Source organism: Anser anser, assembly GCF_964211835.1.
Source record: "Anser anser genome assembly, chromosome: 1".
NCBI lineage: Eukaryota > Metazoa > Chordata > Aves > Anseriformes > Anatidae > Anser > Anser anser.
Genome location: NC_139720.1, coordinates 128,869,005 through 129,013,183, shown reverse-complemented (window position 1 = coordinate 129,013,183; position 144,179 = coordinate 128,869,005). Strand labels below are relative to the sequence as shown.

General features: G+C 44.9%; 2 protein-coding genes across 8 annotated transcripts; one reads left to right on the top strand and one right to left on the bottom strand.

The window, feature by feature from the left end:
• Positions 1-57,011: 57,011 nt before the first annotated feature.
• On the top strand, positions 57,012-59,044 carry RAI2 (retinoic acid induced 2; the record flags this gene model as incomplete). The annotated part of the gene is made up of 1 exon (XM_083844041.1): positions 57,012-59,044. One exon carries the CDS (start codon positions 57,012-57,014, stop codon positions 58,656-58,658), a length of 1,647 nt encoding a protein of 548 aa, XP_083700167.1. The 3' UTR covers positions 58,659-59,044.
• Positions 58,814-142,186, bottom strand: SCML2 (Scm polycomb group protein like 2). 7 transcript variants are annotated; one of them, XR_014586733.1, is made up of 15 exons: positions 129,958-130,068; positions 124,992-125,060; positions 117,879-117,949; positions 109,844-110,078; positions 105,652-105,740; positions 104,041-104,284; positions 90,448-90,698; positions 85,640-85,775; positions 83,494-83,697; positions 78,950-79,132; positions 77,727-77,840; positions 72,876-73,157; positions 72,034-72,197; positions 62,531-70,491; positions 58,814-62,018 (listed from the first exon to the last, which is right to left on the bottom strand). XR_014586733.1 is itself a non-coding variant. In XM_083843980.1 (15 exons), the coding sequence occupies exons 2-15, from the start codon at positions 129,977-129,979 to the stop codon at positions 70,366-70,368; spliced, it is 2,190 nt and encodes a 729-aa protein (XP_083700106.1). In that variant the 5' UTR covers positions 129,980-130,062; positions 142,094-142,186; the 3' UTR covers positions 58,814-70,365. The 7 variants fall into 7 exon arrangements, 6 of the variants coding, with proteins under 6 accessions (XP_083700106.1, XP_083700107.1, XP_083700105.1 ...); XM_083843980.1 differs by adding an exon at positions 142,094-142,186 and having other exon boundaries at positions 58,814-70,491; positions 129,958-130,062; XM_083843981.1 differs by adding an exon at positions 141,645-142,055 and having other exon boundaries at positions 58,814-70,491; positions 129,958-130,062.
• Between the last annotated feature and the right edge of the window lie 1,993 nt (positions 142,187-144,179).

Sequence of the window (144,179 nt, the reverse complement as noted above, 5' to 3'; positions counted from 1 at the left end):
TACAGGACATACAGCTTGCTGTGTCCATGGATAAGGCCATGCCAGAATACCTCAAAGTGTCTGTAGCCATGGATAAGACCATGACACAGCACGTGTCTGAAGGGACCTCTAAAGGGGCTGTGGTCAATGGAAAAGGCCATGCCAGAGCAGGTACACCTCAAAGTAACTGTGGCTGTGGCTAAGTCCATGCCACAAAAGGTATACCTCTGAAGAGGCTGTGGCCCGGTAAGTCCACACCAGAACAGGTAGACCTCAAAGTGTCTGTGGCCATGGATAAGTCCATGAAACAGTAGGTAGACCTCTGAAGAGGGAATAGCTCATGGATAAGTCCATGCTGGAGCAGGTACACCTCCAAGGGACTGTGGTCAATGGAGAAGATAAAGCTGGAGCAGGGGCAAGGGGAGGAATTCATTTCAATGTTAAACCGTGGCCTAGTCCAAAAGGACAAGGAGTGGAGATTGTAATGAATATGCCATTAAACTGTTGTAACCCACGATCTGAGTTGCATTTCATAGGAAATCCTATAGCAGGAACCACTCAGACCAACAGAGGATGAGCCTTACAAGAAGCAGTGCAAGTTCAGGTGACCTGAGCTGAACTGAGCTGGCTTTGGTGTCCAGTAACTCCACACAACACACCGCCTCTCCTGTCCTGAGCAACCACCGTAACACATAGAAGCTGTGGTCCAGAGACTGAGGGAATGATATCTGTGTATTAATCAAAGGGTGGTGACTAATGAGGAGGTATTGGAAAGCATGGAACCTGAGCATGACATAAGTGGTATGGAGTAAGGGATGGATATTGCCTTGGTTTTGGCTGGAATACAGTTAATTTTCTTCATAGAGGCTTGTATGATGTAACAGGAGATTAGACGGCAAGCAGGATAGCATGAATGAAAGAAATGTCATCTCTGCTATGCAATCTGCGTGTAAAGTGCAACTCTCAAAATGGAAACCTGCTTTTCATATGACATGTAGAAAAACAAGGAGTACAGAAGCTCTGCACTTTTCTTTCACCTAATTAAAACACAGAAATAAGCCAGCCTTAGCAAAAAAAATTGCATGGCTAATAGCCCTCACTTAGAGACAGGAAAAATTGTCACAGGGCTGGTGAACTCAGCCCCACCTGTGCGTCCTCAGGATGCCAAGGTGTGTGGAGGCTTGGAGGGGTGAGGTAAGGCCAACCAGCAGGACGCAGGTGGTACCTGCACTGGGTTGACCAGAAATGGATGCTGCTGAGGCACTGAAATATCCTTCACTTTATGAAATACACTTCATAACATTTGAGTGCATAAATCATCATCCCAGGAGCAATTTGTCCCTCAGATCTGCCACATAAATCATGGCGAAGTGGCAGGAGTGGGGTGTTTACTTGGCTGTGGAGCATGAAGGGGACTCAGGCCTTTAGGCCTCACAGCACTTCAGGCCAAACCCCTTTCCTTCCACCATCCTCCTGTTTAAGTGCCAGCGCCGCAGGCAACGACTTCCTTGGCTCCCAGTCTTCTTGTTTTTTGTAGGACCATACTCGTCCTGACTAGTCCTCTGCTGTCACTTGCCCTCCCTCTTGACCTGGTCTTGGCCTGCTGGGCCATACCTGCCCCATTAGGAGTTCTTCAATCCCATCAGAGATGCCACTTGTCCATATGGTGCAGGGGGCCCCAAAGTGCTCCAGTTCCTCATCCCTGCATCCCACCTATGGAGGTGCCTTGAAGACCTCATGGTCGAGCACTGCAGCCCAACCAGCTTGCATTCGAAGGGGAGCTCGGTCCTGCCAATGGAAATACGCTTTTCTGAAGATTAGTGCAAACATTTGAATAACAGTATGGGTCAGGAATTGACAGCTTCTCCCAATGGTTTGTGTGTTTTCTGACCCCACAGCATCACTTCTAGCCACAGAGCAACCAACACAGATTGTGCTTCTGGAGCACAGGTTTACCCAAAATCAGTTTTCTGACAAAAAAGCGCTCTTCTGCAGCAGCATCAACATGGATTTCACGAGCACACAACAGAGACAGCTGAAAAAAAACAAACATCCTATACCCAGTTAAGGTCAAACATGTTATAGGCCTCAGCAGGGTTCATTTTCCTCCACATATCTTCCAAAATAATGTTGATTGATGGCTGACAAAGCATCTCTCCCTCTCGGTCTGTACCCACATTTGTGGAGGCAGGGGTCCTTGCTCACAGAGCCATTTTGGGGTCTACACGTGGCAATGCCTGTGGTTTAGTCAGCCATCCTCAACACAGGTGTAAAAATACTGATTTAAGCCTAATTATGGCAAAGTAATTATTTCTGAGCCATGATGGCAGGCAGTTCCAATTATCTCTAAATAGGATACGAGGAGTGTGCGGGGAGAAAACTTTCTGTCAGGAGAATCTAAGCTAGAAGATGCTGAGGAAACCCCAGACACCAGCAGAATAAATAGGAGGCTTTCAGGGTGGGGAATTAGGTCGTGTTATTGCTCCTCAGTTTCCAGTAAGCCCGAGTCCCATGAAGAAGACAGGCAGAGGATGGTTTTTTTTTGTGCCGTGCCGTGGTGGAAAGGGCCTCACCACAGCCCCTACCTCCTCTTGACGGATCAATTCTCCCAGAGGCGGCTCTGATGCTGTTGGCAGCACCCTTGCCCTGGTGGCTGCACCCACAAATGTCGGTGCCCAGCAGGGGAGCCTGAGCAGCACATTTTAGTGCTTGCCAGCCACCGAGCTGGCAGCCTTTCCTTTGCGTTGCCAAAGGAGATCCTGCTCGATCCCTGCCTTGTTTACTCGGCCGACATTTAGTGTTTTTGGGCTTCCTCCCCATCGGCAGGCGGTGCTGCCAGGCAGCTGCATCTGCAAGAGCTATATGTAAAGATATTCAATGGGATTTCAGACTCATTAATAATGTTTTACAGCGTTATCTCAAAAAATATTTACAGCTTTCCTTAAACGTTACAACTAACTTTCTGATTTTAATATACATTTGTCCCTTGGGTTTTTCACCCATTAAGACAGATTAAGTGACTATTCTAATGTACAATAGCAGATTTTGCCCTGTGGTTTAGCGGCTGGCTGTGGTTGACTGATACCCAGCCCTCTGAATCCCTGCTGAGCATCTAAGCTCTATGAGCTGCAGTGAATGCATTTAATCTACATAAAAAGAACACAAATTGCATGTTAGCCTTTTTGAGCCTAGTAATCAGTTTTACAGTTTGCTCGGTACGTTTCTCCACAGTCCTGGTGGCTCCAAGGAGGCTCCAAGGATTCTTCGTCTTTTTTTTCCCCCCACCTCACGTGAAAGAAAAGTGTTTGCATTTTGATTGTGCTTATTCCATGACCCCCATAATTTAACCGTTGTTCATATTTAGTGCCTTCTGGAGTCCTGCGGGGCAGCTGATAACAATAATTTGTAATATAGCGTACGCAAGCTTGATTTTTTTTGTTCTTGTTTTCCCTAATAATGCAAAATTAAATTTGTTAATTAAAACAGATGAAATCAAATAGGATTCTGGGGCTGCAAAAATACACGGATTATCCTGGCCTCGCATTTAGGATGATTATATTATTTGGCATGTATATAGTGCTTCAAAGCAGCATAGCAGTTAATCCTTACCCTACCACCCCTCTGAAGTGTGCTGCTATTCCTTAATTTGCAGCTGAGGATGCCCAAGCAAAGAGGTTAACGCCAGAATTATCCAAAGCCTGCACAGGCACAAGTGGCTCGCTGCGGGCTCCCACAGTAGTGGGATCTTCAAAAACTGGGAGATTATGGCAGAAGGCTGGGGGTGTCCTGAGCCTTGGCAGGGCAGAGGATTTGGGGGTGCAGAGCCAAAGCGGGGTGCAGGGCTTGGTTGGCATGCTCAGAGCCAGAGGCAGTTGGTGCGTCTTGTCATGGCAGCAGCACACATAGACGAGGTGCAAATTAAATCACACATCTGCCAGCTGTTGCCCTGCTTAGCATGTGGATGAGAAGCTCGTCCCAAAATTACTGTAATCCTGAATGCATGCGTGCTCTTTAGAACTCGGAAAAAAACAAAGCCAAACTAAAGAGTAGAGGAAAAAAAATAAAAACATTAAAAATTCCATTTCGACCAAGCAGGTCTCTGGTAGAATGCAGTTTCAGCTAAATATTTTGTGGGGTAATGTTGATATCAGTGTTGGCAGATGAGAAAGTATTTTAACCTTCCATCTCAGCTCGATTCCAGCTCTGGCCATTTGGACATTTTTGTGTTGCTGTTCTCATACACAAATGTACTTTGGTGTGCAAGTGAAAACAAAAAGGAAATTAAACACACCAAAACATGATGTCTTGGCAGCTCTAAAATTTATTTTGGAGGAGAGTTTCATTTTCTGGGGCACTGCAGCACGCTGGGCTCTGTGCTTGCACACAGTGCCGCTTCTCCCCCCACTCCCCCCACCCAGTGCTGCAGAGTCTCAAACTGCACAGCCCTGGTTCCTGACCAGATCTGGTGGAGATAACATGTGAGACTGCGGGCGTGCACAGGCTGGGGTTTACATTGGCTGTGGCCAGCTTTCTCGGCATGACTCACTCGCTGTAAAAGTCCCTTTCCGCGCTGCGCCAGCGGAGCTGCAGCATCAGCTGCAGGAAGAAGCAAGCAGCGAGCAGGCTGCGAGCTGTCAGAGCCCACGCCGTGGTAAGCAGCCAGCCCAGACAATAAGGCTCACGTTTATCCTGTTATCGGGGAATAAAAGGTGAGCCTGAAACTGTACCTCTATAGCTAACCCGCAGCGAAGGCCCAGCAGCAGGGTGCCAGCCCTGAAAAGAGGGAGTTTGGCCACTTCAGCTGGAGATGCAAGCTGGTGATGTGTGACACTGCCCTCCCAAAGGGACCAGGCTGCCCGTTGCTGATGTACAGCATCCTACCCAGTGGGGCTGAGATGTGGGGCATCTTGCTTAAGGGGACGGCCATCAAGCAGCCCACGATGCAGGTTTGGGAGGAACACCATGAGGGGTTAGAAGAGGAAGGCTGCGGATAGCAAACAAAGCTGGTGAGGCTAGGCATGTCTCAGACACACCGGGAAGTGGCTCATGGCCTATGCCAGCCATAAAAGTAAAGGTTGTTAGGATCTTCTTCAAATTCTCCCCCAAAATACTTACCTCCATGAGACAATAAATTCTGCCAGCTCCAAAGGGTGAATGATGCAGGAAGCCATGAGGATGCCGAAAACAGATTACATCTTTTTTCCCTAAGAAAATCTTCAGGACATCTGGTGGACAGCTATAAAATTTTCCTATTTTACATTTTTATTACAGTTTGAGACTGTTAAGCTAAGCATCCCGTGCTTTAAAAAGAGCAAACTTCATGCCCAAAGTATATGGAAAATGAGAAGATCTACCAAGAAGTGTAGCTCTGTTTTGGTTAGTTGTCACTTGTAACTCAGTATGTTATAAATAATGGAAGAGGGAACACTGAAACACGAGCTCCAACAATTTTCACCAAGAATCCAACAAAGGAACAGACTATCGGTGTTGACAAGAATTGTTTGGTGGAGAATGATATTGCATATTGCTGAGCCTGTGAACATCAGCTTTACATAAACTCCTTCCATATGAGACGTTAATCAGGAAGGAGAGCTGAAGAATCTGAAAACAATCAACATTTCTCATTTCCAACCCCCAGTGTTTAGTATGGGGATTTTGCGGTATTCCTGTGTGTGGAAATGCAGGGATAGTCCGGGGTAGGCATGGACTCATCAGAAGTGGAGGAAACTTCTGAGAAAATAAACGTTGTAAACAGTCCCTGAGCTGAGAAATGTGCCCCACTGAGGCTGAACCAGCTGAAAGGGTTTTCTTGGGGTAGGAGCAGTGAAATAAATGCCTGAGCTAGGGCAAACCTGACCTGAAGGATCCCAGGACAGGTATTTCAGTGATAGAAATTAATAAAAGAAGGACTAGAAAGTGCCAGTGCATTTACCCTTGGAGGTTTAAAAGCATAAACACATGGGGGAAGCCAGCAGCAAAAAAGGCAGAGCTGCAGATGTATTCATGTAGTTGAGATAAACAGGGATTGCTACAGTTTCTACAAATTAACTTTTTGTAATAACTGAAAGCATTCGCAGGGTTAATGTAATAGCTATAAGCAAAACATATATAAAAATACTCACATGAATATATTTCATAGGTATATGAGTATATATGAAAATATATAAGTATGGTTTGCATATTTTTTGGACCAGAATTTGGAATGGAAGAGTAAGTTTCCAAAACGTAAGCAATTACATGTGGCAGTTTCTAAGCAAGACTTCAGGTTTGCATTTTGAAATGACGCTTTCATTTTCATAAATGCAAAATGTATTTTGGAAAAAAAAAAAAAAAAAGAAATAAGGACTGGGAGCGTGTTGCCCTATTTACCTTTGTATAGAGATCTAGCGGCGGAATACAGTTTGATTGAAAAATATATGCTGTTCCCAAGGGAACTGCCGCTTGAAAGGACTCACTAGCAGTGATTAGGCTGATCACAGAGCAAATGATCATTTGCTCTCAGCTTATGCTGGTATAAAGCCAGAGAAAGTCAACTGGCTTGAAGAACCTGTGCTATGGTCACTCTGCAAGCATCTCCTCCTTGGGTAAAAGGGACCCAAACCAAATCTCTGCGACCAGAGCATCATCCTCAGCTCAAAGCAGCACCTGGTGGAACATGGGGCCCCTCGCCTGGAGGGGTTCCCCTGGGGCAGGAGGGGACGTGCTGCCACGGGGACGTAGGTCCTCAGGAGGAATCATGCTGCTTGTTTCCAAGCGGGAATGCTCGCCGGGGAGAGGGATGCTCATGGAGGCCACTGGGACAACTAGGAGCCTGCAGAGAAGCCGATGGTTTGTTTCCAAAGCCAAGCGCTGACTGCTCCCAGCGGGGGATGTCAGGAGGCGTCTAGAAGCAAGGCTGCAGGTTGGTGGGGCGACTCCGGGGTGAGGACCAGCAGCACAAACATGCCAGCCGCAGTGCTCAGTGCAAAGAGGCCAGCTCAGCTGCTGCCTCGTGAGGAGCTCCTGCCATTCCCACTCACACCAGCCTGATTCCTCATGCTGCGAGGGGCTTCCCCCGCCGCTTGCCCCCAGCCCTCCCCCCTGGGGCTGGGGCTGCCCTCTGCTTGCAGCTCTAGGAGAGGGTCAGGCCTTCAGCACGCACAATTAGAGAACACACCGCTACGAGCGGCGCTCCAGATTATCTATACATTTTTAATGTCCATTTTTTCCCTTCTCTAAATGCTCTCGGGGGACATTTGTGTGTGTGTGTCTGTTTTTTTAACTACATTTTTTTTTTTCCTGAGAAATGGATCTGAAAGATTAATGCAAAGCCAAGCGATTTCTTTCACTTAAACAAAGTCGTTCACATATAAACCTTCACTCCCCACCTACTCCGGAGGAGCGAGTATTTATACATTGAATTCTCCAGGAATACCATGACTCCAGCGTGCCTACTGCTCACCAGAAATACAAATGCAGCACATATTTTTTTCAAATAACACCGTTTATTTGCAGCGTTAAGGTACTTGAAGCTAGAACAATCCCAGAATCGGCGTGTTTAATCCCCCAAGTAAGCACAGCCACAGCCACTTGGGAGAGATGCAAGTGTCTGTGCTCTGCACGATGAGGCTTGGGAGCAGAAGGAGAAGAGAAAACCCCACAGTAGTTGCCCAGCTTCCATCTCCAAATCCTGGGGCTGTCACCACGTACCTCCCACCGCGGTCTTTCTGATCGTGCACGGCCACAAAGATGTGCCACGTGCCTCCGACACAGGTCTTGGCAATTTTGCTGCATACCACCTACTTTCTCCTCCCAGAAGTCTAAACTAAGTTTTCCTTTCCTTGACCCTTGGCCAACACTCACTGTCCTACCATAAATAATCCCCACCTTTGTTTAAACTGTTAAACTGTAGGTATTTATTGCCTGTCATCGTATTCCCCCGGACTTTTCCTCTCACTGCTAAATATGCCGGTGATCTGCAGTCCCTCTTCACCAGTCTTACCCTCCTGTCCGTCCTTCCTCCCACCCATCCCTCCCGACCTGGCCCCACAGGCAGGGCACAGGCAATGCTCATCCCACCCCAGGTGTAGCCTACAACGTCCCCTACAAGGCTGTCTTTGGGGAACAAAGAAGAGAATCGAATGAATTCTCTCCTTGACTGCTTTTGAGCGGGTTTGTTTCGATGGCTTGGTTGATTTTTTGGGTCTGCTTGAAGCGAATGGACCGGCAAAGGAGAAACCACAAAGGGTGTCTGAAGAAGCAATGCGTGGTTCGGCCAATTTGCAGGGAAGTCAACCCTGTCCCTCGAAGGACGGAGAAGGACAGGCGCTGCAGCGGGCCGGCTCACAGAGACCACCGGATTGTCACCATTTTCACTTGATGAGGAGCAACTGATCCCAGGCAGCCCTGCTCCCAAACAATGCTATTATACCCAGGCTGCAGGACAGTCAAATTTCATTATCCTTTCTGCAAAACATATGGAGGAAACAAAATATTGGAGGATACTCCAGTGACAGCTAATGACATTACTGAAATTACTATAAATATCATCTTTAATCTAATCAAAAACAGTATATCAAAGGCATTAAAGCTGCAGATGCTTACTGTGCCAGGGGGGAGCCAAATGAAGCCTTACAGATGTGTCATACTGTGAAGTTGTATTTGCATAATAGAAAATGAATGCTGGTTGCATCTCGGGTTTCTGCTGCTTTTTAAACAGGGGGGGGATGTGGACATTACATTTAGCGAAGATCTTTTTAGGTAGCCTAAGGTTCAGGCAGACAAAGACAAACAAAAATATAAATCAGCTGCAGGCCTGACAAAAAAATAAAGAAATCCCAATGAATGGACACTTTACCCCTTGCTAATTATTACCTGGACTGCTCTATCATGTATTTAATTAGCATCATTTCTCTTGAAAGCACATTTTGCTGAACTTATGCTGACTGTGGGGTGAGAACCACCAAAGTAACATCAATCAGTTAATTAACTGGTTAGCACGTTTCTTTCTTTCTTAATTCCTGATGTTGATTTTCAGTTAGCTGCTTTTAGGGTCTGAATTTTCAGGAGTTTTTTTTCTGGGCAACCGGAGGGAGTGATGTGTGAGAGGGGCCCTATCGACATGACCTTTGTGATATTATCTTGTGATTGGAGAGAGAGGATGCTTCTGTGTCCTTGCAGGGTCTCTAGCACCGCGACGAACACTTCTGGGAAATAAGATAACAGGTGTACTTTTATTAAATCCAGACAGAATCCTGCTTACTGCTGGAAAAATGAACGGGGACAGCTCGCCTCCCAATGCTGTGCTCAGATTTCCCCTGCGGTGCTGAAAGATGCTCCTGGACTTTGGCACAGCGTTACTTCCTGAGCCTGGATATTTCCAAAATGGAAGAGCTACAACAACTTCAGGCTTCTGGGATCTTGTACCGTGACACATTGACCAACCTAGCTGACCTTACTGGAGGTTGCTGCCTCTTCCTCTGTTTGGCCACCCCTGCTCAGCACTGCCTCCCTCCAAAGAGTGCGTAAACCTCGGCCATGTCATTGATGGAGCCACTCTGGCTTTGGTCTTGCTCCAAGGTCCTCTTTGGTGGGGTGAGAATAGCTCTTGTTTCTGGTAAAGCATCCTCAGGTGGAACACCAGTAAGGGCGTAAAGGAGCAGCCAAGTGTCCCCCAGCCACCCCATGCAGCTGGGCTAGGTGGAAGGTACGGAAGCAAGCATGGGGACAGCAGCTGTGTGCCTTGTCTCGCCCCAGTCAGCTCTCTGGAAGGATTTAGGGTTGTCCTAAACAGCCAATGCTGGGAATATGTGTTGTCACAGTTAAGGCAGAGAAGGGTGAAACGCTCCCGGTAGCTCAGTGGAGGTGCAGGGGTCACCCAGTCACAGCACTGCACTGGGAAGGACAGCAGAGCTCTGTCCTCGTCTGGTGGCTGAGGCTGGGTTTCACTAGAGTGCACATGGGATTTTACCTGGCACGGGGCCCACATGTGGTCCCTACTGGAGAAAATGGATTTTGCCCTAAAAGATTATCTGCCTGGATTTATTTATGCTGTGATTTGCATGAAGATATTCATTTTAAAATTAGTCCCCTGAAAGCACCGGAAAAAGAAAGAGGTTGACTGGAAAAAGGATTTCTGTTCAGCCTTAATTTAAAGTGGAAAATAATGTTTGTACTGCTGCATGCCAAATATATTAGAAGGATTTGAGATCACAGTGCAGAGTAGGTTAATGGTGGTTTCATAATCTAATCTGCTGTTGAATTCTGATTTTAGCAACCATCTCCCCTCCCCTGGCTTAGAAGGTCTTTGCATTTCCCTAAACTCCAGCAGATCCAGGGAGCTCTGAGTTGAGAGCTCGGTGGTTTCGGCTCGCTGTGCTGCTAAGCGCTGAGGCTTAAGCTCAGCGAACAATTTCTGCTGCAATTACCCCCAAAACTCTCCAGATCTTCAGGGCAGCAACCAAACCCCTCACACGGCTTTGCACCCCAGCCCCTAGGCTGCTGCCTGCAAGCTGCCATGTGTGCTGCTGCTTCTGTCCTGCCTCCCACCAGCAGCACCCACCCTCTTCCCACATATCTCCCCTGGGCACGCCAGCGATGGCACCGTGAAGCACAGCTCATTTTCTCCACATTCAGCAGTGTCATAACACAAAAAAGACAAGTCCTAGAAACGTGCGCCAAATTGCATGGCTCTCCAGAGCATCCCCTTCTCCCTGGAGCACAGGGTGGGAGCAGGCAGGGGGTTCTCGGTGCCCGCTTGCCCAGGGAGGACAGCAAGCAGAGAGGGTGATGTGCTAGTGGGGACCTCAGAGGGCCACGGGCCACCCAAACCCTCGGTGGGTTAGCCCAGCCCGGCATCAAGGCCTGCAAGCTGGTTTTCCTGCACGTCTCAAGGGGAAGCTGAGCACGCCGACCTCCCTTTTGAGCCAAGCTGTTGTGTGCTGTATTGGGTTTTTCCAGCTGCGTCAAAGGACGCCAGTGACTGTGCCTTTCAAAGGACCCTTTTAACTCCTCTCCACCGACAACATTGAGAGACACAACGTGGATTCAGTACTTCGATGTTTCTGGGGCAAGGCTGGGGAAAGCAGAGGGCAATGTCCAACTGCTGGAAGGGAATATTTAGGGAAGATGGAGAAGCAGAAGCAGCCAGCAACTGGTACGCCTAACCTACAAATGTCAGCAGCGTTACAGAGCGAGGCGGGCTAAAAATAACCTCCAATTGTCTCCCAGCTATTCCAGCAGCAGCACAGTGAAAGCGCAAGGGCTTGAGAAAAATCACCAGCGGGGGGAAGAAGGATTCTGCATGTGGCTTTTTTTAAAGGCCTCCACTTTCAGAAATTTCCGATTAAAATGGGAAGCAAATGCCAGGCTCTCCGAGGTTTACATGCAAGTTAGGCTTGTTTAGTTGTATTCACCCTATTTATTTTACCTCTGAAAGGCAGCGCAGGCTGGATTCCAGCTACTGCCTGGCATGCTGGAAGTGTAAAACATGGGTATCTCTGCAGAATCGCATGAGAATATACTCCCCGGTTCAGGCTTTCTAGACTCAATACTTTAGATAAGAGTACTGAATACCCCCCCCTATAATTTACATGCTTTCTTTTTGAGTAGTCTCCCAGCTCGTTTACACCCTCCAACCAATCCTTTCTCTTTTCAGTGATCACTGAAACTCAGTCTATGGCAGCACTATATTAATCCATAATAATATTTCAGAATCATTTTTAAAGCACGATCCAGAAATGTGTACATGCTTTCATTATCTCCCCGTCTGAAGCCCTTGCTCTACAGAAGGTGCATAAAGGCTCCAGATGCAGTACGAGCCAGAATAATGCCATCGCTGCTCCATCCCTATGCGCTGACATTTGGTATGGCAAACCAGCCAAGCCAAAAGGAGAGGACCTGGCACACACAACATTTCGAACAAACTAGTAAAAACGCTTTTGAAAGACATGAAAACTAAAAACCTCTCCAATAACATACAGGATTGATGCTTACCTACAAATGTTCCTGAGATGGAACATGCTGCTGGAGAATAGGGGAGCTATTTTTTTCCATCACTACTGCAGAATTATCTGGTTTAAGGTCTTAATCCCAGCTGGGAATAATGACACTAATGGTTCCCTCCCCTCTGGAGTGGGAGATTTTCCAAAAGCTGAAGTTTTAAACAATTAAGCCTGGGAAGCATCATTTCTGGACCTACAACATTACTCCTCCACTTTGTTATATTCCTCCTTTCTACTCTGTGAGTGGGGGGGGGGGAAAAACAAAAACAAAAAACACCAGTGTGGTTCATGATATATGGTTCCAGCTTCTCTGGACCCCAGGCGTATATGCATTGCCACAGCAAAAGCAGAGCAAGAAGGGCCAAGTGTGCCTGCAGCCTGGGAGCTGCTGCTGCTGGCGCTGCTGCTCAGGAAAGGTCAGCTGGAGAGGTGCAGGAGCATGCGATGGTGTGGAGGTGCCAAGGGGGGATGCTGCACTGCAGGTGGGATGGTGGCAGGGGCTGGTGTCCCTCCAGGGCCAGTTCCTCAGCTGGTGTGGAGTCATGATAACTGCAATGAGCTTGCACCGGTGGTGATACCAGTCTCTGTCCCTCTAACACCACCTGGGCAGGTCAGGTAAGGAGGATATGAATGACAATAAGAGGCACATAAGGGTCTCTTCCTCATGGGGAGGTGCTGGTAGGTACCTTCATAAATTTATCTTTACCAGGATTGTATCACATTTTAATGCACCATGGCAGCATGCTTAATGCATCCAAGTCTGGCAATGCAAGGACAATGCAGAACGGGTGGCAATAAATCACGCATACGGGCACATTGGACAGAAGCGTCACGGAGCGCTATGAAGCTGTTAATCAGGCGTTTGAATCCCTCCTGGATTCACTGGGATCAGCCTCAAGATGGGCTCACACCATGGGAGCAGAGCTAGACTTCAGCAGACCACCAGCTTTGGGCTTCAACCATTTAATAATTCTGTCTTGCAGGAGCTCCATATGTGGCTCGAACACACCAGATGGCCCCAAGTATACAGAGTCCTGAATGCTCCAGCACCTCTCCCACCCCGCGAAGCCACTGAACAACAGGCACGTAGTAAACACAGGACTGAATCCCCTCAGACACGAGCTAGTTATGGCAACGTTGAGTGCTCTCAGTTCAAGAGATCGGTCCTCCAGCTTGTGTGGCAAATGGATTTGTTTTATTCACTTACGCCCACTTCCCCAGTTCATTTAAATTACACCTCCCTGGGAACGCTGATGGCAGGAGGCTTCGGTGACCGAGAGCCAGAGCTGTTTGTATTTACATCATTGGTCCAAATCCAACAGAGACTGATAGGGAAAGAAAATATTAGCCATCTGCCCAACGCTTGATAGCCTTTCCAGCAATAAAGCCAAGAATGGATTAGAGACGGAGGCTGTCTGAATCTGCCTTGCTAGGGCCAGCTTTCCAGTTTGGAGAGGGGCGGCCTTGCTGAAAGGAGCCGTCGGCCTCTTGCCACCCTTAGCACCCGCTGTCAGGGAGCTCCGGCACTGCCCCTTGACAGCTTTCACCAGCACCAACTTGTTACAAAAATTGAAGGAAAAATACCGAAGAGGGGGAAATGTCTGTGTATGATCCACTGCTCTTTCTCGCGATGTATCACGCTGTTTATGACCTGGCAGATGCCATGCAATGTCCAGCTTACAGCGGCGCAGTTGGAAGGTAGGCCTTGCCTGTTACTATATTACTGTAATGTTCTTCCTTGCCAAAACAGAGGCCTGTATTTTAATACTTCCTACTAGCAATTGCATTTTACCGCATACTAAAATCCCTCAGCTGTAAAGATAATACTTGGCGCAGTTTATAGCCTTGGAGGTGTGGGTAGTTCACACACTCAATCTGTCAGCTCCAGCAGCGGAGGCACAGGAGGCAGAAGGCTGCTGCCTCCGTTCGCATGGCATTGCTCCCCTTCGAGGCCTCAGATACAGCTGCCTCACCGGCTGGGATCCTTCTGGGGATAACCAGCTACCTTCGAGTCGGCTGCCAGGGATGAGAGACCAGTGGGGCCACATCTCACCACTTAAAACCTCTCCCCTTGGTCTGACTAAGTATAATGCCTCAAGCCTGATGCAGAGGGTGGGCATGTCTGAGAACGGAGAGGTGCTCTGCATCCTCTGGAAGGGCTGGGCTCACAGCAGAACCCAGCAGAGGGGCTGGATGAGGAGAAGATGGTGTTCCTGCACCTGGATGGATGGCGTGGCCCACCTCCTTGACTTGGCTGGAGACCACGCTGCTCACCTGGGAAGCTGCAGGAGCTAGAGGAAGGGCAGCATGGCATGTATGGGCCGGGGGGTTGGTCCCTTTTCTCCCTCGACATATATCCATGTCTACATGTGTGCTGGGACAAGTCCAGCCCTTTGCAACCTGCAGATAAAGTGTATGGAAGGAGATGTGGAACCAACCGACTGTTTGACGGCACTTGCAAGCAAAGCAAATGGTAGCGGCTGTCGGGTGGCGATGTGTCCGTCTCTGCTCGGCCAAGCTGCTGTCCCGCAGCAAGCAACATCGTCTGCTTTTTTCATGCCGTTCTCGTGGCACGGCATTCGTGCTGCCTTGCTTCCATTGTGTGTCCCCGAGTGAAAGGAGACAAACACACAAACGATGGACTTGCATTGTACCAGCTACCCTTTATCATGCACAGCAGCAATAAATGCACGGAGAAGTAACATGCCTCAGGACAATTTGGGCGCTGTGCAAAGGTCACTCTCTTCAGACCCTAATTGCTCAGCAAAAGTGACATTTAAATTGTATATCATTAAAATCAAAACAAATTTATTTACCCCCCTCCCTTTATTGGGATCGTTTTTGCATACATCACACATTTGATATATTGCATGTTATTGAGGTCAGAATGTGTTTGCATCATAAAATGATGTCGTGTGGAATCACGATGACATGGGGTACCAGGCGCCGAGAATTACTCAGTTACTGGCTCCCTGAGCTTTGTAGGATGGTATGGTGGCTGATGTAGGAAGGACAGGTAATACTGCAAGTAAAGGGGGCAAATAATACGGTGAACTCTTCTGCACAGTAAAAAGTACGTATATATAACAACATGCATGTGCATCTGAGTCAATTCAGAACCATTTCTTCAGTGCTAGCATTGACATACATGTGTGTATTTGTATATATCTATATATCTTCCTTTCTGGCTCAGAAGACAGCATTCAAGGCACAATCTTCCATGCATTAAAAATAACATTATTTTCTAGGAACCGGATAGGCTGCTCATCTAACACGTCTAATGGGCATTTTCTCTCTTGCCTGCCATTAGACTTCAAACACTGTATTTTAGCTTCATCAGCCATAAAACTACCCTCACCATGACTGTTGCTATCAGAGCACCTCCGTGTTGCCATTTGCTGTAATACGACTAGTTGAAGGCAGACAAGCTAAAAGCAAGTTTAAATGACAGAATTATCTCAGGTATCCTCCGTGTTCTCTGTTTCACTTATGTGCTTTCATTTCTCTTGTTCACCTCGTTTTTACTTACCTTTCTAATGTACTTAAGGACACTTGCAGTTGTATGCCATATAAGAGAGGCTGAAGGAGATCGAGCCTGTCTTCCTAACTGAAGATGAAAAAAATCCAACCACATGCTTCTCCACGTGTTTAGCCCCCTTCTTCTACACAGAGGCTGTGGAGGACCAAGGAATTATATGCTCTCCTAAAGCATGCGGAAAATGTTTATTTGCTGTTTTACAAGGCCTGAACCAAAGCCTACTGGCCTCTTTCCAGTCCATTGAATTTTTTTTATTTTTCTTTCTTTTTTTTTCTTTCTTTCTTTTTTTTTTTTTAAATTATTATTAAAGCTGGGAGAATGCTTTTGGTGAATAACGAATTTGTCAAAAAATGCAGTGTTGAAGAAGCAACTTGCAGAATTGAGTCAAATGTGGTAAACAGATTTAGCTGGGAAAGAAAGAGAAAACATTCATAAAAACTGAGACTGTTTTTCTTTGGAAATGATATATTTGTTTCACGTGTGATATCTTTTTAACAGCTACAAAAAGGGGTCTAGATTGGTTAGACTCTGTAGTCAAATCTCTTATTTATTTATTTATTTATTTATTTATTTCAGACTGGCCACTAAACCAGTGCACTATATATGAGTTTCTTACTGCTTTCCAACCCATCTTCTCTGTTCATATCACTTTTGCTTGCTTCTGGCTGGCTGTCTTCATAATTTTCAGTGCTCCACCCCAGCACTTACTCGGCTGAACAGACTATAAACTACTAATCTCCAAATTTATTGCAAGCAAAAGATGCCACGATTGGCTGGCAGCAACCCCATACATTATAGGTTATGCAAAATATCCTATGACAGTTGTTAGCAAACACCGGTGGGTTGCTGTGCTTTCATATATTGATCTGAAAACTCGCTATAGGGAAGACTAGAGGTAAAATCTGTAACCCGTGGGAGATTTACCAATAGGCCAAAGTATTGGTTCCTCTTCCCCATGTATAGGGAACCGTGAAGAAACAAAATGGACTATGGTATATCATCGATAATGGACCCTTCAAAGCGTAACCCTCCAATCCTTCAGTGTTGCCACCCACTGAACCTCCAGTACAGTGCTCCATGCCTCTGTGGTTGATCGGGATTCCCTCTGATGAAAGCAACTCAGGTCAGCGACGGCTGCATTCTCCCTGCAGCGAGCAAGCCTTGGAGCTGCCTGCCTGGGTGGTTTCAACTGACTGCAGCTGGCTTCTCCTCTGGCGGCTTGCTCTCCACCAGGTTGCTGCTGGAAAGCCTGTTGGGTCTGTTTGACCTACTTGCCTCCTGCCTAGTGCCCTTCTGAGCTGCCTCATTTCCTCCCTGCAAGTGTCACAGAGGCAGCCTGAAACCTATCCATTGTGCTTCCGAGGACTTCCCACCTATTTTATCTATCATTAAAACTTAATGCAGACTTCCTTTCAGAAATAAAATAAAATAATAGGGACAGAACACTCCTTTTCCTTTAATGATGCTGTCTGATTTTACCAACCATGCCCAGACACTTGGTTTCACAGCTATGAATCAGGAACTCAAATGCCCATACCAAACATGCATGGGAGTTTCCCTGGAACATTGCTCTTTCTTCCTTTCTTTCTTCTTCTTTTTTTTTCCTGCACAGCAGGAGTGAATAGCATAATAGTGGATATTGGAAATAAACTCTTGAGCAGTGGAAGGGCCATCGTTAGCACTGACAAAAGCAGCTTTTGAGGCTGAGCCAAGATCAAATAAATGAGAACTGGTAGGAGAAGCTGTCGTGTTTATGAACAGTTTATGAATGTGAGGTTCAAGTTACCACTTTTTTTGAATCAATTAACTTTTGTGATCCTCTGTATAGATGGGCCCAAGCTGAGGGTTTCCCTTTGAGTTAAGCAGAGATACCTTTGTCCTGAATTGTTAATTAATTCTCGTTGGGTGGAGCAAGAGGCTTCCCCTAATTTAATTCCGAACTGTTTAATTGCAGTCCTCACTGCCATTCCCCCCCCCCCCCTTTCAAAGCACTTCCATGCTCAGACTTCGACCTGCCCACTGAAAGCACCTGACATGCCAACCCCGCCCCAGGAGGACAGGGACACACTTATCATCTGAAAACACTGGAGGAAAGATCTGGACTGCTCTTTTGAAAGGGAGATTTGTCATGACATACCTGCCTCCAGAGCCAAAATGCGCACTGACCACAAGGACCCTACTTTCACCTTCATCCATGGAAGAATTTAATTAATCTTTCCATATTGGCAGCTGAACAACATTTCCTGAAGAGAAAAATAAACGTTAATTTCCAGAGGTAATTAACAGGCAGTGAATGAGACTAAAGGGCTTTCATCAAAATTACCAATCAGCTCAAATTTGAAGAGATTCTCTCCTCCTCATTGCTTCTTCATCTCATTCAGCCAGTCCTGCTGAATTAGTGCCTAATAGAGTCTCAGACATATTCATATCCTGTCAAATTCCCATCCTCCCAAGGAACTGTCCCTTTCAAATGGTAATACAGAGGGCGGATGATGTGCTCTCGTTGCTATTTTGGATTTAGCAGCTGGCTGCTTGCTCCAGCGGTAGCTGTGGAAACTTAAATACGGGATGTGCGTGTGGATACGTGTATGTGTAAACACCTACTCTTCTGCAAATTATACCCTGTATCTCAAATGGCATTCTCTTAATAGCTCCTTGCAAGCTAATTCACTTTTTATAGACCACCCCGGCTGCAGGAGGAGAAAGCGCAACAGCTTTACAACAGCCAGGGGCAGCTTCTCAGCCCCCGGCTCCGTTTGGCAGCTCTTCTCTCAAACAAGTTCCTGCTCAGCAGATGACCATGGCTATCATCCGTCCTGGAGCACCGGTGGCCCTCACCAAGACGAGTTTAGGGAAGGCTCTCTTCAGGCCATCCTCTCCTTAGCCAGCTGCAGCACAGCTCCGGAGGGCTCCAGATCTTCCCAACGCAGCTCAACACACATCCAGCGGGGTGCCTCGGGGTGGCTGGTCTCGGGATGAGTCTCCATGGAGAGAAAGTGCAAGTCCTCCCATGTCAACGCAACATAAATGGTTGCCTCCTTCTGCTTTGTTAAATAAGTTGGACCTGTGCCAATGAACCATGGGCCTTGTAGGGAGATTTCCACCACCTTCAGCTGGCCCTGGCCCTATCATCTGGAAATCCTGGGGGATCCGGTTGGGACAACAAGCAAGGAGAATTTTTATTGAAATCTTTCTGTGTTCCTTACCAGGGCCTGTCTGGAGACAGCACTAGGTGGGCACTGAGCATGACCTCTGTTAACAATATACACTACATGAAAGCTAATAATTCTGGCTAAAGCATATTCAAAATTGGATGCTGGAAGCAAAACTAATGCATTATTCACTGCTTGTTGGGAATACAAGAACACAGAGATAGACATCTGAGCCTTGGGCCTTTTCTGAGATGTACTGTACACTGGCTTAGCGTGCTTATGGCATTACAGTGACTCTCACCGCTATAGATCTTTCATTACTAATATTATTTAAGATCTTACCCTGTGATCAAATAAAAACAAAAATGTATGCGTATTCAACTTTGCTTTCAAACTGTATACAGTGTTGAGAGAGGTTTCGAATGCTGTATTCATTTCCTTGTTGTAAAATGTGCCTTTCCTCTACCTTTAAATTAAATCAGACAAATATTTGGTGAAATCCATTGGGTGAAAAAGTGCAGAAATTAACGATTTCTCGGGAGGTAACAGAAGACAATCCTGAACAGAGTTGTCAGACCACCTTCAACACAAAATGCAGACCCTGCTAACATAGTGCATCTCAAACACAAAGACTACAAAAGAAGGACAAAAAACATGTTATTTTTACTTGCTCAAGATATGTGAATAAAACTCTTTGTAGAGCACTTCAGCAGTCATCGCAACAGCAGCACTGTAGAAAACTGGATTGGGATTCACCTAATTGTATGTAGACCGCCTGCACTATTGATACCTGACTCTGAACTAAGCACCCTCTGGCCATTTTGTGGTCAACAGAGAAACACAGACACTTGGGGGAGTGATTTATCTCTTCCTAAAGTAGATGTCTAAGAAAGGTCAAATGAATTGCATCCTAAAAGCGCCTATTTCTCTCCACTGACCATAAAGGTTGAAAAGAATGGCTAGCTCAGATGGAAATTAATACGTTGTAGGCATGAAAGCCTGTGGGTTGGTGAGGAGGTGGGGGATGTTAAAGTGCACCCCTATAGCCCTATTGGCCAGCAAAAAAGTCTGCAGAGACCTCTTCCTCCTCTTCCTGAGAGACAGACTTCCAGGTTTTTCATCAGATGAGAATTTTTTTGGCTGAGGTGTTTTGCTGTACATCAGCTGAGATGGTACCATATACCCAGACCTGCCCCATGGCATCATGTAGGACAAATAGGCAAACTTATTTTGCAGTTGCCAGTACAGAGAAGAACGTCGCACAGTTTGGGGCACCAGCAGTTCCAGCAAACAAGCTGGACTTACAGCACTGGTTGCAGAAGCAGCTTGGCTGGATCCCAGTGATAGTTTTACAAGGTATGTCTTGTCATCGGTGATAGTTTTACAAGGTATGTCTTGTCAAAACGGTTTTGAGGCCAAGAACTGATCCTGGCTGGTCTTGAAGTGAGACTGCACACTGGCTTCAGTAGCAAATCTTTTATGGGGTAAATTCTCTTTATGATTTTACCAGCATCTCTTGGGGTATTGATGTAGGACCCACCTTTCCCCTGCTGGAAAATGGATCAAACTATAAAAGTAGCATAATTATTTATTACTTTTACCCAAAATTCTCACTTGTCATTACGTTCTCTGTGGTGTATCCCTTTAAAAAGCCACAGACTTACCTGTGACATCCTTGATCAGCAATAATTGCTTGATCCTGAAGCAATAATTGCTTTCAGGATAATCAAATTACAGTATGATTTCTAATGAACACTCATACATTTAATTGAAAGGAGAAATAATTGCGAGGAGCATTACCTGAACTTGCTGTGCTTGATTTCAATATTATTGAGTTTATATTTTTCTTTGTTTGATCCCCATAAACAATGGTTAAGAAGCCAGCACTTCAGTTTCAGATGACCTCAGAAAAAGTCAATTTGTAAGAGTAAAAGCAAAAGCAAAATACTTTCAGATCCATTATCATGTGCTCTTGTTATAAAGTAATCAAAAAAATAAAGCTACGTCAGGCTGACAATCACTCTCATAGTAGGTACTACGGTCACATTACAAGCAACAAAGCTGAGCTTGGTGATTTGTTATAATGTCACTAAAACCTCTTGATATATTTAGCAAGTGGTAATGGTAAAGGTTATAATTCCTTTGAGGGGCAATAGTGATGAAATAAACCACGGGGGTCAAGTGGATTATGACCTCATGAAAACTCAAATAATGGAGATGGAGCTTTATAAACTTCCTTATAATAGATAATGCCTTAAACAATTCTGAAGCTGCTCAGTGCTCAATTCAGACTTGCCACAGGCTTCCTACTGTCTATATATTATTAGAGGAAAACTGAAAATTACTTCTGTCAGTACAAACCTTCCTTGCAGCTGCTCTGAATTCCCATTTCGTGTATGACAAGCACCCTTGCAGTGCTCTGGAAGTTCACAACAGACAGCGCAGATGCGCCGGTCTACCAGTTCTCCCTACCTCCCACTTACAGCGTGGGTGCTCATACCGAATTTGTGAATCCAATTTTAAGCTTGCAATGCATCCTGGACTGTTACATTAATAACCACACCTGGCAGCATTTATTTTGCTACTGCACAGCATTGTCACGGGATCAAAGCACTGCTACGAGATGGAGAAACAGGGGAAGATGAATGGTACAGCTGACTGTTTTACATGCTTCGCAAAAGGAAACGGTGATAGCCCATTGGTATGCTTATTAGCACAGGCAATACATAAAGTTCACGCCAAGTCACTCTACATTTCTCTTAACCACCTGACTTTGCAAGGAAGCTCACACCGAGGTTCACGAGTGCCCCTTGCCAGAGCCCCTGCTGAGATTCAGTACGGCAGGTGGAGGAACCTGACAGGCAAACGGTGACTGTCCTTATGTAGCTGAGTATGTTTTACTGCCTGGACGCTGTGAAAACAGCAAAGGGGATCATTCCCCTACAGAATTACGTCCGGGGTCCCTTGACTAAGTCATGCACATGCGGTTTGGGCTCCTTCATCAGCCTACCCGTATGCCAACCTACCTTGTCAGAGCAACATCTTCTCTGGAGAAATTGCACAGGTAAAGCAGACATGCTGAGTTGTACCTGTTGAGATTTATAAGCAAATTAATAACAAAATGTTTTCTCGGAAGCAGAGGGAAGCATTTGAGGCTGTGCTATCTCAACTTGAAAAGCAGGGCAGAAGAGGGGGAGACAGGAAGCTGGCACAGTGCTTACCCACTTGTGTAGCAGCATCGGTGCTGGCAGGCCTGTGAGAGCATCAGTCCGAGACGTGAACGGGGCAATCAGCCAGCATCGACAGGGGCATTTTTGATTGATTTTAAATTAAGGTCACTGTCCCCAGGCCACGGCTAGATTTGATTATTTCTGTCACGTTTTGGAAGGGTGAGAGAAACTTGTCTGCAGCCATCTCTTTGGTGACTTGATGTATAATGATGGTTTTTCCACTAAGTTTTGACGCATCCAACTTCCACAGCGTGCCGTGCATTGGTGCAGCGCTGCCACTCTCCCACTGAGATGAGTCTCCTACGAGAGCTGGATTACGGGCAACAGGTTTACACTAGGAGGAGCTTATGGCTTCAGCACCAACAGCACCTCTCCACTCTTCCTCGGGAGTGTGAGACAACAGACCTGTGATTTTGTACCTGTGTGTGTTCTGTTCTGTGGGTGATGCTGTGCATAATGATGGTGTTTAACCATCGGGAAGCTTCCAGCTTCCTTCCCAGGTCTTGATGGAAAGGCTGTACCTAATCCAGGCACCGTGTGATAGCTGACAAGCCCCAGACACTTACTGCTCTGCTCTTCCAAACAAGAATCCCTCTGAAATGCAGCTGCTTAACTCTGGTTTTATTATTCAGCCCATGGGGTTGTGATCGGTTTTGGGCCCCTCGCTACAAGAAGGACATGGAGGTGCTTGAGTGAGTCCAGAGAAGGGCGACGAAGCTGGTGAGGGGTCTGGAGAACAAGGCTTACGAGGAGCGGCTGAGGGAGCTGGGCTTGTTCAGCCTGGAGAAGAGGAGGCTCAGGGGCGACCTCATCGCTCTCTACAGGTACCTTAAAGGAGGCTGTAGCGAGGTGGGGGTTGGTCTATTCTCCCACGTGCCTGGTGACAGGATGAGGGGGAATGGGCTAAAGTTGCGACAGGGGAGGTTTAGGTTGGATGTTAGGAAGAACTTCTTTACTGAAAGGGTTGTTAGGCATTGGAATGGGCTGCCCAGGGAGGTGGTTGAGTCACCATCCCTGGAGGTCTTTAAAAGACGTTTAGATGTAGCCCTTAGTGATATGGTTTAGTGGAGGACTTGTTCGTGTTAGGTCAGAGGTTGGACTCGGTGATCTTGGAGGTCTCTTCCAACCTAGACAATTCTGTGATTTTGCAAGCGCCAGGTCCAGCCTCTCCTTGGACACCCCCAGCGACGGTGACGCCACCACCTCCCTGGGCAACCCGTCCCAGTGCCTGACCGCCCTTTCCGACCAGAAGCGCCCCCCGGTTACCCCGGGCACCATGCCGCGGGGCTGTGCCCCCTCAGACCCAGCAGCGGGCCCGCGGTGCCAGACCCGCCCTCCCCGCCCCGCTCCCCCTCAGCGGCTAGCCCCGCCCACCCCGCCCGTAGCCCCGCCCACCCTGCCTTTAGCCCCGCCCACCCTGCCTTTAGCCCCGCCCCCGCGGCCGGCCCCGCCCCGCCCCGCCCCGCCCCGCCCCGCCCGGCCCGCGGGGGAGCGTGTCGGGACGCGGTGCCGGCGGCCGGGCCGGGCCGGGCCGGGCCGGGCGGGGCGGGCGGGGCCGGCGGAGGCGGAGGCGGAGGCGGGCGGCGGCTGCGCCCTGGCCGCGGCGGCACCAGCGGGGCCGCGGGGCGCGGAGCCCGGCCGGGGGCTCCCGCAGCCTGCAGCGGCGGCCGGAGGTAGGTGCGGGGCGGCGGCGGCGGCGGTGCGGGCGGGCGGGCGGGCGGCGGCGGCGCGGGCGCTGCGGGGGTCCCGCTCCCCGTCGTCCCCCCGCTTTGCGGCGCCCCCGGGAGCGGCGGGCGGCGGCTCCGGGCCGCGAGCATTGTTCCCGGCGGCGCCGCGGCTTTGTGCCGGGCTGCGGGGCGCCCCGGCCGGCGGTGACAGCGGGGGGCGAGCCCCCGGGGCCGGGCAGAGCCCCGCCGAGCGGTGCGCGGCGCCCGGCGGCGGGGCCGTGCCGGGGAGCAGCGGGCAGGGCGAGCCCCCGGGTCCCGCAGGTATTTTCCGTCTCGGCTCTACGAGCAAGCGTTGTTATCGCATTATTATTATTATTCTTATTATCATTTTTTTTTCTTTTTCCGCGGGGACCTTTCACGTCATTTATCGCTGGCAAACGGACTGAGCGTTTGGAGTAAAGGGTTCCTCGCGAACGCGCCGCTGATCGGAGTGTCCTGGGCACGCCGTTAGCATAGGGTGGAAAATCTGCGCGATCCCTTTTTTTTTGCCTTTTTTTTTTTTTTTTCCCTCCCCGTACGTAAATTTGGAAAAGCCTTCCCTGCCTGCCGCGACTCCGCCGGCGGCCCTGATCCATCCGCTATAAGGTACGGCGCCCGCTGCCCTGCGCTGCCCCATCTACGCACCCTCGCTCTGCTGTCCTTGGGGCCGCCGAGCTCTTTGGTGGCGTTTCCGCGACCAGCTCCGGCAGCCGGACTCTGGTCGAGCCACTGAAATCCCCTTCACCTTCAGGTACGGCTTTGGAGAGGGGACGACCGCTCGCATCGACTCGAGGGCGATGCTGGGCTTCTGCCCCCACCGAAACCCCAGAGGGGCTCCAGCAGCGAGAGCTGCCCGGGGCTGGCCAGGAGCTGCAGCGGGGATGGCTTTGGCAGGGTGCCGGTGGCTTCCCACCGCAGGCACGAGCGGTGGGTCGCCTTACGGAGCAGGTAGCACCGGGCACCCCGCCGCTTCAGCGGCTGTGGAAACTCGCAGCCGAGCAGAGCAGAGCCGAGCCTGCAGCAGCGCAAATTGCAGGGGGAAAAAAAAATGCACCCGCCCGTAACAAAGGCGGTTGGCTGCTCTCCTGCTCGAGGAACTCATTTCTCGAAAAAAATCCGGCTTCTGGTTCTGCTTCTGCCGCGGATTGGCAGCAGGGCTTAGGGAAAGCTTTAAAGTTGCCCTGCCTCCTCTCCCCTCCTCTCTGCCCGTGGCCCACGGGGGGCTCGCCTCACCTGGAGGGCACAGCTGGAAGCTGCCTGAGCTGGTGGCAACCAGCGTCAGCAGCCCCTGACCCCGTCCCTCTCCTAACCCAGCTGTCCTGAGCTGCTAGTGCCATCGCTTTGCCACCCTCGTGTCAGTGAGGATGGGCTGAGTGCCACCGGCTCTCCGGGATGGGGTCGGTCTGTCGCCTGAGGTTTGGAGCATCCCCAGCGTGCCAGAGGCCTGGCACGATTTGGAAATGCAGACGGTGGCTAGAGGGTGAATCCTAGCAGCGCCACAGGGAAGTGGCCAGAAAATGGCACCTCGGGCGGCGCTGCGCAGCCAGCTGTGTGCGAGTCGACAGCGAGCCGAGGTGGGAGGGTGCAGCTCCCTTGGCGTAACAACGGGATTCTTATTTTAGCATGGAAGACGGCCAAAGATAAGGAGTGGTTGTCATCCGGCTGCTCAGAGGACTTGCAACAAAAAAATAAGGCTTTGTAGAAATAGAAACGTTTTCGTGTAGGTAGTTTAAAAAAAGAAGAAACGCAACAAAAAACAGATAACCTTGCGAGTGATGGACTCGCCACATCAAGCTGGCAGTACAAGATTTCTCCCATAAAAACCAGGATGATCCTAATTAAGCCCAGACCCCCTTAAGTGACACATGGCTTTATTTATTTCAGATGTTTCTAGGTCCTAGAGATGGGGCCAAATGTGAAGAGTTTGATGTGGCAGAGAATTTAACCCCAATTACTTCTACATAAATCACGTGATTGTTACGGTAGCCAAGTACACGTGATGGGTGCCCCAGAGCTACCGAGTCAAAAAAAGGTATATACCTACTTAAAAATTGCAAGTTAAAAACCTTTACTACAGTAACCACCTTTGCTACACCTGAGCCTACCCGTTTGCTGTGGCAGCCCTGCTTGGTCTTTCGAGAGCCTCCGAGGCTGGCGGGTGGGCTGGATCTCCGCGGGCAGGAGGATGCGCGTGCCCGCCGGCCTGCGTGCACCACAGGCAGCTGAAATGGTGGCTTTGCAGAGCCGGCAGCCAGGGAAAGGGAAGCAAAATGGGAGCTGACAAACGTTCTCCTTGCAAAACTGGGGTGGATAAATGATTTATGGGAGTGCTCGCTTTTTTTATTTTGAGCGGAAGGAGTCGGGTGAGGATGCGTGGTGCCAGCCGTGAATTGCTTTGTTTCGAGGTCGGGCTGTGCTGGGTCATGCCTCCAGAAACGGCATCTACAGAGTAACAGTACAGCAAATATTTCGTAGCCTTGCTTAGGTTCCATATACTATCTTCTGTTTTTCAAAGCCCTTCTTCTTAGTTGTCCCAGAAGACTCCAGATTTCCAAAAGGAGGCAGCTTTATGAGAAGTCCTAGGCTACAAAGGAGCATCGCTAACCTTTCTCAGGTCTCAGGAATTTCCGTTCCTGATTTTTTCCAGTGTTGTCCGTCCTTCCCAGGGCACTAAACAACTCAGTAACTTGGCTGCTTTGCAGAGGAGACGCTTTGTCAAGTGATGTAGTGCTGCCCGTTAGCTGTGGCTTTCTCTGTTTTATAGGTAGATCTAACCGGGCTGTCCTGTAATGTACAGCAGCCACGTAGTGAGGCTGTAATATGGGCTGGGTGGGTTTACGGGATTGCATCCGTGGGATTTGGTGATATGGGAAGAGAAAGGTGGGAGCAGTGGAAGGCAGACCAGTGCATGGACAAGTGGCTTGGGGATGCTCTGCTGCTCCACGTTCAAGGGCTGGCACTGAGTGCAAGTAGCTGGAGCCTGCTATTTCTGCGGTGTTTTTGTTGGGTGGTTAATAGGGTACATAGATGTTTGAAAATGCTTCTCTGAGGCTTTGGATTTACGGTTGAGTGCTCTCAAGAGGCAACCCAAGAGCCTGGAACGGGCCTCTTGTCCTTTTCACCCTTCAGAGAATGGTGCCTGTTGGCTTTGAGAAGGAGATTTTGGGGTTTTACTCCCGCCTCTCTCACAGCAAGGTCAAAGATCTCAAACAAGTCCTCCCAGGACTGACCATGTCCATGGCTTCTCCTCCAAGTCTGGAGTAGGGCACTACTGAACTGAGGCAGTGTCACAGAAGTGCCTCAATTTGTCATGTCCTTATTATCTTACTATCTTTGAGCTGGCACTTGGGGGTGAACACTGACGGGCCGAAGAGGAGAAGGAAGTTCACCTCTCCACCTCTCTAAGCCTTGGTGCGGCTGCTGAGGGCGGGCACCCCCTGGACATCCGAGGGTGTAGCTCCCCATTCAGGTAGTGCAGGCTGGCTTTGGAGAGCACTCTCTCCTCCAACACCTGTGTTTGCTTCAACCTTTTCATTATGTTTCTGCCTTTATTGTGACATGGAAACAAAGAGGCCGGAGAAACGCGGTGGCTACCAGGAGGGCCAGGAGAACAATGGCTCTCACGTGCTCTGGCAGACTGTTCCTCACAGCAAAGCCAGGTTATTTGGAGGAGTGCAGGTCTTGCATTCCAGTGAAAAATAATTCATTAACGGCCAGAGAATAATCACTTCGCTCCAAAAAGGCGCTCCAGCTGCATTGCACCAACTGTTCTTTTTCAGCCTCTGAATCCTTAATGACAGTAGTAGCTAATTTCTCTTTTCTGTGTTTTTCTAACTGCAGTGTCCTATTTTCTCTGAGTTTATTGAGAAAATAATAGAAGTCATTACATAGCTACTTGTCACCTTTCAGAGAAGAAAACTTCTCCCTGGTTGAATGGCCAAGTTAGTTATTTGGTGACTGACTGGAACAATAGCAACTTTTTGTAGCTCATCAGTTATTCATCTATGCTTAGTGAATAAACTAATTAGCTAGGGGAGCATTACTTAACTTACAGTCCGTGAATATCAGAAGATGGTGAATAAAACAGTTGCAAACAGTATAACAGTTGCACGTGTGAATTCTGTTGCACACCAGCAAAAAAAAAGACAGAATGCAGGGTCAGGAGTGGCAAAGTGAGAAATGTGTATTCATTATATATATATTTTTTTAATGTTTGATTATCTTTGAAAGCTTAGGGGACAATACTGCATGAAATGGGCCTTGTTTTCTTTTTTTTTTTTGAAAAAGGAATTAGGTTGTACTTTGGTTGAAGGAAAGATACCGAGGAGTGTTGAACTGAATAGTGCAAAAGGTCAATGGGAATAGAAATGTGGAAAGCTAAGTAAAATGTATTTTTGTGTATGCATGATGCATATCTTTCTGGTGGCTGGTGATGGATCACTTGCTGCGGAGCTGGATTCGCACAAGGCCATTGCAATGCAAACAGGAAGGGCACCACGTTGTTTTTTTTAATCAGGATTTTCCTAACCAAGCAGTCAGGCATCACCAGCAGAATAATAGATGTCCTCATCTCTGGCCTTGGTGGTGGGGCTGGGGATGGGAAGGCAGCTGTGTCCCGCAGCGAGGTGGGAAGAGGACTGCTGCCCTGCGGTGAGTCAGGCCTCACCTCGGCTGGGCCTTGCTCTCCGGGCTGCGGGGCACTGAGGGAATGCCAGGAGCCAGCAGGAACTTGTGTACAAAATACACCTTACTGGGTTTTGGTTTTGTTGTTTTAAATCTTGTGTACTTTTCAGGGGAGAAGAAGAGAATTACCATGCCTTGTTTGGAAGAATCTTGTTACTGTCTTGTGCAACTCTCTTTGGGGTCCTCAAAGAAAGTGATGGCAGGGACCAAGTCCTGTTTAAGATGCCGGACTTCTGGGGGGAGAACTTTCCAGAAGTCCCACTGGAAAGCAGTTGGATCACAGGGCTCCACGAGAAAGATTAACATGGGTCTGCAGCCCTGGAGGGTCTTCTAGTGGGACAGCAAAGGCTACTCTCTACCTAGGGTAGAGCACGTGGTGCATAGATGCGTGTACATGGGCACATAGTTCCACACGTACTCGTGTTAGCCTGTCCTAGAAGGACCAAAGGCAGAGAAGATCCTTGCTGTTGTAGCCTTGAGGTGCTGTTAACTCATCTCCAGTCTCAGGAGGCGGTGTGGATGGGGTTATCTTTCTCTGTTTTGGTACGGGAGGACCTCTGTGGTGAGGGTGGATTCACAAGGCTTCTGTCACAGGAGAAACCGGGTTCCTTGTTAACAGCTCCCCTGCACTGGGTGTGCAGGGTGCGTTGGAAGGTGGTGTTCTGTGATGGGGCTGGTGGTGCCAAGCTCAGTATCTCATATCTCACCCGGGCATTTTACCTAAGCAGCTGTTCAGCTTAATGAAGACTGCTTGGCCAAGCTCCAGTTGCGCTGGAGCCGAAGTGATGCTGGTAGGTGGAAGAAAGCGGTGGTGAGGAGTTGCATCCCCGCTCACTGAGGGAACACATCAGCCTTTGGTTTGGGTTTGCCATGTAGGTCCTTAATTTATCTTTTTCAGATGCTCAATTAGCAGCTGTGGGTCCTTCCCATATGTGTCTAGCTGTGAAGCCATCGCTTGCGTTTTAGGATACGTTCTGGCTGTCACCGTAACTTCCTGTCTTCTAAAGCGGATCATTAAAATTGATGGCCCTAAGCGCTGTTAAATGTCACAGAAAAGAAAGTGAAAGCAGAGCACGGCTGCGTGCCACGATCTTCACATTCATAGCGTGCAACCACAGAGCCGACAACGTCCTGGAGCGACTTATCACGGCCTCCCAGCCCCCGTCCAAAAGGCAGCTGACCCCGAAACAGTTCAGTCAGAAGCCCAGGTGAATGTCTTTGATCAGGAACAGGCTCCCGGACATCTTAGCCACGCTGTGGTTGCTGGAGAGGCTGGTCAACACTCCTGCTTCCTGTTTGCTTTCTGGTGGAACTGAAGAGCTCTTGGCTTTGAAGCACAAAGGTCCAAATATTTTAGGACCCGGTGCTTCTGAAACTGCTTTTCTTGGGGAGAGGTGCCATTGAACTTCAAGGAGCTGAGGTTCTCAAGTGAGTGGCCTCTCCTGTTTGAAAAGGAAGGGGGTGTTTCTATTAGAGTTTCCTGTTTGTAACTTTGGTTACAGAATACGAAGTGGTCAGAGGTGGGAGAGCTACCGTGTAGGTCAGCGTTATCTTTTTGTCTTTTCATATTTGTGTATGTGATGCACGTATATGGATTATTTTCATATTTATATTATTTAAGTGTTTTGATTTGTGCAGCCAAATTTTGCGGTTTTATTTAAGGCTGCTGTTTTAAGGAAGTCTAAGTAAGGTTTCCTGTCAGGAGTGGCTTAGATATAGCTGATCCTGCTGTGGCGCAGAAGGATGGCTCAGCCAACTTCTCAAGGTCCTTTTTGGGTCCTTTTCTATGGTTCTAGGCAGTTATCAAACAAACAAAAAAAAATCACAGTAAGCAGTAAGTTGTGCCAGTTATGCTGACATGATTTTGCTATAGCATTTAACATGGATACTTGTTTGCAAAGGAAATAATAGCTAATTGTGGTGCAGTTACTGCTGCTGACTTTGACAAACGTTTCTTAAAATTACAGAGGAAAACAACTGATGTTACATTTTTAGACTAACATCATGATATGGCTATGATTAATTTTTCCAGGAGCTGTGTGGTTTTTATATCTGCTTAAGTGTATTAACATTTTAAAAGGTCAAAGGTAAGCTTTAAAATGGATGCCAAATTAAGATGGATGGCAGGAAAATGACATTTAGTTCTTGTTACTGCATATTGTTTGAATTTGACCAAAGGCAAAAACAAAACAAAGAACAACCCTCCCCCCATCCATCCATCCATCCAGATGGACGGACAGACACCCACCACCTGACTTCCCAGCATACCTGCCCCTGGAAAGCCTCACTGGTGTAGGCAGATCCTTACCCTGCCAAAATCAGTAGTTGAATGTCTTCATTTCCAGAGAGTTGAAGTACCCCTGCGCAAAGTCTCTCATTTAACTAAAGTGAGTGGGCTCTAAATAAATCTAGCTAAAATATTTATATTGGGCAAATACAGCTCATGTGAACCATAACCATGCTATCGTTTCCTGCCCTTGCTGTGTTTGAGATGACAGTTTCACCAGGGAAAGGACTGTGCCCTCATGTGTATCCATGCAGCTCCTGGCACATGGTGTCCTTCCAAAAACAAAAACCAGATTACAGTGGGAATGGCTTTCAGTGGGACCCACAGGAAGGTACAGCTGACAGCAGGGCACAAGAGGAGCTGCTCTCCAAACACACCGGTGCTCAGCAGCCTTGATTTTTGGAGAAGAAAACTTGATGGAAGGACAGGATCTGATTCATGTCCATCACTTCCACTCTTGCCCTGAAATTAGGATTAGGACCTAGGCTGCAATGCACTGTGTCTTGGGAATTACAACCACTCTGAGCGACCCAGTGCCTGTTTTTGTTATTCCCCAAGGCATGTTCACTCCCATCACTACGTGGCACTTGCTAGCCCAAGGTTATCAGAGTGGAGAAAAGGAAAAAAGGAAACTAAAATGTCTTCCCATCATTCTTCGTGCTAGTGCTGGTGGTTCATCAGCCTCAGCCCTGAATGCTGTCCTGGAGAGTTGTGGCAGAGGTTAGGTAAAGGAACAGTCAAATCCCCTTCCCTCTCCACCCCCCCGCTTTTTTTTTTACCCTCCCAAATAGTAAGTATTCCTAAGCATCTGTTTCAGGGTGCTGAAAATGTTTGTCCAAGGTTCTGGCCCAAAAAAATAAATAAAAAGGGGAAAAAATGTAAAATGTTTAAGTGCTTTGTTCCAGTGTGAAAATGTATTTTCATTTCAAGCTGAACTGATTCCTTCAAGGCCTTGCTACCCTCTGAGTGGAGCAAACAAAACACTTCTATTTTTTCATTTTACCAAGAAAAAAAAAATAGTTCTTCGATTGCTCAACTCAAACATTTTTTTTTTTCCTGAGCCAGCCTGGCCACCGTAGCAAACAATTTCATTATTTGCATAGCTCTAATTGCAGTGATTAAACAAACACAGCAAATGCTGACCCTTCACAGAGCCTCATCACAACCCGACGGCTGACTTAGCCTGTATTTTTTCATCAGAGAGGGAGATTGGAATGGTTTTGTGTTAGACTGAAAAGAAATTACCAACATTTTTTTTTTAATCCAAACTGTTACACTGTCGGTTTAGAGCAAGAATAATTTCACCCAATCTCTTGCTAGCAGATTCAGGGGTATCACCACAGTGTGAACCTGATACAGTTTAAAAGAAATCAGGTTTCAAATATCTTGTTCGTGTGTTACTCCCAAGTTGCAGCCTTTGATGCTGCTATTAGAATAATGCGTAGGATTGATATTCTGCTAGCAATGCTGATGTTAACATGAAGCACTCAGAAACAAACATATCCACTTTTATTTTTCATTGTGAAGATGTCAGGTGCCCTAATACGGGCTAAGTGAAATCTTATCTGGCTGCAGTTCCATCAAATAGGAGCAAACAAATTTTTGGACATTTTTTTAATGACATTTATTTATAGCAGGTAGAGCACAGGCGGCTGCTATTTCTCAGCATGCTGGAAGAATGTTCTCCAGATGGTGCTTACTGTTTATGCTTTTGTTCAGTTCACTTGAACACAGCAGCACTCTACACAAAACATGGAAAATTGGAAAATAAAAACAATTATGTTTTTACAAAGTGCCATGTTATTTGCTGAAATGTCTTATTTGACTGATGAGAGATGCTTCAGGGCAGCACGGGGGATCACGCCTTTCACACAAACGCTCACCCACATCGCCAAACGGGTAACAGGCTAGAGGGGGAGCCGCTGTTCTCCCCCAAAAGGTGGGTTTTGGCATGGCCCTGTATTTGTGCCTGTCCTGCCTCCCCTTCCCACGGGGAGGTGAGTAAATTTAGGAAAGGGGTTGTCGCCACGCTGCTGTGGTTGTGTTTTCTCAGCCCAGGGTGGGAGAGAGGTGAGATGAAGGCATCTCTGAGCCCTGGTTGTGCCATCATTTCCATCGGCTTCCAATCTCTGCAAAAAAAATAAAGTACTAAGGCCTTTGCTGGTCCATATGAAAGCAATAGCAAAACTCAGAACTGACATCCGAAAGGACCAGCCTGGTCCATGGTTTCTGCTTGTTACCGTGGTGAAAGCGTATATCCACGTACCATCCCGTGGTGGGCATGCTCTTGTGGGCTTTGTTACATGGCTCCTACAGGGCTGCTTGCACTGAACATTTTTTAGACTGGAAGCTGTAAATAAAAGAACCTGGAATCTTTTTTTTTTTTCCTTAATAGTACTTGGAATGGTTTTCAATTTATTACAAAAAAAAAAAAAATGCTCAAAGTGACTTCCAACAAGCAAGAGGAAAAAAGAAAAGCCTGCCATCAACTATTTCTAGCTTCTGTTAACAAACAGAACAAAAACCCAACAACATTCCCCTAGCACTTCAGGACTATTTTTCAACTAGCAACAAGCCCATCCTGTTTAAACTTTCAATTTGGACACAATTATTATTTCTTTGTAAATACAAGCCTTCAGTTTCCTTCAAAATACAGTTTGAAGCCAGCAATACTTTTAGTGAAATTGGACTTCAAGAAATGAATGTATAAGCTGTTGTTCAACCGGTTTTCAGGATTTCTTAGCTTAATGGTGGGGCAGTGCTGCACGGTACTTCGATTTCTCTCTTTCCTGTTACCCAAGAGACAGCCCTATTCCAACCCGAATTCTTGCTACATCAGCTACATGCTGTTTATCTTCCCTTGCTCCCTTGGCAGTTATTATTTCTTAATGTGTTAATTGTAGTTCCTGGACCCCAGTGTGTGAGCATGTGTAATGCTCGCTGTAATGATGTGGACGCGTTCTGTAGTTCCTGGAATTGCAGAGAGAAAATGTTATATACGTCCTGAGCACAGGGCATCCAGTAAGGGAAACCAATTACAAGAATTCAAATAGCATAAAAGGAATAAAATGGGTAATTGGGAGGAGTACGCGTTGGGTCTTTTTTTTTTGTTGCTTATTCAATTATGATTCCTCCTAGTGCTCTCGCTTTGTGTGATATATATTTTTTTTAATTAAAACTTGAATTATGTCACTTGCTTTCCACCTTTTAACAATATTTCACTGCAAATTCATTCCTAATAGCAAGTAGTCAGGGGTAAGGAATGGCTTTGCTGAACGATGGGGACTGTTAATTATTAAAAAGAAACCTACGGATTTAAAACAAATTAGAACTCATTAAACCTAGGTCTGCTTCCACACAGACCAGCTGACATGAAAAAGCACATCCACGGGCATGGAAAATCTCACTTTTTAGCTGACGCATCCCTCATAGAGGTGCGCCTGTGCTGGCAGGGGGTCTGTTTGCTATTTTGGCTCCTGTCAGAGATCCCGATCTCTGACCTCAGTTCACAACCTGTGGCTCTCCTGCATCGTTCCCATTTTCCTTTCAGCTCTCATGTTAGGCTCAGGGCCACCCAAGGCCATGCACAGACCAGCCCCACCTTGCTCCTGGAGGTGCTACTGGCCACCAGCAGCTGCAGCCCCCTGGGCTGGCTGTGTGGGTGACCTGGGCCCTGAGCGGTCTGGGTTGGACTGGCTGCTCTGGGTTTAGCAAAAGGGGAAACACAGGAAAGCTCCATTTCTCTTTCTTTCTTTCTTTTGGAGAGGAGGGAGATGTTTGACTTCTACCATGGGGCACTCTTGCCATGACCATGCCAACAGAGTTTGTAGGCTAGATCTACTTATTCATATTTAGACAGGTTGGGGTGGGGTGGGTTGGATTGGGTTGGATTGTTCTGTTTTGGTTTTTGTTTGCTATCCAAATTTGGCTGTGACCCTTAAGTTGTTTGTTCTTCGAGGCTTTCTGTGGGACGTTATAGAAAATCCCATGGGTTGAGATGGTTGTTGGACACTATGTATATGTATAACTACAGAATGTTTTAACTTAATTTTCTGAAATTTTTAAAGGGAATGGCTGAGTGTGTCCACAGGAAAATTCTAGTAAGGAGAGCAAAAGGTGGCCTGTGACGAGCATTTGGGAATTTAATTTTACATTCATGGGCATATGGAGTTTGCACCCCAGGATTTGCTGTCTTGCTGAGACGTCCCCCAGCTTGTCTCTAGTGTTACTGGGAGTGACACACTCACATCGGGAGAAGCAGCACCCATCCTGCTGGCTAGAAATCAGCAATAACATTTTGACATCTGCGCAACAGTTTAAAATGAATTATTCAGCACATAGATCGTGCTGTTGGAGCAGCCAGCACATCTCTGCCCATTTACTACTGTCAGTCCTTGGTGGAGATATCACTGGTGCCAGTGGGGAGCACATGGGCTGGGGGTAGATTTTGGCCCATAGCCTGGAACAGCATTTGACAGCACCCCTGCAGAATATGATAGGAATAATCTGCTTCACCACCGGCAAAGACCCAGAGACAATGCCGGTCTGCTGCTTCTCTTGGAGTATTTTAAATAAGTGATGGAAAAAAAGGCCTTAAAAATTAAATCTTTAGTAGTTCGGGCTGCTCAGGTTATGCTTTAGAGAGTGAAACCTGTGCGTAAATGTGGTGAAATTAGTGCCTTTCGTGTGTCTCTCCAGAAACACCAGGCATCTCGTGCCCGCGGGGAGCAGGCCCAGAGCACGGCCCAGCAGCAGGCCCGGGCCGGCCCCCCGCTTCTCCCCGGTCAGAGGGCTGGGGTGAAGTGCTAATTCCTCTCAGCAAAGAAAATTCATGAGATTCACAGTGTAACAGCATCTCATTTGGAAAAACGAGCCAAACTGCTATGAGAACACGCTTTGGGGAACTGCAGGTGGGGGGGCCGGGAGCAAGCACAGATCAGCTGAACAGCAGCCGAGACCAGGTCTGCTCAAGGCAGGCGTTCAGGAGAGGAGGTGGGCATTTAGCTTGGAGTTAGCTTCCTAATTCAGCACAGTCCTCTGAATTAAAGCAGTGTGTGTGTTGTGAGGGCCTGTCATCTGTTATTTCACACGATGCCTGTTCCCTGTAGCTGCATTTTAAATATAAATGCAGAACGCAGGATGGAAGCGTTCATTGCTGTGGGTTATTGGCATTTCATCGCCTTCCCTTAAGGACTATGCTATAGCTGCCCACTGATAATTTATTCAGTAGGCAAAAATTTGGGAGCAGTGTGCAGCAAAATCATCTGCCTGTCATTGTCAATGTTCTTGTCCTTGTCTGTTGCCCATGTGCGGGTGACAGAGCCCTGGCACAGGCTGCCCAGAGAGCTGTGGGGGCTCCTCCTTGGGGATCTCCAAAAGCCGCCTGGAGATGGCCCTGGGCAGCCTGCTCTGGGTGTCCCTGCTTGGGCAGGGCTTGGAGCAGGTGAGCCCAGAGGGCCCTGCCAGCCTCAGCCACGCTGTGAGTCTGTAATTCTTCAACAGGCTGACTAAAAGAACAGCTTTCCACAGTTTCTATTGTATCTTCTGTACATATGTAACAAATAATACCCTCCTGTGTAAGTAGCTGTACTTGGAAAGGAAAGACATACGTACTATCCAGGTGACTATAAAACAAATGGCTAGCATGCATTAAAGTTCTTGTGGAGGAAGGCATATCTATTGAGAAAAGACATTTAAGCACCTAATGAAAGTTAAGCAGATCCTTATGTCTACTGAAGTCAGTAGCATTTAAGCATTACTGTATCTTTCATGAAATAGGGACATATGCACTGATAGCAGCACAATAGCTGTAAGGCTGGAGCTAAAGGTTTTTGAATCCCTGTGTGTGTGTGTAGCTTTACTCTCAGCATCCCTGAGGGCTCTGCAGTTAACTGAAAGAAATTAAATCATGATAAATACCTTGCAGCTCTTGATACCCTGGTGCAGGTCTTCAGCTGGAGGTGGGGCGATGCATACCCATCTGCTGTTTGGCACTAGTAGTCATGAAGCCAGTGTTTCCAGAGGTGCAACCTGGTGCTTGGTCATGCAGCCAGCATGTGGGTACGTGTGTGCCGTATTTCTGTAGTCTGTGCTAGCTTTTTGTGCATCTGCCATCACCAAAGTGCCTGCACCTTCTTGCCATCTTTGATCTACTCACCATCACTGCGCTCCCCGGAGGCGGAGGAATATTATCCCCCCTTGGCAGAGAGCAAGAAGAGGCACAGAGAGATGTCAGGTCGGATTTTAAAAGTTATTTTCACATCCAGATACGTGGAGACACCTCGTGGGGGGATTTTTCCAGACCTTGTGTCTGCGTATTCCAGGCCATGTCTGCCTACGAACCCGGCTTGCTCGACCTTACGTGGGAGGTTCGTGGCGGGGGACGTGAACGTGCATTTCCCCACTTGAGAAACCTACCTGGCTACTGTGTGTGAGGAGGTGAGGAACAAGGGACGTGCAGAAGACCAAAAGAAAAGGCACGAGGGTAAACAGCCAAAGTAATGTATGTATGAGGGCGAGGAGCGCTGCGTGCTTTTGTCGCCACTCCATTGGAAGGATGTGTGCAGCCTGTGAGTATCCATTAATTAGTGATGCCGTTGCTCCGTGCTGGTGTCAATACAACCTTAATAGTACATGATACCGGCCTGTGATTACTTCCTTTTTTTCACATCCCCTCGTGAAGATGCGTGTCTGTCAGTGAGTGCAGTTGTGCCCTGCGTACAATGTATGTCACTGTGGCTGATTATGTAGGAAAGGGACTGTAAAATTGTTCAGCAGCTAGTTACCTCCCATGTTGTTTTTCCTTATAAAAGGATCTTAGATATGCAGTACTTTCTTGCATGCACAAAACAATCAACATTTTTCTTTCTTTTGGTGAAACATGCTAATTCTTAAAATGGCTCCTGCCCAGGCATTGCTGGCTACACTTAGTGCCTGCAGTGCGATGGGTTAGCAACAACAACAGCAAAGGCTCTCCTTCATTTCCTTTATATGCACATCGTGCAGCTTTTCAAACAGTGCATCAAACAACACCGACTGGAAATTTCCAGGCCCATTTCCTGTCTGGTGCATGCTCATAAAGCAGGATTGTCTGTACAGTACGTAGCTGCAGTACTGCAGAAAGTCAATAAAGAGCTGACCACCTCACCTCTATCAAAAGCAGTTGAGAAACCCTGCCTCATCTGCCTTATTAAAACCACACTTGACTCCTGCAGAGAGACATAGCTGGAAACCTGGAAGAGAAGGAATAAAAGGAGGCTGAGCTTGCAGTGAGTATTCTCCATCTAGGTCCTGCAGTAAGGTTAAAGAGTGTTTATTGTAAAATGAACCAAAAAGGCAGATTCATTAAAATGTTGCATAAATGTGGGCATTTTGCTGGAACTTCTGACTCTCCCACATACAGTATGACACAGAGATAAGATGATGCGTTATTGCAGCAATGAGTAGATTTAAATAGCTCCCTAATGGATTTGTATTTTCAATTTAAGGATGTATATGCATATATACGTGCACGTGTGTATGTACTTATTATTTGTAAGAAAGGGCATGTTGTAGAAATAGATATGAGAGGTAGGATTTATGCTGCAAAATGTATTTTAGCGTGCTTGAAAGGCTGCTTATTTTTTTATTCCTTATATAAGAGTAATCGATTGAATGTTTGCCAAGCTTTCAGTAGGATCCATCAGGAGTCCCCACCCCCACCTTCTCAGGGCCTGCTAGCTTTTTCTCACCTTAAAATGAAAAAAAGAAAGAACTTTAACAGAAAGATCATTGCTTTAGCTTAATATTGTAAGATTTCAGAGATTGAATTTTCTGATAGTAATGAAATGAACCCTGAGTTGTGCCATGAATTTGATTGCAGCTAATTTGATTTTTGAGATGCTCAACAAAGCTAGCCCATTAGCTTTAGCCTCACATACTTTGGATTTGTACAAAGCGGTATTTTTATATATATATATATGTATATATAATATGAAAATCTCTCTGGTAACTCAGTTGTTTGTAACAATTAGTGTCAGTAAGTAGTTACTAACTATAGCACTGTTGTAAGCAGTATCCGGTGCGTTGCTGACCATTAATCGTGTCGTGTTTATTGCTTTGGTGGCACAGGGTTGGTTTGTCTTTTCACAAGGAAAAACACTGCTGAACATTTTGGCAAAGAGACATACACAAGCTCTGTCCTGCAGCTTTTTCCAGTTCAGATCTTAATGAGACCAGTCATATGAATAGGAGCGACTCGTGTCAGAAAGGATTTTTTGGCTGAAATTCACAATTTCTATTTATTTGATGTGCCTCCGCAGGCTGCGGAGTGAAGTGCTCCTGTTGTCAGTGTTTGCCAAGAGGGAATAATCACGGGGTGGGGCATCCCACAAGACAGTCCCAGTGTCTTGCCTTTTCTCTTTACACTGTTTACTCTTGTTCAGCAGTTAATAAGGTGATGGAAGATAGCCTTTTATATGTATACATATAACATATAAGCAACTTCAGATAAGAAAGTATTTGGTGATGTCAGAAAACTAATGGCACAAGGCTACAGATAACCAGGAATAGCGTTGAAGAGTTGATCGTGTCGGGGGGAAACAGAAGGAGGATTCTGCAGCTGGGGGAGATTGGTCACTGTGGGAAAAATTAAGGAGGATGCTGTTTACAGGACGGGGGATTAAGAGGAACCAGGGAGGGAGGAGGTGAGCCGCGGGGCCTCGCAAGTTGGGAGCGATGCCGAAAGTTTTCCAGGCAATGGCCAAAGGTTGAGCTGCAGAGGAGACAACTGCCATGAGCTGCTCATCGCCCAGGGAGCTGCAAAAGGTGATCCTTGATGCAAAAGGAGCTGCATTGCCACCACCTTGGGATAATTTGGAGGCGTCGTGTCTGACGTTTCTCAGGCAATGCTAGCTAGAAAGGAAACAATTTTACACATCAGCAATTTCTTATGATTAATAATATTATCCTGCCTTAATTGAAAAATGGGCTGGGGCCCTAAAGAAAAAATTAAGCTGCAGGAATTAGTATCTAACCTCTTTATGATGAATGTATATTTTTACACGCTGCATATTACTTATTACTGTCTGTGCTTTTAGAAATAATGCAGTGTATTGTAATAAAAAATCATCCTGTGTTGTTTGTAGTTGCGTGGCACCGTGCTGTCTGGCTGACTTGACTTTAAGAGCCCAAATGCTCGGGTAGAGTCAGTGTGAGGATGCTGAAATCCTTTTAGAGGGAATTTATGTACAAATAGGAGAGTGATGTGCAGGCTCCGGGCTTTGCTATCAGTTGTTATTGCTGAGAGATACTCACAGGCAGCTAATACCAGACATAGCATTAGCGATAGTCAGCGTCAGTGCCTTTGTGGAAAGTCGGTAATAAAATAAGAGAGGGCTCCTGTTTGCGTGATTTTTAAACATCAGTGAATCATTTTACGCAGCAAGTCAATTGCTGCTGGGATGAGTTTGTGCAAGGGTCTTTGCGAACCACTTTCTCTACCTAAACAAAGCTGGAGAGGGAGCAAAAAAGCTGCTGCCGAAGGAGGGGAGGTCTGCCGTGCCCGGCGGGGAGCTGCAGCCGCCTTCTCCTCGGAGGACCACAGCTTCATCAGCCCCCGGGCAGAGCGGCTCTGCAAGCACAGAAATGTGCGAGACGCGAGCGTAGCACCTCGAAGTGCAGACGCCCTATTCCCCCCACCTAGAGCTTGTAGATACTCCCATTAGCTTCAGTGCTGCCAACCCAAACATTGGAGCGTGGTGAGTCAAATCTCCCTGGAAACCGTGCGGTGAAGAACCTGTGCGTCTGGAGTCACTGGTGCTGCTGTGCGTCTCCGGCAGACAGGCGCAAGAAGCTCTCCTCCTCCTCCACCTCCTCCTCCTTCTTCACGTCCTCCTCTTCCTCCTCCCTCTCCTCCTCCTCCTCCTCCTCCTCCTCCTCCCTGGGGGAGCTGCGATGGCCGCGCTGCGCAGGGAGAGCTGTAAGGAGGAGGAAAGGCCGGGCTGGGAGCGAGGCGGAGGATCGGCGGGTGCAGGATGCTCGCCTGAGGACTCAGCCAGGATCAAAGGTCTGTTTGGCTACCTTCTCCTTTGTGTTTCGGCCAGTGTCCCTGTTATCACAGACAATGGGGAAGTCTGTGTTAAAGTGCTTCCTTCCATCCCTCCGTCCTTCTCCCCCCTCCCGCCCCCGTGTTCTTCGTCCCTGGAGGAAACGCTCATCTCTGCCAAGATCCTGCCTCGCAAAAGTAAACAACGTGAAATTACAATAAAATGTTGTGATTTGCTGGGCCTGACACTCGGGAGCTGCACATCAGAGAATTATAAAAAGGATCGTCTATAGATAGCCTCCGTGAGAGAGAAAATGTCTTTCATCTTGAGCGGGTTTCAGAACCGAGCACGAGGACAGGGTGGAAGAAGAAGAAGGGATTTCTTCCCCAAACCGTAAGGTCCTTAGGAGGTTTACATTGCAGCATCTGTCGACAGCTCGCTGACACGTCGGTGGTTGGCCGTTGCACGGTACTGCCAATATTTGGGGCTCTGCCGTTGTGTGCCCGTACGTGCTGTTGTTGCTTGATGTTTTAGGACCCGGTAGTGCACTGCAAGCCCCCCAGATGAATAACGTGAGCTGAAACTTGTTTCCTCCAGGGTTCTTCCAAATAGTCCAAACTACGGCAACCCTAAATGGAGGTGTAATCCCCAGGAGATGAGCTGCCTTGGACACTTGCCAGTTTAGCAGGCTGGGTAATCTGCACTGTCATCAAGATTTGCGGATTAGCTTTAGTGAAGCTAGTTGGCTTTGACATTTCATTAGGGAAGTTTTCGGTAGTTTTTCATCCCTGGTCTTTCTGCTGTAAAATATAGATGATGTAGTTTTGTTATCCTTACACCTTTTAACATTTGTGCAAGTCGATACCGGGACTGCAAACATCTCTTATCCACTGAGGATTTTTTAAATCATTGCTTGTTTAGGAAAGACTAACTGGGTCAAAGGCTACTTTTGTAAAGGATCTGCTTTCCCCAGTGCTAACCAATAAATTTTCATCTGGGTAATGTAAGTAACCAAAATGTTACCTCCCGAAGAAGGGATAAAAGCAAACGCTACTTATCCTATAGCCTGCAAGTATTTTGAAAAGTGAACCAGAGTATCAATAAAATGGCCACTCATCAAGGTCTCACAAGAACCTTAGAGGACATTTATTTAAAAATCAAAATGCTAAATTTAGAGGAAAGAACTGTGCGTGTGAGAAGGCCGCATGTAGCAGTGACAGCACTGTAAATTGTCTGGAGGGTTCAAGGGACTGGGGAAGGACGCTGTGTCCTGAAGTCACTTGTTCCCAGCAGAGACGTCTCTGCTGATAAGAGCCAGTTGTTGTTTGTGATGACAATGATCGAGGAGGACAAGGTAAAGGCTCACCCCGTGAGCTCCTGCAGCGTTTTTCAGAAACCGGGATGTGGCCTGCCTTATTTATCATAGCTAGAAGCGTGCCAAGGTTTTTTGCCTGCTGTAGAGCATGGGTGCTTGTCCTTGGAGCTTCTTTTGCAATCTCCCTAATGCCTTCCCAACCTCTTCTCCACAAATGCACCCACGGGTGCGATACTTTTGGGGAAGCCAGGAGGGGTTCATCACACCAGGCCTGCGAGGGGTCAGCAGGGCCAGCAGGCTCCACCTTGCAGCAGGGGTCTGGGAGAAGGAGAGAGGTCCTTGTCCTTTGGCCGTGCTGCCTCCTCGTTTCTGCCTTGCTCCCCTTTGCTGGTACCGGCTGGCATCCCGTGCTTTCCTGCCTGCCTGTGCTTCTGTTGCAGAGCCTCTGAAGCTGTGAGTGAAAAGTAAAATTCAGATAAAAAATTACTTACCTTGCTCTACTCAGACTAAAAAAATACAAATAGAATTTACATAAGTGTTGGATGGAATTTTTTAGGGCTTCAGCAATTATCCATCATTTATGTCATGGTAAACTGAATGTGAAGAGACCTTTGTAGATCTGGAATAACAAGTAGTTGAAGTGAACCGCTGCGGAGTATTTCTGTGAGAATTTACTTTAGTGAGAGGGGCACGTACAATCAGCAGAAATGCATCCTACATAAATGGCTAAACACCTTGCAGATGTAGAGGTCTTGATTTGGGATAAAGCACCATTTCCTGCAACGTGCATTCCTGCAGTCCAAAAGATGGAGAAAGAGAATATAAGTGTGTGTGTGTGTGTGCGTGCACGTGCAGATACATACTGTTCCAGTTGAAGGCAAACATCAATTTTGATGATCTGAATATTGATATAGCAGTTTAGAAATAGTTTGTCCAGGGAAGGTGTTTGCACTGTTGTATTTACCAGCCCAATGAAATCAGACAACCTTTCAATCCATAAATCACAGTACAGTATTTGCCAATCCAATTTCTACGGTTGCACTGAGCAAGCAACGCTATCCAAATAATGTTATTTAATCAAAGTAATAAAACCAAAAAACTGTATTGATTCTCCTTTGGCTTTTTCACGTTCTTGTTAATTTTGGCCTTAGAATATATGTTGATGTTTTTCAGCTTCCATTTTAGTTAGTTACTTTATTTCTAAGATTGGAGGCTTTTTGCTAAATCATGGTAACCCTTTGCTGTAAAGCTTGGGACATTCTCCTTGGTGTTTACAGGTTGAGTGTAACACACCTTTTCTAACCATTTTTGCTGTTTTGCTGATATGAGAATTTGAAGCACAAAGCGGGTTTACACAGGCCACATGAATTTCTGGCTTCAAGGCAACGATATGAAATTTTGAGTGGCTTAGTAAATGACACCATGCATTTAAAGTTGGTTTTCAGTCATCTCAAGGTAGTTTATGGTGTAAGAACGACTCCAGTACAATATTCTCTTCTTCTAGTAGACAAAATCCAAGGGGATTTTATGTGGGAGTGACTACAGACAGAAAGTAGCATATTTTCTTCAGGAGCCTTAAACATTGCCTTTGATATATTTTCAGTCAGTGCAACCTCGTCTCCTGTTATTTTAGCTGACAACAGTGCCCTGGGACTCCAGGTAGATGCTTATTGCCACTGTCTGACCACTTCCCTCAGTCCTTCACACCCAGACCTTGGGGAGCCCAAGGAGGGCTGTGGAAGAGCGCGTGGGTCTGCCTGAGGACGCCTGTTTGCCTGACCTGCCTTTTTTGCAGTGCAGCCAAGACGGCACAATTCTTATCCAACTTTCAAAGTTATGGTAATTCATCACTTCCTCAGTTGTGGCCAGAGGTATTTTTCATCCATCTTCGGCAGCTGTTGGAGAAAGACAGTAGACATCTCACAGTGAGGCTTGGTTCTGCAAGCTAAGGGCATTGCATCAATCAGCGGCCCTTTATTTTCACTCCCTCTGTATCTTCCCCAATAAACTCAAATTTCCATCCCCTCTGTTTCAGGTGTTCTTTACAGCTTCGTGCATCTTATCCCTTGTGTCAGCAGCTCTAGTTTTTTTTTCCTCAGTTCCCCTCTTCATCTTCCCTACAGCAGTCACACTTTTTTTTTTTTTTTTGGACATTTTCCTGCCCAGAGGTCCCTGCGTTGGGCCCCGCACCATCTCACTCTTTGCAGCAGGCACCGTGTGTCCCCAGAGCTGGGTCCTCCTGGTCTCACTGTCGGTGGCAAGTCTCCATGTGCTCCCACTTCCTTCCACTGCAGCCACTCCTGAGGATAAATCATGAGGAACATCAACGGAGTGGGCTCTCCAGGGAGGATGTGTGAAGGATGAGATGAGTGGTGGTGTTTGGTGGCTGCTATCAAGTGGTCCTTTGATCTGGAGACAACCCAGAGGTCCTTGCAGTTCTGCGATGCAGATGTCAGGAGCTCTTCATCTCATCCCCCTTCCCTCTCTTTCTGCCCCTTGCTTCAGTTTTTTGGGACGCGCTCCTGACCCTGTGGGCCGGGTGTCCTGGCTGCTCACTGAGGTTGCTGCGCTCCTGGAGTCCATCCAGTACGCCTCTCCGAAGCTGTTCCTCAGAAGTCCCACCACATTGAAGGCAGAGTTTCACAGCCTGTGGGACCTAATACTAGGGTTAAATGCATTTTTCCCTCAGGATCAGCAGCAGACTTCTGAGGTGGTTGAAGAGAAGAAACTGGTCATGCTTACCTGCGAGAATCCCAAGCCTGTATGCAATCCTTTTTTCCAGCCATATTTGCAAGGAAAGGGGTGCAAGTGATTTCAGATCGTCTGAAGGATGATGTGGCAACCTGACCTTGTAAATGTGCTGAACGACGGTTGCGTGCAGACACTTGTGCTCTCTGGTCAGCATGGTTGTCATCCCTGGCTTAAAAATAGCTCTTGTTTTTTCTTTGTTTTACCCCCCAAATTTACTCCCCGACGGAAGCTGTGCCTGTCGCATGTTTAAAACAGATTTTCTTCACTGTGCGTATGGAGGAAGGTAGAGGAAGTGATAAATCTCTAAAACCAGCGTGATAAAACAAATCATCTCTAAGGGCCAGACACTGAGCCTTTCCCTCACTCAGTGCCTTGGTCTGTGGCTGCCCCACCGACGGTAAGGTGACCACTGCTTCAGCGGGATGAAAGTGCCAGAAGATGGCTCTCGTCATCGGGCAGGGATGGCAGGGAGTGAAGCTGTACGTCACCAAATCCAGCGAGTGACTGGGGTGCCATCTGCCAGCAACAAATAGATTTGGGGAACTGGAGGAAGAAAATCCACCGTGGTTGGAAGAAAATAAATAACAACTTGGGGGGGTTGAGAATTTATGGCTTTTCTTCCCGCTAATAATCTGAAGAAAATCCATCATCCTTCCTCCCCGGTTTTGACACGGGAAATACTTTGTAGTCAGTTATTTCCTGCACTCCCTGTTAGCATCAGATCGATAACAGGGTCAAACTACCAACTACACGCTCACCCCTTTCTTTCCCTGTGCTGCTGCTGCTTGGAGCTGGGGAGCAGCTGGCTGCAGATCTCAGCGGTGCGGCTTCTGCAGCCTCATGTGTCCGTGACGCCGATGCCCTGCAAACTGCGGGACAGCGGTTCAGCTTCTCTTGTAGAAGCTCTAGGCCACCTCTGGGCAGGCACCGAAGGGCTCCAGTGGAGGCTGGAGAAGAAAGAGCGGATGCTTTCTGCTTGCCATCGTCCCCCCGCTGCCGCAGACCATCTGCGAATCTCCGAGGCGCGCTCGTCTCCTGAGTCACATCCGTGTCACCCACCGGGCAGCGTGGTGCTGGGGGATGTTGTTCTCGCGTCACAGGGATATTTTCGGGCTTTCTCCTCACTGTGACCTTTCAGCCTCCTACCACGTTTCCTGTGAGAATGGGAGCTTGTCCTTTCCTAAACAACGTCTTGGTTTCTTCGGGCGTTTTCCAAGACAATACGCATGAAAGGCAAGCCAGGACTGCTGGAAAAACTATGTTAGGTGTCTCTTCTGTCTTCTGAACATCACCTGCTTGAATATTTCTGTCCTGATAGAAGGGTTTGAGAGTAGACATCAAAACAGGTTTCCTTCTCCCCCACCTTCTGTCATGACCACTGCATGGCCAAGAAATGCCACCTCTCCAGCAGTCGGGCACGCAGGCAGCCCTGCTCCCTGAATGGCAAGTGGACCACCAGCAACCACGTTCTTGATTTTAAATGATGCCATTGAAGAAAATTTCATCCTAATGTTCTAATGCTCTCAGTTCTTTTTTCTATACCTGAAATTGCCAATTAAACAAAATCATTTCTGGTGAGCCAAAAAATAAAAAAAAGTCCTAGCCCCTTTTGAATTAAATTGTAAGTAGGTCTGTTTTCCTCTTGGCTCAGTCAAAAGATTTTTATTTGATAACGTTCAGATTTTTACCCACCAAACACCATAATTCTTTTGGTTTTAATTAAAGATTTTTTTCCTTTGCACTAGACTGATGCTAAACTGGATTCACTAAATCTTCTTATGCTGTAAGTAGCAGTGACCCAGATAAACACATTTAAAAATTCAACTACTGAAACTACACTGTGTTGCCTTTGTAATATGCAGCGAGAGAAATCTAAAATAATTCTATAAATTTACAAGGGCGGCATGCAGCTTCGAATCATTAAAAGTAGATTCATAGACTAATTTAATTCTTCTAAATTACATGCACAAATCTGCAGGAAAAAAAAAAAAGTGTTACTTGGTTTGGAGTCAGATGCTTGAAAGTTACAAAGAGGCCCTTGAAAAAATTACTTTTTCCTTCTGCATCCGTCCTTTTGCAGCGTAACAGAGGCCTTTTGGAAAAGAGGGGCTCACTGTGTATTTACGAATACATCCTACTGCAGCCACACAGAGCCATGAACACAGGTAACCACGAAGAGGCTGCATTGCTTTGCTTCTCAGCGCCCAAGCTCGCAGCGCTGGTGGTGTTTTGGTGTCAGGGCTGGATCCAGCCGAGCCAAGCTCACCGCCCGCCCAAAGGCATGGCCTGGGGGAGACGCCATTGACAGACATGGGTCAAGACATGGACGTGAAGACGTCTTCATTGACTGTATCAAGATGAGGACATCAAGACTCCTCCATTGAATGGATCAAGACATGGACATCAAGACTTCTCCATTGAATGAATCAAGATGTGGACATCAAGACTTCTCCACTGAATGAGTCGAGACATGGACATCGAGACTTCTCCATTGAATGGATCAAGACATGGACATTGCCAAAGCGCCTTGTTTGCCTAGGTTTAAGCAAACCCTTTCCAAGGCCCCAAAAATTGTGGTTCAACAGTGAGTGACAGGATGCTACTGGTGGTTTCAGATGTTAATTTTGTGTGTTTTCTGCCAGATCAGGGGATGGAGGCAGCACTGGGACAGCCACTGGTGCCATGGCCCGCCAGCTGGCCACTCAAGCCCTGCTGGTCCCCGGGTGCTGGCAGGGAGGGCTGGGGGGCATCTCTCACACCCTATAACTTGCCCAAACGCGGACGTTCACATTTCTTTTGTTTTTGTGAATTTTTAGACCACAGAGTCAGCTGTGTTTACACATGGAAGAAATATATGCTATCGGGGACAATCGGATAATAAACAGCCTTTAATTAGCACAAAAGATGCAATGGGACCTAATCCCTCAGTGCCTGTTTAGACAGCCAAACCTAAACAGCAGGGTCCGTCACCCCACCACACTGCTCTGGGGAGGCCGGGGGAACCCCAGGCTGCTGCTGCCATCCCAGTACCTACAGCTGGGTGATGGTGAGGGTCTCAACCCAGACCAGGGACCGCATCCTGATCCAGGGGTGGTTTGCAGTGAATGAAGATGCTGCCCCCTGTATTCAGTGGGTGCTCAATGGCTTGGGTTTTGAGCAGTTTTTTCTTTTTTTTTGGATTCCTCATAGGTAGATCCAGGCTGTTGAAAGCTGCAAATACAGAAAGGAAGCCAGGGAAAGAGAAGAACTTATAACTAACTGCTGTAGTTGTTGGTACAAAAGTTCAGCTTTAATCACAACAAGGACAGGTAGGCTTTACTGGATGTACATCCCACTGGTTGACTTCTTTGGAGATTCCCCCCCACATTTAATTAATTTTTGGTAGCAGCATGCTCCCTTGCTTCCTCTGGTTAGCATTAAGTGATAAAACTGCAAATGTCAAATGAATCATCAGTAGCACCCATTGATTTTCCAAGCTTAATCCCAGCGCAGAAGACCCTGGGGTGGCAGCGGTACCCCTCGCTGGCAGCTGCCCCCTAGACAGGCTTCACTGGGGCTGACCAGCCCCACAGCTGCCCCCAGCACACCAAACCAAGGGAGACACAATGAGCTAGGGCATGGTTTGGCCATGGAAACTCTTATTTTGTGTGTGGTTTGCTTGGCATCCCCAGAGGGAGAGCCCATGGGGATGTGCTCCTCTGCGGCACAGCATCGCCGCAGCAGGCACCAAGGTGGCCTGCAGGATGACGACTGACAGCAAAACAATTTGCTCCAGAGCTGCACCAGTGTGCTGAGCCATCCCTGTCCCTCTGGGCGTCTTTCTGTGCTGCCTCCCGAGGCTGAGCGGCACGGCTGAACGCCAAACCTCCCAGCCAGGCTATCAGAGTGGCCCAGCGATGTTCCCAGAGGACTTACAGTCAATGATGATGGATTGCACTGATCCATTAATGCAGCGGTCTCATCTGGGAAAGATGTAATTGCCGCTCCGTGTCCCACCGTTTCTGTAAGTTTTTCGGCACATGTAATAGCGCACGCCGCGATGAGAAGGGCTGGTGACGAATGCTGCAGTAAATATGTCAGGGGCTCCGCGCCCCATGGCAGCACGCTCCCATCCTGCTGCCAGCCGGCCGTCGGTGAGGTGGGGAAGCGATAATCACAAAATCTGGTGTGACGTTCATCATGATGGATGCGTTCTCCGAAGGTTTGATGGAAAAGCATGGGCAGTACCGATCTTGTGTCCTCTTGCAATGCACATCTGCAAAATAGGTTTGCGTTGGCTGGTTCCTGGTGTCGGGGAAATAATATTTACTTTTAGACCTCGATGGGAAGGGATGAACAGGAAATCTGGGGGAGCACAGCTGCAAGGAGCAGCAAGCGGGGCGTGCGCCTCCCTGGAGCCATGCTGCTGTAGTCCAGCCGGTGGAAACCTGCTGAAAATCAGTGAGGTCTTCTCATTGCACACATCCACGGGGCAGGGTGGCATCCCGTGCTGGTGTTGTCTTGCATTCAGAGAGCTGGCATCTCACGCATGATGGCAGGACCTAGGAAACGGGTCATCTCTGCCTCTCCACATCAGACCAGGAAAGGCTCAGTGCAGCCGCCGGGGTGAAAGGCAGCGTGCAAACGGGTGTGAAAGGGAGAGGGAACAATGCCTTTTTCCTCACATCACAAGAATCCTGTGTTTTTCTGTCTTTTAAACAAAATGCCCGTGGCTGTTCACAAATTCTTGCAAGGGTGAAAATAAGGGGCTGTTTTTTCTTGAAAGTTTTTCCAACCGCGTAATTTTAGATATGGTGGCACAAGAACAGGGCAAGTTTGAAATCTGACGTGGGTGTGCTTTCTGCTTGAAGCTCAGTGCCGGCATGATGCTGATGAAATGCTGGGGTTGGTGAAGGGGTCAGTGAGAGGGAGAGTCCAGTGAATCTGGAGCGATGAATACAAAGCTTGAACTGGCAAGCTGAACGAGCATTGGGTTACTCGAGTCAGTGGGGGAGGATGAAGCCTTAAATAACCACATTTTGCACTGCAGAAGGGAAGAGTCTACCCTTTTGCTCCCCAAACAGCACCCTGGTACTCATGCACCTTGGTACCTGACCATGCCCCTGAGTGAGACCCTGCCCACAGGAGGAGAGAAGCTGGTGGCTCCGTGTTGGGTTCCCTGTGCTAGGTCTTCTCATTTTGCGCCTGGATTCAGGTGCTGGTTTTTGACATGCAGGGCTTGGAGGCTGTGCTGCTTATGCTTTCCTGTAGAGCATGACAATATCTGTGTTGCTGATACCCATCAAAGCCACAGGTGGGAATAGGGGGTTGCCATTTTGTGGTAGCTGGGTGGCACGAGTGCCTGTACATAGCCATGGGCACCTTCTTACCTGTGGTCTCAGGCAGGAACATTTGTACGTCACCAGTAAGGGTCAGCATGCTGTGGAGGGTTCGATTTTTACCTGGTGCTGCTTTTCTTCTGATTCTTTATTTATTGAAGGCAGGCTGTGTGTTGGGGCAGTGAGAGGCCATGTGAAAGTCTGGCTTTTGGTTGATGTGAGTTTCCCAAGTGTCAGGATTAGCAGTTCCAACACCCACGATGTCAAACTGCAGTCACAAACTGACTTCTGTGCATTCATCCCTGTGGCCTCGAGAAGGTCCAGAGAGGAGGGCCAGGCATGTGGAGGTGCTGGGGTGGATGGGGTGCCCGCGGTGCTGGTGGCACCTCCCTTCCTTCTGAGCTGCTGGGCCCGTGGAGGGTTGCTCTGGTGGGCATCGCTGGTCAGGAGGCACCTGAAGATGTTGAAACATTGTGGTGCAGTGGGGCCAGGGTTGGGCGTTTCACCTGCAGAAGAACCATAGCAGCTTAAAAATGGATTTTGATTTGATCTGGTTGGCTGAGACGGGGTGCACGTGGGGGTCCCCATCACGTGTAGCCAGGAGTGACATGGTCACCTCAGCCAGAAGGGACAGGCAACGGGGGCAGCCTTTGTCACGCCAGTTCTTGCTGGGGGTAATGGGAAAGATCAAGTGAATGCAAGAAAAACATCTGAGCCTGGGATCGGGGAACTGCGTCAGGACAGGACAGCGAGCCGAGGGTTTCTGAGTGGGGAACAATCCTCTGCCGAGGAGCTAATGAGGCTTTGAAGTTGTTTAACTGACACCAAACTCTGAAATCCTTTGCAAGAACTGCAATGCTTTGAGGACTGATTAATAAAGCTCTTGACTGGGAAAGGAGCAAATATTTTATCAGGCTGAGTGCTTTTTGTTGCGGGTTTGGGGGGAAGCGGGACAGGCAATTACATTTAATTGGTATCTGTCCCCTCCTGTTATCATTGGGGTATCGATTGCTGGGAAAACAGAATGCATGTTTTCTAAAATTTACTGTAAAGTAACGGCTCTCTTGTTTGTTTTGTTTAGCTCTGTGCTCTCAAAACAGCTCATTTTTCTTTGCTTTGCTGGCAAATACAATGTTTTGATTGAAACCGATACCAAATAATCAGTTAAAGGGGATATTTAATGTCAGGAAAAATTGTTTAAAATATTTTTTCCCATAGGAAAATCATGCAGTTCGCTTTTCAAGCCTAAGAAGCCTCTTAATGCCAGCACAAGCCTCCATTCTCCCTGCGGCCTCGCTCCAAAAGCAAACACGTGGGCGCAGCGCATGTGTAGGCACCGTGCGGGCCAAGGTATGGTGAACCTCGGGAGCTCCGGTGCCAGCGCTGTCCCATCCAGTTTTTCACTTTTAATTTACAATTTTTGAGGCTGCTGCCGTCTCGCCACCCCCGCAGGGTGCTGGGGGAGCAGCCAAAGGTGCGCGATGGGGCCGGGAGGCTGGGGGGAAGCAAGGCAGGACTTCCTGGCAGCGAGCATCCCCTGGGAGCACGCATCCCTCCTGTCTGGCTCCCAGGGCGCTGGCAGCGTGCGGGGCACCGAGGCGCCCACCCCAGCACGGCGCCGCAGCCACTGATGTCCTGGACCCCGGGGAATGCGTGGCGGCGGCGTGGAAGGGGAGCTGTGGCAAAGGGATGCTCCCGCAGCCCTTCTCTGGACAGAAGCGGGGAGCGTGGAAGCCGCAAGAGCCTGCGAGGTCGAAGGGATGTCACCGGCCTCGGCGGCACGTGACTCAGCAGTAATTACGGCTGGCAAATTTATATTTGTCCTTCGCGTGTCAGGTTTAATGCATCAGATCGCCGTGCGCTGTCTGAGGGTGGGCTGGGCTTGCTGCAGGCTAAGCAGGCTGCTGCTGGCAGGGCGTTTCTGTAGTACGCTAAGGGGGGGAAATAAACCACATCTGGAAAGGTTTTCTTCTCAGAAACTTGCAGCAAGGTCCTTCCCACCACGACAGCCTAGAGGTAGAAGGGATGTGCGCTGGAACGTGTGGTGGATGTGAGAGACTTGAGCAGCTGGGAATAGCGAGATCAATCTCAAATAATTTCAGAAGGGTCGTGCTTTCGTAGAGCCGGTCTGCACCCAGTCCTATACACTGTGTCACCGGTGGTCATGCTGAGAGCGGGAGGCCTTTAGCAGAGAGTTACACGTGGTTATCAGAGTATCCTGCGTGGAGCAGGGGGAGGGCAAATGCACCTGGCAGTGCAGCGGTGCGCCATCCCCATTACGCTTTGGACACGCCACAGTTTTGGCTGTGAAGGGAGGTTTTTTGCAAGGCCTTTCAGTTGGGTGTAAGAGTTCAGTACAGGTTGAAGTTTGTCAGGCCAACGCTCCGTTCATCCCCCAGCGCTTACTGTCTGTCTCGGGTATGTTGCCCTTGGGAGTGAAGGCACCGGTTTCAGGTCTGTGACAGGATTTTTTCTTTAAATTGGCCTGATTTGTTTTAAAATGAGCAGAAAGTGAGTTCTCTCCTCCCCAGAACGGATTGTGAACTACGGGCTGTTGACAACAGCAGTGCAGTTGGCAAATCTATTACCCTCGCCCGGCTCACGCGCAGGCCCACTCGGTGTTTCTCAGCTGAACTCCTTAAAAGACTGAGGCATGATCAGGCAGTCAAAGCGCCGCCTCGCAGAGCGATCACGCTTCATGCCTAAGTGGTGCGTGGCCTTGTCGCAGCGCCATCCATTACAGGCCATTTTGTGCTGCCGTAATGATTTGCTTTCCCTCCGGCTCCCCCAGGGCTGAGCAGCCTGGATGGGAGCCGTGACACAAACAGGCTTGTGTCCTGGAGGGATCCATCACGCAGCGGTGGCGCTGAGGAAATAAAAGAGTACCTGTTGCATTAGCCGCCTCGCATCCTTCTTGCTCCTCGGGCGTCTCCTGGCGTTGTCTGACGAGATGCTTTTATTTCACCTGCCCCTCGGCAGCGCCCAGCTCACTGCCCGCCACAAGAAGTAAGGGGCCAGCACAGAGGCACGGGGAGCAAAGGCTGCGGGCATCACGCATCGAGCCCCTTTCTGGAGGTGACAGGGCTGTGTTTGGGGTCTGTCTGTCAGCTGGCAGGAGGACGAAGGGCCGGTTGCCTTAACAGACACCCTGCGGGGGTCTCCTCCTCTCCGAGGGGGTCACCACCAGCCTTCCCAGTGCCTCTGCACCCAGCCAACACGGCAACTCCAGCAGTGAAAGGTGGGGATGTGTTAGCGTGCTGTCGGCTGCGTTGACAACAATGGGAAGCCTTTGCTCCTGTAGGGAGGGCTGCAGCGATACAAAACAAAAGTCACGGGATGCAAGATGATTTATAGGTCCTTGCTCTGTCAGTACGTGCCCTGGTTGCCCCCTTGCTTATTTACCGCAGGCGGATGCAGCAAGATGGGATGGGCTTTGGCTGCTGAGGACAGGCAGGTCCAGCTCGAGGTCCTTACACAACCCAATTCTCACAAAAGCTAAAAACAAGCAGGCTGCGTGCATGGTCTGAGGGTGCACCAGGGCACATGGTGGCAGGGTGGCAGGGGACTGGGGCTCTCAGGAGCTGGCGCCGTGCTCCTGAAGGTCAACACTGAGGCTAGGGCTTCTGGCAGGAAGATCAATGGCAGCAAGCAGTGAATTTTGGCAAAGTAGTGAAGTCCAAATCTGGCCGTACGTTTCTCCCCAGGCTGTTCCATTAGGTCAAGAAATCGAACCGGGCTACGTTGGAGCACCAGGACCATTGCATGCGTTGCATCCGCAGAGGCAGTGTGGAGTGCTGCGGTCCCACGCAACAGCCCTGAGAAAAGTTTGCGGCACGGCCATCAGCAGGGGATAAAAAAAACATGCCAGAGTTATCGCCGCCCTTTTAATGGCATTTCGGTATAGCTAACATATCATTTCCTGTAGAGTTACACACATCATTGCCTAGTGCCATGAACTTAACTCTTATCAGCACCCCGGTGGGAAAACCCCAGATATTTACAATAGCTTTCTTTTCAGAGTTGCAAGCTTATTTTCAATTAAAACAAACAGCAAATTAAATATTAAATAGATAAGTAGGGAAAGGAAAATTAATTGATTTTCCGACACTGAGGTGGGGTAGACAGAGGAAACTTAAGGCAATTTCACTGAATTGTATTGCCTCCCTTTGCATTTATTAGGTACATGAAACTAAGTTCTAAAAACTGGGTAACTCTTAATGTTTCACGCGCGGCGAAGCAGCAGTCGTCAAAGAAAAAAGCAGCACATGCTTCAGGTTAGTGTATATTAAAGGGGAAATGTGGTAGAGCTCTCTCTGTTAATACCAAGGTTGGAAAATGCAGTTCAGTTGGAGTCCTCTCCACGCCGGCGTGTGTTTTTGTACCCTGTGCTCGCTGCGCATCGCGTAACAAGGGAGTCGGGGAGCCACAGGACAGCTCGTTGGGCAGCTTCAGACTGTCTCTCGGCCCCACAGCTCCAATGTTGTTGGAGAACAACATTTGGCCATGCCTTAAAGTTAAAAAAAAAAAAAAGGCAACAAGGGAAAGCAGGCATCTCTTCAAGGTGTCTGATGGTGATAGATGAGCTCTTCTTTCCCTCGTCTAGATATTTCCTCTGCCCTGTCGCTTTTTAAAGCAGCAGTGGGGGATTTTATTATGTTTTATACTTTCATCCTCTGTGGTTATCTGTCTCTCTCTCCGTGGGTCTGTACAGCATGCTAATCCCTCAAGGCTCTTACACAGCATAATTTTCATCTTAATTTTTCTATTTCTCAATGTTAAACGGCTTTGCCAGGGGAATAGAAGGTCATTTCCTGTCCCCACCAGATCATTCGTTTTCTGTGAAAACACAGAGATCTCACGCTTTGCAAACAAACAGAAAAAATCAGAAATAGCCAGCGTAATTTGCAAAACACTCGTCCGTGCCGCAGAATCGAGAGGAGCAGCGGTGCTACTGTAAGTTGCAGAGGCTGCAGGGTTTGTAAATGGTTCTTTTGAAGAAAGAGGTTGTAGCAGAAGTATGAAATGGCTTTTTAATTCATTAACAAAACCAACAGTGTTTATTTCTTCAACTTGAATCTGCTGAGCACTCTCCTCATTGTCTTTATTTTTAGAAACGTTAGCTCTTTATTTTTCCAAACAAGACCGGCATGATTTTTTTTTTGGTACCACTACTTGTCACTTTCTGAATAAGTGATTTTATTTTTCTCCTGCCTTTCTGTGCTTGGGAATCTCTGCCTGCCTGCAGTCTGTTTCAGCCAACGCTGAAAAAGGAAACAAACAAAAAACCTCAGCCCTGTACTTGTGAATATTTTCTTCAGAACATTTCATGAGATGAGAAAAATCATGAATTATTCTCCCTAAGCCAGCAGCAGCAGGGGAAAATGAATGACTCATCTGTTTACTTTTAAAAATCCTTTTTAAAAAATCAGATGTGCCTGATGATAAATTATCAGAATTTTGCTCAACCAGCCCCAGCTATTAACTCCCGACATTGCTGGAGTCTTGCGCTCGCCGTGGCATCGTGCTGCCAAGCCCAGGGATTTACAAGTCTCGGGAGAGACACTGAGATTTCCCGCTCCCCTGCCTTGGCCATGCTTTAGCCTTTGTTCGTGGGCTTGGTTTTTTTGTCTGTCCCCATTTCGCTTGCAGGTTCTGGTGCCGCTCCTGCAGCCATCTACACGAGCGAGTAATTTATGTGAGTAGCAGAGCCAGTGGAGCTATTCGGGTGTGTTCGGACAGGGATATATCCCAAGGCCCGGGCTCCTCACGCCCATTTCAGTGTCCTGCTGCCCTCCGTCTCGTCTCGCCCGAGCCAGGGCCGAGCCAGTGCGGTGGTGACAGCGTGCAGTTCGCTCTTGGGTAGCAGGATGCAATTGAGTGCAGGTGAAAAATGTAAATTTGGGGTGCTTTTGGTGCTTCCCCATGGTAACAGAGTTAAAAATGGACAAGTTTCCATGGTGATTATTACCGCAGGATGCGCTGCTCACTTCAGGAGTGGCACGGGCGGCGTGGCGGTCCTCCAGGCAAAGTCTGCAGGCGTAAATTATTTACCCTTCTAAATAAATGAATGCACAGCATCATTATTTTTTTTTTTTTTTGGAGGGGGGGCAGGGTGTTCATCTTTGTAGGAAATAAGCTGCAAATTTCACTGCCATCACAAACAGGAACAATCTCTGCCCTTTTTTTCCATTGACATTTGCTTGGTTTAGATGAAAGCGTGGGCTGGCAAAGTAGCTTTGAAGTCGTTTTGATTTTTATTCCCGGTGTCTTTTATTGAACCAGGTGTCTGGTTCGAGCAACTGCCCGCGTTGAGTGGGGCAGGTGCCGGGTTTTGGTTGGGTTTTGCTTTGGGCTTCTTCCCATCGGGGGGAGCGTGGCCGGGCTGCTTTGTGACCCGTCGGAGGTGCCACACTGATGGCCTGACCCGTGCTGGTGAATCCCTGCAGGACAAACAAGGGGCGGCTCCTGCAGGGGAACTGAGGACCCTCTGCCCACGGCGGAACATTTCGGAGATGTGTATTTTTAGAAATGTTTGTTTTTGTGCTTTTGCTGAGTTAAAGCAGTGCGCTGTCTCTGGGCTCTGCCGTACGCTGTCATTATGTGAAGCTTTGTTTAAAACTGTAAAACGCAGCGCCTGAGCCCTTGGGTTAGCCTGCCTGCAGGAGGGGTGGTGTCCTGACTGCAGTCAGCCCTGGAGTCCTTTTAAATTATCTGTGTTTACGGCTAAATATAAGTTCCTCAAAACTCTTTGTGCAGCACTCAGGGATGTCTGTATACACAGCATCTATGTATATATTACTGTAGTGCGTTGTGGAGCCGTTACCCTGAAGCGTGGAAACGTTTAACGGCCTTCCTTTGGCGACAGGGTCTTTCAAGGCAGTCGCAAATATTATGTTAAGGAGGAGATTTATGCAGTGCCTAAACCATGTTTCTGCCTCACAGGCCAAGCTATGTCGGTGCCGGTGCCCCTGGCAGCCCCGAGCCACGGTGGGTCCCGCTGATGGCGATGTGAGCGCGGCGCCCGCGGAGCCCCGAAGCCCTGCGACATGGAGGAGCTGTACAAGGAGACCCCGAACCTGCCCATGGACGTCACCAGCCCGCCGGCGGCCATGGCCAACAACAAGCTGGAGAACGGGGTGGCCCAGCTGATCACGGCCGAGGCCTGGAACATCAACTCGGCCGACCTGATGAAGAAGGCCCTGTCCCCGCTGGTGACCGTCCCCGCGCCCTCCATCCTGACGCCGCCGGCCGAGTCGCAGAGCGGGGTGGCGCTGAAGGTGGCGGCCACCGTGCTGCAGCCCATCTGCCTGGGGGACAGCCCCGTCGTCCTGCCCATCCACCTGCAGGTGGCCGGCAGCGCCGCCCCGCAGATGCCGGCCGGCAACGCCACCCCCTACGTCATGACCACGCAGGGCCCCGTCCCGCTGCCCGTCCTCCTGGAGCAGCACGTCTTCCAGCACCTCAACTCGCCCCTGGTGCTGCCCCCCGGTGCCGCCTGCCCCGCCAGCCCCCTGCACGGCGGCCTCTTCCCGGGCTCCTCGGCCCCGGTCAGCCAGCCCCAGCTCCTGGACCCCAAGCCCGCTGGCCCAGGCCAGGAGCCCGTGCTGCCGCCCGTCTTTCAGACGCCAGGCTTCGCTGCCGTCCTGCAGGACCTCTTCCCCTCGGGGCAGGGCGCCCTGGGCTCGGCCCCCTGCCAGCCACCCCCTGACTATACCGCCCTCCCGCCCCAGGCCTTCAGCTCGCCCCTGTCCCCGCTGGTGCCCCCCGCCACGCTGCTGGTGCCCTACCCCGTCATCGTGCCCCTGCCCGTGCCCGTGCCCATCCCCATCCCCGTCCCCATCCCTGTGCCCCACGGCGCCGAGTCCAAGGTGGCCCCCGACCCGCCCAAGCCCCCACTTTTCACCCCGCAGCCCTGCAAGGGCACCCAGACCCCCCTGGAGAAGGAGGAGACGAAGCCCTTCGACCTCGTCCACCAGCGGGACTTCTCCCAGCTGAGCCGCCACACCGTCATCAAGATGGGCAGCGAGAACGAGGCGCTGGACCTCTCCATGAAAGGGCCGCCCGCGCCACGTGCCGGCGAGGCCGCGCCGCCACCACCGTCCCCCGAGGACGGGGCGCTGGACCTGTCCCTCGCCTCCTGCCGCAAGCCGGGGGGGCCCCAAGGGGAGGCGGCCGGCACCAGCCCCGCAGCCGAGGGCAGCCCCCCGGCCCTGCCGGCCGCCCCCTTCGCCCCCTCCAAAGCACCAGAGGCCGCGGGCAAGGCGGAGGTGAGGGCGGCGGGGCCCGGGCCGGGCGAGCTCCTGCGGCCGCCGCAGAAGTGGCTGGTGGACCCGGCGGGGCGAGCGGCCTGCGAGCCCAAGGCCGGCGGCAACAACATCGAGATCGTCAGCACCTCGCAGACAGCCAAAGTCATCGTCTCCGTCAAGGACGCCGTGCCCACCATCTTCTGCGGCAAGATCAAGGGCCTGTCGGGAGTGTCCACCAAAAACTTTTCCTTCAAAAGGGACATGCCCCAGGACTCGGTGCTGCAGTGCTATGACGTGAAGAGCCAGCCCGAGCCCCGGGACAACGCCGAGGCGCTTAGGAAACCTGTAAAGAACAGGAGCGTAAAGCTAAAGAAAATGAACTCGCCCGAAATACACATTCTTCCAATCAAGAAGCAACGGCTCGCTGCCTTTTTTCCGAGAAAGTAAATTATGGGTTTTTAGAATTTTAAGATTATTATGGAAAAAAAAATAATAAAAAAGATGCACTTGGTTTTAAACTCATTTAAAACTTTAAACTATCTTTGTAAGTTATTTTTGGGGGAAGGGGGAGAGGAGCAGATGTAGAGTCCCTATAAGCTGGGTTTCTTTCTTTTTTTTTTTTTTTGTTATTGAATTTTGACTTTTCATGGGAAACTGAATAAAAAGCAACCTATTTTTCAAGCAGATTGCACATTTTGCAGCTTTAATGGAGTAACGGATGAGTCAGAGGGGTAAGAGCTATTTTCACTGCCATAAAGTGCTTTGATGATGTAATTCTTCATAACGGTTAGAATGGAAATTTCAAAATAAATGTTTGTACGTGCTGATCGGCTGCGCTATCTCTGTCATTTCTGAAGTGCTTTCGCCACACGGAAGAGGTCTGGCAAAAGTCTGTAAACCATAAAGCACTGCAGCTCACTTGTGACAGCCCTAAAATGTTAACATCGCCAGGCTACGAAAAATTATCTTGTCCCGGGGCACGGTCGGAGAGCGCTTCTGAGCGGCCGGTGACGGTGCACCCGGACGAGCTTCGGAAAAGCCAAAGCGAGGGTTAGCGAGCGGAACAGCCCAGCGCAGGCCGAATGCCAGCTTCAGCGCCAGAGATGCAGCTTTAAAATGCTAAGTAACACTAGCAGCTATGTAAAAGAGAAAAATCCTAAAATTCGGGGGAATTTGGTTGCCGCGGGGGGAAGGGTGGTGGTAAGGAAAAGTCACATAATTTTTCCCAGCCTGACTATAGATACATGGAAAAGTTGTTTATTGTTAGTTTTACAATTTTCTTTGATGGCTGAAGTCAATGCACATCCAAGAGCAGACTATGTAACTTTATTACCTGACAGTGTACAAGCCGCCCACGTCAATGGAGAAATGTGAATGTACAATTCAAATAAACGTTCTGGTAGGTGACGGTTTTGCACTTTGTGTGTGGAAATCAGCTGGAGACGCCTTCTTGTACATTGGCTGTTAAATTCAGGTGGCTCACGTCTAAAAACCCATCCCCAGGGAAGAAGGGCTGCGAGAGCAGGAGATCAATTCTGGGGGGGGGAGACACTGCCCGTGTGTGGCTATACCTGGTGGGTAGAAAAACTCTTCGTTATTATTTCAAATGCCATGTTCCCAGAACAGTGTTGTCTAAGCAAAAGGAGCAGTTGTAAACCCATCACCTGGGCAACGCAGCACACCAAGCGTGCCTTCCCTCACCCCTCAGCAGCCAAACTACTTCCAAGCCCCATCCTGAGCAGCTTTGGGAAGGCCGTTGCAGTAGTTCTTGCAATAAGTTGGCCAAAGCAGCAGCTTCTGGCTTAGAAATCCCATCCTCAGGCGCTGGCGTCATCCCAAAATCTGTTGAAACTTGTGAGGAAGGTGCCAATTCACTATCCAGAAAATGCCCCCGGCTTCGGAAGTCAGGAAGGGCATTCTGCTGCTCTCTTTCTGGGCTGAGTTATTGCAGCCCTCTTGCTTAATATGAAAAATCAGGAATTTTCACATGGCAGGGATGCTACGCAGCATCAAATTCTGTCATACTCTCGCTTTTTAAATATTTTTGAAGCCTTTGTTTTTCCCCAAAGCTGCCAGAACCAGAGACGTTCAGAAGAGCTTAAAGCGCTGATGGATTCATTAATGTTTTGCCATCTGACAGCAGTTTTTTAAATAATTTCGTTCTTAATTGAAAATGCTCTGCTACTTTGTTTTGTTCCTTCCAAGAAACTGCGCTGATGAAATGTGTCACTTCATGGCTGCTGCAGTGCTGAGGCTGAGGATTTCTAAACCCCTTGGGACGGCCGTCCCCCCTGTCCCTGCCCCGCTGCCTCCGCGGGGCCGGGCTCAGGGCATCGAGATCTTCTGAGAGTGGATTTTTTTTTCCCAGGCCCATGCCAGGGCAGCGCCCGTCAGCGATGCTGGCTGCAGGTGCTGAGGCTTTTTGCCACAGGGGGCCTGGAGACTCCCCACTGGAAAGGTGCCCGCAGACGGGGCTGGGCTCATCCATCCACGCAGGTACCATTCGCCTCCCACCACCACTCGCGGGTGAAGCACGAGTCCTACATCCCCTCAGCACGGGGGAGAGGCGGCCACAGAACGACGCACTTAACGACACCAAGATCGAGCACCTCCACCTCCTCCTCCTCCTCCTTGCTGCTAGCAGCGATTACAGGATTTGTATATCGGGCCATTAGTTTCCTCCACGGCTACGCTTTAACTGCTTCTGAAACTTGTGCGTGAGGAGAAGGCTGGGGAGCTGCGCTTGTGATATATGGAGCCTCCGTTTCTGGTGGCTGTTAATGGAGACGTTAATGCCGCGCGTGACGTTGAAGGGAAAGTCATTAAGCTGTAATGGCAGGAGGAGGATGTTTTACAACGATGGGTGTATGCCAGGTAGAGAGAGAGGAGCAGCACAGCCCCTCAAGGGCGACCTGTGCTGGCTCCAAGTTTCCTTTAACTGGGGCTTTGCGTGTGGGTTTTATTAGGGATGAGGGAAGAGGGGGTGGTTTCCCTTCCCATCCATTTGCTGTCAGGTGAAGGAAGGTGAAGGAACCCAAAGATGCCAAATTTGAGGAGGAAGCTGCCAGCTGCACAGAACGCGCCCCCGGGACACACAGCATCAGCAGCAGGAGGGAAGGCGAGCACGGGGTGCAGCAAGCACAGCGCTTCCTTGGGCTGAAGGCAGCTGAGACACAAGAGCAGGGGGAGAGGCTGAACATCACGTCACACGCACAACGCAGCACGCATAAACCACACGCCAGATAAACCACACTGTCCTGCACATCCCTGCAGAGGTTTGGCCCGCAGGAGATCACCGAATTCATTCAATCCTCGCACGCTTGAAGCTCAAATGGGAAACTTGACGGGCGCAGAGGTGGCCGCTGAGCACCCACGGGAGCGCCTCGGGCAGGCCGTGCCCCTCCGCTCGCGCAGAGGCACCTCAGGACAGCGATCTGACAACATGCCACTCGCTAGCAGCCCTGACCAAGAATCTCAGACAATGAAAATAGCATAAATCAACATTACACAATATCCTGGTGCCAGATGTTTTGGTTTCTCTCTGTGCTCAAGTTTATAAAAACACGCTGAAGTGCTCGGGCAAAGGCCTTCTTGTCAGCTGGCTGGGATGGGGTCCTGCCTTCCTGCCTTCGGCCAGCCTGCCACCACTACAGTAGTGATGTGAAGTTGTGAAATTTGCTTTTTTACTCACCTTTCACTTCTTTCGGTGGTTCCCCCCGTGCTTATTGAAAGTTTCATTTCTCTTAGATGATGCCACAAATTTGCCAATACTGAAGTTTGCTGAATTCAGAGTACCCTGCGGCTGTCCTGCGCACACAAACAAATCCCCTAATTCCAGTGCAGAAAACATGTTTTTCCACAGTTGTTAAAATCCTGGTATCCCACCCCTGCTAGGAAAATCCATTCTGTTGTTGAACCATCTGAAACATTTCTACACGTTTGGGGAGAAAAATTACTAACCACTAAAATATTTAGCACTGTTTCGTGGCCATATCCCCCAAGCTCTCCTGTAATAACAGCGTAAGATCTCAGTACTGAAATTACTGGGGTACTTTCAAACAAAGCGGGGAGAATTAAAAGAGCAAATGGCAGGATACGAGCTAATAGAGTGTTTAGAAGGGAGCTCTGCTTCCCAGGTAAAGCACTAGCTTTCACTGTAAAGAAGTCCATGTTTGCAGGAAGCACTGGTAATGCAAACCGCATCCCCGTCAGCCCGTGCCCAGCCCCCCCTTGGCTCCCGGGATTACTAATGTTCCCCAGCCCACAGCTGTCTGAGAACGGCTACATTTTCTGCATTGTTTTAATATCATCCTTCTCACCACATCCTCCTCGCCAGCGTTCCCATCCTTCTCTGCTTAAGAACCAGGGATGATGGGCAACGTTTTGTCCAAGTCTGGCACCTCACGGACCGAAGCTACCGAAGGGTGCGTCACTGCGACACGGAACAAGGAGCTCCCTCCCGCTGGATCTTAGGTACTGCGAGAAAACCCCTAGAAGTGCAAAGAAAGCCCTAGAAGTCCCATCAGTAGGCACAGGAAAGCTATTAATGGTGGGAGCTGCTGCTACAGAAGTCATTTCCTGTCTGTTGAGACCCGATCAAAGGGAAAAGAGTGAAACGCCACCTGCACTCCAAGTTGTAAAGGTATCGAGTGGATTTTTCATCCTCTAAGTGAAGGATTCAAAGTAAGTACCTTGAAAGCTTGGTCCACGTCTTGGAGACATGAGAGTGCCCTTGGAGACCTGCACGGCTCAGCCACGAAGCTGCCCCACTGGACGGCAAAGCCTGATGAAAGGCTGCTGTCTGCCTTTCGCCACCTGGAGCACCGTCACACGCCTCTCGCTTAAAGCGTGCAACAAAGAGGATCTAGGGGCAGCAATATTCTCAGCGCATTGAATTTTGGGGGCAGATACTCTGGCCCATCTGGACTTTTGAGTAAGACCCCTTGTGCGGCAGACCATGGGACTTTGCCAGAAGCCTGTGGTTTAGCAAAATGTGCACCTAAGCATTTCCTTCTGAATGCCAGGTAGGTCTTTCATGAAGGGTTCGAGTAAGGGATTGTTCCATTTTACTGAAAACAAACAGCACTTTCGATGGGAAACTAGTTCGCATGCTGGAGTTCAGCAGGATGGGCACTGGGGCTCCCGTGACAGATACCAGGAACCGTGTCAATAAAACCCAGGGAGTCAGGAGAGCTACTGATCTCGTGAAGCAGATGTCGGTGTCTGGTCAGATCACTCCTACCCTGAACTCAGTCAACTAGACCTACGTGGACTACAGTGAGAGACAGTCTAGACATAATTAGGATATGAAGACACGAAGTTATATGAAATTAAACCCCATCCTGTACTCCTCTGCAGGTGTGACTTGAAAAGAAATCACATCAAGAGTGAATTTGTAGCAGTCGCTCATTCAATTAGGAAGAAGCAATTAAAGGACAGAAAGAGAGGAAGCCCCACAAATTGCACAGGGAATGCCAAGTACTCAGCCCATGTTTTCAGATGAAATCTTCTCAAGAAGTCTTTGGCATGTGATGTCACTGACAGGCCCGTGGGTTTTCCTTTAATCAAACACCACAGCACTCACGCTGAAGAGACAAATTATGATTTGCAACCGGTGAACAGCAAAACAAAGGGAGAAAACTGTCCATTTTGACACAAGATAAAAATATTTCATACCCCTTCCGTGGCTCAAAACGTTAACCTCTAACTCTCCTCCTTGAAATCCCAGGTCAAGTAGTCAAAAGACATTAGCTATGACTCAGCAATCAGTGCATCCAAATCTGAAACAGGGTAAGCCAGTACCTCCACCTGGTTTCCTCCTTTTCCTCCAATTTTCCATTACTTCATTCTTCATATATTTTCCTTCCCATGTTTATTGCACACAATCCGTATCACTCATCCCAGCCTTCCATTTCTGTTTTCTTTCAAAACATTTAAACTTTCCCCAACCTGTTCGTTTCCCGTAGCCAAACACAAACCCAAAGACAGTTTACAATTAATACACTACGGTGAACGCAAAGATATATGGAAGTAATACGTTCCCTTTGGCTGAGCTGAGCACTCTTTGCTCTGGTCCCTTGAAAATATACAGAGAACACAAAGCAGCATTAAGTTAAAACAAAGCAAGACAAAAAACCCACACCCACAAAAAAGCCACCACTGCCCACTGAGCCTGATAAGCAGAAGTTGTCATCTCAGGCGCAGCCCCAATACTATTTTGGTGCGTTGCTTAGGTGGTCCAAAGGCATCTCTGGGCTTACAGTGGTGAAACAGAAGGAAAACAGATCCCCCATGGAGAAGGGAAAGCAGCTCTCTGTAGAGCAAGCAAGAGAGGACGAGGACGGAGTGCTCCTCCTGTGAATCAGAGTCTATGCAGGACACAAAAATGGAAGCACGCTAGACTGAAGATCTTGCCTAGCGTGCAGCATGGGCAGCAGAACAAGAGAAAAGTCAACTGAGTCCAAATTTAAGCTAGCTGTTGCAGCACGATGGATATGATTTAGTTCTGCGCTCCCCTTACCCCAGTTTCACATGAATTGGATCTCCAAGGAGGCCTCCGTATTTCTTCTAGGCCTTGGAGATCCAAGTAGCCTCCTTGGGACATGCACCTCAAAGCAATGCCCTATCTAGTAGCTCACCCCTAAAGCACAGGGATAAACCAAGGCTAGATTAGAACTGAGAATCTATTTAATTTTGCTCTCCCCACTACTGTGTTCATGCAAGCACACGCAATTAAAAGACAGCCTGACAAATGGAAAGCACTTTGCAGACCACACCTTGAGTAACACTGCCTCGGGTGAGAGGCCTCTGCTTCTAACAGAGCACCATCAGCATTCCCAGGCAAGGAAAGAAATCAGTAGCAATAGCACATTACACTGGGATTATGCAGTCAAGATGCAGAGCCCTCTCCTTATTTTTCAAAACATGCAGGAGCAAGAAGCACACGCGAAGACCCTTCCCTCAAAATAGAGGCTCTCCGGTAGGAGAAGACCTGCTTGGCTGCACTGGTTTGTGGAGATGGAAGTTGAGGGAAGAATTGTTCAGACCTGTCTGAAAACTCCACTCAGATCTCAACAGCGCTAACACAATCGCTTGGAGGAACAGAGCACTGCCATAACTAACGGGAAAAAATCCACATATGAGAAAATGAGAAATCTAGTAAAATCACAGCCTTTTGCACTTGAAAAACAGACTGAGGTGCACCACCATTCACTGAGGTTTTCCCAGTGCCTTGCCAATCTGCCTCAGCTTCCACCTGGGAGGGTAGATGAGTCTTTGTCTTCCCCATTCTTGACCTCACTGCTGAGACTGCCAGCACAGGGTAATGGCAATTATCATGGTGGTTTTGTGGTGTATTCATTTCCTTCCAGCTGTCATAACTAGAAAGGAATCACTGGCAGGAGTGTGTTTCTGCCAGCTTCAAGCTGTACATCTGTTCACATTTGTCTGTTCACACAACACGGGATGCGAGCTCCCTTTCCTCTTGCACTGGCATCTGTTTGCTCACACGATTTGTCCTGGAAGGGCTTTGATTTCGGAGGCTGAAAAGTGAATCTCGGTGGATGAAAATGTCTTCATGTATTTTAACAAGAAAAGAGGTGCCGGTGTGCAGCCTTCACTATCAGCACTAAACAGTTCCATGGCAGATAATGAAAGCTGAAATAAAACTAGCAGCAGTCCATAAAGCTAAGGGGAGAAGCAGCTCAGGAAGGACTCCCTAGATTGTACAGCAGGGCTGGGAGATTCCGGGGCTGGTGGGAGCTAATGCTGATTCAGATGGGACAAATTACAGCTAATCAAAATGATCTGCTAGGACAAGGATGGATGATTCATGTAAGTGAGGGAGTTAAAAGCCTATTGGACCACTGTAATGGCATACTTTAAGCATATACAGGTCTCCCATCATCTCCACAGCCACAGCACTAAGAATTTATTCTTACAAATAAAGCAAACAGTCAGAGGAGAATCTTTTAAAATACATGTGTTTGCTGTTTTAAAATTAAGAATCTCTGGGGTTTCCACTGTAAAAATGAATAAATAAATAAATCACGACATAAAATGTCTCAAAGTTGCTGACTCAAAACACAGTGAGCTTACAACAGACTTCAGATTTTAAGATAAAGCCTCAAAATGGCTCTGCGTGATCTTAGAAACAACAGGAACACAGACGGTTTGGGAACAGGATCCCACGATCTATGGACTAGTCAGTAAGCTTTACAGAGCAAAAGATTACAATCAAGGCTTGAGAAAAAAGCAGCAACCATTTCACCAGAGAAATGGATGTGAATCAGTTTCTGCCTCCCTGCATCACTTAGGCAATTCCAAGCAAGCACTTTTTACTCACTCCAATAGTTTTACATGCAATAAAAAAAGAAAGGAGGAATATATGACCTCCGAAATTGATCTCAAGGGGTCTTTTTTCCCTTTTTTTTTTTCAAACCAAGCCAGCCTCTCTCTATATAGCTTCAATTCAGCTTAAGCAGCAAGAGAAACACGAAGATGCCTGTAACTTTTAGACCAGGTTCACACATCTAATGTTGGAACTAAACATTCATTTAACTCTATTATGTGAACAGCTAATCGATCAAAGAAAAAAAAATACTGCTATCCACTTCTAAAATCTGTTTTAGTCACATGACGCTGCACTAAAACAGACTGCACTCCTCAACTCCTACTTAGAACAGAGCAGATAGGGGACAGACCTAGAAACACTTTCTTCACTTTGCTTTCTCTACAACTTTCTACACAATTGTTACTTCCAGTTACTATTTGAAGTCTACACGAGAACAAGCTTTAAAAATCATACAGTTTTAGAGCAACTGGCATAAAAGTCACTTAAGTGGTGTAGACAAAAAATGGGAAGATTTTCCATCCTTTCAGCCAACACTTACAATGCGACGTTGCTGTCTTTCATTGTCATTCCTGCAACAGTCCTACAACATGTACACAGCTACAACAAACTTGTTAGAAGTGCTGTAGCGTCAACCGTGAGGTGCAATCGCCCCGCCATGCAGTATTCTTCAATTTCCATATTGCATGAGTCTTCTGCAACAAGGGCTGTGAGAGCTGCCAGCCCTCCTGGAGCAGCTGCATTTTAATTTTACATAGAAGAGATCTTACCGTGCACTGATGAGTCACAGCACTGCCTCGCGAGAGACTTACAAGATACAGAACCAGATAAGCAGATGAATCCCTGTTGATAGAAAAGCAACTCAGAAGAACAAAGACAATACACCATGTTGTCTTTTATACTGAATATGCACCAAAAAGATATTCACTATCTTTTGGGAGAACAGATGCAAAATGCCTCTGGACTGTTGTTATTTCCAAGTTCCATAACTTGCCTGTGAAGTATCTGAGGTTACCATTAATCCAATTAACATTACTTCTCAAACGCAGGCAGATCACTGCAGAGAGGCATCAAAACAACAGACTTTTCTAAAACATTAACAGTAAAACCTAAAGTATATGAAGTTTAAACCTACTGGTATTAACTGCTTTTAAAAAAATAGTTCAGGTCTTCACCTGAACACAGGACAAACTCACTTTTTAGGAGTCTCTTCCCCTTAGTGATTTCTATGAGAATTCTGTAAACTCTAAGCAGCAATACACTATATTCAAAACTAAATAGTTGAATATATTCCTGAATAGTTATTTTGAAAGCACAGACCAACCCAAATTCAAATATTAATTGCTTCAGACAAACTATGTTGGAACAATTTTATCCTTCTGATTAAAGCTTCCTCACATCAGATGTTGTCACGAACTGCCAAATGCCAGGTATGTCAGCTACCCTTGCCCACGCAGATGGTGCTTATGCATAAAACAAAACAGACAACAATGAACAAACTATTTTATTGCTGTTTATAGATAAGAACATCCCATTGAAAATAAAGAATAAAAAATATATTCTGCTGCAACATTCTGAACGCATGAATCTCACACTGTAGCGCATGGTGAAATCCTGGTCTGTAACTTCACAGTAATCCCTGTGCACCTGGGTGCACGCAAAGCCTCGAACTAATATTTATACCCATCATAGTACCATGTACAAAAAGTTCATTCCATAAAAGCCAAACAGAAATTTTAAACATCTTTGTTTCTCCTATGCCAATGGCAATTTAAAAAATTAGAGCTGTTTTCAGTTAAATCGTATGAGCAGTACTTCTTTTAAGCTAAAGAACTCTGAAATTCAGCATAAGAAAGCATCGAAGAAGTAAGGTTTGAACACTATACTCAACACGTGGGGCATTATGTTTTCCTCACAATGTAACTGTAACTTTCACATGGTTTTACCAACAATCAAGTCAATATTTTCCGAACACAAAGAGAAAATATGCTCTTTCTCCAATCAATGCTCTGACCTTTTCTTACTATAAAGAGCGTGCTTGTATTATTCATCCAAGCATACGTGCACCACAAAAGATATGCAAAAAAAATCAACAGATATAACCTTTAGTGGCAAACGTCTAATGATGGAATAATAAAAACAATCCTCGAAGCCCGAATGACTTGCTAAATTAAAATTGCATTGCAGTCACTTAAACTAACAAAATTCTCGGACACTTGTAAGCTACAAAAAATGTTATTTTGCAGCAGTATCTCTGCTGAAACCTGAGGAGTATCAGAGTATTGGTAAAACAAGGCATTTTCAGAAAAAGGATTCGTAAAAAATACATTTTTACTATATAGTTTCATATAAAAAGGCAATAAGAAATATAATAAAACCTACCAATTTAGGACTACATCTTCCTTAGCAAATAGTTTTCATCACTTGCACTATTACATACAGTACATTCAGTCTCCTACACAGAAAGTACATTTTCTTATCCCTGATGTATATTACAATTGGCAGTGACAACAAACTGGTTCATTATCACCACTGGTTCTTGTAGCTTACACGAACAGCACCAAATTTACCCTAAACAGGCTTGTCAATTACATAGTAGCACTTCCTGAAAGGAAATATAAGCCCAAAACATCAGAACCAAACAAGTGTTTTCAGAAATACACCAGAACACATGGCTCAGAGTTAAGTGATGAATAACCAGGAGTATTGCATAGTACAGGGATTTTGCCTGTAGGAGTAAATCCACCCTTTGATTGTTTGTCACCTTCTGACTCAGAATGGACAACAAATTAAACAGGTGCTAATGAATATGAAAGCAGTACATGACCAAAATTACTGGTAAAAAACAAACAAGAAATTGTACAGTTCTCTCTGGCACAGTGCAAAGTACATATTAAAGACTGAACACGTATGTACAGTGTGTACGTGTATTTTCATATATATATAGTATGCATTTCCCTGACACATACACATGTATATATAAAAGCATGAACACGCGTATCCATGCCGAACTTAGCAAAAAGATGGAATGTTTATAACGTGGATGCATTGTTCCAGTCAAATCCGTCGGTCCCAGAACTGGCTGTTTATACAGCCAATATGATCTTCCATAAAACAGAACTATTATCACCGGCATAAATTGACAATACACCGTACATTTGTCCTTGTAACTTTCCAAAGGACTGATAATCACACTTTATAAAAGCTTATATTTGTATTAAACCCTCTTCTCCACAACGCTTCCCTCCCCACACTTCCCTCCCCCCCGAACTGTTCATATGGCTATTCCCTTTATGGAAATCTATGAAGAAAAACCTAGCTGAGTATGACTCTGCTGGAGGACCAGACACGGTATTTACTACTGAGATGAGACCTTCTCTTTTACATTTTCCTCGCAATGTAAAAGTTTACAGCCACCCCTGCAAAAATTATTAACACCTGATGCTGTTTTTGTTTTTTCCTTTGGGATTCAGCTGTTTTGGTTCCAAATACAAATGCACTGGGGCTGAAGTCTGCAACAGAGAATAAATGTGCTTTTCAGCACTGTTACCCAACCTGCTCCCCAGCCAGCGTGACCAACAGTTCAGTCCTTCCCGGCAAACTTCCTGAAACAGTTCACAAAATACTAGAATGTAATACAGATTTTCTTTTTTCCCTCTTTATCCTAGATATCTTCTTCACATTTTGAGAGAACCTTCAAAAAATACAGATGATTTATGCAACAAAACACTTTTAAATAAAGGTGATGGCTGTTAACCTGAGAGCTTAGTGTGATATGAGCACACACTGTGGTATCCCCATTGGCTAGTACTTTCCTTGTTTAAGTCTTTCAATGTGGTAGCACAACTTTAGGGCAGGCCCCAGCTTCAGTCCCATATATTTCATTATCATATCACTCCTCAGTAACAGTAGTGCCTTCCCATCAATTTCCTGCAGAAGGAAGAGAACAAACACAACAACACACAACTGCTTTAACAATCTGCATGGTAACACCGAAAAGTACATTGCATTTGTTTATACTGTAGTAAAAATGTATCCACCATTCATAAGGCAGTAACTTAGTGCAGTACTTTGATAATTACACATGGCCACTGAAGGGAAATTTATTTCAGTATTTTTACGGTAAGATTAATGTATGTGAGATGCTAAACAAAATTACAGTAAGTAAAAAAAAAAAAGAACAAACAGCCTTCAAAATTAGGTATCAGCTGGGAAAAAGAAGAAAAAAAAAAAAGAATGGGTCAAGGAAAGAAAAAAAGCTGCAAAGGAAGGTCTGTGCAGTTGGAGATTAAATGATCCGAGCACTGAGGCCTTGCACTGAACCTTGAACACAGCTGTGGGAGGGTTTTGGCGTGTGCATGCAAATAGTCACGCAGAGGAAGGGGTTACAAACCATCTGAATCTGTGAAATAAGACAGATCTACATCCAGGTTAAAGCAGACAGATTGTTAGGATCAAGACCGAGGACAACTTAGGCAGATTGCAACTGCCTGGTTGAGAAGCTGCTGAAATATAGCAGTCCCAAGCTCTTAGTAGCATTACATACCGTAGACAGGCAATTAGTTCCCTAAAACACCATAAAGAAAACCACTCTGTCTTATTTTTTTTTAAACATAAACCCAACAAAGCAACTGACATTTGGTCTTGCTGTACAACTAAGAATAACTAACACATAACACAGGAAGTTCTGTAAAAAGTTACTTTGAATTTTCCCTTCAATTCAGCTTAATGTGAGATTTATCTGTTAGTTAAGAGCCAGTGCAGAACAAGGGTGAAATACCACTAAAGAGAAAGCCAACCTCTTTTTGGAGGGCCACATATAAAACGAAATAATAAAGCAGCTCTTTGCTGAGCTACCTGCCATAAAAAAGCACAATGAGAAGGAAAAGGGGAGACCAAAAGCAACATAAACCAACGCTTAAGAGTTTCTCTCTCTAAATACTACATCTTGTTAGATCCTAGGAAACTCTATGTATTTCTGGCAAAACAGACAAATTAAACATTTCAATTCAACCCCTGAATTTTAATATTAATGACCAAGTGCAAAGGTAACCAGGTAAAGCTTCTCTACTTTGGGATAATCTGTCTACAAAACAGACCATCTTAGAGAGGTGTCACCTATGTAAGCCCCATACTGTACGTGAGAATGTCATCTTCTCCAGAGGTACCAGGGGTGAGAGGGCACCTTGGGTGCCGGCCATTAGAAGTTAGGAGTTCCAGTATCATGCTGCCTTGCATGAGCTGGAAAGCAATGGGTATTTGCTTATGTCTAGCAGGGCTGGAACACAGAGAAAACATACTGCAGGAAGAGTTTCAGGCAGAAAAATATTTTTTCAGCCTCCTTCTATTACACAAGTGAGTAGAGTCTGTTCTACCTTCACTTGCAAATATGGTGACAGAAAAGAAAGCTGTATTCTAAGAGATTAATGTGATACACAAAATCTACTAGAACAGAATGGATATGCATCATACATGTCTCCTAAAGAGTTCTGCATGTGGAGCTAGAGCCTGCGGATCAGCTTCTTTCACAAAACGCATTACTTCCTCTATGGACCAGGTGGAAGGATCCTTATTCAACATTCTTGAAGGTTCCCTTTTTAGCGAATTCAGGTCCGGTCCAGTTGTGGAACTTGCAGCTTTCAGGATAAAAATATTGCGAAAGGAGGAAGTATCACTAGTCTTTACAGGGATAACACAATTAATTTTACATAAGACATTCTTACTATTAACAACAGGCTTTTATTATTCATTCTTTGCCATATATTAAGATGAAGGATGTTTTATTTTCCTCCAAGTAATACTGTACTGCTCCATTTGTCTTTAAATACCTTATACAACTGCAGATATTTACAGCAGCGTAAACATTAGCAGTATGACACACCTAGAGGGATTACTTTTACTCGTATGTGGTTCCTGGGTCTTAAGATTCTGGTATTTGGGAATGTGGCAAACACAAGTTGAACTGTGCAGACAGAGGGACAGGAGGAAACCCCATCCCCGTATTTCAGTGACACAGTAATGGCTGATAAGTTGCATGCAAGTGAGTTACGTGCAACTAGAACTGCCCGGTCTAGTTACAGGAAAGTGCAGCAGGCAAGACCCCTCTGGCTTGCACCACCGTATTAGTTCTCATAGACTGAAGTTCTGCATTTGAAGTTACGTTAACAAGCCTGACATGCTTGGCAACAGCACAACATCTCAATCCATATGCAACCTATTTTCTATGGCAAAGAACTTCTTTATTCATAACTCACAGACTTTGTATGTTAATAAAAGCTGTTATATGCTTTGGAAAGCCTAGGCATAGAGCATACCTTCAATCCTCCTCTGTATTCGATTCCTACTGACTTCATAGAAACTGCTGTTCCCAGCAGAGCTCAAGGAGAGCCGGCGCAGGACAGGGGCTGAATTTGAGGTAGCAGTTACTGGCTGAAAGGAATTTCTGTAATATGCTGTGCTCCCTGAAGAACGATATTCAGTGGAATTTCGACAGGTCGGGCTTGAAGGATTTACTGAATTAAGTGCAGAATCCATAGAGTCCTCAGAAAAGCGATGTTCTTTGGAAGTGCTGTTTTCTTCTGTAGGTAACGTTTCCGCTACAGGAAAAACAACAACACATCGATCTGTTCAAAACGGACTTTGTAACTGTGTTATTTAAATCCTTGCTACGTTCTCCTAAAAATAACTATAGGTTCCAAGCCTGACAATGAATCTCCTGTGAGGTTAGCACTACTGCAGAACAGTTGCCCTTTTCCTCAAGTTATCACTGGGCTCTTACTACATAAAATAAATAAATAAATAAATAAAGATCTAACATGTAAAGTTTGAGACAGTCTTCCATAAATCATTTCAGATATATTTGTTAAATATTACGAACAGGGCAGGGACATAAGGATTGTTTTTTAATTTTAAATTGTCTGATGTTAGTATGAATGCATATGCAATCTCAGCAAGCATTTTCATGATCTTTTTTTTAATATAAACAAAAACTCTCATGTTAACTAACAATTGTTTAATTTGTTCTAAACAGCAGAGGGAATCACTTCATAAACAAGTGGACAATTATCATCTGTAGATCCCAACATGTCCAGAGACACTGGCCATCACTAAAAATTGAACAAATTCCATGCAAAGCTACAGAAGGCAGTGAATCCCAGATACATGCACACTAACACAATACACCCCGACCACAATGCTGTATCTATGTGTAGTTAAAGACCAGTGAGTGCACCACTCCATTCTCTAGCCCTCATATGACTCATCTCCACTTGCACCAGGCCAACATCTAGCCTGAGAAGGAAGTTGGAAGCATGATGTAAAAATCTGTATGAAACAAATGCTGCTTTGGCAGGAGAGCTAAGAGCTGGAAAATATAGCTAACAGGTTCACAGAAGTGTAAACCCCACACTACCATCTTGAAAATTACTCTTAGCAAAGTTATAAAACATATGCTAGTGAAGTAGCATATTCTTTGGGATAACTGGTATAATCTGCGAAAACAAGCTCCTAAAATATACTTCTTATTACTCTTCTTATATGGCAACTTTCAACCATTTGTTGGGAATATACCAGAATTAAAACTAAAGGAAGAGCATTTTTCTTAAACAAACAAGAAAGAAAAATCAACCAGCCAAACCAAAACAAAATAAAAAACAAACAAAAACCAACAACACCAGACTGAGCTTCTCAAGCATGTTTAACTTGCTCCATGAGGCCTTAGGTTCTCTCCTGAAACCTGCTTAAAAGTGAAGTTTAGTGAAGAACATTAAGTGTATTTTGCAGTAATGGTCTTCAGACAACATAATCCCGAAGGGGGGCAAGGACAATTAGAGAATCAGCTCCCTGCTTAGAGAATTCAGCAAAGCAAGATCTACAAGACGATGTAACATCTTTCACTAAACTTGATAGTTGTGGCATAAAGAAGCCTGTAAGTACACAAGCCCCAAAACCACCACTGCAAACTTTATAGTTTGTTAGATCTGTATCAAAAAAGCACAGCAGCGGATACTGAGGTTTTCAAAGAAAACAAACCCCTTTTTATTTGTCAGCTTGAAGTAGCTGCAGCAACTTGCCAAAATGAAACCAAAAGCCATCTTTCTATACAATTTCCAAGAGAATAACAGATGCAGTTAATGATAAGCACTACAAAATTAAAGGAAACCAAGAGAACATTAGATCAGTAGAGAACGAGAACACTAACAGGAATCTCAGTCAAAGACCAAAAGGCAGAGTTGGTATTTCAATTAGCTACAGCAAAGCAACACGAAGGTGTCTAAGGTTCAACTGAACACACAGATACAGATTTCAGAGGTCTTCAAAGGTATGATGAAGTAAGGAGGCAATGGAGTATTTAAGCATGTATCAGCCAACCCCATGCAATGTCCTAAGCAGGAACACTTTTATGGTAATCAAGCAGAGGTCCCAAATATGGGATTTAAATAATTGCTTCAAGCAATCCTTTCTGTGATTTCTGAAGACATAGATTTTTAAAACTGACTGTATTACAAAAGGATTTAATTGTATTTACTCCAATTATATGCCAGAATTCACTCTGATGCTATATATCCTAAAGTAAACAATCGTAAATAGGGATGGCAAAGATCGACTCTGCTTTCTTTCCCAAGATACTAGCATTTGACTTTATCTTAATGTAAATCCTCAGTCTCACACGCAAGGTGGGAATGCTGGCATATTGCAGGGGGCGATCATCTTTTACAGCAGGTGTTTGTGCCTGGCAGCTACACCATCCAATCCACTCCCTTTCCATCCATCCAGCTTCTCTACAAACAAAACCCAACTGCAGTCTTGTTGAAGAAGTGGTCAACTGGTTTGACAGCTGATTCAGAATTGATGTCTGACAAACAGAGCCTTGCCAACAATGGAGCAATGAATGACGCTTTTCCTACCTCAACATTTTGACCAGATGTGTTTAACAATGGTATGGAAAGCGAACAGTTCTTTTTTTCCTGTTTCATGGGAGGTTCCACTGCAGAATGCCTGATCTGTGGATAAATTAATAAAAAGCTAATAAAAGGCCTTATGGCCTTATGTTTCAATTGTAAGGATGACAATAGAGTGTTTAGGACTGAAGGCCTTAGCAGGAATTGGACGTTTTGTTTTCTTGAAGCTCCTCCGGGAATAAGAAGTCAGTTGTTCTGCCATACATAACTGCATGATGTAACTGGCTGCAGTGCTAAGAACACTCTGTTTTCAAGGGGAGGGAGACTGAGTTATTTCTCTTTCCTCTCTCTTATCTTACAAAACTTTAAGAAGAAACTGTTAGTGAGCAGAAAAGACAGCAAAATCTGCAAGACATATCCCTGAGCAGATCAGAAGGAAAATGAGCTGTTTGAAAGACCCTTTCCCACAATTATTCCATTTTGCGTTCAAATGATATTTCAAAACAACTCTTTCAAGACGACTATGTCTCAATAGAGCCAGAACTTTTCAGGGGCAGATCTTTCTTGCTAACCAACCCATGACTGACCGCTATGAAATTACCTCCAGATTTTCAGCAGAGGACATTGCCCTAATGGGAAACACAACACTAGAGAATACTTTGCCTCTTGAAACACACAGAGTACAAACTCAAACTTCTGAAACCATGGCAAAACTTTCTTTATTTTTCTTTTCAACCCAGGTAACTGCACTTTGTAATGAATTACTGATTTTAGAATGCATTTTAAGGAATACACTGACTTCATCTATAAAAAGGATCCAGTATCAAACTACTCAACAAGGCGTAAAAACCAGTATGTGCATGCTGGCTTTCTTTGAGGGAGATTTCTTACAAGAGAATACAGCTCTAACTCAAATGCTTGTTTTGTCCAATTAAAACAACTCTATTTCAGTAGAATTAAATGCTCTACACTTATTCCTGAAGTTACCTACAAGAAATACCTGATTTAACTGCATAGATATTGTACAACTAACCCAGTATTTCTTTAGGAAAGATACAGTTCTGCATTGACTGTTAATTTCGGTATTGTTGCTGTTACTGTACAATTATATAAAATATTTGAAATGGTAACTCTTATTAAACTATCACTTTGAACATTTTAATTTGATATCCACTTCTGCTCTAACTGTAGTCCTGTGACCTTCTAATCTGCACATAAAAAGAGACCCTTCTGCCCACGCTGAGGCTAATAAATACAAAATGACCCCAGAACCTCCAAAAAAAAAAAAAAAAAGGAATATGAAGAAGTAAAGAGCTAGTCTCTATCTCGCTTCAAAAAAGCCTTTGGCAATATTATCCAAATATACTGCAGCAACAGAAAGTATGTATCAGATGGGATGAGTCACATCAACAAATTACGATGGCTTAACTAGTTAAGTAGCAAAAGCAGAATAAAACCACTCTTTCATAGATCTCTCACTGAGGTTTAAACCAGCATGCTTTACTTCACACCCGAGGCAGACTAAGAGCGCGTGCATGCTCAGTTACTGCAGCTCGGTTGTGGGGCAGGCAAAGGCACTATTCGTCCTGGAGCCAGAGCAGCCTAACAGCTAGCTGCCACGGAGAGGCTGCTCTGCTCCCCTTGCCATGGCTGCATTTTATCCAACTCTTCCCTGTGCTCATCTGAGTCCACACTGAGTCAGTCCTGAGAAGTAAACTGCACAGACTTGGCTTCAACGAAATGTTTTCTGTGCTTTGGGTCACGGGCTCAGCTTGCCATCCAGTCAGGGAGATGTGGGACCCGCTACAAGGACAAGGAGGTGAAGAAAGCAGGATCATCACAGCTTTCAGTGGCAGCTAGCCATAATTGGAGCTTAATCGTACCATCAAAATGCACCCTTACTCACCTGTTGGCTCGAGCCCAGAGTTATTAGAGTTGCTTCTAATTTATCTCCTGATCCATTTCAAGGCGATCGGTTTTCTACTAAATTGCCATACATGAAGCAGGAGGCTTCATACATTACCTATTTGCCTGAGTGACTCCATGAAAAATTCAAGCATGTTCAAGAGAAGGACTTCTTGAACTTGCAGTAGATCTTCCATAAGCACAAAATCTGTGCCACTGATCAATAATTAACACACTCCTGCCCTAGCCTGTCAAGGGCTACAGACAAACTAGATACATATGCTGTACTCAGTCCTTTTTGACTGGAAGTACTGAAATCACAAGTAATCCTCATATATAACACCAATACAACTTAATTACCTTCAGATGGATGAGCATCATTCCTGGGAAGTTTAGGAGAAAGGGGAGCAGTATATGGTGGAGAGTCCTGAGAGTATCGTTTTGCACTTCTGTTTTCAGGTATTTCTTCTTTTGCTGTGAAGAGGAAAGTCACCACCTATTTATTCTGGCATAAAACGCTCATAGGGAAAGTAAAAGGACAAAAGCAAAAACATACATCAGTCATTCACCAGGTTGCAGATCAGTTTCTTATGTCACACAAACTCAGTCGTTTCAATACAAACCTTCAAAGATGAAGTAACAGCTTAGTTTATATTGTCATCATCCAAACTACCTTGACCTTGGCTACTTTTCTGACAAGTGTTAAAACAAATGACTTTCATCTGACAGACTGAAACAAATACAATTTCTCCATTGGAAAAAAAAGAAAAAGAAGAAGAAGAAGAAGAAGATTTTATTTTCTAAAGCAGCTCCTAGAAGTCAGACTTGGCTACTAGACAGCTGTGAGGAAGCTTCATACCCAATATGAATCTTCTGAAATTGCACTGACGTCAAAGTTTTCTCAGTTACGGCTCCTGATAACCCTCGGGCTGGGATTTGTAATACCAGGCACTGCAAACCACCTGATAGGAGATCTTGGGCAAGTCGTTTCCCTCTCTCTCTACATTCCTGGTGTAGCAGACAAAAATACTAGCCTCATATAAAATCTCACAAGCAGCCACCTGCAAAACCCACCTTCTCTACTAGAAGACTAGACTGTATGTTGAGGAATTTAAAATTTTGGAGCTGCCACTGAGCAAGATGAATGAAGAGGGAAGAAAAGACTTCTTACTGTTGTGGGATGAGCTGAACTGTATCACCTGTCAGAGCAAGCCCCTTCTTATAAGACAGCGAGTGTATTTCTGTACGTTTATTTTATGATTCAAACATAAATTGAACAGATGAAATGTGAAGTTTTGAGCTTGTTCTTTTAGTAGCAACCCAGTGATACATACAACATACATATGTTTCCTGGTTTGACGGCAAGGAAGAATTTGCTGAACGAAATGATTTCTGCACATGTGGTGTGAGCTATCTCAACCTGTCAAAGCACTTGCACTCTGGAATGAATTCACTAAAAACTGAACAGTACTCATTTCAACCAATTCAAGTTATAGCAAGGCAGATTAAAAAGTTAAGGTTCACGAAGTCACCACGCTTCTCAAAAACAACAGTACTTGAAAATAAGAGCTGCTTAACAGTACCTGGTTTGTTCCTATCATATTCTGTAGGGCTATGTGCACATCCCATGTAAGGGCTGAAGGGCTGGCTACTGAAAAGATTATCACACTGCAGACTGTGGCAGAGTTTCTCCAAGAAACGCAGGACAAACGATGCACTGTTTACAGAAGGAAGATTGATGGCGTGCTTCTCCCCATCAAAGGAAGCTGTGAATAAGAAGATGATGTCAAACATCCCCCAAGCATCATGAAGTATAATAAAACATCGTCAAGTAAAGGAGAAGACTTTTAGCTTTGATTTAAACAATGCAAGACATGAGAGGAGTAAACAATCATTCTGATATTTAACAAATTTATCTTCAAAGGACTGATTCTACCTTCTGTTGGATCCATGCCACTTTAAATTTGCACTATGGGAACTTACTTTAATAAAATAACTCTGAATTCACACCAGCATAACAAAACTTTCAAGTCGTGCCTCATCATCGAAACCTTACAGGTAATTTCTACTGTCTGCTTTACAAAGCAGTAACCTCTGCACCATCTATTTGCAGGAGAAAACTTAGAAAAGACCCATTGCAGTACTTACTGGGAAAAAAAAAAGCAGGAAGCAAGAGAACTTAATTTTTTTTCCTTTTTCTTTTTTTTTTTTTTTTTAACGTTTCTAACTGAACTGAGCTTACTTGTGGTATTATTCTGGCATCCATTGCCACTGAAATTCTGACTGCAGAAACTGTTTTGCCATTTGATATTTTACCATTGGAGAAATCTATCCTGCTGTCAACGCTGCAGCAGTCAAGCTCCCATTTATTTCAACAGGAGCAAGGTGGCGGAGACATCACAACAACAGACTCAAAATGAGCAATTACAAGGAGATTGGACATGTGCCAACGTCTTTTATTTGTTGACCTCCCTCCTCGTCCCCCAAACATTCAGACTGATGTTGTTAATGATATTTGCCTCTTTTGTGACAGTTGGTAAGATTCTGAAAGGACTGAATATTGCAAGCATTACTGGTACATAGATAAATGATTACCATTACATTAGCTGAATCCTTTAGTTATTTCTGATTAGACAGACATTACAAGAAAACAGGAACAGACTTGTAACTTATGCTTAGGGTTGCAAAGAAGTAGCATAGACACCAGGTTTATGCATCAATTTGTCTTCTTGGGTTTTCAGCCTATCAAGCAGCTTTCTGTTTTTAGCATGAGTTTCGAAATGACAAGCAGAGCTTTAAAGGATCACGCTTTGTTGGTGGCAGATGCATTTTCAAAAAAGAACCAAAAACAAAAAAACAACACAGAAATGACAAGAAAGTCTTTATATACAGCTCTGAAGCAAGGAACATTTCCATACTGTGTTACAAAAGAGGCAGATAACATACGGAAAAACAAAGAAAACGCCCAAGCTTTAGCATATTTTAGGCTTCCTTAGGAAATCACAAGTGTGACTTACACTGCTAACGTAAGCAAGCTTATGATTAGAATTAATGGGAGTACACGGGCAAGCATCAACAATAATGTGCTACCTCTTGTCTGCTCTCACGACAGTGACCCAACGGAAGTGCCTAAAATTTAAGTCAGTACCACAGGGACCAACCCCGGACCCACAGCTTTCTGTAGCCCGTTCATTTTTTCCAGACTCCAATGCTCAGATGAAATCCTAATGACTCACATGTGGCTCAGACACAAGGTTCTCTACCTCCTGTTTGGGGAAGGGATCTCTGATGGCATATTTCTGCTTGCAGCTCAACCAGTTTGGAGAGCAAATGGGCTGTGAGACCTAGCACGGGCTGCTCTCCTGGTATTTACTGCAAAGTAGTACTGTCAGCTACAACCAAAATTTAAAACACTTTATAATAGCCTTACAGGTAGTCTTATATGGCCTTGGGGAAATTACTTGTTCTCCACATCTTAATTTCTCATTTTGAAAAGAAGCATTGAAAAGAACAATATTATCTTTGAGCTGTCAAGAGGATAAAGCAAGAAACATCTGAAGCCATCTGACTGCCCCAACAAGACATACCATGGGAAAAATCCACAAATAAGGATTCAGTCAGTGCAAACACAGCTCCCTCCTACTCTAAACCCCTGGGGGCAACCACAGGAACTCCAAGCGGAGGAGAGGGATCCGTATCCACAAGCACAACTGTCTGCTCTGCTTGGGGACAGCATATGCTTCTTACTTCCTAGATAAATGCAAGGGCTGAAAATAAAAAGGAGTACTTCCGAGGTGCAATAACCTCGGCATTTAATGACAAGTAAACAGGGAATAGAGCTTGTTTGTGCAATCCCAGCCCATGGGATGAAAAGTCATTCTCATTTCTTTACTTTCCATTGTGTAGGCATGTTTTAAACAGAAAGCCAGGAGAAAGGCTGAGAGCTAAGCTATCAGACAAATGTGTTTGTCTGATAGTGAAGAAAATCACCCAAGAGACTGATTTAATTCTCTGCTTGAGAAGATTTATCTGAAACTCAGACTGTTTCATCCACCAAATGCCACAGTCTCTGAGCTACAAGGGGAAAAAAAGAGGCTGACACTACCACCATGAGTGGGCTTGTTAATCAAGCCTCTAATTTCCTTTCAGTTGCATTTGCCTGAATTGAAACCTTATGCATCAAGCAAAAATAAAATGGTTTGTGTTTCTGTTTTGAGTAAGAAAAGAGGAAAAAAATCTGAATTCAACTCCATTCAAAACAATTATTTTCTCTGGCAGCTGAACCAAAAGAACCCACTAATTATTCACACATATTCTAGAAAGATTATTTTATTCATGTCCCAGCATACAGTTTCCTCCTATGGCAGATACAATACTTGCCATTAAAGTTCGTGAGTCCACAGATTTAGATTTCTTTGCTTACTCGCTTATGCAACAAATTATTTTTCTTGCTAGTCTTAAAAAAAAAAAAAAGAAAAAAGCCTACACTAAAAACACTTTCAAACAAAAATCTACAAGAAAACACTCACAATTTCATTCTCCAATTCCTCATTTTATTCTACTATATATTTTCTGTTCTTCCTTGGTGCTCACAAGCACCGTCAGTTGTAATGTGCTACATTAACCTAAGTCACATTTTGTGCTTCTCAAAATGTATCACACAAAAATTTCTGATAAAATGACATGGAGTTTTAAGTGTTTGTTCACACAGTTTCTCAGAGAGACAAGCTCAAGAACACAAGAAACTCATTGGGGTCTTGTGGCTCTGTAACACCTGAGTGAGCTGCAGGACTGTGCTTCAGGAGCAGTCGACAGCCAGGTCCCTCAACTTCAGGGCTACTGAGCAGGCTTCTCTGAATCCAGGTCTTGGTAGTGAAGCCTGGTGTACAACAGCAATTCCTTCTCCTACAGAATTTCCTACAGAAACAATAAGAACTAGATAGAATTTTCAAATTTTTAATCTACTCTGTAAAGCAATTATTTGCAACTATTCTGTCATAGTCCTTCTTGATGAAGGATCACAAGCAGACTACTGGCAAAGCACATCTCTGTGTATTTTGTTCAAGGAAAAACTGGATCTGAATTGGGTACAGCAAGGTATTAATAATACACTAAACTTTCATATAGCCTGCAAAAATAAAGTAATACAGGTTTCAAAACCCCACTCATACAGTGCCATTAAACTTTTACTACACAGCAGAGAAGAAGCACCCATTTTGTGAACAAACTCAAGGGGATACATAGGCAAGGACTACTGAAGATCTGCTATATGCAGGTCAGGGTACTATGTTTTAAATATTGTTAGACGGCAACATCTTTTATGAGGATTTAATTAAACCGGTATTCCACTAATCATCTTTCACATCTGGTGTTAATGTAAGGAGATTAAAGTAATGCAAAGTCTTTTTACTACCAGTGATGGAATTATGAATTGATGTGCTAACTGCTATGCAGAATATTTCCTAGCCTAGAAAGAAAAAAATGTCAAGCAGCAGCTATTCAGTATGAGATATATGGATAATTTATCTGTAGACCTGCCATTAATATGTAGCAGAGATAAACCTATTCCTTAATAGAGGACATAGGTGGATGAACACTGACTGACCTGAGAGACTGGGGAATGGGGGAAGGGAAGAAGCAGCAAATTTAACATGTGGAAACACTTGCCTGGAAGCTAAACAGATTAGTTGGAAACTTTTCACCCACTTGCTTAAGGCATTAAGAACACAAATACTATGTATGGATAAGATTATGCGAATGACTTGAATTAATAAATCTGATATTTCCCTTGCACTGAGCTTACTTGACAAATGTTTGGCTGCAGCTGTTAAATGAGGTGCACCAGCTCTACGTATTATAAGAACCTAACTGTACGGCGTACATGGAATTTAACTTCCCTATTGCTGAATTCTAATTTAAGAATTGTTCAGAACATCCTCGGCCCACGCTGAGATAAATTACACTCCACCAGTACTCTCTCAATAACAGAGTTCCCAAGTATATACTCTTGACTGTGCTTGTGTGTTACAAAAAACGATACAAACTGACTGCAGTTACTTCAGTTCTTTTGCCCTGCCTCAGGTTCACAATAGCTGTGAAGAAACAAAAATAAAACATCTTCACATACCAGTTATCATTTCCCCTCCGTGATGGCCAGATTTCAGAAATCCAAAGACAGTTTTGGATTGGTAGGCACAATCCACACAAGCCTGTACAGCCTGCTGAAGTACCACATTGACAGCACCTGGCCCAAAGTGATCCGGAAGCTGCTGAACTTTCTTCTTATCCAGGTGAGGCCCAGAATTTCCATGCTTGTTGACATAAACACACACTGAAAAAGAACGAGCCATATTAACCATAGAGTACTTCTGCTTTAATCACAGCTGGTGCGCACAAAAAAATAGAGACACGTTTCACACGCCTGAACTGCAAGCTGTTTCTTCAGTTTGAGTCTTGATGACAAGCCGTACCGTTCAGCCCAAAGTGGAACACACACACCATCATGCATGCATACTTTCTGAGCATGCAGAAAGTTCTCTCTGCACGCTGTTAAGGTTCTCCTGTCTCAGTCCCATATCCACTTCCCTCTGATCTCTACAGCCCTTCTCTACCCTGCTGAGGAAACAACGCCATCGCAATCTGTGCTCTTCTTTTGACTCATCTCTATTCACACCCCAGACCCAATAAAGTAAAAACTACTGGCAGGTGCTCTGAACTACCAAAAATTCAATTCTAAAAAGCTGGCTTTACCAAATTACTTCCCTTTCTTTTCTCATATCACAAACCAAACCCTATGGCATACGCCTGCCACGGATGCCCGTTTGGAAGCACCCACACAGCATTGCCACGTGCATGTATAATGGTCAGCATCCCTATCCTCAGTAGCCCCAAACCACTCATGTATGATTTCCACACTACAGCTTGGCCTTCTCTGCTAAATAAAATGAACACACTTCTCTGAAAACTGTGCAAGGTGGTTTTAAAGCTTACCACAGAAGCAAACCGGACTTTCGAAAATACTTTTTACAGAGACTATGAAAAACTGTTTTTTAAAATGAACAACAAGGTAAAAAGATAAGGGGAAAAGACATAACTGAAGGTGTTTTTTTTTTCTTCTTCTTCTTTTTGGCCTTGACTATTACGTGGCCAGAATGCACCCCACGCATTATTATAGCTTAAAGACAAAATGTCCTTCTGCAGTGATTAAGCAGACAATCTAAGCATTCTGTTACACAAAAGACTGCCATATTCTCTCAACTGTAGTGCTATTTGGGCTTAAAAACATTTCACTTTTAAAAATGAAACATTTCTATGAAGTGTTTCAATGATCTTCTATCTTCATGCGTATCAGCTTACTCTCCAATGTCTGCATATTGGAGGAAGCATCTTCATACGGATAAAAATGATACAAATCAGTAAAAAGAGTTTTCATGACATCTTCTCTCTGGTCTCAGTAACAACTGAATCCTGAAAGGTTTATTTTCCTAGGAAACACACAGGTATTTTCCCCTCATCCATCACTGAAGTTGGGATTGAGAAGGGCCTGACAACTTCTATTGTAAAAACAGTTTTTAAATGTCAAAAGTACTCCCAAACAAAATTATCATAATTTATGGAATTTTTAGAAAGTTCTGAGATTTCAGTTGACTACATACAAATTGCTTCATTACAGGGTTACAAGTTCCTCAATGAGTTCGCTCATTAAGTAGCTTATTTTTGTTTTGCCAACTCTGTTTAAGATACTTTTCATTGCTCTTAAGCTAGTTTTTCATTGCTTGTTTTGGGAGGAGGGACGTATTCCCCCTGATTGCCTTAACTTAGTCTTAATGGAGTTGCTTTTTTAGTGTAAGGCTACAGAGAGACAAAATTTCACTTTTGTTTTATTAAAGTCAAGTGTGCATGGTACTTGAGTATCATGTGGGTTTTTTAAATACATCTGCTCCCTTTTCATATATTGAGGAGTGGGACAGACATGAAAGAACCATACAGTTGTCTCTTTCAGACAGAAACAAACTAGTCTAGTTTGTACTAGTCTAGCACAAGCAAGGTCTACTAGATCTACCAAAAGTCTCTCTGTTCCACCACTTCTTGCTGTAACAAAGGCATTTAAATACTAGTTGTGCAAAGCAACCTACAAATACCTGAAAAAAAAAGTAGGCAAGTAATTATTTGCTGTAATAAGTTTACGGTGTATTTTCCATAAAATGACATAACTATTTTTCTTGAAACGGAAGCCATTTCACACTAAAAATGTCATTCATTTTTACTTTTACCTGTGGATATAACTGCCGCAGTTGCACCAGATAAACTAACTCCATCTTTATGTATCTGCGTAGTGCCACTGTCCCCATCAGGAGAAGAAAGAGGAGAAGGTGGTGCAGAAGACAGTTGTTCTGGGAAGATTTTTTTCTGTTTCAAGAAAAAAAACAAAGTCAAAATGTTTAATGTTTTTTAAGTAGTATACTAATTCTTTCTACCATCAGTTATCATACTACTAGGAGTGTGTGTAGTTCCTTATTACAAAAGTACCACACACTGCAAAGATGATGAAATCCAGGAAAGGAAGCCCAGAAACTGCTCATTTGCATTTACAGCTACTTGAGTAAAGTAGTGGAAGACAATTGACTTAAAAAGAAACCCACCTCTATCTGAGAAGGAGCAGAAACACAATGAGTTTTTATATATCCATTCATGACCCTTCTACATTTTAGGAATCACAGAAGAGGTGTTTTGGATTACTTTCCTGGCCATATTCTTCCAATCATCTGGGTTTATCATAACTCCAATAAATTAACTGGGCCATGTATATATTCACATATAAATCCTGATTCAAATTTAGCTGTCAGCTTTACAGTGCATCTACATTTTCCTTCAGCTTGTTTCAAATGGGCTGAAATTCTTCAGTAATCGCTTTCAGGAATTGGTGTTTTATGCAAGGTATCAAATAAACCAGTAGTTATAATCCAGTCACATGGGTTGCCAAAACATTCTTCTTTTCCCAAGCCAAACTTATTTGCAGCCTATCATATGACAGACAACCAGAGCTCTCTTTCCAAAGACTTGGAAATTGGTCAGCATGCCTTACCTTCCAACTGAGGAAAAGAAAATGGTGTTGCAATTTGTTTTTGGACTGGGCTTTAGAAAACAGACATACATAAGAAAGGCACTTCTAACATGCTCTGACGTGTTATGAATATACACGGAAATAAAAGAAGGAATTAACTGGAGAAAAATTCTTCACCTCTTCCTTCATCATTTATTCTTGCATGAGAACAGATTATGTCATCATTTTCTTACCTACCAAAAAGAACAGGAATGGAAGAGGTTACCCGAGGTCTTGACACTGCTGAAGGCAGCAGAGACCTGGCTACTCTGGATTGACTCTGGTGGTCTGACATTGTTCTATAGTTAAGAGAAAAATCAGTCAATTCCCTAAGAGAAGCTTCCATTTATCAGTATCCACTCTTACAAGCAATATATTTACTAAATAATACATTAAAAATCACGCAGTAAGCAATCAAAACACACACCTTCCTAAGAGCAATACTGCTTAGCCTCCGCAGAACACCTACAAAGAATTAACTGATTTCCTTCTAAAATCCACAGCACATTAAAGAAAATTTCTGTGCTCATTACAGATCAGAGAAAATATGTTTGGCTGTAGAAACTACTTGACAACATGGTACTGGAGTGAATCACCATGAACACAAGAGAGAGACTGCCAAGGTTTGGCGCTGCATTGTGAGTGAGTGGCTCAGGTCAAACACTGAACCAAACATTGATGTATTACTTGTCAGAAACTGCCTACGCATCTTAACACCGGGAAGCAGAAAGGTCTCTCATCCTTAACACTGAGAATCTCCTCCTTAACACAGAGAACAAAAATGCAGTTAGGAAGTCTGAGCTTTTGATCTGAAGCCTGACATTCCTGAAGCCTCTCCGGAGAAGGGACTCGCCAGGGGACCAGTTGGCTGTTGTCATGCTGCAAAATACCAGTGGTCGAGTTGAGAGGGAAGTGGAGGGAGGCAACGGGAGATACGTGGCATGAAAACAAAATGCAAACACCAAATTGTAAGTCAGAAGAACTACCTACCATCCACACAAACACGTAAGTGTGGTGAGGCTACTCAGCGATTTCTTACCTTGTCCTCCAGAATAAGGAAAGGACATGTTTGGGAAATCCAGCATATTACGCTTGCTCAACTGAGGTTCTCATTTTGCAACCCTAAACTGAGGAGCAGCAAACTGATGTCCAAGAGCCACCTTGTTTCAGGAGGCAGGCCATGGTCCCAGCAGAGCCCAGCACATCTGCCTGGTCTGAGTTTCACCACCTGGCCCTGCACGCCATCCAGCATCCACTGACTGCACACATCTGATGTGGATGCTGCTCTTGTGGGGTCAAATATAGGGCTGTGATCCACACTCAGACCAAGGCACTTCCTTGAGAAGTACATGTTAATCAGTGGGTCTGGAAGGAATGCTTGGCATTGTTCTGCAAAGTGCACTTTAAAAAGTGATGGAAGAGATGCAAAAAGATTTTTTCTTCATTGTGACAGAATAAAAAAAAAAAACACACAGTGCACGCTGGGGGTTGGGAATGGGAAATAAAACCCAACATGCATGTCATCCTCATGGAGAAGCTTAGAAAACATTTAAATAAAGGAGAAAATGACAAGACAGCTTAATATTCCTAGCTGTATAATAAAAATTAATACCTGCACAACGATAAACATAGCAGCATAACAAGCTTAAAAAGGCAGAGTCCCAGACTGCCTCTTCAGTGTAAGAGTTAAGAAGTCAAACAAATCTATAGTTCATCAGGCACAGACCAATCTCCCTAAACACACAGCCAGCTCACATCTGGAACACAACTGCAAAGTCTGAAAAGTGGATGGGTTTTTTTGTATCTGCCTTAAAAAAAACAACTGCATTCAAATCTCTAGGCACATTATCACTTACTACATTTGTGTACGTATTGGGAAGTATGTACGCTCTATGGCCCTCCGTGTCAAGTATGCCCCACGGATACAGAACTCCCACAAAGGGATTCCCTCTCTTCACCCATACAATATCAGGTATAACGCTCCAAAGACTGCACATGTGCGTAACGTCTTGGCAATCCTACCATGTACTTTAGCAATAAAAACTTTCCATGGCTTCTCAAAAGGAGCTCATTTTTAAAGTTTTTAATGCAAAAGTTACTATAGTAAGACGCCGAGTTAGATGGATAGCTCCAGCTCAGATCCTACAAACCTTAACTCTCAGTTCCCTGGTCCCACAGAGGACACCAGAAGTGCACAGCAGTGCCTCAGATTGGCTGCCTCAGCCCAAGGAGTGCCAGCAGTAACCCCCATCCCCATGCAAATCCCGAGAACTTCACACAGAGCAGGTGCCAAGCACAGTGCTCCACCCAGACACTTCCCATCACCCAGCCCAGAAAGCCTCTCCTAAAGGTGAGATGACTCCAACTATTCTCTATTTCTTTTTCATGACAGCCAGAGGAGCACAAAACTCTTACACAGAAGTGCACATCCTGTTCCACCTGAGTACCTCCTTAAGATACAAAATGTGTTCAGTGATCTCCTTTAAAGCCCCTCAGATTTACAGGGAACACCCTACCCACCAGCTCAGTCTGTATGGGTGGGCGCAGCCTTCTCCTCTTTAACCTCTGCCTCTGGGCAGTTTCATAAACCAAGCAAGAGATAAAGCTAGAGACCACCCGCACCAGCTTGGATGCCTGACTGGGAGAGGAAGGCAGCAGAGAGACCACTCAGGGTTCATTTTCCAGTCCTTGGACTCATTCCTTACCCTGCTGCCATCATTTCAACGAAGTGACTGACTCCAGTTTTGTGCTAGCATCTTTTAGGTGTGCTCCAATACAGGTATTTCACTGGCACTTTACACTGACCAGCACTGATGGGATAGGTCCCGCTTGTGCCATTACTCCATCCCTTCACATGCACCACCTGCAATTCTTCCTATACGCCCACAGTGACCCAGGCTGAAGGGGAAAAAAAAAAAAAGGAAAACAACAACAACAAAAAAGCAAAACTTCCGCTTTTTGAAAGCTGTGGGTGGATGGGGGTGAGAAAACCAAACAGAAAGCAATGCCTCCCACCCCCCCATTTGTGCTAATGCAAAGCAGGGAGCAGCAGGGTGGCAGAAACAAACTGTCTGGGGAAAGATATTGCAGGACTGCTGCTTCAGAGCCTAGCCTCCTTGACACCCTGCCATGACTGAACAAGCCTGAGGAAACAGATTGCACTTCCACAGCAGCTCAGGACTTGTCAAAATATGCCCGGCTGTGATCTTGCCCTTCCTCACAGTAGCAGCAGCATTCATGCTTCTCTGGGTGGGGATCAGATAAAGACGGAAGTAAAAGGGAGAGGTGTGTGGCCAGCTGAACCAGCCCACCCTGGGATCATTCGCCTGGTGGAGGAGAACGGGGTGACAGCAGGGCCAACCTGATCGCAGCTGGTGCTGCCCGAGCATCATCCAGTCCTCGGACTCAGCTCTGAGGTGAAAAAGGCACCACATCTTTCAGGCTCACACCTGGGGAAACCCACTGCCTGGAAAGAAGCGTCGTGGTTCATGCAGGATCTCCAGGACAAGGGGGTAGCCAAGAGACGAATGTGGCAAATTCAGCTGTGCGCTTAAGACGCCTACATTTTGCACCAAAACCCTCAATGTTCCTAACCCTCTGTTGCTAAACATGAGTCAAAAAAGTAAGCAAACTATGTATATGATTCAGTAACAAAATAACCCAGACTAAAAAGCCTAAACGCTTCCCTGGCTCTTGGAATGTTCCTGGAAACGGCTATTCCAGAACAGTATTTTTCAACACCAACGACTCACCCATAAATTAATCTAAACCAGTACTCCTCTTCTAGAATAAAATAATCCACAGAAGCTTATCCCAAAATAATCCAGAATACCTATTCTAGATCGTTTCTTGCAATCAACTTCTGAAGACAGTTAAAGCCCCGAAGGCTGAAGAAAAGCCAGAAAATGAAATTAAAAAAAAAAAGAATCTCACTACAAAATTTTGCAATATAAAGTAAAGTAGTAGATAAGGACTAACCTTTTTTCCAGGTTTTAAACTTTTTTTCCTTGTTTTAAGATTCTCAGTATGAGAGGTGCTTTTGGTCAGGGGAATATTTTTAGGAGACCTGCCCTTCTTGGGAACTGCAGACTGTCCAGGGGGTTTGCCCCGACCTGGTTTCCTGCCTCGCTGCGCTGGTACTGGAGCAGATTTCTGTGGAGACTGCATTGAACGCCGGGTCACTTTGGAAGGGGAAGATTGGATTTTTGCACTGCTCTTTGTAATGGAAACTGAGGAAAAACAAAAACAAAAGGGAAGGGGGGGAAAACCTCAAAATGAATGATGGAAAGCAACTTTTCTAATAAAGGCTTAAAAAAAAAGTGTAGTGCAAACTTACATTGTAAAATAAATACACATGGATATTTTGAACTCAAGCAGTTGGCATGAAACTATTTAACTTCTTTAAAGCCAAAGAGAAAACTCTTATACCCATTAATTTAGAGGGACTTGCCTAAGAAAAAAAAACATTCAAATAAAAATAAAAAAAAAGTATCAATCCACTCACCTTATAAATGCTTTCCATAATTTTCATTATAACAAGATCGAGTGCCATTCATCAAGAAGGCCTTCAAAATGCTTCTCAAGTTATACAGCCCATAATACATCCACTCTCCTCTCAGAGCACTTTCCACAATTACAAGACATGCCAACTACTTCTAGGAAGCTACAAAGCAATTTGGAGCAGTGAAGAAACCATCCAATTGAAGAGGAGAAACTGGTGATAGGCAAAGTACCACGAATAAACGTTTTTCTGAAACGCCAGTTTAGAAAGTTCACATAATTGTACCCAGCTTTTTCTACTGGGTGCCACCCAGACTTCAATTTTTATTTAGAAGTAGGACTTCCAAAATTAAAACATAACATCTATATTCGTTCGTAACACTGAAGTGGTTCTCTTGAATCTCCCACTGCAGTACAAAATGGATCCAGTATGAATATGATGTGACTGCATTATAATTTGATGTGAAGCTGCAAGCTGTAATCAGATTTCTTTGAGCTAAACTTGCTAGTTAGCAATCATTTCCACCCGTCTCACCTCTCTGAAGTCATAATGATGATTTTATCGCAACAATTCTCTTAGCAACAGACTGATTAAAACACCAGGAGGATGTCAGACAGAACCTAAGTGTATGGACACAGCATCAAGGAGATGCCCTGCACCACGCTACCTGCGGCCAGCACAAAGCAATGACAGAGCCCAGGAAGAACTACATGCTGCTTCTTGGGCTGGTTGCTGGCAGACAGATGCAGAAGCTGAAAGGGAGAGGTAAGCAGAGGACGAAAATGGGAAATTTTGTGATGGCAAACCACCCTTGTTACAGGAGGTGTGGGAAAAGAAAGAGAACACATAGCATCTTTGAAAGCATTTCATGTCTTTATACCAAGATCATCTGGATTTCTAGCATGATACTGTCTTTACCGCAGCCTTTTGTGGCTCGCTGATGCAGGAAAAGCTCTCCATGATCCACCCTAACTGTGAATACTGTGAGCTTCATGTGACATAACTTAGAAGTATTACAAGTTAGGGTTCAAGTGGGCTTTGACTGTGTCAGTGACCAGTACCTGATGCAAAGGACTACTGCAGACTAAAACTGGAACGCATGCAGCTTCTAAAGAGGTGTGGTGTGTTTTTTTTTGATTTTGGTGAATTTGTCATATTTCTCCCCCTGGACTATTGAGACTTTCTGGTAAGCAAATAGAACTCAGATAGATTTGAAAAGAGATCTTGTGAATATACTTGGAGATTAAGCAGCAGTTTTAACATCTAGCTACACAAGTGACAGTCACCTGAACAGCTCAGTACCTAGCTTTACAACCGTTACTTTAACTCTGAATTTTTATTTACCTGTTACAAAGTTTCTACAATATAAAATGTCACGGTAAGATGAATTACAGGCTGCAAGCAGACTCCTTATAAAATACAAGTTCTACTGACACATTTCTAAAGCTGCAGGAGCATTTACATACATTGTGATTTGTCTGATTCAGACAAACTGATCTAATATTCCTGAATGGCAGTTCAGAAGAAATTCCTTCATTACGGCTGGTTGCAATCCTAAAAAGTTAAATACACACATTATATCCCTAGGTACCTGAGAAGGACCACCTTCTCGACGTGGAAAGTAATCACTTTCTGGTATTTATCTATACCAAAACTTACTTTCATATGCAATGACAGCTTAAAATAAACCGAAGAGAATTTTAACCACCTCCTGGCAACGCATTAGTCTCATGTATCTGAATTGCTGAGTGACAACTTGCATGGAGCAGTATTCCTGGAACAGCAGACAAATATCAACTATATGCTATACTAGACGGTACTACACGTTATGTCCTATGTTAGGCTTACATGACTGTAAAATGCAGCTATTTTTATTCAGTCATGCCACGCAATTAGGTGTTTAACAATCATGAACTTGTAAGTAAACATCGGTTTACAAATTCTTTGTGCCTCTGCTGAAATCTAGCAAACGCCTATCTATTCTCCCATGGTAAATAAAGCCGATGTTAAAGACAGAGCTAACTGCAATGGCAACAGGTTCTACGAGCACAGGTATGAGTTTCGATCCGCTGGGCAATCCCTACTCCTCTCCAGAAGGATATTTACAGACAAAGAGCAACAATGCAAAGAGTTTAACCGCTGCAGGCAGCCCTCCTGAAACACACACAGCAAGGATTCTTAGCACAGCATCTTCCTACCTGCACACGCCAGAGGACCAAATATTAGCAGCATTAACCATTAAGGGGGGGGTCAGGTCCCATTTGATATTTTTTCTTCTGACTAAGGCTGAAGCCGCTTTTTTCACTACGCAGGGACTACAACAAAGCCCACGCTGCCTGGGCAGCCTCCCTGAGATAGCAGCAAATAAGGAGGCAGCTATTTGCATTTGTTGATTTAAGGGAGGAGGGGGGGGGCAGCGGGAGACTGCTAAAGTAATTCACATATTGTCTGCAGGCCGTATTGACAGTGATCATCAGTCACCTGCTCATACTTCCTTCACCCCGGCCTTCAGAGGGAGACCAAAGGTTACGCTGGGTCAGAGAATCTGGAGGGAAATGAAAAGACATGCAAAACCTAGCTGCCAACCCACTGCCTCTGCAGACAAAGTTATCCCCGCTAGACCACATGTTCCAAAAACTAAGACGTTTTAATAGTCTCATGAGGACTTGTTAAAATATATCGATGAAAAGAATAGAGAGAAAAAATGCCAAGCTCTGCTTGCAATTACTGCAGTATTTAGCTGGGATATTTACAACAGAAAAAAAAAAAAAAAAAAAGCACATTTGCCTTTTCAGGATACTGCTTTGCATCACAATGGCCTTCTCATTTGCACAAACAAAATAAAGCATTTGTTTCATGCTGCTCTTCTACAAAAATATCGACTGCTCAAGTTTCAGGAGCTTGATGCGCTGCGTGGCATTCTTTCCCAAGTCTCTTATTTAGATCCAAAAAAACTGTACTGCTGTCCTCAACGACGGGAGACCGGAGAGCAGCCTACATAAACATGCTTTTCCATAGTAATGTCAGCAACTAAAGGGAGTTTTCAAAGGCCACCGAGTTCTAGTTACTCTATCGAGCTAGCAAAGGCCATAGATGACTACGTTCATGCAACACACCAAGAGCTTTCATACTTCTAATGACTGCTTGTTCAAAACATTTTTTTTCCCCAAAAAATCCCTCTTGTGAGAATCCAGCACCTATGAACTTTGTATCCAGCACATTTAAGAGAAATGCACAACCCAAATGTCCTGGAACCCACGCCCTAAAGATGCATTACAACCATTCGGTCTTCATTTGTGCAAGCAGATCCACTGGAGTCAACTGAGCTTATTTACACGAGAAGGATATTAAAGATTAGACTTCAGATGAGGGCCAAATGGCACATGAAGGAACGCAAAATTTAACCCCGTAACACTATCCCCAAGATCTCTTGCTAGAATAAGTCAGATATTTAAAGACAACTGAAATCTGAAGCTACTGAAAAGCTCCAGCACTTGGGAAGGGGATGGGACAGACGACAGCTCAGAAGCCTGAATTCTCATGCAATTCTAATTATTAAAATTCCCTCAAATAATCCATAGCAATGGTTTCACTCTACCTCTTTAGCTAAAGCCAAGGAAAAAAAGCTTCCGCTCTGTAATATTCAAACATTTTAAGTCTACCATTCAGTTAGTGTCACAGAGCAGCAACTACCAGAAAAGACTTAAGAAAGCTGAAGTGAGATCGCATGAAGCAAGGCACGGGCCTTTTTTGCCATGCACTCTGTGAACACAGCATTGCTAGCTCAGGTGAACGTGCCAATTAGGACAGCAAAAACGGTAACTCAGTGCTTAAACCAGCATTTCTGTCAAGACAGAAATTATTCTGTTCGTACTGCAGTACTGTTGGTATGTCCCCACTGAGAAAGAAGCTGAATGCTGTTCTGAGAATATAAAAGCCTGGCTTTTCTCTCATCTACCAGACACAAAATAAAAATTAAAAAATGCGGCAAAGAGATTGAGCAACTTACCCGAAATCCATGTCAGAATTCCACAGTGGAAGTAATGGAAATTCACTTCTTAATTTAAGCCCAGGGTTTTAACTATAAAATTAACCTTCTTTCATACATTAAGTATTTATTGTGATAGTTTTGACAAACTGGGAAAGGAAGCGGAAAAGACTAGCAAGTTTTCAAAACAGCTTACTGCCGTAGGTTTGTTAATAGGAGTTTGTCACAGGAAGCCTGGCGAAGCCTACCTCTGCACAGCAGGTACAAGTTTTGGCATCCTGGTTCTTGATGCTATTACTTACTCTGCCCAGTTTTTGTCATTACTGCTCCCCAGATAGCATCACCAAGATGAAAGGTGGGCCCCAAATGAGACAAAATGCCACAAGCTTCAGGGGGAGCAAAAAAGAAATGCAGAGCACGGTTATTGATTTGTCATGACTTGTTAGGTTTCAGTGCAGGATCTGAACGAGAGCACTGGTATTCTTAACATAGCTTACGTGTACTAACACAGCATTTTGAAACAATTCACTCAGTCCCATCCACCAGCTGGACAAGACAACCACTGATGACATCAATATCCAGAAGACCTCAATAAGAGGTCTTGACGTGTGCTGCAAGACAAGCAAGCGGGGCAGAAGACTGGCCTGGCTGAACAGGGAACTCTTGGAAGTAGGGCAGAGAAAGACAATACATGACCTCTGGAAGCAAGACTTGGCTTCAGAGGGAGAACACAGAGCTGCAGTCGACATCTGCAGGGAGAAAACAAGAAAAGCCAAAGCTCAACTTGAGTCGACACTGGCCAGTGTGGTGTTAAGACAACAAAAAAGGGTTTTTCAAGTATACCAACAGCAGGAGGAGGTCAAAGGAAAACACGAGACCAACACTTGAAGCAGATGGTCACCTAACAAGTAAGGGTAAGGAAAAGGCAGAGGTATTTTTTGCCTTTTTTTTTTTTGCCTCAGCATTTAACAGTAACAACAGATCTTGGGCTGCCTGGTCCTCAGAGTTGTAGGACCATGACTGTGGGAACAATGACTTACCATTTGTGGTCACCGAAACCGTAAGGGAACAGTTGTATCAGCTCCATGTTCTTAAGTCCATGGCGTGAGATGGGATTCACCCCAGGGTGCTGAAGGAGTTAGTGGATGCTACAGCTGGACCCCTCTCAACAATTCAGCAAAGGTCGTGGGAGTCTGAAGAGGTCTCTGCTGACTGGAAGCTAGCCAGCGTTATACCCATCTACAAAAAGGGCATGGGAGAGGGCCCAGGGAACTACAGACCTGTTAGTCTAACCTCCGTCCCTAGAAAAGTCATGCAGAAAGTTGTCCTGGGGGACACAGAAAGGCACTTAAAGAACAAAGCTATTATCAGGCACAGTCAACATGGGTTCGCCATGGGAAAGTCCTGCCTTGGTCACTTGATCTCCTTCTGTGATAAGGTCACCCACTTGGTGGATGAGGGGAAGGCAGCAGACATAATCCTTCTGGATTTTAGTAAGGCCTTTGGTCCTGTCCATCACAGCATCCTTCTGAGCAAAATGTCCAACTGTGAGATGAACGGGGACACGCTACGCTGGGTGATGAACCGGCTCAATGGAAGAGCTCGAAGGGCCACAGTGAATGGGGCTATGTCTGGCTGGTGGTTGGGCACTAGTGGCATTCACCGGGGCTCTGTTCTAGGGCCAGTCCTGTTCGACATTTTTATCAGTTATCTGGATGCAGGAGTGCAGTGCATCTTCAGCAAGTTTGCTGATGACTGTGAACTGGGAGGTGCTGCTGACCCCCTGGAGCTCCACAGCACAAAAGGGCTGCTGAGGTCCCTGAAAGCGCCCAGAGGAGGCCAGCACAGCAGGCGGCAGGGCTGGAAGGCATGTGCTGTGAGGGGAGGCTGGGGACACTTGGGCTGCCCAGCCTGGAGGAGAGGAGGCCCAGAGGCGACCTCGCTGCTCTCCGCAGCCTCCCGAGGAGGGGAAGCGCAGGGGGAGGCGCCGGCCTCCGCTCCTGGGACCCGCTGGCAGGGCACGGGCACGGCACAGAGCTGCGCCGGGGAGTTCAGGCTGGGCATCAGGAAACGTTTCTTTGCTGTGAGGGTGGTCACACACCGCAACAGGCTTCCTGGGGAGCTGGGTGCTGCCCCGTGCCCGTCAGTGCTCAAGGGGCATTTGGGCAATGCCCTCAGTGATGTGCCCTAACCGCAGGTTGGCCCTGACATGCTCAGGCAGATGGATTAAATGGTCTCTGAAGGCCCCTTCCAAATGAATTATTCTATTCTATTCTAAGAGCAAATAAAAAAAATATTTTCCATTTAACAAACAAAAATACATGTGCTTGGAGCACTTACGAGTTTAATAGGAAATTACAATTACCTTAAATAAGCATGGTAAGATAGTAAAGAAATCAGGCTTACAAATAAGGCCACAGCTTTGGGAAAGGCAAAACCTTTACTCCTTCCTAAGCGATTTCTGCCCTGCAGTGGCACCAATCAGACCTTGCTGCAAGATGCCAAGAAACATTAATACCAAATAAAAAAATCTTAACATGTAAGAGAATGTGGCAAATCAGATTTTAGCCTGAAGCACTGAGGAGTTTTCATGTACAGTTCCGAAGACAGCATAAATCTGCTTACTGTGTGTGCCTAACTACTGTGACCTGTTCATGAAAAGAAGCTGGCTGCACTGAAAGCAAAACGAAATCTCTGGCAGGATGGAATTGCACAATTTCAGCATGTTTCTTTCTTTAACGAAACTTAAGATTTACTGTGCTTATCAGATATTTTTTTTTGCTACTTTAAACAATGCAGACTTTTCACAGATATTACTGTAGCTCTCTCTAAAGCAGTTTCAATGCTTCTTTTGTTTTGTCTGCAAACATTGTAGAGTAGTGCTGAAGTTTACAATGATGTTGCACATTTGCGTACAACTCTGCTGAAAATACAGTAATTCGGACATCATTTCATTATCAACAACAGAGAAGTGCATTTTTGGTAGCTAGCTTAAAAATCTGTACAAAGTACTGAGATCATGTCTGAAAATTAAGTAAAACTAACGAAGAAATCATAAAACAGACAAGATATATTTTAATCCCTAGGGCCTGTCCTACTCTTATCACTGCAGACAGCTTTTAGAAGGAAACCACATCATCACAGGCTGATTAGCACAGTGAAAGAAGATCATTCTGGCAATAAATGCACGGAACTGGGAGAAAAGCAATGAGGTGACACACAGTGTGGAGGGGGAAAGAGAGGAGGAAAGGAAGGGGTCTAATGATAAAAGCTACAGTGTTTCACTATTTTTATTTAGATTAGTGCATCATCTTCTCTTGTTCACCAGGACTCTTTCCCGCAGAGTGCAGAGATCAGTTCCTGCTTCACGACTTGTTGCATCACCTCGATCTGCCAGAGGTCAAAAGACTGTGGTGGAGCAGAAATCAGGGATCCAAAAGAACTGCTCCCTCTCCAGATGCAGTTCACATCTAAAAGACAGATATACCTTTGCAGTGAAATCAATCTTTGCAGGTGAAACTACTTATGTCCCACATGGCTTGTCCCCACTTGCTCTTTTCTTCACTCTTTTATGGAAGAGGTTTTGCTTATATTATAAATAACAAGATGGGTTACCTAAACAACTGCCATTTACATGGAATGACTAAATAGTAAAACGAATTTTCACAGAAACAGCAAACCAAAATTGCTCCAACAATCTCCAGTCATCTGCCTTCTATTTCAATCATAAGCCTCAGATACAAGCAGTTACAGTGCAATACAAAAATATTCTTAGGCATAGTAACAGCTCTCTGTTATCCAACTGAGTAAAATAAAAATCAAAATGTACAGCAGTTAAATAGAAAAGCATAATATGTCTCGCCCAGAAAAAGAGTTGATAGAAAAACATCCAAAAGATATCAAAGTTTAAAAAGCCTTTTTAAAACGTATCAAAGGCAGAAGTTATATGGACCCAAGAGATGATCAAATTTCAGAACAAGCCATCACAGACAGCAATATTAAAGCAACAAGATTAAATGTTCTCTTTGCATTCATATTCCCTCCAAGGAAGCTCACGTTAGTTCCCATATCAGAACCCCTCTTCACAGGGATTTCAAACAAGTTCACGACATGAAGTACCAGTAGCAGAGGTCAGAAATCAGAGACAAAACAAACAGTAGAGGGTTGGCAGGACAGAAAGCCCTTCGGATTATTAAGGAAGAAAGATGAAACGTCCAAGCTACTGATGGTGCTGTGCAAGTTTGTCCCTAAAATTGCTTCAAATCCAAAGACTTAAGGTACCTAAAATGTTAAAACGATGCTAACGCTCCAGCCAGGAAGGCATGGACAGGACACCTGATGTGGGTACTGGGCAAGTTGCTAAAAACTATTGTTTTAGCCATAGAACAGAGGCAGTGAACACAAAGATAAATACAATGTGTTGGGGGAGAACCAAACACAGCTTTTGTAGAGAAAACGTCACAGCTCACAAACCCATCGTAACTTCTTTTTAAGGAGTCAGCACACAAGCAGACGATTGAAAGTCAGCAGATGCAGTCTGTGAACTTGCATTTGACAAGACTTCACATTGCAGACTTTAAAAAAAAAAAAGAACAACAACAAAAAAAGCTTTAAGAACCCTTAAGTAACAGTGGATATGAGAGAAGGTCCTTATGATCCTTCTAAAGAAATTGTTAGAAAACACCAAGCAGTGTCCAGGAATAAATGGACATTTCCACAGTCAAGAGGACTCTAGAGAAATCCTGATGAGATCTCTGCTTGAGCTTGTGCTATTTGATCCGTTTATGATCTAGAACAAGAACAAAGCATGAGATGGCAACAAATGTTAAACAATTATTTGAGTCAGTAAAGAAAGATATTGCAAACTGAGTAGTTGCTCAGCAGGTGAGGAAATAAAAGATGAAATTCAGAGTCAAGCAATTCAAAATGATCCAGCTTCTGTGACCAATGAAGCATTACAAAAGGGTCATCCTGGAATTAAATATTTCCACGACAGTATTAATCCATTGCTCAGCAGCAGTCCAAGATCCCAAATACAAATTTATGAATAAGAGGAATAGAAAACAAAAGAGAAACCAGAACAATGCCACGAAGTCTTAGACACCTTGTACACTTCTGGTTCCAGAGGCTCAAAAACAACAGAGCTCAAATGGAAACTGTACAGAATAACAAAGGTGATCAGTGGAATAATTTAATTCTGTGATCAATTTAGATCACATAACAAGGTGAAACAGAACAGGATTTTACAAGTTTCTAATAGAGATAGTTGTGGGAAAATAGAAAAACCATGGTGGATATGAAGAAAGCTGTTAGGGAATGGCTATTTACTGACTCTTTCTGTACAAGAACTGGAAGCCTAGGAAGCTGTTTCAGTCCAAGAGAACTAGAGGGCAAAAAATGAAACTACCAGCAAGGAAAAAGGTATCTCCTCTTCCACAGAACTCCCTGCTACAGGATGCTTTAGGAGATAATAGTTCACGTCTCCAAAACATAATTGAACAGAAACAACCAAACTCTTCCAGGAGGTACTCAGCATAAATTCTCTGGGGCTTGGGCAGTGCTGGGCTGTAGACTGCCAGATACTAGGAACACATCTGCAAACCTCTCTCCTGCGCGCTTTTGCTTTTCTTCAGACATCTGCTTTCAGCCACTGTTGGAAAAAGCCTGCTGGAGCAGGTCCTTCACATTCATCCAGCACAGATATTATCATGCCAACTTTTTTCACCAGCCATAGTTCACGCTCATGTTCCTGTGTGACGAGTCATCTGTAAAAGCACTTAAGTGCCCACGAGACTCAGAGAAAACAAGCTACTGCATCCTTAAAATATTAACCTTGGGCCAGCAGGTCAACCCAACATCAAGCACTGCTTTCAAACCACAGATTACGTAAATTACTACTATCCTAGATATCTCTAAGGAATCCAGCTACAAAATTAGCTAAGTACAGCTTCTGCTAGTATAAACATTAAACAACTACATTTCATCCCACTAAGCACATGCCCTGCCACCCAGCCAGGTCCAACCAAGTCACATTTGCTGAAAGGGACCAAAGACAAAGCATCAGCGAGAAGATTAAGGACTGAACATTAGAAAGTTGTTTTGGACAACTGTTTGTACCTACCTTCGTCATTTTATCTTCTATTGATCATGTCTTAGCTCTTGAGCTTATCTTTCTAAAACCAATGCGAGTTACAGAATGCAAGGCTGAAGAGACCACATATCCTGTTTTGAATAAATTCACCAATATCTAAGAAGGCTCTGTTCAAACTGTTCTTAAAAACAACCCATGACAGAGGTCCTACATTCTCTCCGGGCATCCTAAATGGCTAAGAGAGTAAACAGCTGCAATAAAATGTTCTCTAATTTTCAGATCATCTCCCTTACTGCAGTTTCTCTCTTGCTAAGTGCTAAATCAGACCCTAAAGTCTCGTGGCAGGAAATTGTTGTCTTAGGTATGGATGAAACCTAAAGCATCATTTATCATTTTCATACTTAGATTACAGGATATTGTTTTTGCTTGGTGACTAAAATTTGTTTTGTTTTCAGTCCTTCACTAGTGATTTACCACGTTTAAACGCCTTCAGGAAAAAAGTAGTTATAAAAAACCTGGAATATTTCGCATAATACCAACTCTGAAAACTAAGCCACGCTCAGTCAATTTTTTTCACTCTCTACTGTGGCAATCCAAGACAGAAATACTGAACTAACCTGCAGGAAAAAAGTCTGGGCTAGAACGACACCATAACATTTCATGTGAATTCCTACAATATATTATCTGTCATACTTTCTTCCATAACAGGAGTAGTCAATGTTAATGTGACTTAATGAAGAATCCTGACAACATTATCAAATTTCTGAATTGAAATGACTTGATTACACTCTCCTTGAAGCTATTATTTACATTTTAATAAAGGACTATCATTACAGTACTTTAATGGCTCAAAAGCAATCAAATAACAGTGAAATACCTATCCTGAGAGCAAAAAATATTTCATCTAGCTACATAAACTTGACAAATGCACGTCTGAAAAACAAGCATATGAAGAAAAATTTGAAGAAGAAACTCTTCCTGCTCTGAATGGGGAAAAAAAGGACCACACAAGGTTTTATTAAAACTGCAGTTAACCTTGGACACACTTTTAGAATTGCAAACAACAAAATCCTTAGCCTTCACCTTCCTGCTCCCCACTTCTATCACGTCTCTAAAACTCTCCAGTTTTGACTAAACTTCTGCAAGAACCTTGCCTTGGGTTTTATCAATGCCTGAAGTGTCACTGTTTTTCATAAAAAGGGAATAGAATCCAGAAAGTTACATGGCTAGGTAATTTCAGCCTCCACCAAATTTGAACACACTCAGGAAGTGTGTTTATTTTAATACCCAAACAACTGGAATATTTAATCAAATTTACTAACTAATTGTTATACAACGCTTTGATCCCTATCAAACACTAATCGGTCAAGAAGAATGTTGTACATGTTATCTCAAAACACTGCTGGGTTTCCAGCACTGAAACTGGAGTAGACTAAACAATTCCATAACGCTTCTTTCCAAAAGATACAACTGGAGTCAGCAAACTAAACAGTCATAAAAATATCTTCTAAAAAATTTACATCACTTATTTACACAGCCCCTTTCCTATAAAGCCATTTTATTTCTCCATAGTTGACATAATTAACTTACCATAATAACACACCTCATTCAGGACTTCTCAAGACAAAGTCAACCTTCTGAAGAAGCTGAGCCGTGCACTTCACAGATTGGGAACACAGACACATCAGGCTGTAGTCAGTTTGGGACCCACTATATCATTTTGATCGAATGTAGGCTGTCCTCAACTCACTTTCCCCTGCCTTCTCACTGCAGATTTGTACCTGCACATCTTGGATCTGTCTGTACAGCTCCACACACCATTGCTCCCTCGCTGAAACCTGCTGCTATGGACTAAACTAGATTAGTTACTGTGACCCAGTAACTGCGGACAGTATTACAGAGAGGCAGGTGAGGACAAGGACACAGAGGAATCAAACAGCTGAGAAAGGGACTCTGAACTGATCTCAGCTAGATCTTCCATATGGTTCTTGACCAGTTGGCAAGGGACTGAGAAAAATAACAGGGAGGGATAAAGCAGGGGGAATGACTGATTTCTTCCCTTCTTGGTTCTATTCCTTTGGTACCTCCTGTGGGAGCTCTGTGATACCAGTTTGCTTGTTCCTCACCTAGCACCAGCTATGAAAGTGCTCACCATTAGAACAGCTCACTCTGGTCAAAAGTATTGAAGTGTTTAAGTAAAATATGGCTCCCCTCTTAAAAAACCTCTCTTTCATTCAAATCGGAAGAGAGCGACGGTAGAGGAGCCCAAATAGTTTGGCAGAAAAACCTTGCATTACAGAAATGTGACAAGAGTAGGAGAGAGATTACATTCAGGGTATTTCTCTTTATTCAATTTCTGACTTTTTAGGGTAGGCGGCTGTAGGTTATAAAACGAGGTGGCCATTACTTAAGAGAACTCCATAACCATTAAGTACAAATATCCATAAAGGTACAAAGATGATAAAGCATTCAGAATAGGCAGCTTCGAGACAGATTTTTGTGAGTATGAGGCAAAAACCTCCAAAATATATAGTTTAAACCTTCAACTTCGCAGAAGCAAAGTTGCCGTGATATTCTTTTCTTTAAAAGACTATTTTACTTTATTTTCTTAGCAGTTAGCTTAATGTAAAGTGCTGCTGCAGAGAATATATTGGTATCGTCAAACAGGAGCATTTATCTATAATACAAACAGCAAAACTAGTTTAGGTCCAAGATTTTTCACAAGCACACAAAAATTCAAGATTATCAAAAGCCCTTCAACAGTAGAATATTAAATAAAATGTTTCCAGAATTACTACAAACAGACAAACCTGTTTCCCAGAAACTATCCTATTAGCTTTAAAATACATCAAGAAAATTCAACAATATTTCATCCTCATCAACTGCTCGCAAATCAAATATCCAGTCTTATCTGCATACAGCCAGCTGGTTTTTAAAATTCTGCTGTAATTGAGGGGAAAAACAATTAAGCAATATTATTAGTCATCTTACCATTGTTCCCTGGTGGTTGTAATGCATCTCCTGTCAAGCTACACCATCCAACTGGGAAAATATCTCGAGAATCACATCTGCACCAATAGTCAAATGCTCCTCTCCAGCCATCAAATGTAACAAAAACTTCATCTCCTTTCACATCTCCAATGGTTGCTGGGCAAATCAAGTACGGGTTCTTTCTATCTATAGCTTCAAGTTTCATTCCAACTTTAAAGCAGTTTGTCACAGGTTTCGGTGGTTCCTACAGAAACAAGATTGGTAGAATATTTGTGTTTGTATGACCCCTTAAAAATAAAAAACAGAAAACCTCTATTTTTCTTCAACATTCTTATTTCTTATACTCACTACTCTCAAGAAGTTATAATAGACAAAGTAACTTACTGATGCTTCACATTTGCTTTTTCTCTTCTGTGTTATAAAAATCTAGATTCTATTCCCACAAACACAGTTGGGATAATTAGCAAAATTCCCCATGACAGCAAGGCTGTGCTGAAAGTATTTACATAAGCAATAGGTTGCACCCAATACATTATGCCTCGGCAGCAAGACAGCAAAGACACTACCATGAAATCATTACATGCTAATAAGGAAGAGGATGTTTGCAGGGAATGGGTATTTCTGGGGACTGATAACTGTCTGGTAAAAGCTTCACCTCTCAATTAGTCCATGAAAAATTCATTAGCACTGGACATTATTTATAGGCCTCTGTTAACTAAGCCTGCCTTAGACCAATTCCAAATGGACAAAAGAGAAACAGAATTAAAGTCAACGTGACCAGCAAAAGCGTACCCTCACTGCCGAGCTTGTGACCCAAGGGAACCCAAATTACCACCTCAGCCTTAGGAACCTCATTCTCCAAAAATGATCTCAGACATACTGATAGGCCAGCGCAGGAAGTATGATTCATCACACCCCCGAAAATTACAATAAGTTAACGTGTAACCAATGTGGCTGCAGGCCTGAAACCAACTCCTTGATTTACTGACATACTTCTAAATGTCATTCTCAGTACCAGAAATGAAGACATTCAATGTGACAGCATCACAACAAAATCACTTTAATATTACTATTGTTTTCATAAATTATTTTTCATGTTCCACAGTAGTTTACTCAAGTCATGTTCAAGAACTAGCAGTTTTTTCTACCATCAACTACATTCTGATTACATTTTAAATGATGAGTAACGTGCCCAGTGAAAACATTTAACAGAACCTTTCTAAGCACTACTTTTTTCTGATGGTTCTTGTTCTCCACTAAAAAAATTTTTTACTCCCGTGCACAATCACTACGTGAACGTGATGCTGTTAAGAAATGTGAGACGATGCATCCTATCTTAAATCCATGACACAGAAAACGAGCTAAAACAATTATTCTGAACAACACAACATACTTTAGAAGTCTCAGCTCAGGAAAAGAGATGCCATCCAACGGGCAGATCACTTCCTGTCTGGTTTCGTACCTTGCCAATCCACTTCAAAGTAGTTTTAAATAATATTCTGGCCTTCCTGTGCTGCATACAACAGGCACTATTTTGGCATCCCCACTAAATAAATGCAACCATGCACCAATTGATGGAAACTTGCTTACCAGCGGCCCTTTTCCTCTTACCTTCTTGAAGAACGCTGCGGGTGCCATTTCAGCTCCATTTAGAGTTCTTAAGAGAAACATCGGCCAAGAAGATGCATTCATCTGGAATCCTAAGTAACAAATAAATTACTCATATATAATATCCCTACCTTCAGTTTGTAAAATACAATGGGAAGAAAAGGATATAAAATTGGCTTTATTAATGCCTCATTCCCTGTGTTTCAGACTTGGCCAGAATGAAAGTAATCAAGAAGGAACAGACAGGGCAGGTGTTGGTGCAGAAAGCTGCGCAACACATTGCCATTTTCAGCACTTGTTAATTTGTGACTTTACAATTAAATGTGTAAGACCTACCAACATGCACGTTCTAGCACAGGAGATTACCAGGTCATCCCACATAGTCCCAGGCTCAGTGGAACCTCCTCGGTACAGAAATATACCTGGCTTACTTTTCAGGGCCACTTCTCACTCTCAACTTCCTCAGCTCCAGCTTCTCTCATTTACTGAAGAGAGACACTCTAATTTTTGAAGCTGTTTTAATTCTTTCACCAGACCACAGACAAGAAAAATACCGCTTAAGTTTCTCCTCTTCCACCCCCAAAATAAATAAATAGAAATTCTTCAACAAAGAACACATAACAGGGAAGAACAAACATATAATGACTTTAATAAAAGCATGTATCATATTGAAAAACAAACTGGAAGATATTTCTACTTCAATATCCTTCATTAAACAAGTGAATAAAAAGCACAAACAGTAATCAAATTTGTTCAGCTGAACTACCTTATTGAAGGAGAACAAAGGTTTAGCTGAAAACACTCTCGTTCCTGAGAACCTTCCCTCAAAATCTACTTTCTGATTAAAGAAACAAAACGAAAAATATCCCCGTTGCTTTCTGTGTTTTCCAAATGAATGCTTCAAAGTAATGAGTAAGGTAACAAACGCAGTGGACGGTTTTTCTACATCTTTAGTATCCTGCATATCTGGCACATTTTTACAGGAAAATTGATGTAATAGTGAGAACTGGACATTTCTCCACAAAGCAAACATTACCAAAATCTTCCAGGAACTGATGAGCTTCCTCACAACCAAATCTTGAAGATTCTGTTGGAAAAATTGTCCCTAGAAAGGTGGAATGTATTTGAATTCTTCATCAGTTAAATCATTACATCATCTAAAATTGGACTGCATGGATTATATGGTTTAACAGTTCTTGAACTTGCAGCTTTAAGCTATTTTCAGTTGCATAAACAGTTTACATGTTGGAACTACCTATGCAACACCTAAATTAATACAAAGCTCACACTTGAGAAATAGCCTCGTAATTTGACGACTGCTGAGCTGATTATCGCTCCTGGTTTGATACCAGAGTCTTTATGCAATCTAAACACGTGTGATTACTGAAATGCAGTATTCCTAACCAGCTAGCACAGAAAAGATACATACACAAAGACAGAGGAACTACAACTAAACAATAGTTTCAATTAACTTCACTTGGCCTGTAAGTTGTCCTGGTAAAAAACATACAAAATGTTATCTTCATCGTAACTGGTTGAGAACATTAAGCTCTCAATAGCATAAAAGCTCCCCTTTGAAAAACAGAAGCTGGAAGAACGCTTTCCTACACTAATCATTTTCTCAAAAACCTTAGGTAACATGTATAATTAAACCTATGTAAAAATCAGGTAGGGGGGGCTATTTTAACTTGCGATTATGAGATAAACAGAACATTAGTATCCAGAAGGTTCCCTACTACTCAGGGAAAAAAAATCAAAAAAAAATCGGTTGCTTAAATGTCTAACAGGAGGTAATTATACACCCAATTAGCTCCCAGCTTTGCCCAGGAACAGGATGCTGTAAAGCTGCCAAGAAGGCTTTTCCAAAAATTTATCTAGGTATGCCAGAATGCTTGATTGCTGGAATTCAGCCTATCTCTGAAAGAATCTAAGACAGGAGGGACAAAATAATGGCACTCGCATTCTTTCCTGAATAACCACAATTGTTCTGAAGGCAGGTAAGCCTGCGTTTCTAGATGCAAGGAAACATCTGCTTATTTGGAGCTGCACTACAAGCAGCCTGACCGAACAGGAGTAAGAAAGAGTATCCAGAGAAAGGCATCAATCCTTCTACTGATGATCACGGAAAGTTTCTCTTTGTAATGAATTGATTGTCCCCATTATACATAACCCAGAGTTGTTTTATTCATCAGGCTAGTTTAGAAACACGTTTTAAAAAAAAAGCACTGTGATCCTGGACTAAAGCCGTATTTTTAATGCCACACATACACGTAAGAACAGACATACTCTTCTCTATTACTACCCTCATTCATACTGGTATGACTGTACTCGTTCTACAAGTTTGTACCAAGAACTTCAGAGAGGCTAAACTGAGTTACTTCTCAAAAAAAAAAAATATTCCCCCCCAATCTCAAAAATTTCCAGTGTTTTCATTCAAAATCTCTACATCCATAGGAAAGAAGGAAAAAATAAACCCTTCGGAGTTCAGACTCTATCTATCTATCTCAACTAATACTTTTGCAGACTGGCTCCCAAGCTGCATTGCTTTCCTTGTGTTTCTAAAGCAGCACAACAGCACAAAAATCTACCCTGTTAATCTACGTGAAGCATCTTAATGGTTACGTGAACTGCTGCTATATCTGTTTGCCTGTTTAAGAGCAAATCAAGTTTCACACGGTAATGAAATTACACCTTTCACTTCACCTTTCTAGCAGAAGATCCAAAAGCTGTTAACAAATACGGTTGACTGGTTTCTTGAGAGGCCACTAAGAGAAAGCATACCGACCTTCTTCACTGCACCTCTGCCTTGTCACATGTCACAGTTAGAAGACACCAAAGCCAGAATTGTAAGACAGGAAGACAACAGTAACCAATTCTCGGCTACTGTTCATTTTTTACATTAAGAACATTATTTCTTGCATCTTATAAACATTACAAGAGATAACAGAATAAAAGAAGTGTTGCTGTTGTGTTTTGGTTTGGTTTTGTGGGGAGGGAATTTGAAGAAATATTGGCTATTATTTTTCCATCTTTTCGAAAGCTGAACTATTTTCAGACCAACATGAAAAATCAGTTTCTTTAAAGACTTCCACACCTAGAATTTTTAGATGTAACAAATATGGTACAAGAATGTAGATCTAGATATACAGATTAATCACAGCAGAGAAAAGCGATACCACAATTACATGACCCACAGTAGTTAATCAGTTAACTTTGAGTATTCGTTTTATAGCAAGGAATTCCTTTGTACAGTTCCAGGTTTAATAAACTTTCACAGTAAGTTTTGATTAAGCCAAGCACCATTTCTCAGTCTGGGAAGACACACAACGCTGTGGTTGGTCCATGTTGCTCATGGAAGGCAAAAGAAATTCTGCGGACTACTTCTAAGCCCAGGATTGCTGCATCCTGTGCACTGAATGTTTGTCATGCTCACAGACTACTCATGACAAACTGATCCAACCCATGTGTGTCAATTTGAGCAGCTGAGAATTGCATGCAATAAGCTTGTAGCTTGCTAGAGCTCTGGAGTGCCTTTTACTTGCCTCTGAGCAGAATGCTGCAATACTGCAGCATGAACCAACCCAGTGCCACCTTTCCCAGATCACAAACAATTTGCTCAGAGTGCTTGAGAAAACATTCCGGTTGTCCAGAACTGTATGCACCTTCTGCAGCCCAACTGAGCGCTCCACACTCTGGTTAACAGCGAGCGCCTTCTAGTGGGCCACTCTGGTTTCCTGAAGAGGAAAACAGGAGTCAGCCTTCTCCAGGACTCTCAGTTCTTATGAAGGTCTACTAAAAGGAGCACGGACAACACCTAAGAAGAAAACGTTACATCCATGCATACTCAGAAGGTAGGGTGTGTGCCAGGAAACATTTTTAGAATGGGCACATGACTGTGTATCTCATTATTAGAAATGCTGTCAGACGCTACCATTTAACACTAAGGGCCTCCATTAAAAACGAAAACCAAAAAAAAAAAAAACAAGCAATTATTCTGATCATTCTTATGTCAAAAGAATCCAAAAAGAAGAAAAGCCCACATTTCACCCTAAATTAGTTTGCTCACCTCTCCTTTGCAGTTAAGTAATGGTTTGATGAAATGTTAGTACCACTGAATTTGCCAAGAAAAAATGGTAAAATCAACTACATAAAAGCATTACTCCACACATGTGGGTTCAGAAGCTTTGTTTCTTACCAAGTGGAGGCTGGAGCATGCCCCCTTTCTTTTCGCAGGTCCCAATGGGCTGTATGTCCGAGGAATCCACAAGCCTCCAGAAATCATTTTTGTTGTCACTTCCATCAAGCCGCAACCTTAGCCTGGCACCAGTGATTCCTATTACCGTGGCTATACAAACCGAGGTAACGTTGCGAGGATCGTGGGCTTCCAGTTTCATACCGACTTTGAAATCATTCGTAGGTGGACTTCTGGACTACAGTAAGAGATAAAAGACTTTTTCTTATTTTCTTTAGCATTGCTAGATTTACTAGGTAAGTTCAATACACAGCTTTCATTCATACAAACATATCAGATAACTGATAAATATCAAGAAGCTTTTCAACTTTCAGCATTTAGCAGCAAATCAAAGAAGCGTGGATAACCTCCCAACAGCACCATCTCAGATACTTGATGTTTCTGCTTCATAAACATGTCTGACTTTTAAAAAGATCAGCACAGCCAGGAAGGGTAACAAGGGAATCCTGATAAAAATAGGAATACGAAGATGGGGGATTAACACTTGAAGTAAATGGAAAACAAGGACCTCAAGAAATATGACAATCAACTCAAAAAAAAAAAAAAAGAACAAAAACCAACAAACAAGAATAACTATTTCTTTTGAATTGAAAACTAGTAATTCTCATTTTAGTAATGTTTTGGAAATTCAAACAAAATTTGGACCCTAGAGCACTAGACACTACAAAAGCTTAAGTCAAGAAAGAGTTTCTGCATCAAAAAAAGCTTATAATGCAAAGAAAGAAGACAGAAAAAGGAATTAATGTTAACTGCAGTTTTACAGAAAAAGGAAACAGACAGTCCTAGGCACATAAAACTTCTGTGCTGAGATACGAACTGCAGCTTGTGCTTATTCACAGAGAACTGAATACATTCATACAAACACACAATGAAATGCCAATTTAATTAGCAGACATGAGATTTTGGGGAAAAGATAATGGCACAGGGAAAAGAAATGTGATGAATGCAACTTGGTCTTTGAGCTGATCTTTATGTCACAGCTAAAGGTTAAAAAGAGAAGGAGAGTATTTTTTACTGAGCTGTTACCAGGAAAAGAGAAAAGCTCACGTAACAATACAGTACTGCCAGAGACTGACTGGATCACAGTCTGATTACTTGCCTACTGGAGTAATGTAGGCAATAAGATCATCTAATGATGATCAAAAACTTGTATCAATGCTAACTGGGATTGAATGATTCACCTAGTCTTGGAGAAAGATTACTCCAAATCTCACTATTCTCTTTAGATATCTCTTCCCTTCCAGCCCGAACTTATTCATGGTAACTTTAGCCAATATTATATTTTACCTTAAATTCTCTCTGCATCTTTGAACCTAATATCAAAATCTACAGTGTATTTCCAGAGGGCAACCTGATCATTTCGCAGTAATCTTTCATCAAGTTAAGCAAGCCAAGCACTGAGGTTTATTGTAGGAGAGGATGACTACTCCCCTGTCACCCTGAAAGACCTTTTCTCTACCTCCTCCAGGACAAAGCTGCCCCTGGACACAGACACCAAGAACCACAGGCAGCCTTCCACATGCCATTTCAACCCAGTAACTATCCAACAGAGACTAACACAACCTGAATCCTAACACGGGAGGCAGGTAGCAGGATCACAAACATGGGCATTCACGCTCACCAGATTCTTATGTCCCTTCCCCTGTCCATCTGGTCAGGTCAGGTCTGGTTGGGATCCACAGGAAGCATGCAGGGTGCACCTGTATGCCTGGGCTGAAGAAACTTGCTACCTGAACAAGCGTTAGCGATATTTTCTCTCTACCACATTCAATTTTTTAAAACATATCTTGCTCTACCTTCGCCATGCTGTGCAGGCGCAGTGTTCCAAACAGACCCTGATCAACAGGAGGAGCCCTGGAGGAGCCAGAGCCCCCCCCCAAAAAAAACACCAAAAGACAAGCAATATTCAGTGAGAGTTGAGGGTAGCATCTGCCAATGCTGCATTTAGCCAGCAGGCTGTCTGAAAGGGGAGCCTGAGCATATTAAATTTAAAGGGCAATTCAATTTCAGGATATTGCTTGTCAAGCTGTTATTTTCTACAACCATGAAAGGCAACTGAGATTGAAAATTTAGGGACTTCGTTTATTTGTTTGTAGGAAAGGTGAGCTTGTTTAAATAGTAACAATGCAAGACACTGCACTAAAAAGGTGACTCCTCCATACCAGTTCCTTGCAGCAAAATAATAAAACCAGCTAGATTAAGAGCCTTGATTTAACTTCTGTTCAAACCACCAGGAGCTGAGCTTTTATATTTTAAATTGTCAACTGCTTGAAAAAGAAGTTACAGGGTGAGAGAAAAGGATGTGGAATGCTTCAAAATTGTAGGTAGTAATTAAAAACAACCGAGAGCAACAGATAAAATACATTCTGAATTAAGATAAAGGCTCTAATCAATTCCCATTAGCTGTCTATGTCTGTATCTTAATTTATGGTAGAGACTTTAATCTACTGCTCCCCAGGTCATTTTTAATTACTACAAAATTTAAACTTTGTAAAATTCCCACAAGTCACAATTTTTGGATATAACTGCCAAATTAAACTCCTCTCTGCTTGCTTTTTGGCTGGCCAAAACAGTGTCTTTCTTTCATTACGCAGAGTGAAAATGACATGTACAATTCATGGGTAACCCAATACAAGTCAAATTAGTCCTACACAAAGCTCAAGCGCTTTAGTTTCTAAAATATGCAAACATTAATTAGTGAGAGGAGCTAGCACTGCAATAATTAACATTGCATATCACTTTCTACTTAAAGGTCAACCTCTAGAAGAAACAGAAAGTCTGCATATGTAAATTGTTTTGAAATTTGCTAAGCACAGACATTAAAGCTCTTCTTTCCAACCCACACACTGCTTAAGCAATCCAAGTCACTCAGATTTATGTGTCTCACTTAGTGCACAGTACTTAAACACCTCTATTTAAGATGTTATTCTGCTGTTCAGTTCAGACCTCTTCAGCATTAGTAGCAAAGAGAAAGATGCAACAAAAACAAAGAAAGGCTCCTGAACAGTTTTCTGCCATAGCTACACATCTCAAGAGCATATGCTCTGGTCATGACGGTCCTTGGTCTGTGAATACGGCACTCACTCAGAACAACCAAGGGACACACTGCTGTTCTCTGCCTCTACTGAGGCAGGGCTTGGGGTCTCTGCCTTTAGCTGGTATCCACTATGAAAAACACATACTGTAGAATAAATTTCTGAAGATAACAAATTTCAGGTGCTCCAGCCAATAAGAGCTATGGACACTGCTATGATTAGCCCTCTCTCACTGAAAGCAGCATGAGAGGGGCATTTATCCTCATCTCCTGAAGAGAGAGCTGGGATTCAAGATCCAGTATGAGGAAACACTACCACCTGCTCTCCCCTCTCCCTATTCTCTGTTCCTCCAAGCAACTTGACATACACTGTGTGATCTTCCTCTCCTCCTCTGATTATTTGTTCACGTTGCTTTTTGTTTGGTCCCTGCTGGAGGCCAGTTATCACAGACTGCCAGTGAACCCTAGAAGATACCTTTCTGAACAGATCCAATCCAGCAAACTACACATGCCCAGCTTGTCACACCTATTACAGTTCTACCAACCTGAACTTCCCGATCCCCTCAGCATCTATCTGCCCAATACAGTGAAGGCACACACACTGAAACTCTTCCTACGTAATTCTACGCAGCTAGCTCAGACACTCCTCAACTTGGGAACATAGTGGACCACAGCTCCCCCTACAGAGAGAAAAATCCCAGCAGAGGTTGACAGTCGCCAGAGGGCTAAACAGCTGAAGGTCATGAGCTGTAGTGGGTTTACACGGCAAGGTTCTGCTAGCGGGGGCTGCAGGGGTGGCTTCTGTGAGAAGAGCCCACTCATTGCCCCATGTCAGATACGGGCCAGCTCCAGCTGGCTCCAAAGGAACCCAATGCTGCTCAGAGCTGAACCAATAAGTGATGTTGTTTGCACCTCTGGGAGAGCAGATTTAAGGAAGGGGAAAATAAATGCCTGTGCAACAGCAGCTGGGAGAGTGAGGAGTGAGAAGCAGCCCTGCAGCCCCCCAGGTGAGTGCAGCAGGAGGGCAGGAGGTGCTCCAGGCAGGCAGCAGCAGTTCCCCTGCGGCCTGTGCAGGGAGAGGCCCCTGGTGGAGCAGGCTGTCCCCCTGCAGCCCACGGGTCCCACACGGAGCAGATCTCCACGCTGCAGCCCATGGAGGAGCCCACGTGGAGCAGGTGGATGTGGCCTGGAGGAGGCTGCGGCCCATGGAGAGCCCCCGCAGGAGCAGGCCCCGGGCCGGAGCTGCAGCCCGTGGAGAGGAGCCCACGCAGGAGCAGGGGGTCTGGGGGGAGCTGCCGCCCGTGGGGGACCCGTGCTGGAGCAGTTTGCTCCTGGTGGATGGACCCCGTGGTACGGAGCCGTGTGGGAGCAGTTCCTGAAGAGCTGCTGCCTGTGGGCAGCCCCCGCAGGCTCAGTTCGGGCAGGACGGCATCCCGTGGGAGGGACCCCACGGGGAGCAGGGGCAGGGAGGGACCGTGAAGGAGCGGCGGAGACAAAGCATCAGGGGCTGACCGCAGCCCCCATTGCCTGTTCCCCTGCACTGTTCAGAGTGGATGGGGGAAAGGTGGTTTTATTTTCTTTCTCACTGCTCTAGCTTGTTAGTAATAGGCAATAAATTTCTCTAATCTCCCTACACCAAGTCTGTTTTGCCCATCACAATAACTTGAGTGATCTCCCTGTCCATATCTCAACCCACGAGCCCTTTGCATCGTATTTTCTCCCCCTTTTTCTTTGAGGAGGGGGAGTGAGAGAGTAGTTGTGGTAGAGCTCAGCTGCCCAGCTGGGTAAAACCACCACATTAGCTCACACAAGATGGTAGATTTAAACTGCATCTGCAAATAGATACAAAACCATAGGACAAGGGGGGAATCAAACTTGCAAAGCACAATGTGAACAGCACCTCAAACACCCTTTGTACACTCTCCTTACAGCCTCTTACTGAGTGACGTACAATACTGAAGTCTGATAACCTGAGACTGTGGTTAACGCATGCATACACTTCAGTAAACTTGATCTTTTAAATTCCTATCTGATATGTTTAACCTTAGCCACTCTCCATATTTTGCCTAGCAGAAGTACCACTTCAGCAACCATAATTCTACACTAAGTTCAGGGGCAATTAGTTCTCTTCATTATAAGTCTAGTATTACCTTTGTATTCCATCATAGAATCACAGAATGGTTTGGGCTTGAAGGGTCCTTAAATATTGCCCAGTTCCAACCCCCCTGCCATGGGCAGGGACACCTCCCACCAGACCAGGTTGCCCAAAGCCCCATCCAGCGTGGCCTTGAACACCTCCAGGGATGGGGCATCCACAGCTTCTCTGGGCAACCTCTCCCAGTGTCTCAACACCCTCTGAGTAAAGAATTTCTTCCTTAAATCTATCCACTTTCAGTTTAGAACCATTGCCCCTTCTCCTGTCATTATAGGCCCTGGTAAAAAGTCTTTCCCCATGATTTTTTTTAATTGTATTGTTTAAACTCCATTATCTATTACACCCTGCTCTGAAAGAGCCAAAATGTAACATATTTGAGAGATCCAGAAAAAAAAGTGGTGAATAAGTTCTCCTGCACATGCAAACATCTTCTTTGGAAAAAAGGGCGGGCCACTGAGGAGGACTACAAGGATGTAGCGAGGCTGTGCAGGGAGAAAATTAGAAAGGTCAAAGCTCATCTGGAGCTCAATCTGGCTACTGCCGTTAAAGACAACAAAAAATCCTTTTACAAATACATCAACGCGAAACGGAGGACTAGGGAGAATCTCCATCCTTTACTGGATGCGAGGGGAAACCTAGTTACTAAGGATGAGGAAAAGGCTGAGGTGCTTAATGCCGCCTTTGCCTCAGTCTTTAGCGGCAATACCGGTTGTTCTCCGGACACCCAGTGCCCTGAGCTGGTGGAAGGGGATGGGGAGCTGGATGTGGCCTTCGCTATCCATGAGGAAATGGTTGGCGACCTGCTACGGAGCTTGGATGTGCGCAAGTCGATGGGGCCGGATGGGATCCACCCAAGGGTACTGAGAGAACTGGCGGAGGAGCTGGCCAAGCCGCTTTCCAACATTTATCGGCAGTCCTGGCTATCGGGGGAGGTCCCGGTTGACTGGCGGCTAGCCAATGTGACGCCTATCTATAAGAAGGGCCGCAGGGCAGACCCGGGGAACTATAGGCCTGTCAGTTTGACCTCAGTGCCGGGGAAGCTCATGGAGCAGATTATCTTGAGGGTCATCACGCGGCACTTGCAGGGCAAGCAGGCGATCAGGCCCAGTCAGCATGGGTTTATGAAAGGCAGGTCCTGCTTGATGAACCTGATCTCCTTCTATGACCAAGTGACGCGCTTGGTGGATGAGGGAAAGGCTGTGGACGTGGTCTACCTTGACCTCAGTAAGGCTTTTGACACCGTTCCCCACAACATTCTCCTCAAGAAACTGGCTGCTCGGGGCTTGGACTGGCGTACGCTTCGCTGGGTTAGAAACTGGCTGGATGGCCGGGCCCAGAGAGTTGTGGTGAATGGAGTCAAATCTGGTTGGAGGCCGGTCACTAGTGGAGTCCCCCAGGGCTCGGTACTGGGGCCGGTCCTCTTTAATATCTTTATTGATGATCTGGATGAGGGCGTCCAGTGCACCCTCAGTAAGTTTGCAGATGACACCAAGCTAAGTGCGTGTGTCGATCTGCTCGAGGGCAGGAAGGCTCTGCAGGAGGATCTGGATAGGCTGGAGCGATGGGCTGGGGTCAACTGCATGAAGTTCAACAAGGCCAAGTGCCGGGTCCTGCACCTGGGCTGCAACAACCCCAAGCAGAGCTACAGGCTGGGAGATGAGTGGCTGGAAAGCTGCCTGGCAGAGAAGGACCTGGGAGTATTGGTGGATAGTCGGCTGAATATGAGCCAGCAGTGTGCTCAGGTGGCCAAGAAGGCCAACGGCATCCTGGCCTGTATAAGAAGCAGTGTGGCCAGCAGGTCGAGGGAAGTGATTGTGCCCCTGTACTCGGCTCTGGTGAGGCCGCACCTCGAGTACTGTGTTCAGTTTTGGGCCCCTCGCTACAGGAAGGACATGGACGTGCTCGAGCGAGTCCAGAGAAGGGCGACCAAGCTGGTGAGGGGTCTGGAGAACAAGTCTTACGAGGAGCGGCTGAGGGAGCTGGGCTTGTTCAGCCTGGAGAAGAGGAGGCTCAGGGGAGACCTCATCGCTCTCTACAGTTACCTGAAAGGAGGCTGTAGAGAGGTGGGGGTTGGTCTATTCTCCCATGTGCCTGGTGACAGGACGAGGGGGAATGGGCTAAAGTTGCAACAGGGGAGTTTTAGGTTGGATGTTAGGAAGTACTTCTTTACCGAAAGGGTTATTAAGCATTGGAACGGGCTGCCCAGGGAGGTGGTGGAGTCACCATCCCTGGAGGTCTTTAAAAGACGTTTAGATGTAGAGCTTAGGGATATGGTTTAGTGGAATACTTAGTGTTAGGTCGGAGGTTGGACTCGATGATCTTGAGGTCTCTTCCAACCTAGAGAAATCTGTGAATCTGTGAATCTATGTATTTTGTACATCTTGTAGCTTTTCAGAACTGAAAGGACTCTTACAGAAACGGGGCTGGAGAGAGACTCCTCTGATTATCAGCCAAATGTTAATTCTCACAGTAAACCTCTAAGATTACTGGAAAAAATAGAAGATATTTTTGAACTCTGATAAGACTATCTGTTTTCATTAACTAGTCTTCTTTTGAAGAAAAAGAGTCCAAAGCTACAACTTTAATGAAACCCTCAAAGTTTGGCTTAAGGCAGAAACCAAGAATGGAAAATCTCTGGCTTCTGCCAAAACTGTAAGCTACTGATAAACAGAGATCAAAAGAAGTCAAACAGAAAGTTTGCAAGCAGTCCTAACATAAAAGTTGCTTCATCATCACCCTGTAACATGGAGGCATACACACACGCACTTGCAAAATAGTATTTGGCATACCTGTCTGAAGCAATGTAGAGGGGCAGCTACTGATTCAGTCTCTTTCAGATAGTCATCCCAATTAAACTGTTCTGGAAGACATAAGATAAAAAAGACCATAAAGACAGTTTTCAAAGGGAACACAAATTAAGAGAGAGGTTGGGGAAAGAGAGGGCAAAAAAACCACCCCATCCAACTATCTCGTAGAATATATTTTTTTCCAAGAACAGGATTACAATAAAATGCAAACTCCACCTTTGCAAAATACACAGCTTGAAATAGCTTTCTGTAAATCCATCAGCGGAAATCACACAATTGGCAGATACCAATATAAGCTTCCCACAAGTTCTCTTTTTGTGGTCCATGCATAAAGACACAAATAGGGCCATCTAGACTTAATTCTCTGCACAAAGATCTCCCAAGCATCCCTGTGCAAATCACATCAGTGGTTCCACATCTCGGTTCCCCTAACAAGCGCATGGGAACAGCAGCACTGCTATGATAACTTCAGAGGAGTGCTGAAATAATACATGGAAAAAAAACACAGACGTTTTGCGTCTGATGAAGCATATGTTGAGAATCACTATCCCCAGTCCAATAGATCAAAAGGATTAGCTCAGCCTTCCAACTCCATCTTTGTGTCTTTTCCTCTGAACTCACATAAAGGTCTATCTTTGTAAGGTAAATACTATTGTAATGTTCAGCAACAGAATCACCATATTTTTTCCAGTGTTAATATTGGCATTGCTTATGTACACAGCTGAGGGTATCCTGCATTTGATTTAATCAGTGTTACCATTTTTTGAACAAATGGAACGGTATGAAGCACTAACATCAAAGATATAAGCAAGCATTAAATCAATATAAAGCACAAGAGAAAAACTACCATGCCACAGCTAACATTTTTGTCCTTAAATCACCTAGGTGAGCTTTTTTGTTTATTTTTCTTGTTCAGGCAGCTGGCATCTTTCTGATGTTCTTGAAGAGCACATCATCACTTAATCCCAAAATAGTGCAATGATGCCACCCAGTGGCTCAAGCAGCAGTCACTTCACAAAGCATAATCCGTAGCAGCAATGGAGAAACTGCATCATGTGTATCAGTAAAAACACTACTGGGCACAGCTAAACACATTCCTGCAATTTTCAGAAACAAAGAAACAATCAGAAAATGTCAGTGTTTTCAGGCACTTGCACACCGCTTCTCTGAAGGATGTTTGCCGGTTTGAACCTAGTGTTTGCCTGCATTAGTACAGCACTTAGTGAGGCACTTATATAGGGCCTCAAGCAGAAGAGAAACACCCCCCTGGGCCGCTAAGATCCTCATTTTTTGTCACAACAGACTCAAAAGGGTATGAATGATTTGTCTGTGACACCGCAGAGGGCATGCAGTTGCTAACTGTATAACAAGTCAATAACATTTCAAGAGCTGTTAATTTGGCAGACTGGACCGTATACAGGCTGGTAACAACGACGTTTTGATAGGACACCTTTCAAGAGGAGAAACCCCATTCACCCCCTCTGAAAACATTACATCCATACGCCTGAATTTCCCAAATTATCTCGGTATATCAGGACTTGAAATCCTAGGTATTAGAACCATTTTCATCAAGCACAAATGATCTGAAGTTTACATTAGAACCACTCCACTTCTGAAGATATGCTGTAGTAAATTAAAGGTCTCAGGGATGGCACTAATTACCATTTAATTACTGCAATCACAGAAAAGGGAGATGAAAGTATGTTGGTAACATATAAGATGCATGTCTAGGAAGACAACCACATGGGAAAAAATCTCTACCAAAAAGGCTTCCCTGTATCCAACATGCACAGGTAAAGAAACAGTTATTTTCTACATCTTTCTAACTCTAAAGCCCCTGAAAACATACAACTTCTGACAAATGAAGAAAATTTAAGAAAATGAGCTCCCGCTAAATGATTTAACATGCATTCTATTCTCCTTCCCACTCAAACCTGCAGGCTCAATTAAACAGCATAAGAAAAACCTATTATGCAACAAGCACAACTCTATCAACCCATCAGCAAAGAGAAAATTAGAAAAAGGAATTCTTATGCTGAAGAACAAATAAGCATATAGTGGGAACAGGGAAAACAAAACAAACAAAAAAAATCACAGAAGGTAATTAGGACATTTGGTAAAAAAAAAAGTTTGTAGCTAGCACAGGAATGCAATTCTACAACAGTGGCCCAAGACAATCAGTGTGGCCCAACAGCCTGATTAATGAAAAAATGAAAGAAATAGGCTTATGCCATTGTTGCTTGCAATAGCACAGGCTTACAGTCAGTGCCCCATGGGTCAACAGCACTTGCTGTTCTTTCCAATCCTGCATCAATATCCTGCCTCTTTTTGACCACCTCTGCCCATCACAGAATAACTTCAGCTAGAAGGGACCCCGGGAGGCCACTAGTTCGGCTGCTCAAAGCAGGTCCTATCACAGCAAGGCTGCTGAGTTTTGAGGATCTCTGTGGGTAACCTCTAAACCCCAATTCCTGGGTTTCATCACCCTCTGTGTGAATATTTTTTTCCTCACATGAGACAGGAACATCTCACATCCCAACAAGCAAGGACAAGACATCCTTCCACTGCACCTTGGAGGTGCATCCATCTTGGTCTTCTCCACAGCCACCTGTCAGGCAATTCAAGACAGCACGATGATCTCCCATCAGCTGCTGCTTCTTTCAGCTAAGGAAATCATTCTTCTGGTTTTGTTACCAGTTTTCTGCTTACATCTTGTGCCCCAGCACCTTCTTGCTTTTGGTGGCCTGCCAGCTGACTTGCTCTGGTTCTTTGCCTCAACCTTTAGTGGCAAGACCAGTTGTTCTCTAGATACCCAGTACCCTGAGCTGGTGGAAGGGGATGGGGAGCAGGATGTGGCCCTCACTATCCACGAGGAAATGGTTGGCGACCTGCTACAGCACTTGGATGTACGCAAGTCGATGGGGCCAGATGGGATCCACCCAAGGGTGCTGACAGAACTGGCGGAGGAGCTGGCCAAGCCGCTTTCCATCATTTATTGGCAGTCCTGGCTATCAGGGGAGGTCCCAGTCGACTGGTGGCTAGCAAACATGACGCCCATCTACAAGAAGGGCTGGAAGGCAGACCTGGGAAAGCATAGGCCTGTTAGCTTGACCTCAGTGCCAGGGAAGCTCATGGAGCAGATTATCTTGAGTGTCATCATGTGGCACTTGCAGGGCAACCAGGCGATCAGGCCCAGTCAGCATGGGTTTATGAAAGGCAGGTCCTGCTTGATGAACCTGATCTTCTATGACAAAGTGACGCGCTGGGCGGATGAGGGAAAGGCTGTGGATGTGGTCTACCTTGACTTCAGTAAGGCTTTTGACACCATTTCCTACAGCATTCTCCTCAAGAAACCGGCTGCTCGTGGCTTGGACTGGCGTACGCTTTGTTAGGTTAGAAACTGGCTGGATAGCCGGGCTCAAAGAGTTGTGGTGAATGGAGTCAAATCCAGTTGGAGGCCGGTTACTAGTGGAGTCCCCCAGGGCTCAGTGCTGGGGCCGGTCCTCTTTAATATCTTTATCGATGATCTGGATGAGGGGATTGAGTGCACCCTCAGTAAGTTTGCAGATGACACCAGGTTAGGTGCGTGTGTCAATCTGCTCGAGGGCAGGAAGGCTCTGCAGGAGGATCTGGATAGGCTGGAGCGATGGGCTGAGGCCAACTGTATGAAGTTCAACAAGGCCAAGTGCCGGGTCCTGCACCTGGGGCGCAACAACCCCAAGCAGAGCTACAGGCTGGGAGATGAGTGGTTGGAAAGCTGCCTGGCAGAGAAGGACCTGGGAGTACTGGTTGATAGTTGGCTGAATATGAGCCAGCAGTGTGCTCAGGTGGCCAAGAAGGCCAACAGCATCCTGGCCTGCATAAGAAGCAGTGTGCCCAGCAGGACTAGGGAAGTGATTGTCCCCCTGTACTCGCTCTGGTGAGGCCGCACCTCGAACACTGTGTTCAGTTTTGGGCCTCTCGCTACAGGAAGGACATGGAGGTGCTCGAGAGAGTCCAGCGAAGGGCAATGAAGCTGGTGAGGGGTCTGGAGAACAAGGCTTACGAGGAGCGGCTGAGGGAGCTGGGGTTGTTCAGCCTGGAGAAGAGGAGGCTCAGGGGCGACCTTATCGCTCTCTACAGTTACCTTAAAGGAGGCTGTAGCGAGGTGGGGGTTGGTCTGTTCTCCCACGTGCCTGGTGACAGGATGAGGGGGAATGGGCTAAAGTTGCGCCAGGGGAGGTTTAGGTTGGATATTAGAAGGAACTTCTTTACTGAAAGGGTTGTTAGGCATTGGAATGGGCTGCCCAGGGAAGTGGTTGGGTCACCATCCCTGGAGGTCTTTAAAAGGCGTTTATGTTGAACTTAGTGATATGGTTTAGTGGAGGACTTGTTAGTGTTAGGTCAGAGGTTGGACTCGGTGACCTTGGAGGTCTCTTCCAACCTAGATAATTCTGTGATTCTGTCACTGTCTTCTTCATACCAGGGAGCTCAAAACTGAGCGCAGTACTCCAGGCACAGTGTCACAAACACCAAGAAGAAGGAGCAAACCCCTTCTCTCATCTGCTGGCTACATCTTTGCTAATTTGACCGGGCATGCAGTTGACGTTTGTCACCACAAGAGCACACTGCTGCCTCGCAGGCCCTTTTGGCAGAGCTCCTTTTGAACCAGCCAGCCTCCGGCCTGCATGGCCTTAGCCAGCCCCAGGTGCAGGAGTCTCATTGCAGGAGTTTTACAGGGTTCCCATCAGCCCAACCTGTAGTTCCCTAAGTACTCCCTTCTTGACCCCAGGCATGTGGTTTGCCTTTTTCCAGTCATCATCAAACTTCCCCAATCACTGTGGCCTCTCCAAAATGAGAGGGAAGCCCCACATCAGACAACTCCCTCAGCACCCCCACAGGCACCCCATCTGTTCCCATGGACAAGTGGACGTCCAGTTCGTTGGAGTGCTCCCTAACTCTATTGTCCTCTTCCATGCACAATGCTTCAATTTAGTTCCAATCCAAGTTTTACAAATTCTAAATTGAAGATTTAAACCACGATTCAAGTGTAGCTTGTAAATAGGTAGAGTTTACAGTTCTGGTTTATTTTTGTTTAATACAATATTACCACAGTCTAAATTCTGTTTATACAGATGGAGCACCTTGTGCCTTCTCATCTCATCCCAAGGATCCCTTCGCATACGTCTGAGACTTTTGACACAGAGTTATCTCTTTTCTAGTCTTCATCCTGCCACCTCTCTTTGCCAAAGATGATGTTTCCTTTTAATTTTTGTTTACATACTCCTGCAAACACAGTAGGTAAAGTATAAGCTATTTCATATCCTCCTTTTATTCCTTCTAACCTTCCACACGTTGGGATCATTCAGCTAGAATTTTTCTACTCCTGCCTTTCCCTACCTAATTTTTTTTTCAGCTGTTCTTCTCACACTTCTGTTTCCCATCCTCTCCAACTTTTCCTATCGCACATCCCCCTGAAAATTCTGGAGATTTGCTGGATTTTAGCCCGAAGCATTGTAAAGCATCTTTCTTCAACCAATGACCAAAATAGGTTTTTTCTTCTTCCTGGCCACCAACAAGCAACAACACAGGACAAACATTTTCATTTAATCTACCAAAAATCAGGTATCTTGCATGATGTTGAGCAAGTCACTCCTCTCTAGGTGTTTGACAGGGCTGAGTCTAGATTTCATGAGTAAATTCAGTGCTCAGAAAGCTGATGAACAGCATAGCCCCCAGTGAAAGAACACTCATGACAGAATAAAACCTGCTTGCTTAGCACTATTCCTACACAAAGCATTTTCAACATGCTGTTCTCTCCTGCAGAAGAAGGCAAGAAGTTTTATAGTGACTCACGAAATATGGTTATCTTAGTCACATATGAACAGCACTTTGCTGGTGGGGGCTGTCTTATGGGGCTCCATCTGTCATGTCAGACAGCCTTATTTTAAAACACAGACATGCTGAGTCCAGTCTGACTGGAGCTACTCTTACACTACTGTAGAAGGGAAACGAGACATGCTTTGAGACATGCAAAGAAGTGCATTTGTTACAGAGAAGAACACTACCACCAATAGGATCCCAAGAAATGGAAGAAAGAAGTCTGACAAATGTAACTGCACAAAGCTGTACTATGGCTGGCAGTACCAGGATATCACATCCGTATGCAGGAAGTCGTCACTGCAACCACCCTATTACTGCGTTAGTCCACCGGTGTGTTCACTGATTATACAACGCTAACTCACTCCTCGGGTTGTATGCAGGAAAGCCTCTGAACCAGGCGATTTTCTGGGAGTCAGAGGGTATGGAAATGTAAGCTGACAGAGAGTTTAAGTAATCCAATGATACTTTATCAAGAACTAAGGATTCCCAAAAAGATTTTCTACTTCAGTCAACACTACTTGTGACAATTCTTGCTGCCCCAAATTCAAGCAACTACCACAAACATATGAAGAGCATATAGGGATGCTGCTGCCCTCTTACTGCACCTCACAAAGGTGCAACTGCCCGCAGACCCACATACTTCCCAGCAATCCCACATATACGATGCCCCATGGCACCTGCTAAGGATACACCAGAAGTTGTCAAAATTTGACAAGAAGCTGGATCTTTTTTGGCAAGTGTGAAGTTTTCCACAGTTTGTTATCGATACACAATTGATTTGAAAACATTTTTTTTTAAATAAAATTAGAATCCAGTTAGCAACACCGAAAAGCCACCAGCAAAGCACCAGCAAATACATTAAGGAAAGTAAAGGTAACTGGGGTAGAAGAGGCATTAAACGGAGTAATACATGATTAGAACGACAGATCAGTAAATGATCTAAAAAATTGGTGTTTACAGAGGGTTTTTGATTATAGTTATAACAAGTACTTGTCTTAGCTAATAAAACTATCAGACTCAAGTCAAGCAGTTTCAACCATCATTTGCTACACCAAAACGCGCTTTGCTAAGTTACACAAAAGCAATGGTATGTTTTTAACTACCCATCAGTAATAGTCAAAGACATTAGAGGAGGAAAAAAAAAAAAAAAAGCCTCAAGAGACATTGCAATCCAAATGCATACGTTTCTTTTCAGTATGCCTTAACTAATAACCTGACAGCTGCAATACCTACCACTGTTTAAAGACGGGTTGTTTGCCTGCTGATTCTTGCCATCTTTCTCTTTTTTAATATTCTTTGAATCTAAAAGAGAAGATTCCATCACATAATAAATGTAATATTCCCATCATAATGATGTCCAGCATAACACAGAATGCTTTCAAACAGTACAGAATCTGTTGTTCCAAAGACTTTCTTTCATCTATTTCAGTGCATAATCAAAAGGTAATTTATATTACAAATTTAGTCACTGTACTATTTTTCTTTTTCAAAATATATTGCGAAGTACAGCATGAAAAAGCAAAGCTTAATTACATTGTATTACATTATCAGAATATATCTAGTAGAAAATGTAGTACTAGCTCCACAAAAAACAATCCTACTTTTTTTTTTTTAAACAGCTTTACTCAATCTACACAATTTGAGATCCTCAAAACTCCTGGGTATCTTTTAAATCTTGTTGAGACCACTGCAAACTGAGAAACAAGAAAATAATAAAACCTAACAGTGTATTTCTGAGCTGAACATTTAATTCTATATTCATTTTATTGAATACTCGAATCTGCCTCACTGGGGCAGGGACTGATGGCCCCAAGGCTGATGTGGGAGCTTAGGCCTGGACAGGGTAGAGGAAAGGTCCTAGGGGAGGCTGGTCAGGACCTTTAAAGCCTATTAGTGCCGAGACACCTTCCACATATAAGATAACCCAGACCCCAGAGTCGTAGAAAACAAAGAGAATTTCAGTGACTTGAGAGAGGCTACATAGGAGTAAACTGGCAACTACATAAACACTCAAAACGTGCTGCAAATATACCACCTGCTTCTCCCAAGGCACATCTGGAATACCCCAGATCCTTTGAACTACAGGGAAAAAATGCTATGTTTACTCCTTTACTTAGTCTTCTTTCTTGACTTGCATGCTCTTTGTTTTTAAAAGTTTGCCTTCAGACATTTGAAAGCACCTGACAGTCGTCCAAGGAAAAATCCCTATGGGGGTCAACTTCAGATGGACCTGCTGCAATACTTCTGGGTGGTGCCCACAAAGCTCTAAGCGAGGTCCTTGCTCAGGAGTAGGGCTTTAGCCTGCACAAGTGGACACCCTACACCTTGACAACTATCAGCCAGAACTCAAGAAGGGGTAGCACTAAAACTACAGCGGTGACAATGACAAGACACAAGGACAACAGTCACTGTCTCCTCCCTACAGTTCAAAATATATTCCATTCAGCCTCTTTGGGATTGAACTGAATCCAGCCAGTGCTCTACTGGGTGGTGACAATCACTAGAAAAACCTTTCCCTATGTTCTACAAGCTCAGTTATTCAGGCTTTCAAAAAAATAAAAATAAAATGAAACAGTCATGGAACTGTCACATGATAGCTTGCAGAACAGAAGACTTCCCTATCCACTTATTTCTGAAGAGGAAATCCAACGGAGTCCCACATAAGAGGCTTATTGAAGAACAGAACTAATAACTGCTTCCTGCGAATACCCAAAGCTTGAAAGGACAGCCATGAAAGAACATTGACCCAACAGTGCCAGATTTCAAACGAGATGACAGCCTTTCATGATAAGAGAAATCAAGAACAGGTGAAAAAATGTGAAAACCCATGGCCTGCACACCAGATGAATTTTTGCTGACATCTCCCACCCAAATTATTTGTTTCCTGTATCAGGTTTAATGCCTATTCCACAAATACTATAGCAAATAAAAATGCTGAAATGGAATACGCTCAGTGGCACATTTTACTTATAATCATCAATTAGAAAATTATGAAAACTAGAAGAGATGAAGATGTTAATGAAAAGAAATAGAAATTCCTTAAGATACCTCTTTCATTTGAGCTGGAGGCATCTGAATTGATAATAAACTCAAACACTACCATTTATTTTTGATGGGCAGAAAGCTATTCTTTAAAATGCTCAAGCAAAACACACCCACCACATGCAGAAGCATCCAAGAAATAAGTCTGAATAAACTAAGATTGCTTTTAAAGCCCCCCCCCAGCTTTTACGCATGCCATATTTCAATGTTGGGAAGACCACTACAAAGCTGGAGTGTTTTGTCTGAACAGATGAAAAGCCATTAACTGTAAGAATTACTGTCCTGTTTTCCCTTGAGATACCCTGAATCTACTACCACCTCCCACCACTCAGAAAGGTTTCCCTCAGTTTGCACTTCACAAAGGCTATGACACTTCGGTGCAGCGCGCCTCTTCCAATGTCATTAGTCAGGGCGGATAAGAATTTATGGTTTATTTTTAGAAGAAACATTAAGGAAAATAAGATTTATTAAAATCTGAATTTATAAATCTAAGTGCCTTTAAGTGTGCCAGTTTACATATGATATTTTGATAGCCTATACTCTGGTAAATTTGATTCCAAAAGATCACCGAAAACAAAATTAAGAAATGGAAGAGTATTATGTCAAATAATTGGACTGAGAAATATGACTCCCTCAGCAAATGACACTGAGTTTGGTCAAACTTTGACGCCTAATCTCAAAAATGAGGTCATGAATAGCTCTGCAGGTACAAACAGTATTTTCCCTTCACCTCCCTCAGCTAGCAACTCAATGATTAATTTTCCTCAAAGCTGAAAAGTGGACTTGAAAATGGGAACTTTTTTTGTATGTTAGAGATAGAAGAGATTTACTAATTCTAGAGGCTTGAAGTTCATCATGACAAAAACAAGTCAGTTGAATTCATTATCTATCTTTCTCTGTTCATAAAGTTCATTTATAAAGACACAAGCTTGAATTTACTTCCCAATGCAAAACACAGTATGTTTTAGATCATTTTGTCAAACCACAAAAAATAAAATGATATTACTGTGGATCTAACTACATGCTATTCAGTTCTCTAAAAAAAAAAAGGCAAAGAAAGAATTGGATCCTATTTCCAAAGGAAGTGTTAAAAATACAGTAACATACCTAAGTATATATTTAAGAGCTTTTACATTCACTGTGTAAATACGTATATAGGTAGCCTATAATGCATACAGGCTAAATATCTACTTTCAAAATCCTGTAAAAGAATGTTTTCTTCTAGGTAGCTAGATTAGAATACAGCATATATTAAAATTAAAATAGCAGCATATTCTATTCACCAAATAGCAGCTTTTCAACAGCACACTCCATAAGCTAAAGCAGTAGACACAAAAGAAGATTAGAATAGATTATTTAACATACTGTTTTCTCCTTACTGATTCAAAACTCCATGTGTTTACATTACTTCACCCTATCTGTAACCACAGAATTCTTCTGCTGATAAGATTACTTAAGAGACGACAGGCAAGAGTAACCACATCTATCATGCAAGAAATTAGAGACAAGGAAGAAACGAGACAAAGCTATCTTTACTGTCTCATGAATGTAAAAAAAAATTTAAAAAAAGGCGCCTTTAGAATATAATAAGGCCTGGTAAAGGTGATCCTAGTTACCAATTTATATTTCCTCTTATAAACTCCCATGTTGAACTGCAGCTTTTTCTCTGAGATACTTAACAAATCCCCAACACTTCTTTCTGGGATGACTTAATCTTTCAGGAAACAGGATGATTTCTTTGCCTGTATACTGGCAAGCACCATCTCTTTTGACAGTATTAGTTTTTAGAGAGGTGTGTTACATGAGGAGTCATGTATTTGTCATCTTTTAAGACTTCCTATTTGCTTGCTGTCCAGTGTGGGAAAAAAAAGTTCACAGTCATGCCTTCGAGATCTGTGCAGCTACTTCTTAGCCATCTTAAAGTCTTCAACTCCAGTTTGTGTTCAAAACTTGGCAGGAGACCACTTTTCTCAAAGAAATCCTTTGTCTCTTCCAGACAAACATGAAACACTTCTGGGTGACAGAAACATTTGCTCTTCCCATGCCATGCAGTTACTTACCCTCATATGAAGTTTGCTAAGACGAGCCCAAGACTTACCATAGGTCAGGAAGGGGCTGCCTTTGCTCCCTAGCGCACAGAGCTGTGAGCACATTTTAGCTACCCTTCACCAAACTTCAGTGCATGCAGCTGAGTATATCAAGACAGAGTGAATCTACGTCTCCTTCCCTTTCTTTCTCTGCTTCCCAGTGGGATTCTTATCTGCCCAGAACAGAGTGCTTCTTTCAGTATATCTAGACAACAGCCATGCAGAAAAACTACAAGAGAAGGGGGTAGACTTCCTCCATAAACTCTTGGTTCAACAATTAAATAGATGACTGCTGCCATTCCAGAAAATCTATTATAAAGACAATTATTTACCAAGGGAGCACACAAGCACATAAAGCAGCTTGGGCTGAAGGTGGAAAGCTCAAGAAAAACACAAAAGTATTAGTAATCTTTTAGGAGGGAAGCCTACTCATCTGAAAGGTTTAAAAAGCAGCAGAAACCTGGTTTGAAAGAGTGGGTCTTTCTCGCTTTACATTCTCCTTGTTTCACCAACCCAAACACGCTTATTTCTTCAGTCTCACTCTTTAGCACTTAATTCGCAATTATCTTCTGCAGACATGACACAGTAGGTATCACACCTTTGTACTACACTGTGCATTTGTGGACAAATTTCTTTAAAAAGTGTACATTTTTATCTTCAAGAGCTCGTAGAAAACAGCTGCTATTTATTGCAGTAAACTTTTATTCCTTGCACTACTCAGTTATCCTCCTGATAAATTATGTGCAGTTACAAAACAAAGCACTACATTTCATTTAATACCACATCTAGACACATTGTTCAATGTTAGAGTAGTATAATGACTTCGAGGCTGTCACAGGACAAAATTGCTTTGGCTGAACTTGTACAGAACTCCAGGCTAAGCTGAATTTAGCACACTTACTCTAAAACAATGTAAACTTTGTACTTACCTGTGTTCAGTATATATCATAACTTCTCTTCCTGAATTTCACAGTATCCTAATTGTTAAGTAATACACCACCACCATAGAAGAGATAGTTTAACAGGTTCCCTATTTTCTTTCCTCTTGGATAAAAGCTATCAGGCCTCACCTTTAGCTGCTGTTCTCCCCATGGTAACACTTCTGTGATCTCTCTCACAATAAAAAGGCTGAAGTTGAAAGACCAGTTAATTCTTCCTTTCAGCACAACAGTTTCCTGTGGAGTAATAATACAACAAGTTAGGGGGGGGTTGTTGGGGTTTGGGCTTTCTTGTTTTGGAAAAGGAGGATTTTTTTTTTGTGTGTATTGTTGTACACTTATCTTGCTGGTAAAAAGTTGCAAGCTTTTAACAAGCTATTTGTAGAAGAGCAGCATGTAAACAATGGATATGTCAAAGTAGCACGGCTACAGAAGAACCCAAACTTTTATTTCGTTGATTTAGACAGTTTGTGGTATAACGATTTGCATTTTCAGTGAATTTCTAATTCAAAGAAAGATATAAAACATGTTTTTTCCTGTTTTCCCCAACAAACACTACTGAAAAGTGAAGGAAAAACTCATGGATCACACGTTCCTCCTGGCTTACACACACAGAGTTTATCTTCCACCACATAACTTTAAACATCTCTGGATAAAATGCTCTTTCAGAACCACACTGGCAAGGGGAACAAAACACTGATGTAAGAAATCTACACAAAGGCACAACTGCTCACTGCTACCACTGCCCGTTACCGCTTACGGCAGAGGAGGGAGAACCCACCACGGGAATGCTAACTGCAGATAACTAGAAGTGACCCACGCTCTCGCAGGTTTTAGAAACAACTTAGTTAAACCGTTGTAACACAGCAAAAACAATTTTTGTGCGTGTGCTACTGTGATTTTTCTACTCCAGCATCAATTCTTTGGAATTTCGACTGCACTCAAAACAAGTGAAACTCACTTGAGGCTTTTTACCCCTAAAGCAACAAAACAGGCGAGTTTATTATCCTTTCCCATTCACTATTCAAGTAATAATGCATAAAAATACATTCAAATTTCTGAATTATCTTCTTTGATCATTTCCTTTCAAGGAAATCCCATGATATTAAAGTTAAAATCATTAACAGTTCAAGGTTTTTTTTTTTTAATTTAAATGTATGGACACTTTTTCAAAGACAAACTTTGCCAAAAGTAACATTTTTGGAACCTGTATCTTTCCAATGCTATAAAAAAGGAATGGTAGTTGAAAAGCAAGGTAGCTATTTGGAGTTTCTTGAACCTTACACTCACATGCTAAAAATTTACACATAGATATTGCATGTAACAAGAGGTGTGTCATAGAGGCAAGTATTTTCCTGAAATTGTGACATTTCAGTGAAATTTAGAGGAAATTGTACACAATGGTGGTGGACTGCATGACGAAAACTTTATACAGTGCTAGTTCCATGGCTAAAACAAACTAAATATGGTTTTAAAAAGGCCAATGACTGAAGAATGCGTTTTGTGCATGTCTGCAGCACGTGGACATGCTGGATAGTTATTACAAAAAACCTAAGCAACTTAGACTTGAAAGCAGTTATAAATAAAACTGGATAGTGACATAAAATAAGCAGGCTTTGCTACACAATAGCATTCACAGCATAAGTGATCATCAGGATTAAGAAGGGAAACCCTTTTAAGCCATCAAATAAATTTGAAATACGTGATACTTTCTACGTGATACTAGACTCCCCCAAAATTCAAAGCTTTTCCGCTGCAAGTAATAAATTGTGAAAGGTGATGCAGAGTCAAAGTAACTGTTTTACAGATTACTTTAAAACAGTGCATGGTTTTTATCTTTTTGTTCCAAGCACCAGATTGCACTTGGTGCAGTAATAAAGATTCCAACCCTGCAGTGATAGTCATCAAGTTTAGCACAACCGGAGCGTCTGTCAGGACATAAAAAGGATTCCAGCGTTTCATTAGCCTCTGCTCCACCAGATAGGCGGTTTTACAGCGTGCCCACCGGCCTGTTAAAAATATAAGACAAGGGAAAGCTCTCAGAGCGCTCTCTGAAACAGAGCAAACCGCAGAGCAGGAATACAATATACTGCTGTTTCGAAGAGGTGCTACTTAAAACCCAGTCACACTTACAGTACTCAGCGTAGAGTCTCTATTAAATTAGCTGGTAGATAGCAACGTTTGTCCCAGAAGACATTCAAAAACAGTGTTTCTGGGCCTCTAACAACCGCTACATGATGCTGGATGACAGCAAAATGAAAACCGGTTACCTCCAGAAGACAGGGCAGGCCCAGGAACAGCTTTCCACCACCACCACCTTGCGTGAGGGGCGAGCGAGGCCGGTCACGTCGCCTGCTACCTGAGGCACCTCTCACCATGGCCTCGCCATCCCCAGCAGAAACAGCCAGCTAGGCCGGGGGAGAAACCTCCAGGTGCTTTTCGGCAAAATCTCACAGAGCGGATGGAGCTCGAGGCATTCTTGCATGTGCAACAGGGTGAGACAGCAGAGCGAGCAATACAGAAAGTGAAGGTTAAGAAATTAATCTAGAAGCTTTAAGAAACACAGGCAAAAATAAATAAATAAAACAAGGCCAGGAATATGCAAACAAACATAGAAATGTACTGGCAAGTCTGAAGCGTAATGGAGTGAGCATGCACAAAGCAAGAGAATGAAAACCAAAGCTTCAAAAACCAAGCTAACCATAGTGACTGACAGTCATATACAGAAAATGGCCAAAACCCACCAATTTAGGAATGGAAGTACAGAATCTATACCAGAAACCAATGAAAAACTATTTGCTGTACATTAAAAAAGCAGAAAAATTTAGGAACCTAAGGAACGGTATGGTCTGTAAGGTCCCTCCCAACCCAAACCATTCTGTGATAACATTAAATTCATCATTGGAATATACTCTATTTAAAGCAACAGGGAGGATCTCCACACTCATCAACTGTATTATTTACATCATTTACCTCTCAATTCATCCTATAAACTGAGTTTCATTCCTTCTCTGATTAGCTTCCCTTGCATCAGCTACTTTAAATTAAAAATAAATAAATAAATAGACAGACAGACAGCATTCATCTGCCTTTAATTCCTTACTGAAGTTTTTATTGTTAATGCCCAAATCACTCCTGCTAGCCACCTCCCACTGTGCTAAGTCTTTTGTCAGAAGGACATATATTATTAGACAAGCCTAAACCTTCACCCTTGGTGCGTCGCTACTACATAGTACCAGGTGTCAGCAAACAGGATGGAAAGCATGTTTCCTGTCTAACATTGCTCTTCTAATTTTGAAAGAATTACTCAAAGGACACGTGTTGCTGCAATTCAAAGAAGGTGGTATTTTACAGAAAACGTCAAAGTCATTTGCTCCTTTCTCTCAACCACATCTCCATTATACTTCGCACTGTAAGCCCGCCATTCAAGCAAGCTGAATGTCCTGGAAAAAAAAGCATGCATATTTAGGGCTTCATGGTGCAAGTTCATCCTGACAGCATGCCTGGTCATAAAAACGCACGGCACAGGATTATGGTGATAAGTGTAACGCTCAAAAGAAGCCTGAGCACCCAGCAGATCACGGGCTTAGGACCACCAAAAGCATTACAGTTTCCCTGTCAATGACTCCATACCTCAGACTCTGAGGGAAGACGGAGCTGGCGATTTCAGAGCTGTCTGTCCCGACCCCTGGTGGCCCACCGAAGGGACAGAGGGCACAGAAGTGCAGGCGGTCGTCTTCCAGGCTCCACGCGAACAGGGTGCTTCGCCACCAGCACGCCGGTGCCGCTGCCCTCAGAAGGCCCAGCTGTGGGGCTGGCACCACCACCCTGGCCTCTGCCACCATCCTCACTCCCTGTGTCCTTTCACAGTCCCCTGTGTCTCTTGACAGCCCCCTGCATCCCTTCACGGCCCCCTGCCCACCCCACAGCCCTGCCCTCACACAGGGCAGCCCGTACCTGAGGCACCGACTCCTCTGACAGGAGGGCACGGTCCGCAGCAGTGACTGCTCCTGAGAGGGGAATGCTGTTTTTTAACCTGCTCGTCTATTCGCCTGTCATCTCTTACACAAAAATACTACTTCACAATCTTTGCACAAGCCCTTAAGGTGCTGAAAAAGGGCAAATACACAGAATAAGGCTAAGAAGAGTACTCCTGTAACATCCGATACTTCCAAGTCCCCTTGAAAATTTCCTTCCAGGTAAGTCACCCGGTGCATAGCCTCACATATACTTCAGGACATAACAGCATATATCTCTGTATTTCTGCAACAGGAACCATCCCTAAACTAATCTTCTAGAGCACACTGTGGCACCATTATAGAAAAGTAAGATCTCACAGGCTAGGAGGAGAAAAAACAACAAAAAACCTACCCCTGCACAAATACACCATAAGATGTGACACAAGCTTCATAGTCATAAAATCAGTATTAATTGGCATTACACATTTATGAGTTAAAAAAAAAAAAAAACCACTGAAGATGAGGTTTTCCTTCATTTATGCATACATAACCAGCTAGTGTTCTGACAAGAAACTTGATCTGAGTTAAAATCCCTTTGAGTTCAAATTCCCTGTACATAAATAAATACATAAATAAATAAATAGAAGTGAGAATCATTCCAGGAAAGGAAATGAAACTTCCATATTTTCATATGGCAGAACTTCTAACAACCTGAGAGACCAGAACACCTCTCTAGTAGATAAAAGCAGAGCTAGGAGGGCTAGGCTCTTGGAGAATTTATGGGCTTTCAGAAGAGCAAATGTTAGCTAGCCATATGTATTATTATAAAAACTAAGGCTGAGTATTTCTTAAGCTGTTAAAAGACAAGAGTAGGTAATTACGGCTTTCCAAATACCATTTTGTAACAGCGTTTGCCTTAACATCAAGAAGAAACTTTCTGCACTAGCAAAATTCTTCAGAAAGTCCCCAACAGTGCACTGCTCACTATTTATGAAGTGATTAGCATAAACAAACTTTTAAGCTGTCAGCAGTAAAACACCATTTGTAAATGTTCTGCCCTCCTTCCAGGTAAGTTTACGATCTGCTTTAGGATATGAGCAACTGTAATTACAGTGAATCATGCATTTCAAGACTACAAAATCATAAGCTCTCAATCTGCACTAAGTGTATATTATTCAGTACAGAGCAAGGCATTGTGTGTTTTAAAAACGAACATTAACAAGGTTTAGACCACAGATTTGTCCCCAAAATTCCTGAAGCAAAAAAATAAATACTTATAAATGAGAACAGCTGAAAAATTAGGTCTCAGAATTAAATTAAATAACATAGCTACTATCAACTGAAAACAGAAACGTCTCATGTCACACACTCAACATTTACTATTTGGACAGTAATTTTAAAAATTAAAGTTTGGAGCTGCTCTATAGCTACCAGTGGAAAATAAAAATAGCTTCTCCCCTCTACACATCCCCCCCCATCCTGCTTTAAAAGTTGGAAGATGTGGGGTTGTAAAAACCTGAAAAAGGAAATGGTATGTGTGAAGTCAGCAGTTCAGCAAAGAGGCTGACTGGCCATTAACAGCTTTAAATATTCTTAAAACGCCAGCCTTCCCACATGAAAGGGTATTTTAACATTATATTCAAATAAATCAAAAATACAGTTTGCAGCACTTACATTTCTATCTTAAGTAAAACTGTCAGTTTTAGTAGTTTACTAGTGCATATTTGCAGTAGCATAAGAGCTCTACAAATTGTTTAAACATTTTGGTGAATTCAACTCACCAGAACCTCTGTGCTGTTTTTCTGCTTCCCCTCTTCAAACCTGGAATAGTGTTCCTGCAAGCATTCATCATCATCATTCAACCTGGCTTTGTTCAAATGCCTAACTCAAATTTCTTTCACGAAGCAAACTAATTAAATTATGCACAAAAAAAATAATAATAAAAATATATATATATACACACACACACATCTTGCATGATGAAGACTGGCTAACAGCTAAATACCTGCATGAAATTCCCTGTACACCCAGATGCACCTCCTGTGCCTTCAGCTCAGCCTCCCCTGACACAGCAGAGAGCTCTCTATTTGTTCTGGGAGGCACCAAGCGTACTTTTAGCACAGTGCAAATACAGCAGGTAAGGGAGAAAAGAAATTGCTGCTGCAAACACAGTAAGAGATGCCCGGAGTCTAGGACGGAATGGGATGCCAGAGGTCCCAAAAGGGCTTTTCTGCACTCATCTCTGACAGACAGCAAGCAATACCAGCGGTTTTAAAAGCAGCAGTAAGACAGAGTGTGTGTACTCTGGGGAAACGGGGAGAAAGACAAGCAGAGGAAGGCTGGCGGAAAAGGGTTTTACAACCTCGTAGATAACTCAGGCTTCCTCCCGTCTACATTGCCACCGCGCACTGAAGGGACCGCTCAAGCTCAGCTCAGAGAGGATCCAAGAGCCCCACGCACATATCACGGAGCTGGGAAATCCATCACGATTTCACGCGATCATCTTTTTTCTGCTGCAGAAATCTGTGAAAGTACACAATTTCTTTTCCAGTGGAGGCACAGAGAGCAGCCTTGTGGTATTTCTGTATAGATCAGTCTGCGAGCACCCCACACGGAGTCGGCTTGTTTCAAAGCACGACGTTTGCCTCTCCTTGCTCATACTCAAAGCCAGCAGCAACATACTCCTGCTGCCATCTTCTTCCAGTGCTTAAGGCACCCTCCCCTTGCCTGAGGACCCAAACAAACTAAAGGCCCCACCAGGCAGGTGTACCTGTGCTGCTGGTACTGAGGGCTCTGCTGCTTCCCCAGCTTCTTATTCCTCTAAGAAAAAAAAAAAATCCTTCTGTAACCCATCCCACCAAATAAATCATCCTGCAGGCAGACGCCACCAAAAACACATGCCCATCTATTCAGACGAACATTCATGAGTCCTGTTCAGTGCCGCCAGGCATTCCCGTGCCACACGCCGTGCTGATGGGTCCACAGAGAACAGCCTGCTCCTAAGTATTCACACGACAGGACAGCTGCAAATACTCAGCTGTAGCATTTGCTGCACTCTTTGAAAAGAGAAGGCAGAAGCCCAGAGCATCGGAAACATCCAAAGCAAGCCCGTGTCTTTCTTTCCAAACTTCCTAGGACAACTTTCCACTTCTGAAACAAACAGGGTGAAACGGGGCATGATGTGGTGGGGCCACGTCTTCCCCAGCACGCCTGAGGAGCTGTGTCCCTGTTGGATGCCAGCCCCAGGACAGGGGCAGGGACAGAGCAGCCCCTTTCTGCTTCACACGCTGCGATCCATGGCCCCTTCCCCACCCTCAGCTTACCCTGCTGGGCACCTGAGGGCATTCAGGCAAGAACTCAGGCAGAAGAAAATAAAAATACACACAAGACACACAGTTTTCCCACTAATAACACTGCTCATTTCATGATTAGAACCAGCACGTATCTTCAGGCCTTTCCAGAGAACCACTGTCTGCCTCTTTGGTGCACTCCAGCGCAGGGCACGCGTACAGGATTTAGCATTAGAAGTGCCATCGTGCATGCCCCAGACCTTTTAGTCTGAGCCCCGATAGATGGCAGCGACAAGTTCCGCCAAATTTAGCAGCTCTGATACCCTTTCACATTCCTCCACGTACAAGACTCGCTTTTACGAACTGCTCTTTCCAAATGGGCTTTTAGGAGCGCCCCAGGAGTTGCGCTGGCGGCACTGACCTCCCCTGCCTTAATCTCCGGCAGATTCCATACAGTACATAAATAACGGCGCGTGCTTCGCTTTATGTATGCACCTCATTAAAACGGTGCTACTCTCTTGCACGTTTTATAAACTTCAGATGCTCCCTGAGCTAATGTACGCTAGAGATGATGAAAGGCTCAGCCTCGGCTTTGCCCTGCGCTAAAAGGGCTATCGTATTGCCTTGAGAAGACAACAAACTGAGATCTCCATCAAAGAAGTTCAACCCTTTCATGAAAGGCCTAGATTTCCTTGCTGTCTTAAGTGGAATTTGACCTGATTTGTGAAGCCGAAGGCCTAGAACCAAATGATTCAAAGGAGGACACCTACCTTTAATGTAATGCCTTGCTTGGTTTTAGATGACGACATGCTAAATGGGGAGCCGCACAGATAATACATCACCTACAGGGAAAAAATAACACTCCAAAAACACTGCTCATACTTGAGCTGCACACAATGTTATTCTAAGAAACCACAAAGAAAAAGCACTTTAAGATTAGTTTGGACATAAGATACCTAGAAAGCATCTTCCCTGTGGGGCAGAGAGGCTATTGCCTACTAAAACAAGTGGAAGAGCACAAAAATTCTGTTAGAGGTTTGAGGATTTCAGAAATACTTCCATCTTAATGGCTCTGCCAGTAATTCAGAAAAGCAGGAAGAGTGCGCGTGGAAAAACACAGCACACATTTAGTGGTGCACCAGTCTGGATCCAAAACAATCAAATACTACACATGTAGCGGTCACCTTTGTTAAAGCCAAGAACTATGAACCAGTTCTCAACCTACAGTGCTGAAACGAGACAGACAGAACTCACCAGCACCAGCAAAGAACTATATATTTCTTCACACCATTCATATTTAAGATAATACTGGATTTTTTTTTTGTCCTGTTCCAAGGACACAGAAACTAAAGCTGCAAGTTCCTGTGGCAGCAATCCGGCGAGGAGGTAGGAGACAGCATATCCCCTCTGCTGCAAATGACCTGGCTGCTCCGTATCCGTTGTGTACAAGAGAAAGCATCAGAGCAAGCCCATCAAGCAGAGATAAGGAACCTTGTAAAGATAGCTGCTGATTTCTGAACAGCTGTGTTGCAGCTCCTGACTTTCCTCCAGATCTATCTCCTCACTGACCAAGCAGAAAGGCTTGGAAGAGACACAAGTACATCTGAGGATACTCATCCAACCGTCACTCATGCCCTGGTTAACTCTGCTTGTAAATGTGCTGAAAGTAACAGGGGAGCGTGCCCCCCACCGCCAGCAGCAGCGGGTGCACAGCCCCATTTGCCCATCCTGCAGGACTAGAGATACGCTTAAAGAAGATTGCAGACATGGGACACCAGCTTCAGGCAGCGCAAGGTGGCTCACCAAGCCGGCCTGGCACGACGCTGCTGCTCCACGGCCACTGCCACCCAGGCAGGTCAGGCTGGCCAGCCGCAGCACGCAGCACGCTTGCACAAAAGACGGGACTGGCACAGGAACATATCCTTAAAAGAAGCTATGGCTCCTCCGGGGACTTAACCAAAACTTTTTAGGGTCTTCATCCGCAGCAAATGGATCGCTTTTCCACATAGTGCAGGTGAAGCTGTTTGCACATACACGCTGCCTGTATCTCACCATTATCAGCCATCACGGTAACTTGACCACATATAACTAATAAAAAAATATAAAAATAAACTTGACTGCATATAACTAATGTTAAAGCTGCCTACCATTACATCAAGACATCACCAAATTAGAAAAGACTTGGAACTTGAAAGAAATCTTACAAATTGTATCAGTAAAACACTGCCCTATACCAAAAACACAACACAGCAAAAAAGAAAGCATTCACCAAATCACATTAGAACAAGTATTCTAGGATTTCAACTTACATTGAGCCAAACTATAAGTATTTGCAAAAATACCAGGGCTATGACATGCAACACAAACACCTGTAACATTCAAGCACTTTTACAATTTTACCTTTAAATGCAAATTTTAGGTAAGTGCAATTTTACCTTTAACATTTCTGTTGCTCCACATTTAAAAACAACTCTATTAAGCCCCAACAGCTTCATACAGGGTTTCCAATGTCCTAGAGGAATCGGAGTCCTGAGCCACTGACGTTGCATGTCTTACATTTTAGAGAACACTACCAGCATAGTCCTCGACATTTAAGATTTTAATCTCTGGAAGAAGCAATCAGCACTAAGATTGGGTGCCTAAGGCTACTTCTGTCAAATGGGAGTAAACAGAACTTTAAAGCCCCAGCAGATGCAGAGGTCAAGAAGTTGGTTAACAGCCTCCCTTGTGCGGACCCTTTGAAGCACTGTCCCAGTCCCTACCTGTAATTTGCTCTATATTTATACTCAGAAAACATTACAGCACACTGCATTATTTTCAAAGATTACCTGAAAATATACAAGAAAAACTGCGTATTTTACCCATTCCTGCTTGAGGCAGAGGTAGCCAGACGAATAAGAAGGTCAGCAGCTGTGTCTTGGACAGTTAACGGCAAATGGCATTTCCTGTTGGCGACACTCCTTAATATCAAGCAATAATTACCGAGGACTCCATTCCTCCCCACACACCCACTCCATCACGTATGGACCGCAACAGATAAAGGGAGCAAGCACGGCTCATTCACAGCTCGCAGTCCCATTTCAGTACTAAGAAAACAATGAGACACAATGGCGAGAAAAGGACGCCCAACGTAGGTGGCGACTTCTGCCCTTTGCACATTTGCTTCACCCTTTTCCACGTCCCCTCAAGTCCAGCAGAGTCGTAGTTTTACACACTCAACTTTTAGGCAGACATCGGAACAAATGCATTCTCTGTACCATCAATTTCACACTAATGAAAACAAAATTATATTCGGTTGTCTAACACAAGCCCTCCCCAACACCTCTTTTGAACTCAGGCAGCTACCACAGAAAACAACGCCTCGACCTTATCAGAGCGCTGCACTGCACGCAGCAAGGACAGCACCAGCAGCCACCGCCGCCAAAAAAGAGAAAGGAGAAAGAAAAAAAGGCGTCTGCACATTCAAAGTAGCAATGTACAAAGTCCGAGGAAACATTTTAGAGGACTGTCACCGCTCCTTCCCTAAACACCTCTACACCAAGATCAACACCTACTGTATGACCCAATTTTAAGAATGACCTAATCGGAGCCGGTCACGTTTGTGTATCTACACAGCTTTTAATTGCTGTGCAAGTAGTTAATAACATGAAACCAGAAGCGAGCATTTCTATCTCCAGAATCTGAACAGAATTATGAACAGATTATGAAATACTTACTACCAACTAACCTGAAAGATACTACAAGCATGCTGCTGTGTTATTTGCAGCAATTAGAAAACTAGAACAACAACTCTGTCAAAAGAGTCTCAAACAAAATCAGAAAACATTCCTTTAATACTCAAAACTGGACCTTGTTAAAAGTTAACAGCCCTTCTAGTTCTTCTACGTCTAAATTTCAGTTTCACCGTACACTCTTCCTGCTTGCATTACTGTGAAACCTCCCATAAATAAAGTACTGAAGTGTCTTTAACTTGGTTTTTCTTTACATCAGTTCAAGTCGCATCACCCATAAATAGTACTTACATTTTATTATACCCTAAGGGAGAAAACCGGCTCCCCCTACCCCGACCAGGCGGCCTGGCTGTAGGTGCAGCTCCTGCCGACGCGCTGCCAGAGCCCCCTCGAGTCTCCTGTGCGGTGCCGTGCTCCGAGCAGCACTTGACGGGACAGCCCCAGCGCGTTCGCTCTCCTATTTATTACCTGGTGTTAATACGACAGCTTAAAACACAGCTAACACGGTAAATGCCTTCCTCCTGCTGCTCTACCCACCCGCACAAGCGCTGCGGTGGTCTCCGACACCGGGCGACTGTCCCACAGACAGCTCTTCTGTGCCACCTCCAAGGTGCGAGGCGCAGCAGGAGAGCTTTAAAAACCCAGAGATTTTAAGGCTGCTGTTCCTTGAATCATAAATCACGGAATATCCCGAGTTGGAAGGGACCCACAAGGATCATCGAGCCCAACTCCTAAAAAAATGACACAAACTTGCACCGAGGTGCTGTTCGCAAGCCAGGTGAAGAACGCCCCAAAAAATTACCACCAGATGGACGAGGCACTTTTTGAGGTCAGCTCACCAGACCTGGAGGACCTGCGAGCCAGAGGCGACTTCAGGTTCAGAGCCCAGACGCGGAGGAGCTGCCAGCCACAGGCGAGGCGTGCAGCAGGAGAACCCGCCCGCTGCCAGCACCTCTCCGTCCCGCCGCCCGGTGACTTCTCCCTATCTTCTGCAGGCTAACGGAACAGCCAGCAACCAGCCTCGGGGCAAGCCCTGGGGCTCACACCGCGACAACGAGCTCCTCGGGGGCATGCAAAGCCCCCCCGGGCGCCCCGCCGACCCCCCGAGGGTCCCCGAGCGCGGCACCTCGCCGGGCAGCGCGCTGCCCTCGCAGCTGGCGGCGGCGGGGAGCACCAGCACCAGCAGCACCACGAGGCCGCCCCCCGCCGCCACCGCGCCCGAGCCCCACACGCTCCGCTCCGCGGAGGGCTCGGGGCCGCCTCCCGGGGCCCGGCCGCCGCCACTCACCGGGGCCGCGGGGCCGGGGGAGGGGGGGGGGGGCGGGCAGCGGCGCCGCCGCCTCCCTCAAGCGGCTCCCGCCGCCGCCGGCCGCCTCACGCCGCCGCCATGTTGCGGGGGCACCGCGCATGCCCGCCAGCGGCACCGGGGGCGAGGGCCGGCCGCCGCCGCCCCCTTTCCGCCCGCAGCCGGGGGCCGGGGCTCCGGTCCCTCGGCCGGGAGGCCTCGGAGCGGGGAGGTCGCCTCCCGGGGGCCGTCCGGGGTGCGGCTGGCAGCCGGCAGGCGCCTCGCCATCGGCGCTGCCCGCCCGCGCCGGGTGCCTTGCGCCTGACACCCACCGGCGGCACCCCGGGGGGCTGCCGGGGACCCCGTCCTGAAGCAGCGGGCTGCAGGGTGCTCGCTTGCCCGGGTTATTTTTTGGGGGGGTCGTTCCCGTTTGAGCTGCGGGTGTTTCGGTGCAGACCCCTGGAGGTGTGCGGGCAGGGGTATGACAAACGTCTCCTAAGGGCGACGCAAGTTTGGGGCTTGCTTTCCGTGCCCGAGTGTCATCTTCGCTGCTCGGATCACGCGAAAGCCACATCTTAAATCCAAAACCAAACTAGGGTCTGAGAGAGAGATGCCATGAGGTTTCCTAATAATAATAATAAATAAATCCAAATCTATACCAAAGAACCCTCAAACCCTCCTGTATAAAAGTCAAATTCAACCATCCAACACAAGTATCACGCACACATCGCACGTTGCTACTGCTAACTCATTTTAACCACTCTCGGAAGCAGCAAATGGTTCAGAAACGAGGAAAACGAGTCCTTGCATTAAATTTTAATGTTTAGCATTTAGACAATGTGACAGAAATGAGAAAAATTATGCTACCACAAATGTCTAAAAATATGCAAAAGAAAGACAAAGGAATACTAAAATATGGTTACAGAAAAATCTTTGTAGCCAAGTGTGGCATGCTTATAGCCAACGTGGATTGATGTTGCTTAATTTGAAATGTTTTTTTCCCCCTTCTCTCTTACTAAACTTCTGCAGAAAAACAAAAAATCACCTTCATTCTAGAGTTGGATACAGAAATGCACCACGTGCCCTGGAAAAAGTCCTTGGGAGAAATGTAAGAAACGAAAGTATGTTTTTAGGATACCCTTTAAACCCAAGCTTGTACTTGATACAGCATCAGAAGGATTCAGTGGTGACCACACCAATGGTTTCCAGAGTTCTTGCTGCCATGGCTGTCCACCATGAGCTGGTGCAGTCCTCTGCCTGCTCATCGTGTGCCCCAGAAGCTGAGGAAATCACGAAGTCTAACCAGCATTAATATTGCTTTTTAGACCCCTGATGTTGGGAACTTGGGAATAAACAACAGACGTAAGAATAAATGTCTGCAAGATGACAGAGCAGAAGAAAATAAAACTTTTAAAGCTCCCTTGTCATCTAGGAGCCAAATTGTGTCCATAACACCTTCACAAGTGTCCCTCACCTACTAGCTACAGCTGATGCAAAACAAAGAATTTCTATACAGGATTAGAAAAGGAATCTTGCCTGCTTCCATTTTCCAGCAGTATGATGAGCTTGTTTCCTGATGACTCACCCATCATCTTGCATTTCCCTTTATAGGTATTAAACTGAATTATTTGGGTCACAAACACAGAAAAAAATTAAGTCCTCAGTGTTCTTTACAAAGAGAGATAGAATATGTGTATATATATATATATGCATGCATGCGTATTTTATATATATGTACATATACATATATACATGTACATGTGGCTTCACAGGTTTTTGCAGGGAGATTCCATGATTTTAGAAATAAGCAATGACATCAAAATAGAAATGTTTCATGGAGGTAGATCCAAATGAACACCTACAACAGTTCAACAGGATGTTCTGGAAGGTTGATGCAGATAAAAAAGTTGTTTAAGAGAGCTGGCAATTCCTCATAGAAACAACATTAAGAGTGTAAGTAAGAGAACCATCAGTCCACACAGAAAAGATAAAAGCATAGTGCATGACCAGCCTGGCTGTCATGGGCAATTCCAGAAGCTCAGGCAGGAGTGAAGCATGCAGAAAAGAGAAGCTTTGTTGGGTTGCTCTG

Excerpts from the sequence above, each read along its gene's own strand:
- SCML2 (XM_083843980.1), bottom strand. The coding sequence starts at position 129,979 with ATGGGGAGAACAGCAGCTAAAG. Across the intron at positions 110,079-117,878 it reads CTCTACATTGCTTCAGACAG|TCCAGAAGTCCACCTACGAA; the intron begins GTATGCCAAATA and ends CTCTTACTGTAG. Across the intron at positions 70,492-72,033 it reads CAGAACTCTTTAGGAGACAT|GAAATTGATGGGAAGGCACT; the intron begins GTATGATGCATA and ends TTCCTTCTGCAG.